The sequence below is a fragment of the Macaca nemestrina genome, chromosome 19 (assembly GCF_043159975.1).
Source record: "Macaca nemestrina isolate mMacNem1 chromosome 19, mMacNem.hap1, whole genome shotgun sequence".
NCBI classification, from domain to species: domain Eukaryota; kingdom Metazoa; phylum Chordata; class Mammalia; order Primates; family Cercopithecidae; genus Macaca; species Macaca nemestrina.
This window is the reverse complement of record NC_092143.1, coordinates 13742815-13886993: the sequence shown is the minus strand read 5'-3', so window position 1 is coordinate 13886993 and position 144179 is coordinate 13742815. Positions and strand designations below refer to the sequence as shown.

General features: G+C 33.3%; 1 protein-coding gene across 4 annotated transcripts; it reads right to left on the bottom strand.

Annotated features, from left to right (window-relative positions):
• Positions 1 to 38077: 38077 nt before the first annotated feature.
• LOC105476966 (cadherin 19) lies at positions 38078 to 142198 on the bottom strand. 4 transcript variants are annotated; one of them, XM_071085214.1, is made up of 13 exons: positions 141922 to 142197; positions 134681 to 134826; positions 104647 to 104951; positions 101072 to 101366; positions 85985 to 86104; positions 82641 to 82805; positions 76683 to 76867; positions 75931 to 76184; positions 66890 to 67011; positions 61708 to 61829; positions 49678 to 49795; positions 47110 to 47361; positions 39438 to 43429 (listed from the first exon to the last, which is right to left on the bottom strand). In XM_071085214.1, exons 3-13 carry the CDS (start codon positions 104839 to 104841, stop codon positions 42939 to 42941), a joined length of 2319 nt encoding a protein of 772 aa, XP_070941315.1. In that variant the 5' UTR covers positions 104842 to 104951; positions 134681 to 134826; positions 141922 to 142197; the 3' UTR covers positions 39438 to 42938. The 4 variants fall into 4 exon arrangements, 3 of the variants coding, with proteins under 3 accessions (XP_011731565.2, XP_070941316.1, XP_070941315.1); XR_003016913.2 differs by lacking the exon at positions 134681 to 134826 and having other exon boundaries at positions 38078 to 43429; positions 47110 to 47333; positions 141922 to 142198; XM_011733263.2 differs by lacking the exon at positions 134681 to 134826 and having other exon boundaries at positions 38079 to 43429.
• Between the last annotated feature and the right edge of the window lie 1981 nt (positions 142199 to 144179).

The following is a 144179-nucleotide window of genomic DNA, read 5'->3' as shown; positions in this document are numbered from 1 at the left end:
TTAGGATTTCAACATATCAATTTGGGGGAGATACAAACATTCAGATCCTAGCACTCTCCCACATCTAATTTTACACAAATGTTTTAAAATAATTTACATTTAGTGAGTTATTACTAAGCATGCAGATAGTTCTGCACAGGAAAAAAACTCTATTTCCATTGACCCAATTAATATTTAATTTAATTATGCAGTGATTAAAACTGCAGCTAGCATAAAGTTTTGGAGCAAAAATACAATGAATTACTGAATATATACACCGGAAGGCATAGTACTTGAGCACTGAGCCATGAATACCATCTATGAGTATCATTTTTATCGAGAAAACAGAGTCATTTATCTGTTAAGTCAGAGAAAGAGCTTCTATTTAACACAGGTTTTCTTCCTTTATTCTCTATACAAAATATGAAGTTCAGAAAAGACTTTGGGAATAAGACAGGACAAGATTTTAAACTCAATATATAAAGTAAACACAATTCAGGAAAAAGTAAGAAACATAAAATACATGAGAAATTTTCTTTGTCACTAGATATCTTTTCTCTCTCACATGTGTTAAGTAGTTTTCTTTAAATTTATTTCTAATTATCACACAATTGGTGGTTCTAATCATTAGTGAATAACAGCCTTCACCATGACTGGGTAATTTATTAATTACATTTGGGAAAATAAACAACTACACATAACCTCACACAATTTGAATTTTACTCATTCTTAATGAAATCGGTGTAAAATAAGGCAACATAATACAATTACACACATGCGCGCACGCGCGTGCACACACACAACACACACACAACGCACACACACACACACAATTTCCATAAGACTTTTCTCTTTGGTCTTTGGGCCACCAGGCAAGAATAACTCTTACAAGAGCAGGAAATTCTGCAAAGTACATGAAATGAAATTAATGCAGTACATAAACCAAGAGCTCTGGTGTTTTACTGATTGATGTTCATGAGAAGTGTGGGAATGAACAGTATCAATGTTGTGAGGTTGTGTCTAAATAATTGCTGATTACTCGTTTCTCTTTTTCCCTTAAATTATAGATGTATGCGTTTGTACAGAAACAATGCTTTTGTTAGTTTGCCTGGGGTTTTGTTGTAAAACTTTTTAATAAAAATTTTGCCTCCAAAAGAAACTTTCACTCTTCTTACTGGATTTATACACCTGGGTCTCAGTATTCATTTTGGTGGAAAGTGGATAATGAGAATATGAAATCCCAATATTTAGTATGTGGTTTTTGCAGCTATCACCTTATACTGCACAATGTTTGCATTAGAAACAGGACACCGTGTTTGTGCAAACATAGGCCTATGAGCAAAGCAATGTGGAATTCCCTGACTTCTGTAGTCCCTTTTTTGTTCTGCAGGTTACATTTTTGCAGGGCCCAGACTGCACACATGTACACTGTGTCCTAGTAGATCTCTACTTCATGCTTTGTGTGCAGTATGGTACCATTTCTCTCCTCCATCCCTGGCAGCCTTCAGACAGGGTGAAGAGAAGGGCCTCAGGGTGCAGAATGGGGCAAATGGTCTGAAGTTCTAGATTCTTCTTTCATAGATATTCATATTCACCTTATCTTCATTATTGCTGCCACACTTTGGCCTTTCAGGTAAATCTGAGGCCATTCATTCCTTAGCCTTTGCAAATTTTATTGTGCAAATCAGGGAGCACCTTGGCTTTCTCCACCATCAGTTTAAGATTCCACTTTCTTGTGCTTTCTAGATTAGATATGCTTTCTAGATTTTGACAATGTTTTACTGTTCTCATTGATAGTTTTGTTTTCTTTCTGTAGTCACCTCTTAAAAATTCTCACTATTATCATTCAATGGAGATTTTTCAGAAGCAAGGGAGTTAAATCAGTGATTCTATGTATCACAGGATTTTAAAAATAAATTTTATAGCAGTATCTATCTATCTATCATTTGTCTATATCTTTATGGTATAAAAGATTAAATGAGGAAGTTGTGAAAGAGTAATCATTAAAAGCAGAATATGGCCTGTAAGAATATGGTGACATTATAAATACAACCAAGACAGTATAACAATTTTTGAAGAGGATTTTCAAAACTATTTTTTCTGCCAGTCATATTTTATTAGTCATATGTATCAAGAAAATAATGTAACTTTTAGCTCATCCCAAACATGCTATCAAAGCAAAAAAGAGCAGAACAAACCAAAGCTCAAAATATTAATGCTATAGAAAAATCACCTGGAACTCTCAAAAATGTCAATTTTCTCTTGCTTTTATGTGAGCTGCAAAAATAAACATTGGCACAGCTGCTCTGGACTCATGCTCACTAAACAAACCAAACTGCAATTGCCTGAAAGTTTTCACATTCATTTAAGTTGACTTGCCTTGTTTTAAGCTTATATTAAAATGTGTTTTCTAGATAATCTTTGTTTTGGAGGAGGCATTGGAATTGGTCTTCAAGAAACAAAATGTACTCTTTCAGTAAGTAATTTTATCATTTGAGGGAATGTAAGTCAATGCAAATCTCATCATTTGGAAGTATTTACCCTAATGAATAAGATTAAAATTCACTTATAAATAATAAACTCCGTGACTAAAAATTTTAGAAAAGTATACTAATACGTGGATGTCTTCAGTTTTCTATTTGCTTATGTGTGGGATGCAATCAAGTAGGTGTATTGAGGAGCTAGTATTAATAATTGCCTAGTCATTTTCTTGCAATTAGCACAGGAATTTTGTTGCTCTGGATGACGGAAGTTAATATAGTAGAAAACAGAAGGATATGAACATTGAACTAAATGTCAGGGGAATCAGGATTAAAATTCTGAGTAAAAGGAATTAAGCAAGCGTACCAAAAAGCTCTCTTGTTTCACTTTCTTTTATCATGAGGTAATAAATTGAAATATCTGCTCTATGATCTGCAGAAATTGACCTTTAGTGTGATCCACATATACACAGTTTAATTTATTCTATTTAAAGAAGCAAAAGGGACTGACATATTGAACTAAAATACCAAACTATTTCACACAAAAAAATATTTTATTAATTTTGAATGGGATTTTTAAAATGTAATACTTTGCACCATGTCCTGGGAGAAAATCATCATGAATTCTGCATTATAGACCAGAGCATTGCTTAATGAAGAAATAAATATAACAGAAAAATGATATCATTAAGGATTATTTTTGTGTATCAATGATATATGTACTATCTTTCTATACTCAGGCTCAATTCCGAGCTTTAAAAAAATCATGGAGAAACTTGTCTGTCTTATCATTTCCCAATGATTTCTGGACTCTAAAAAACACATCAAACATTTTTAAACTACTATGATTTCTAACAGGTTGTATCTGAAGGAAATATTGTGTTAGCCTAAATCCTTAAGTTTAGTTGTCATTTTTTCATTCCTAAGCATAAATTTGAATATTTGTCTCTCCAAATGATATCTTCTGTAGACGGAAAATTCCAGTTTTTCACATAATCATTTACATTAGTAATATTTCACAGAAGTAAAAGTGTTCTAACTGGAAGATACAGCCTGTTGTCACTATTGGTATTCCTCAGTACTGGTTAAGAATTTTTTTTTTTTATAAAAAGGCTTAAACAGTAGGAATGAACCACACACACACACAAAATATGTTCATATTTTGGAGGGAATAAACGAGGTTCTTTTTTTTCACTTTTTTTCACTGAGAAGTTGTAGCATTTGATAAAGAAAGGATAGAGAAAGGAAGGAAAGAAGGAAGAAAGAGGAAATTGCATATATCATATCAACTTGAAAGTATATTCTTGGGGGGAGGGGGGAGGGATTGCATTGGGAGTTATACCTGATGTAAATGACAAGTTGATGGGTGCTGACGAGTTGATGGGTGCAGCACACCAACATGGCACAGGTATACATATGTAACAAACCTGCACGTTATCCACAGGTACCCTAGAACTTAAAGTATAAAAAAAAAAAAGAATACTCTTGTTATACAATTATATATTAAAAAAAAGAAAGTATATTCTCTTCTTAGATTATAAGATAAAACAAGATTAAACTTTTTTAAAAATCTGTGAAAACCTACAAATTCTTGATACTTCTGTAGAAAAATGAAACACCTGGAATAAAACAGTCAAGCATGAATGGATCATGAATTTCTGGAATAATGTTTGAAGAGATGAAAACGTTATCAAAGCCCAGAATTCCAAATTCTGCTCTTTAAAATTTTAATAGACATATACTTTTAACATGAATTACTTGTGTCAGAATTCACAATTTTCTTATTGATAAATAATGAGAAGGCAACTTGGTCCCTGAGTACAAATTAAGCAAATTATGTATTATGCCATCAAATATATAATATTAATGATTTCATATTTGACACATTGATGGTATTGCTCTGCAACCCAAGAAAAAGGTATGTCTCTCCAATTATTTATTTTATTTTTATTTTTTTCCAGCACTAGTTGTATTTTGCAGTCTACAGTTGTTTCACATCTTTTGTGAAAATTTTCCCTTAGTGTTTTATATTTTTGATACTAATGTAAATGTTGTTTTCTATTTCCATTTGTTCATTACTGTATATGAAATATAGTTGCTTTGCATATTAATCTCAAATTTTGTAGCTTTACCAAACTTGTTTATTATTTCCATTTTAAAAATACATTTCACAAGATTTTCTACATAAGCTATTATATCATTTGCAAGTAAAGATACTTATTATGACAGATACTCCATTTTATCTTTTTTATAATGTACTTGCAATGAGGAAACTTTGAAGATTTTCAGAGGAAAAGTAGTCTAGAGTAATTGAAATATAAAGCAAAATTATCAAATAAGATTTATGATAAAACAAAGTAAGCAAAGTCATATGAATGACTCTAACTTCCTCTAATCATGGCTCTAAAATGAATTGATGCATCTGCCTTAAGCTGATAACAATGCATAATGCTTTCACTGGCTTAATGCTCAAGGGAAATGACAGTAAGATCTTACCCTAAAAAAATACTTAAAATAATCTTTGTCTGTCTTCGTCTTTTTATTGGAATAAGGCTATTAGCATTTTTTGCCTTACACATGTGAGATTATAACTGTATTACATGTTTAATTTTGTGCAGCACATCTTGGAAAGATATAACAGCAATTCAATCATAGAGAGCCAGAGTGAGGATCTAACACAAGTATCTGAGGAATGACTGGAAAAAGAGAGCTACTTAATTTGCAAACGTAAAAATTAGCCATAGATGGGAGAGGAAGGTGGGGATATGATAGGAAATAAGGATTTCTAAGTGTGCAAGGAGTTTCACATGCAAAAGAATGTACCCTCATCCCACACGGCTGAATGTGTCTTTTTGAATATTATGTGACTATTTGCATTTTTATTCACTCACTTTCAAAGTTTTAAAATAATGGTATTCTGACAATTATTACTCTGCTACTAAAAATTCCTAAATCCAAATTTCACATGTTGGTCTTTGCGACAAGTATTTGACTCTATTATTCACAATTAAAAGAGAGAGAATCGTTAATAGTGTTGTCCCTTGCATTTATAAATATTTGGCACAGTTGAAACTTTGGAAGCCTTTCGGCATCTTGGCAAGTAAATTTGAGACAAAGAACAATAATTGCAAGTTGGCAGTGTTTATACCTTAGTAAACACATTTTTCTAAAAAGTTATTCTCTTTATTTAGCTGTTTTATATTAAAAACTTCTTTTTTTAACTTTTATTTTAAGTTCAGGAATACATGTGCAGATTTGTTGCATAGGTAAACTTGTGTCACGAGGGTTTGTTGTAAAGATTATTTCAGCACTCAGGTATTAAGCCTAGTGCCCATTGGTTATTTTTCCTGATCCTCTCCATCCTCCCACTCTCCGCCTTTCACTGGCCCCAGTGTGTGTTGCTTCCCTTTATGTATCCATGTGTTCTCATCATTTAGCCACCACTTATAAGTGAGAACATGAGGTATTTGGTTTTCTGTTCATGTTAAAATTGCCAAACTGCCCAGAGCAATTTCTTTTTCTTTTTCTTTTTCTTTCTGAGACAGTCTCGCTCTGATTCCCAGGCTGGAGTACAGTGGGCGGATCTCGGCTCACTGCAAGCTCCGCCTCCCGGGTTTACGCCATTCTCCTGCCTCAGCTTCCCGAGTAGCTGGGACTACAGGCACTTGCCACCTCGCCCGGCTAGTTTTTTGTATTTTTTAGTAGAGACGGGGTTTCACCGTGTTAGCCAGGATGGTCTCGATGTCCTGACCTCGTGATCCACCCGTCTTGGCCTCCCAAAGTGCTGGGATTACAGGCTTGAGCCACTGCGCCCAGCTAATGCTATTTCTAGTAAACTACCATTGACATTCTGCACAGAACCAGGAAAAAAAAAAAAAAAAAAAAAAACTATTTTAAAATTCAGAGGGAAACAAAAAGGAGCCAGAATAGCTAATGCAATTCTAAGCAAAAAGAACAAAGCTGGAGGCATTACGCTACCTGACTTCAAACTATACTACAAGGCTACAGTAAACAAAACAGCATAGTACTGGTACAAACAAGTTCTTAAGAAAGTTTTATATTAAATAACTTTGTAGCTAAAAGAAGTACTTTAAGGATGTGAAAATGAAATAGTATATATTTTATGCTTTCCTCGTGTGTTTCTAATTCCTCCTTCCCCTATTTATTTGCATGTCTCTCATTCTTTTTTTTTTTTTTTTTTTTTTTTTTTTTTTTTTTTTTTTTTGAGGCAGAGTCTTGCTCTATCGCCCATGCTGGAGTGCAGTGACACAATCTCAGCTCACTGCAACCTCCGCCTTCCAGGTTCACACGATTCTCCTGCCTCAGCCTCCTGAGTAGCTGGGACTACAGGCACACACTTCCACGCCCAGCTAATTTTTTGTATTTTCGGTAGAGACTGGGTTTCACCGTGTTGCCCAGGCTGGTCTTGAACTCCTGACCTTAGGTGATCCACCCGCCTTGGCCTCCCAAAATGCTGGGATTACAGGCATGAGCCACCACACCTGGCCAGTCTCCCATTCTTTATATTAATATTATTTTCACTAGAAACATGATGATTATTGGCTTAATGTGGGCTTACTAATTTTGGTGAGCATTGTAAGTGATTAAAACTGAATGCATCCCTTCAAGTTCTTGGACTCCATTAATTCTTAGTTTAAATCTACTAATGTTTATGGAACAAAATTTCTTGTTAAATAAATTTGAGATTTATAGTCCCTTAGATACAACAATCCTATGATGGACACAAATATACTAATGGTATAGGTGAATTTAAATATACTTTATTTTTAAAACTACATAAAATAACTAATACTCAGTAAGACACTACTATGTTCCAGGATCTATCTGAATGTCTTTATATACTTTAAGTCACTGAAAAATAATTTTATTATTAGCACCATTCAGCCTATGAGAAAACAAAGGCAGAGAGAAGCTCAGATTTACTCAAAATCACACAGATGGAAATCTTTGAGCTGTTTTCACACTCAGATTCTACTATGTGCTTTCAATTTCCATCATAAAAAAAAATCTTACTGAAGGTTGAGAAACATATTTGTTAATTTTGTTTATGGCTTACATTTTGTATAATCAAAGTTACTATTCTCAAGCATAAGGAATTTAAATTTCAGAAATTTGTAACAATTGATTTCATATTTTAACAGGGGCATTTTTACACATTACTGTGCATGTGCATAACTATTAATTAGAGTAAATCATTTCAATATCTATACTTTCTTAAGATATCAGGAATCCTCCAAGTTAGCTAAATCATTCATAAAATTCTTGTAGATTCTCATTACATATTTAAAATCCAATTTAAATGTGAATAGCTACCAGGTACTTACTGGGTACCTATTTGAGAGGGTTTCCAAAGTCAGGCCACTTTCAAATCCTTTCAGTCATTTGTACAATAATGATATTACTAAATTATAAAAGGAATATTAAAAAATCAAAGAGATAACTTAATACAATTAATAGATTAAAATGGATAAACTTGTGGCAGTATAAGTTTATTGATTTATTCATTTATCCAATATTTATTCAACATCGATTTCAAAATTCACCCATGTGATCCATAATGATGGCACATGGTATAGTGTATTTAAGTCATCCATAAAGAGTCTGCAGACGGTGTTTAACAACTGTCTCACATGAAAATCAGCTCTAGAATCAAGCTGTTGAGGAAGGCTTCTTTTTTCCTTACTGAATGTCATTGGAACCTAACTCGTGGGTAAGGATAGCACTTCTGTTTCTCTGGCAGTACCCTACTACATATGCTGCTTACTATCTTTCACATTGCTGTTATACTAGGTTCATTTGTGAATTTGGAATTTGATATATTTACATCTGACTCCTCCTATTACTGTTGCCTAACAATTTTCTGTTCATTGTCCTCATTTTTTGGTCACATCTTTCTCTGAAAAAAATCCAGTCTTCATTAGGGATATGTAAGTATTTCTACAGATAATTCATCTTTTCCTCTGTAACCGCTCACTATTTTGATCATACCTTAAAATGTGTCACTATAGACCCAGTGCGGTAGCTCGCACCTATAATCCCAGAAGTTTGGGAGGTCAAGGTGGGCTGATCGCCTGAGGTCAGGAGTTCGAGACCATCCTGACCAACATGGTGAAACCCCATCTCTACTAAAAAATACAAAAATTAGCTGGGTGTCGTGGTGCACGCCTGTAATCCCAACAACTCGAGAGGCTGAAGCAGGAGAATCGCTTGAACCTGGGAGGCAGAGGTTGCAGCGTGCTGAGATGGCACCACTGCATTCCAGTTTAGACAACAGAGTGAAACTGAATTTTAAAAAAAAAAAAGTCACTAGAAATAATTATTTTCATGTAAAAAAAGGAAAGTTATATATCTCATTTCTGAACACCCCATATGGTCTTCCTATAATGAACAACATCACTCTTCCTTTAACGTGTCAAACTAACTGATCTTTAGATCTCGCCCCATAAAATATAGCATGTTTTATTTATTACGGTTGAAATAATAGTTCTAAAACCTAAATATAATTATGAAAACTTTTTGTCATACCTTATGACAACTCTGGGTGAAACTATCCAAAATTCATGCCCCACCTCAAGAAACTAAGACATATATTTAAAATTATAGAGATAATAATGAATAGCAATATTAGTTGGGATTCCCCCCAAAAAAATTAAAAACAGAATCAACATTAAGAGTGTGTGTGTGTGTGTGTGTGTGTGTGTGTGTGTGTGTGTGTGTGTAGAGAGAGAGCAAGAGAGAGAAATGGAGAGAGTCTTTTTGAAAATTATTATTTTAAGGAACTGGCTCATAAGATTGGCCATTAGCAAGTTCAAAATATGTAGTACAAGCCAGCCAGCTGGAAATTCAGATAAGATCTAATGTAGTCTTGAAGCCAAATTCCTTCTTCTTTCGGGAAACTTCCATCTTTGCTCTTAAGGGCTTCAACTGATGGGATGAGTCTCATCCATATTATGATGAGTAATCTGCTTTATTAAAAGTCTACTGATTTAAATATTAATTACATGTAAAAAATACTTCCAGAAAAAGCATCATCTAAACAGGTCTTTGAACAAGTAACTGGATGCCATAGCTTAGCCAAGTTGGTGCATACTATTATCAAGAAACAATTGAAAATCTGAGATAAGAGTTGAATAAACAATTGTACATTTATACTGTGCAGATTTTAGTAAATGTGCATTGATTGTGATGGATATATGCAGCATTTTGATAAGTAAAAAAATAATGGAGTTACCCAGCAGTATGGTATCATCTCACGTAAATAGCATTGAGAATACTGCAATGTGTAACACTTTGAAATAATGTCAAAATACACCCGTTACGTATGTTCATATCTTTTCATACTGGTATGTCTATTTTTATTTCAGATAAAATTCCTGAAATATGCTGCTGGGGCGAAATAATAAATATGTTATTTGTACCTTATTTTTAAAAATGACTGTCTACAAAAATTACCAAATGTAGCAGGATAGTAATTGTAATACCTGGCTTAAAGCAAAGCAATACAAAACAAAATGCTGTGGGTAGAGGAATGACTATACAAAAACAAATTAAATATTTTATATCAAAACGACATACTGTTGAGATAAATCCATCAGGTTACTTTTCCATTTTCCAATTGAACATATTGTTATATCCTCCATAGGCGTAGAATGGATATGATACACGTCAACATCAAATGATTTCTGAACATGAGAACTCAGTTGATGGGAGGTAAAGAGTTAAACTTTTATGTGGAACAAAACATTTCCTAAGGAAATAAACAAAACAAAACCAAATGTGGCAAGGTTGTGGCATGCCTGAGGTAGCTCTTGAAGCCACATACAAATTCTTCAGTGTCATAGATTGTGTTGAGTTGTTATCTGCTGGGGGTCACTTGTTTAGGGTAATTAACTTCAGCAAATGTCTCAATTTAGGAAAAATAAATGCAGAGAAAGAACTTAATAGAACTGACAACCTTTGGAACAAGCTGTTCCAGAACTGGCTAACAGAATTATATGACAAGACACCGATTTCAGATATATAAGCTATGATTTTTAAAATAAGCAAGTAAAATTAGTGCAGTACTATATTTTACTTAACTCAGTATGTACCATATATTATCATTTCAACATGCATCAATATAAAATTATTGATATTATACTGTATATTGTTTTATTTTCACATAAGGTCTTGGAAATCCTGTGTTGTGTATATTACATTTATACAACTTTTCAATCCAGACTAGCCTTATTTCAAGTGTTCAATAGTCACATCAGTCACATCTTCCTAGCAGCTGTCATATAGGCCATTCCAGAGTTGGTCCTCCCCACCATGTTTGAACTATTAAATTCACCTGGTTGGGACGAGGAAGCGCTCCATAATCTACCATTCATGAATAGGTGAATAGAATGTTTTGTGGCTAAATTTGAATAACTGTCAGAAAATAGACAAACCTGTTTCATTTCTTGAGAAGAGCAGTTGTTGGAGAAATTGGAGCATTTGACGTAGAACATTAGTGTAACGCTAAGAATGACTTGATAGTTGCTTTTGTAAATTGTGTATAATTTTCAAACTTGAGCAGCTGAGATCTCCATTTGTTCATTCATATTTACTGAGTGACCACATTGAACAAAACGTTGGTCAAGATACAAAATTGCTGGTGTTTTAGAAACAGATTATGCAACTTAGAATTCATCCAGGGGAACAGAAAATGAGTTACCAATAGAATATATAATTAAATTTTTGACAAGTATAGAAATGTTTTTTAAAGATATACAGAAAATAATGGTTAAAACAATCTATAAATAGAATAGTCTTAAAAGTCTTATCTTGGGAGATATTTAAATCAGGACTTGAAGAGCAAGTTCTACAAATAATAGCAGGAAACTATTTCACAGATTAGATATAACACGTTCAAGGCAATATATCAAGATAGACACCAGTATGCTCAAAGAAATAAAAGTAATCAATTGGGTCTGGAACATTGTGAGTGAGAGAAGAGAATGAATTTGGATGAATGACCAGTAACTAGCTCAGGTCTGTGCTAGCTGCACAGACCATCACGAGTTTTCATATTAACTTACTGAGTGGCCATTCATTGTTTATCACTTTTTGTTTTAATTCATTATTGATAAAACGGACATAATAAATATATCCACCTCCCATGGTATTTCTAATACTTCAATGAGATACCAAATAGATAGTGCATGGTATATTTCTTGCACATAGTAACTACTTAATGAATGCTGTTTTCTTTATTGCTGGAACTATCCTGAAGAGTTTGATATTATTTGAATGCATAGTAAGACGTAAAGTAATTTACGTAGTGGCATGACATATTGCAATAAGCACTTCAGAACAATGACTTTGGCAGCTGAGCAACTGTGAGGGAGACAAATCTAGTATTAGAAGTATTTAGAGACCAGTTAACAGTCATTGCAATAGTCCCTGTAAGAAAGAATGTTGGCTTGTAATTGGATAATAAAGATAGACATGGAGACAATTTAATAAATTTGAGATCTGTTTAAGAAGTAGACTCAACAGAACTTGATAATGGATTGAATGTGTGTGACAACAAACAGAGAAAATGATATATTTCAACCAACAATCGTGCCCATCGTCTGTTAGCACTTCCTGATATCTTAGGGAGAGGAAGCATTGCCAGCAAGTTTCTGGTTAAGTTTTGCTGGTGAAAAGTTTGAAAGACAGAGAAATAAAGCCAATTTGGAAGGCAGAAGAGAAGAAAAACCCATCAGTTTTCCTCAATAGCCTCACGCATGTGCATGGTTTTTGGCAGATATTAATTTGTGCAGCTCTTTAGTATTTCCCTGAAAATTTCCCTGTTTGGTGACATAGGCAGTTGAGATTAGTGTCAGAAGTTTTCTTGTATTCTTGCAAATTAATGATTTTTTTAAAATCAAAGAATGAATTTGAGAGCTAGCAATATTTTTTTTTACCATGACCTCTCCAGCATTCTAAAGGATTTTTTTGGTGTATCATTTCCTATATTAAACACCTATCTTCAGGAAAGAGTAGTTTCTATTTTTCTTGCTGACTGTTTGATGGGAGAAATGGGCTGAACTTCCCCTCCAGTCTCATTATTTTAATTTTAACTCTACCAAACGAGGAAGTTCTGTGAGTTCTGGAAGGTGAAAGATTATAAAACAAAACTGATTATTCCAGTAATGGTAAGCAGACCATGGGCATCAAAGGAAGCAATATTCTGTACCTTTGAGGTTTTGTTATTTTTTTCTATAAATTTCCTGTCAAGTGCTATAGACATCTGTGATCACAGACATTTTCCTGCAAATCTGATAGCTTTCTAATCCCTGATAACCGAATGGAAACTATGTAGTAAACTTTCTCCTAGACTTTTTAAAATTGAATCTTCTAATAATTTTTATGCATTTAATTTTCTAAATTAAATTTTATCTCATTTGACTTACCCAAGAGTGATAAAAATCAAACTTCAATGTATACATTACTATACCCTGTAATTTATGTTTATCAAATATTAGATTAGGAAATAGAGTTAGGAAATAATGCATCTGGATTTTAAGAACAATAAAACCCTTCACGGTATTTCTTATATTTTTGTAGATACCTCTGAGAAATATGGGCTCTGTGATAGTGTTCTTACAAAGTGTATTACATGTTAATGGAAGTCCTTAAATGGAATTTCCAGTTGATAAGGTGTGATACTAATGATCTTTGATATAAGACTAATGTGAAATTTTATGTTTTCAAATTGTCCACGACTTCAATTAAATTGTAGAAGATATGTCATCATATTATCAAATGTAATAAATCTGAGAAATTGAAAGAATACATTGTATACTGTTAAAGATTCTCTTCATCTTGTAATTTTTTGGGGGCCAGTTTTTTTCTGGACACTTGTAAAATCCAAATCTTTAGTTAATTTGTAAGAAGTCATAGAGAAACTTTCACTTGCTTGGAACATTTTTCCCAAGTTTGACATAGGCTCTATAAAAATAATGTTGGTGTAAATTCATGCACCATAAATGCATGATAACATTCAGGCTGCTGCAGTTCATTTAATTCTTATTATCTTGAAATAGAAGGCATCTATGACCCAGAAAGAGCAATGGTCTCTCTTAGCACAGTTGTAGCCATTCCTCTTTTTGGATAAGTGAATTTAGCAAGGATAATTTATACCTATCCTAAGAGCCGAATTTATGATTTCATTGATCACTTATTAAGCACCCAGCTTTGTATTATGTTCTGTGATTATTAAAGAGATAACTTTTTGGCATGATCAATTAGGATCAATTCAGAAAGGAGTAACAGACATGAATAAAAAATCTAAGCCAACCAGTGATAAAAAAGACAAATAACCACTGTATCTTCATGTGTCCTGCAAAGTGTCACTATGGGACTCTGAAAATGAAGTGACTTACATTTAATCCTGTTTCTAAATGTACCTCTTGATGCATTTTCTAGTTTCAGAAAAAGGGCGTGCAGATAGAGACAGTGCTTTAAAATTATTTCAGAATATGCTTTCTTAGTTTAATTTTAAAGTCAAGTAGACTGATTTCACACTGGACTATGTTTCAAAATAAAATTGCCCATAAAGACACCATAGTCATATCCTGACAAATTCATGTTTTAGAAAAATTCTCATAATTCTTTAGTAAAGCATTAAACCCACTTCACTGTTAAATTATATAAGAAAAATGATCTACAGGCTTTTGCTTTAAAGAAATGACAGGGATGGCCACTACTTAAAGAAGATCTGTATCTTATGAGAAGTACTGTATATGATAATCACTCTACTGAAAGTGTCAATTCAAAGGAATGGTTGCACTGGGAGAAATTATGGGTGAAATGTGGAGTTATATGCTAAAAATCTAGGTTATTTCAAAGTCATGCAGTCTTCCTTTAACCAAGCCAAGTTAAAGCAAAGCAGACTGAAAAACCAGTAGTAATGAAGCATCTTCTTTAAGAAGTGAAAATACCAGAGAACCAAGGATAAAAATAGCATTGTTGATCAATTGATCTGTTGATTGATTGTCCATCGAGCTATGGGACTATACCTAATCAGAGGGTCAGATAGCACTTATCTAGATATAAGGAACATAATACACTTACTAGTTATAATAATAATAAAAATTTACATATTAAGTATCATCATTTATAATATACTTTATGGTACATTTTCTAATTTGATCTTCAAAAACATCCCAGGTTTATTAAGCAGATGTTTTTAATGAATTCATAGAAAGATATTAAAATATGAATAAGCAGGTTATGAAAACCTAATTGGTTTTTCTCCTTTCTAACCTCCTCTTTCAGATAGATCTTCCTGTAATTGATTTTGCACATGAAAAATCTGAAGTAGGGGGTTTAAATTACCTGCCTGTAACTGATAGTCAGCACCAGAACCCATCCTCCAGAGCATAATCAAGGCAAACTCTGTATCATACTGTTTAACTCTCAGGACGTTGAAAATAAATCATTATTTAAAAGACTAGAGCTCCAAACTATATACGTAGGTGTATTGTATTTCCAAATAATATCTCAGGGGTTAGAGAACTATGGCTGGTGGGCCAGCTATCTGATTTTATCAATAAGGATTTATTGGACCATAACCATGCCTATTAATTATGTATCATGTATGGTTCTGTTATACTACAAAGCAGGGTTTTATAATTTCCATAGAGACCACATACATAGCACGCCTTAAATATGTAATATCTGACTCTTTTTAAAAAAAGTTTTGCTGCCCTGGAATTCACAAGGGCCACAAACAATTTCAAATTACAACACAGCATTAATGGAAGCCTATAAAAGTCAGGCCAAAAGAGTGTACATTATCCTAAGAATTATGCATGTTTTGCGTTGTTGTCTCTTCTTTATTAATAGTGTAATTATTTTAAATAAATTTATATATAACCATACTTATAATGGTCATTTTTTGATCAGATTTAAATGTATTAGAGAAAACATATCACTTAGGAAGATGGCCATAGTGATTTAAATTTTAGAGTGTATATTATGATCAAAAAATTTGGGAGTCTTCGCTGAGCCACTCATTAATTCTAAGAAAATAAGAAAAGAAAAAACAAATTTTTAATGAAAAAATAATAAAAAGTTAAGAATTGTGTTGTTTTCTTAGTTAATTCAATAGAATCTAGGTTGTACTAGCACATGTATGTACATATATATGTGTGTATATGTTTTGTTTGGTTTTTGTTTTTGTTTGAGACAGCCTCGCTCTGTCACCCGGGCTGTGGAGCTCTGCCTCCCAGGTTCACTCCAGTCTCCTGCCTCAGTCTCCCAAGTAACTGGGACTACAGGCACCTGCCATGACATCCAGCTATTTTTTTTTTTTTTTTTGTATTTTTAGTGGAGACGGGGTTTCACTCTGTTAGCCAGGACGGTCTCGATCTTCTGACCTCGTGATCTACCTGCCTTGGCCTCCCAAAGTGCTGGGATTACAGGTGTGAGCCACTGCGCCTGGCCATATGTGTGTATACGTTAGTCCATTTCACACTATTGACAAAGACATACCCAAGTCTGAGCAATTTACAAAAGAAAGAGGTTTAATGGACTCACAATTCTACGTGGCTGGGGAGGCCTCACAATCATGGCAGAAGGTGAAAGACATGTCTCACATGGTGGCAGACAAGAGAATAGAGGTTGTGCAGGAAAACTCCCCTTATAAAACCATCAGATCTCATGTGAGTTATGCACTATCACAAGAACAGCACAGGAAAGACCCACCCCCATGAGTCAATTACCTCCCACTGGGTCCCTCCCACAACAATTGGGAGCTACAATTCAAGATGAGATTTGGGTGGGGACACAGCCAAACCATATCAATATAGCATTAAATGTTGTTTACACAAGTTAAAGCATATCACATAGTTTAACTTTTAAAAACTAATTGATTTTACAAGGTTCTTCATTGTCTTATTATGCTGTGATTTTACTCTCTTGCCAGCCAACAAATTAGTCTGTCACAATCTTACAAACACCAGCTGAGGACACAAGATTCCAAGGTCAGAAACAACAGCCTTCATTACTCATCATAAAAGTAGTAACAACAGTGTCAGAATTTGTGCCTATTCCCCACCATAATTTCTCAGGGACATAATGCTCTAAATGACACCTACACATTCATGGGATTGCATTTCAGAAAATGAAATCTGAATTTAAGAACTCAGTTTTAGTTTAGGAAATTTGAATCTTTTATATTAGACAGTAAGCATGACTATCTTTTCCGCCAATGGGAGATGCTATCTTACCTTGTAAGACTACAAACTCAATCTTTGCTCTTGACTGAAACACAATCTCTGTCTTCCAAGAATGTGCAATAACACATCTTTAAAAAGATAATTCAGAACAGAAAAGAATCAATGCTTCTGCTACAAAGTATGCAGAAACATAAATGAACCAAGGAGAATCATTTTCCTACATATGCCTTATTTAGCACATAAGGAGGTTTTAAGTTTTTTGTTTGTTTATATTCATATGTCTATGATTGATTTATCAAATTTTATAACCAAGTATTAACACTTTTAAAACTTCCCAGGGCTACTTATTGATGCTTATTCTCATCAATGAATTTCTAATTATTTGCAAATACTGCACCATTTTATAAAAGGAACTTATATATCCCTCATGGATACTGAAAGACAACTGTATTAGCAAAACAAGGTACAGTTGACACCCAAACAACACGAGGTTGAACTGTATGATTCCACTTACATGCACAGTTTTTGCAATAAATATAGTCTGCCTTTCATATCAGAGGATTCCAAATCTGCAACCAAATGCAAATCACAAATATAATATTCAATGGATGAGAAACCCACATATACAAAGAGCTGGATGTGGGACTTGAGTGGGCATGGATTTGGGTATGGGGCAGTCATGAAACCAATCCCCCACAGATGTCCAGGGATGACTGTATAATGGTATTATATTCCATTACTAGTCAGTTTTTCCAACTATAGTAGGCTAGTTCAACCTTAGAAAATCAATAAATGTCTTCTACCACATAAACAAGTTTAAAAAGGAAAACCACTATATCAATTGTTGCTGAAGAAGTGCTTTACAAAATCCAACCCCATTCATGATTTCAAAAAAAAAAAAAAAAACTCTTAGCAAAACATAGAGGAAAAAAATTTGTTAGCTTGTTGGAGTATATCATAAAAGCTTTATAGCTAACAACATATGTAATGCTGAGAAACTGGACTTTTTTACACTAATTGGGGAAAGGCAAAGGTATTTCCTCTCACCATTCCCATTCGACATAATACTGGAATTCATAGCTACTGTGATTACACAAGAAAATCAAATGAAAGGTGTACAGATTGGGAAAGAAGAAATAATGTATTTGTTTGTTTTTTGTTTGCTGATTACATGACTGCATATTTAGAAAATCATAGGCAGGTGAAAACAAACAAGGAAAAACCTGAAACAATTAAGAAAGTATAGCAAGGCTTCAGGATACAAGGTTAACATACCAAAGTCAATTGGTTTCTTATATATCAATAATAAACCATCAGAAATCAAAATTGAAATGCATTTGCATTTATACTAACAACCAAAAAATTGAAACCCATAATAAGAATCTTTAGAAAATAAAAAATCTATGGAAATCTACAAAATTCTGATAAAATAAATCCAAGGAGATCTAAATAAGTAAATAAGTAGACAGATATTTTTTGTTCATGGAATGGAAGACAACCTTGTTGTCAATTCTCTCCAACTTGATCTTTAGATTGAATACGATTTCAATACAAACCCAAGAAAACTACTCGGTAGATTTAGACAAACTACTCTAAATTTTCTACGGAAAGCAAAAGATCTACAATAGCCCACACATACTGAAGAAAATGAATCTATGAAGGATTCCCACTACTAAGTTTCAAGTCTTGTTTTAAAGCTACGGTTATCAAGAAATCATGGTACTGTCATGGAAAAATGGAACAGAATTGCCAGCCCAGATGCAAACCCAAACAAATACAGTCAACTAATACTTGATTAAGTATCAAAGTGAATTCAATAAAGAAATAGTATTCTTTTCAGCAAATGGTATTGAAACAATTTGGTGTATGCAAGCAAGAAAATAATAATACAAACCTAGACAGACATTACACCAGTCACAAAAATTACCACAAAATGGATGATACACCCAAATATAATACCTAAAACTATAACATTTTGAGGAAAAAATATTATATAAAAATCTATATGTTTTGGTTTTTTAATGATTTCTAGATGAGATGCCAAAAGCATGAGCTATGAAGTAAAAATAAATAAATAAATAAAGGTTATCTCTTATTAAAATAAAATATTCCACCCTGTAAAAGGCACTGCTAAGAGAATTAAAAGAAAACCACAAGCCAGGAAAAAATATTTGAGAATTATATCTGATAAAGTTTTTCTATCCAAAATATACAAATAACTCTTAAAACTCCATAATATGAAAAACAACCCAATTAAATTATGAGGAAACATTCTGAATAGATATCTCACCTAAGAAGCTATACAGATGGCAAATAAGCATATGACAAGAATGTCATAATTCATTATTGGGAAACACAAACTGAATTAGTAATGAGATATAACTACACACCTATTAGAATGGCGAAAATCCAAAAATTCTCAATACAAAGTGCTTATGAAGACATAGAGTAAGGGTAACTCTCATTCATTGTTGATATGAATTCAAAATGCTCCCTCCTTTTTGTTTCTTCTCCACCCCCACTGTTTTACTTTAAAAGAAAAATGTTAAAAAAGAAACAAAATGGTATATCCACTTTGGAAGACTATTTGGCATCTTCTTAGTAAGCTAAATACAGTTTTACTCTATGATCAATCAATTTTGTTCCTAGGTATTTATCTGACTGATTTAAAAATGTATGATCACACAAAAATTCACACAGAAATGTTTATATTGGCTTTATTTATAATTGCGAAAAAGGGAAGCAACCAAAATGTCCTTCAGTGGGTGAACAGATCCACAAAATGTGGCACATTCATGTAGTGAATTAATATTCGGCTATAAAAGAAATCAGCATTCAAGCCATGAAACGATGGAGGCAACTTAAGTGTACATTGCTAAGTTAAAGAAGCTAGACTACCGTTTTAGTCTGTTCTGAAGCTGCCCAAGACCAGGTAATGTATAAAGAAAAAGAGGTTTTGTGGGCTCACAGTTCCACATGGCTGGGGAGGCATCACAATCATGGCAGAAGGCAATGGATGAGCAAAGTCACGTCTTAACATGGCAGCAGGCAAGAGAACTTGTGCAGGAGGACTCCCATTTACAAAACTATCAGATCTCATGACACTTATTCACTATCATGAGAATGGTATGGGGAAAACCAACCCCACCATTCAATTAGCTCCACCTGGCCCTGCCCTTGACACATAATTTGGGTGAGGACACAGCCAAACCTTCTCAACTACAAAAGCTACATATTGTCTGATTCAAATTATATAACATTCTAGAAAAGACAAAAGTATAGACAAAGTAAAATGATCAATGACTTTCAAGTTTTTGGTGGAGGGGAAGGTAAGTTGAATAGGTAAAGCACAGGGAATGTTTCAGGAAAATAAAACTACTAAATATGATACTGTAGTTGAGTACACCTGACACTAGTCACTGCCCAATATCATTGAATTTTATACCACAATATGAAATTTAATGTAGGTAAATAAAAACATTTATTTTGATTGGAATCGTTTCAGAAAGAATGGTACCAACTCCTCCTTGTACCTCTGGTAGAATTCGGTTGTGAATCCGTCTGGTCCTGGATTGTTTTGCTTGGTAGGCTATTAATTATTGCCTCAATTTCAGAGCCTGCTATTGGTCTATTCAGGGATTCAACTTCTTCCTGGTTTAGTCTTGGGAGAGTGTAGGTGTCCAGGAAATTATCCATTTCTTCTAGGTTTTCTATTTTATTTGTGTAGAGGTGTTTATAGTATTCTCTGATGGTAGTTTGTATTTTTGTGGGGTCAGTGGTGATATCCCCCTTATCATTTTTTATTGTGTCTATTTGATTCTTCTCTCTTCTCTTCTTTATTAGTCTAGCTAGCGGTCTATCAATTTTGTTGATCTTTTCAAAAAACAACTCCTGGATTCATTGGTTTTTCGAAGGGTCTTTTGTGTCTCTATCTCCTTCAGTTCTGCTCTGATCTTAGTTATTGCTCCTTCTGCTAGCTTTTGAATGTGTTTGCTCTTGCTTCTCTAGTTCTTTTCATTGTGATGCCAAAATCTCCTTAAGTTGATAAGCAACTTCAGCAAAGTCTCAGGATACAAAATCAATGTGCAAAAATCACAAGCATTCTTATACACCAGTAACAGAGAAACAGAGAGGCAAATCATGAATGAACTCCCATTCACAATAGCTTCAAAGGGAATAAAATACCTAGGAATCCAACTTACAAGGGATGTAAAGGACCTCTTCAAGGAGAACTACAAACCACTGCTCAGTGAAATAAAAGAGGACACAAACAAATGGAAGAACATACCATGCTCATGGATAGGAAGAATCAATATCATGAAAATGGCCATACTGCCCAAGGTAATTTATAGATTCAGTGCCATCCCCATTAAGCTACCAATGACTTTCTTCACAGAATTGGAAAAAACTGCTTTAAAGTTCATATGGAACCAAAAAAGACCCTGCATCTCCAAGACAATCCTAAGCCAAAAGAACAAAGCTGGAGGCATCATGCTACCTGGCTTCAAACTATACTACAAGGCTACAGTAACCAAAACAGCATGGTACTGGTACCAAGACTGAGATATAGACCAATGGAACAGAACAGAGCCCTCAGAAATAATACCACCCATCTACAGCCATCTGATCTTTGACAAACCTGAGAGAAACAAGAAATGGGGAAAGGATTCCCTATTTAATAAATGGTGCTGGGAAAATTGGCTAGCCATAAGTAGAAAGCTGAAACTGGATCCTTTCCTTACTCCTTATATGAAAATTAACTCAAGATGGATTAGACACTTAAATGTTAGACCTAAAACCATAAAAACCCTAGAAGAAAATCTAGGTAATACCATTCAGGACATAGACATGGGCAAGGACTTCATGTCTAAAACACCAAAAGCAACGGCAACAAAAGCCAAAATTTACAAATGGGATCTATTTAAAATAAAGAGCTTCTGCACAGCAAAAGAAACTACCATCAGAGTGAACAGGCAACCTACAGAATGGGAGAAAAGTTTTGCAATCTACTCATCTGACAAAGGGCTAATATCCAGAACCTATAAAGAACTTAATCAAATTTAGAAGAAAAAACCAAACAACCCCATCAAAAAGTGGGCAAAGGATATGAACAGACACTTCTCAAAAGAAGACATTCATACAGCCAACAGACACATGAAAAAATGCCCATCATCACTGGTCATCAGAGAAATGCAAATTAAAACCACAATGAGATACCATCTCACACCAGTTAGAATGGCAATCATTAAAAAATCAGGAAACAACAGGTGCTGGAGAGGATGTGGAGAAATAGGAACACTTTTACACTGTTGGTGGGACTGTAAACTAGTTCAACAATTGTGGAAAACAGTATGGCGATTCCTCAAGGATCTAGAACTAGAAATACCATTCGACCCAGCCATCCCATTACTGGGGATATACCCAAAGGATTATAAGTCATGCTGCTATAAAGACACATGCACACGTATGTTTATTGCAGCACTATTCACAATAGCAAAGATTTGGAATCAACCCAAATGTCCATCAGTGACAGACTAGATTAAGAAAATGTGGCACATATACACCATGGAATACTATGCAGCCATAAAAAAGGATGAGTTCGTGTCCTTTGTAGGGACATGGATGCAGCTGGAAACCATCATTCTCAGCAAACTATCGCAAGAACAGAAAATCAAATACTGCATGTTCTCACTCATAGGTGGGAATTGAACAATGAGATCACTTGGACACAAGAAGGGGAACATTGCACACGGGGTCCTATTGTGGGGAGTGGGGAGGGGGGACAGTTAGCATTAGGAGATATACCTAATGTAAATGACGAGTTAATGGGTGCAGCATACCAACATGGCTCATGTATACGTATGTAACAAATCTGCACGTTGTGCACATGTACCCTAGAACTTAAAGTATAATTTTAAAAAAATATTTATTTTTATAAATAATGACAAAACAATGTAACTTGTTACAAATGAATGAAAAATATCACTGAGGGGGAAAGTTGCTGACCTAAGTAATTTTGGAAATGAGTGGATTCTGTAAAAATAAAGGTGAAAGGAAACCGTAAGCCCTGTTATCTAGGTGATAAAGTTTTGTCCAACAAGGGGACTGGCTAACAATCCTGATATGATAGATGGCAGATATTAGAAATCAGGTTTCTCACTGTTGGAGTAAAGCTTAAAGATAGCAAGTGTAGAAGGCTAGAATCATCCATGAGCTAGTGAACTGGAGTTAGAAATATCAATATTAATTCTGTACACTTAATGTTGACACACACACATCTTACACACAATCATGAGGGTATGACATTGAGATACAGGAGTTTCAGTGGCCAAAGCTGGAACAATTTGAGCAGCAGAATAAACAATTACTGGATTATAACCCCAAAATATCAAGTATATATTCATGAGTTCATACTGATATTAATAAATGATTGAATAACTAAAGAAATGAGGAAGACAAATAAATATCCCTTGCAAATGAAATCTAAAAAAAATATGTGGGTACTCTGCTCTCAATGAGAGGAAGCACAATTCCCCACATCTTAAGTGGGGGCTGCACATAGTTACTTACTTCCAAAGACTAATATATGAAAAAGGAGAAAAAAGACTAATTTGAGAGTGGAGAAATATAACAACCTCTATCTTAGCTAGGTAATCAAGGTCACATTGGCCGTGAGAAACCATGTTGATAGTATGTAGTTTTGAAGTGATATGACGAAAATGGCACTTTACTTCTGTGTTCTTCCTCTCAAACACCTATTAGCCTATCGTAATCTTTAGAAAATCATTAGTCAAATCCCAGTATTTCTACAAAATACCTTATCAGTACTATTCAAAACTGTCAAAGTCATAAAACAATAAAGCCCTGAGAAACTGTCACAGCCAAGTGGATCCCAATAAGACTTAAACACCGAAAGTAACAGGGTGTCCTGGAACAGGAATGACATTAGATACAGATAAATTGAACAACAACAACAACAACAACAAAAAGAATAAAAAAAAAACAGTTATGATCTAAGGAAGTCTGAATAAAGTATGGACTTTGATACTAAAGTATCAGTAGTGGTTCATTAATTGTAATAAATGTACTATACTATTGTAAAATATTAACGTTAGGGAAACTGAGTGTATTGTATGTGGGTTTGGGAATTATGTACTATTAACAACTTTTCTGTAAATCTAAAATTGTTTTTTAAAATTAAACATAGTAAAATTTTCTTGGGAGGTAAACATTTGTGGTTGGAGTTGTTTCATGTCAAATATTATACAACCTTCTCTGCAAAGTGAATGGCACCCGTAGGGTGGTGTAGCGCAGTGTCCTCTGTCCTTATCATGTAACCAAGCTTCCTGCCATTAGTTTTTGCATTTGCTTTGCCATCAACTTATAGCCCCGTAAATGAGATTCACTGCCTGTAGGTTTGGCCTACCTTTGAGGCAATCCTCATTTACCCGCAAGCTGAACAAGGTTCTAACATCCGCAGGAATTCCACCATGGAGTAGGTAAATATGCATGAGGCACAGTATCATGTCTGCAAAGATCATGTCAATGACCGACTCCTAAGCTCCTCATTAAGCTTTCTCCCACCACACAGCTCTGCTGGTTCCCCCACTGGGATTGAGTAGCCATTGAGAGGTTCGCTCCTTGATTTTCCTAACCCACTTTATATTTACCTCTAAAAACATTCCCACTGTGAACAATGTTTTGATGCACACCCATCTTTTGAATATAGTTTTTTGGTAATGAAAAGCTTTTGTGTTTTCTTGTTTGTTTTCTCAGCATCTACTGAAGTGCTTGGCATGTAAATGGTACTTAACAAATATGCACTAATTGGATGAATAAATGAAACTTGAATATGAGTACTGGCCTTATTTGAATTAGGAGGTTGGGATGAGAATCTGTCAGAGTGAAGTCTCCATCTTATGGTGTGATTTCTTCCCATTATGGTATACACATATGCACATACAGAAATTTAATTACCTCATAGAGTTGTGCTGAGAAAATGGAAAATACTGTTAAAATGTCTGTGTGTTTGTGCGATTATGTATTTGTGTGTTTATCTCACAACTTCCTGTATTAGAACCAAATCATCCTAAAATATGAAACCATATAGGAATCATCCTAAAATATGAAACTATACAGGAATCATCCTAAAATATGAAACTATACAGGGATCATCCTAAAATATGAAACCTTATAGGGATCATCCTAAAATATGAAACCATACAGGGATCATCCTAAAATATGAAACCATACAGGGATCATCCTAAAATATGAAACCATACAGGGATCATCCTAAAATATGAAACCATACAGGAATCTGTTAAAATGTCTGTGTGTTTGTGTATTCATGTATTTGTGTGTTTATCTCACAACTTCCTATGTTAGGACCAAATCATCCTAAAATATGAAACCATATAGGAATCAGGTCGATATCACATTTTATAGCAATTTCATGATATTAAAAAGGAATTTTGAAACTTGAGTAACAAAAAATTTTCTAAAGTTTGCATTTTCATCATATTACTTTCAGTAGTTGAGGGACACTTTGGAGACATATTGTTTTACAAAGTGGTTTAATAGTCACTTAACTATATGAGACTTAACTTTTGAAAATATTAAGAAAGCCAACTATACACCATCGTACTCCAGAGAATATCTACCTATTATTTGAGTATTCCAAGCCATTATCTCTTGATTCTTTTATTATTAATGCAAAACAGTATAGGTATGTTATCTAAAAATTCATTATTATTCTGATCTTCTCAAATCTGGGGCAATGTCTTAAGGCAAAGGCTAATTGTCAAAGCCACATATCGGAACATTTCTACTTGAATTAAGGAGCTGCCTGGAAGAAGAGAAGCATATGGAATTGCTTATAAAGGTGATGATGATGTTGAGATTCTTATGTCTCTCAGTGGGACTGCTGGCGTGTTTAACATATTTAATACATTTAAGCATTTCACCTTAAGGAAAAGCAATTAGAAGTCATAATGGAATACTCTGATTTACTTAATGCTATGTAGAGTATAAAAATAAGTAGAAATGATTAAGGAATGGAAATTTGGGACTGCAATCTGCCTCAGGGATGAGTGTACATACCATAGAAAGCAGCATTTGGCTTTTCGAATACTGCAGCATGTGGCCAAACAAGAGCCAGCATGGAATGGACAGCTCTGCCCCCACAATGCTCTTTGAGCTCAAACCCCAAGGTTCCACAGGCTTTGTGCAACCAGTTTTATCAGGAAAAGAGAGCACATAATAGGTAGTAGATGATTCACAATGGCAGACACTCTTCTGCAATCTGGAATACTCACTAAATAGGCTAACATGATTCACTCATAAAAGCCTAATTATGACTCTCAGTGCTAGTTATCACTACACGTTTTAATAAAACTGTCAATTGTTTTTGACCAATATTGCAAACAAATAACATAAAAAATGAAAGCCATAAGAAATTTAGCATTTAAATTAATGTGATATAAAATTCTGTGTGGAATGATGCTACTTCTCTATACCTATTAAATCACATTCTCTTCATCTGAGCTGGTAATAGTAATGCTTGTCTCAGCACAAACTACAGAAAGGCCCATGTGTGTCCACCTAAGCAAAAACAGGTAGAATGCCCCCCCGCTGGGGAAAATCATGCAGGTGCCTTGTCTACTCTGCCTTTGCCAGACCAGGGTCAAGCTGCATTTCAGCAGTAGGGAGAAGACATTTTAATTACTTAGTATCACAGTAATGATACAATGCTGATAACTGTCGCCATGCTGTGATGTTTTCTCCAAAAATATTCCCAAGAAAGGATTTTACATTACTTGCTTTCCACCATAGACTAGAAAGCAGACACTTAGCCATATTTGTCCTTTGAAGATGTATCTAGCTATGCAACTCCTGATGTGTTTTTTCTTGTTTTTGCTCTTTACATGTTTATTATTTCAGAGATTTGCATGGACCCTAAATTGAATCACAAGACATTTTAAAATATGGAATTTCAAGGGAAAAACACCAATTAAGTTGACTGGTATTGTCGTAAGTTAGCCACCTTAAAATCAATGCCATATTTGAAAATATATGCTTGAAGGTCCAAAATAAAATGGGTTATAATTTAGATGTGCAAAAATAAAGAATAGAGCTTCATTATTTCTTTTAGTTCAGCTATTTTTCTTAAATATCACCTCAGCAGTTTTCCAGTAACTCATTCCCTGTTGCAGCAATAGGAGGTCGCATTGTATTTATACTTCCCCTTTGCTGTACTGTCTCCTGACTTCCTGGTCACGGGGTATGTGCTGGCCAGTATCTGAAGGTGAATCAGCTTCACTTCAGTTCCCACTGACACTGAGAGTGTTCTAATGTTAGGGCATGAGTCCTGTTGAATATCTGACCTGGTCACCAGCCAGCACACTACATACTCACTGAGGCCATTTGTATTAGTGTTCTCCAGAGAAATAGCGTGTGTGTGTGCGTGTGCGTGTGTGTGTGTGTGAGATGGGAATTGGCTTATGTAATTATGGAAGTCAAGAAGTACCAAGATCTATCATCTACAAACTGAAAAACCAGGAAAGCCGGTGGAGTAATTCAGTTTGAGTTTGAAGGCCTGACTGATACTGGGGCCAGGGGAGTAAGCACTGGAATAAGTCCTGGTGTCTAAAGCCCTCAGAGCCAGAACCTCCAATGTCTGAGGGCAAGAGCAGACAGACAACATCCCAGCTCAAGGAGAGAGAAAATTCCCATTTTCTCTATGTCTTTGTTCTAATCAGGCCCTCACCAGACTGGATGATGCCCTCTTACCTTGGTGAAGGTGGAACTTCTTTACTCAGTCTACTGATTCAAATGCTAATCTCTTCCAGACACAGCCAAAATAGAAATAATGTTTTACCAGCTATCTGGGAATCCCTTAATCCAGACAAGGTTATAGAACATCAACCATCCCACCATTTATTCATGCAGCACTGCCATCTGCATTACGGGTTTCTTGTGGAACATGAGGGAATGCATGGAATACTTTCAAAGCATTTGGAAGCCAAAGAGAGAGTCAGGACCACCAGCTCAGGCCCTCTGTATGTTTGCCATGCAATATTGTCTTTCTTTGGATTTAGAAGCCCATTAAGGATTTGGTCATATGGGTGGCAGACCCCTCCCAGAGTTTCACATAGAAAGCAGAGGCATGGAACTCCTCTCCTTCATTTAGCATTTCCTAGAGTTTTATCTCAGAGGGAGTAAGGACAGTACGATATGATTCTTTATTCTTCTCCCTGTCTCTGTCCCTTGGGGTGCTAAACTTTCAATCTGTATGTTTGAAACACCTTTAAATATTAGTTCCTGAGTGTGCTTTAACTATGATATAGTAATAAATTAGACTTTACTCAGCCTGTATAGGTTACAGATTACATGGAAAATTTGAAATGCTTAACGATTCTTTTTAATTTTTTTATTACATTTTTATTTTATTTTTGTGGAGATGGGATTTCACCAAGTTGCCCAGGCTGGTCTCAAACTCCTGAGCTCAAGCAATGCTCCCATCTCCACCTCCCAAAGTGCTGGGATTACAAGCATGAGCCACCATATCTGGCTGCTTATCCGGTTTTACACAAGAATTTTAAGTCCATCATTTTCCAAAGGGCTCAAGAATTGTATTTTGGTAGGCCAATTCTTTATTTGCACTTTTATTACTATAGCTGAAATTTCCTTCAACTTTTCTTTTGTGTCAGTTGACTATTTCTCTGATCAACTAAGGTGATCATCACATACAGAGAATTATCCAAAAAATACATTTTTATACTCTGAAGAATAGAAATACACACACACACACACACATTCTTGTTTCATCCATTATTTTGAAAATGTTAGTGTCTATGTATGTGTACGTGTGTGTGCTGTGTGCTTCTATGTGTGTGTATACATATATATAAAAAACTTTTGTTTATACATGTATATATACATAAAAGCATTTGTGTATATATACATATATGTATATATATCTATATAGATTTTAACTGTGTATATATGTACACACATATATATACACACATAAAAACACGGAACATGAATATATGTTATGTGTGTATATATGTGTGTGTTTACATATATATACACACACACATACACATAAATGCACACAAAAGAGTTTTACAAAATTCATGGAAAATGTATATTATAGAAAAACTATGTATGAATTTAAAATTTGTACACCAAAATAAACCCACAGTAGCTTATTGTAACATGTCTAAACAGGATCTAGTTTGAGGCACTAGGAAGGATAGAAATCAGTTTGAAAGAGCACCTATCAGAACAACGTGAATGCTGCTTAAATTAAAGCAAGCACAAACATCAACATTATGGTGAAGCTTGGGTGGAAAAACAGTAAAATCACTGATGCTTTATGATATGGTTTGCCTATATCCCCACGCACATCTCATCTTGAATTCCCACGTTTTGTGGGAGGATCTAGGCGGGAGGTAATTGAATCGCAGGGGCAGGTCTTTTCTATGCAGTTATTGTGGTAGTGAGTGAGCCTCATGAGATCTGATTGTTATTTTAAGTGTTCATTTTCCTGCACAAACTCTCTTCTTTTGTCTGCTGTCGTGTGAGATGTGACTTTCACCTTTTGCCATGATTGGGAGGCCTCCCAAGCCACATGGAACTGTAAATTCAATAAACTTCTTTCTTTTGCCAATTGCCCAATCTTGGATATGTCTTTATCAGCAGCATGAAAATGGACTAGTGTACTTTATAAAAAGGTTACAAAGACAGTGCCCCAAAGAAATCAGCAGCTTGCAAATGGATACTTCATTTCAAGAAGGGATCAGGCATGTTGGAGATGAAGCCTGCAGTAGCAGACCATCCACATTGATTTGGGAGGAAATGATGAATTTTTGTCATGCTCTAGTTGAAGAGGACAGAAGACTAACAGTAGAAACAATTACTAACACCATAGGCATCTCAATTAGTTAAACTTACACAACTTACACGACTGAAAAATTAAAGGTGGACATACTTTAGACTCTGTGGATACCAAACGTTGCACCCAAATCAGTTGCAGAGAGGAGCAGAGTTTTCAAAGGAAATTTTAAACAAGAGGCATCCAGATTCAGAAGCATTTCTTCAAAGAGTTGTAACAAGAGATGAAACATGGCTCTACCAGTATGATCCCTACCACAAAGCACAATTAAGGCAGGGGCTTTGAAGTGGTCCAGTCAAAGCAAAAGTGGACTGTTCAAAAGCACAGGTCACGGCAACAGGCTTTTGGGGATGCTCAAGGCATTTTGTTGTTGACTTTCTGCAGGTCCAAACAACAATAACATCTCTTTGTTATGAGAGTGTTTTGAGAAATTTACCCACAGCTTTTGCATAAGAAATCTAAGGAAGCCTCACCTGAGATTCCTCCACCATGACAATGTTCTTGCCCATTCCTCTTATCAAACAAGATCAATTTTGCAAGTATTTTGATGGGAAATCGTGAAGCATCCACTGTACAGCCCCAATTTGGCTACTTCTAACTTCATTTCCTTTCTCTATTTTTAAAAAAGATCCTTAAAGGGCGCTGATTTTTCTCCAGTTAATAATATGAAAAATATTGCATTGACATAAATTACCAGGACTCTCACTTCTTTAGGAATGGACTAAATGGTATCATAGCTTACAATATGTCTTGAACTTGATGTAGATTACACTGAGAAATAAGGTTCATATTTTTATTCTTATACCTTAATTCCATTTTCCATAAACATTTTGAATTCTCTTTGTTTATGTGTGTATATGTTTATATATAAAATACATATATGTATTATATATAACTTGTATTATAAATAATATATATTATAGATATTAGACAGTGTATATATTATATACAATAACTACTATATATTTTATATATGATATACTCTAATATATATTAATTAATATATGTATTATACATACAAAATGCATATTACACAAACATATAAATATATGTATTTACATATACATAAATATTTATTTACATAAATAATATATTATCATTTATGCAATATATATATGCACACACATATATGAGACAGAGATAGTCTACTAGGTTACTGGTGTTTTAGCAGAAATTTAAGTAAAAAATGAATTTTAAAACGTCCATGTAGTAAAATCTCTCATAGTCTAATGATGAGAGATATAAGAAAACAGTACATTTAGAATAAGAATATATAATAAATCTGATAACTTGGATGCACACAAACCCTATTGAACATGGATGGAATTTCCATTCACTTCCAAGGTGCAAACTGTAAATAACTGCCCAAAGTATTTAATATTTGCTCCCATTATCAAGAACAAGTAAATGATGATCATGTTGATTAAGGAATGAATGCTGTTCCTTCAAAAGAGAGCATCTTGAAAATTATGTAATCATAGTCTATTTGTACAGTTGCAATATATTTGGTATTATCAGGATGTAAGGTGATTTGTGGAAAACTTGTTAGCAACAAGACCTAAGAGGCAGCCTAAGGCCATATCATGGAAGGCAAATGAGTACTACACAACACCATGAGCATGCCACATCTTTTTCACACAATATAATAACATTTAAAATTTTTACATTTGAGAAGACAAGAAAAGTTTTCAGAGACATCAAGATATTCTTAGCCTGTTATCCTGTAATTGGGACCATTAAGAGTGATAATAGTCCTGAAACTATGCATTACTTCTGCAATTTTCTTCGTAAAAATTAATTTATATACTTAAAATAACCAATAAACCATTACTAAATATATTCTCTTGGCCATCATTTGAATAGTACTGGACTGATGAATAATATTTTCACGTGGTCTTAACCAGACTATACTCTGGTTTGCATTTTACTTTATATTTACTTTTCCAGATATTTACTATTCAGACAAGTAATTGGGCAAATTGTTTCTTTGTAGTTTAGTTTTTAATAACATAAGCACCATTCTTATATTTTCCAAGCATTATCAGCATGGTTATGTCAACAAACAAAAGCCTATTATATGAGAGAATAAAGTTGACATATAAAAGAAATATAACTTTTAACACCACAATGTAGCTCGAAACAACAGCAAGAACAAATCTTGCTTCCTCTGCCCAAAAGAAACGCATACATTTTTTATTTACCTTCAAAAAGGGACACAAGTTCATTTATCATAGTGTGTAAATATTGAAACTACATTAAAAATTCAAGTGTTGGTATTATAATTATATTACTCATAATAAAATAATGTAAATCTTATCTTCATCCATCAAGTTTTTACAAACTGTTGGCTCTGTCTAGGTCTTTCAGCCAGTTCTCTTATAAATTCATAAATATTAGAAACAGAAATTTAATAGGTTTTAAATACTACATCAAAAAGATTCTTTGAAGAATTATGTGTTTCAATCGCTGGAAATGAAAATAACATGTATGATAGGCCTTTTAGGATGCTGACAAAACATCTTCATCTATTAGGACAAGAAAATTGTCCTAGTGTGCACTATATAGGGAGCATATTATATAAAATTGAAGACTGTATTAGGAATATTCTGTGATATGTATTTTCATCTTTGCTACTGATATATTTGCTTTCTCCTGTGGTCTGAATATTTGTGTCCTCACAAAATTCCTCTGTTGAACCCTAACTATCAATGTGATGGTATTAGGAGGTGGGGTTCTCTCAGAAGTGATTCGTTCACAAAGGTGAAGTTCTCATGAATGGGATTAGTTCCGTTAGAAAACAGGCCCAAGAGAGCTGCTTTCCTCCTTATACCATGTGAGAACACAGCTAGAAAGTACCATCCATGAGCCAGGAAGTGGGACCTCACCAGATATTGAATCTGCCAGTACCTTGATCTTGAATTTCCCAACCTCCAGGCTGTGAGAAATAAATGTCTGTTGTTTAAAAGCTACCCAGTTTATGGCATTTTGTTATAGCAGCCTAAACAGGCTAACACCTTCCCCTACCTAGTTTAGAAATCTGTACTGCTCATACTTACAGAAAAAAAAAAATGTGTGTGTATATATATATATACACATTACCACATGTGAATACTATCCATCGACTTCTCTCCCTTTTATAGGTAAATATATATATATAGACACACAATTTTTTTCTCTACTTTTGGATATTCTGAGTGTGTTAGTTCTGTGGTTGATTGGCACCAATAATGAATAACATAATAATAATAATAAATACAATATATGACATATAACCTAATAATAGAAACCCAGACTTAGTAGTGACATAAAAAATGGACAGATGGATTTATTTTTGTAAAAAGAATGCCATTCACCTCCTTAATTCATCTATGTGAATATATAATATTTATACAGTATTAACATCTAAAGTAATGGAAAAAAATCATCGGCAACCATATGTAATAAAAGCCCCTATGTTACTAACTGAATGAGGTGGTGCAAATGGATAGTCATTATGCTGTAATGGACAAAAACCTGGAATCTAGAACTTGTTTGCCTGGATTTAAGTTTTATAAATAAAAAAATATAATATAGTTTATTCATATATATACATATATTCCTTATATAATGACATACATAGTGTATTACAGTTTTTCTAAAGTAATAAGACCAGCTTACTTCTGGGAGAACTCTGTTTTATTTAGGCTTCAAAAGAACTGCTTTAGAAGACATACTAAATTCTGAGAACCAGTCATGATTTACTGCTTGTATATGTGCAAATCTTTTCTAAAAACTATGAATTTAAGAAAATCAACACCTAAGTCTGACAGGTTGTAACCATGCATACATATTCTTTTAAAAGTGAGTGATTGACATGCTTTTTGGCATGTTAATTTTGAGTCATGACAATTGTTATAGTTTCACTGTGTCCCCACCCAAAATCTCATCTTGAACTGTAATCCCCATAATCTCCACGTGTCAAGGGCAGGACAGCCAGTATGCTGTAAATGGACAGCCAGTATGCTGTAAATGGACAGACAGCCAGTATGCTGTAATGGACAAAAGCCTGGAATCTAGAACTTATTGGCCTGGATTTAAGCTTCAACTCTGCCACTGTTAGGTGTACGACCTCGGGCACAAAACAAAGACTCTTTGTGTGTTGGTTTCCTTATCAGTATCCTGGGAGTAATAACCATACCCACCTCATTAAATGAAATAGTACCTTAAAAACACTTAGAATAAGACCAGAGAGAGACAGAGAGACAGAGAGAGAGATTTATAATAGATTTGTTTGGTATATTAATTAAAAACTGAAAAAACAAAAGTCCTCATATTAAGAAAACTTCTTTTTGAGTTGCAGTGCAACTCCACGAGGACCAGTTAATAGCAGCTATACCTTTGCAACGTGTGAATGGGAGCTGAGCTCAGCACCCAGTCTCATCTGAGCACTGACCTCTCACCCTGGCACCATTTTCTGACTCCACCTCCAAGTGTTTCTCATTATTACTTTGTCAGCTGGGACACAGATTATTAATTTAAGATTTTATTTGGGGTTTATTACATAGTACTCATATTAGAGAGACTCAGTAGATGCTACTAGTATAGTAGATGCTGCTAGCAAATAAAGTCTGCGCCTTGTTACTTACTTAATATTTGGGTTGACAACACAAGCATGAGAAAAACTTAGAATTTTCTCAGTTCACACATTTTCCTAATATGTCCTTTTGTACAAATTTCCTTTTCTGGTCTTCGTGCAAAAAAGTAAATAAAGTAACAAGCATGGGTGTAGATAATATGTTATAAAAAAGAGAGAGATTTTTGCTGTTGAAAACTGTATTAATGGGACAAATTAATTTAATAATAAACATACTGTGAATAAATATATATATATACTGTATGATATATCAACCTTTAATTTTACTTTTACAATTAGTAAAACTTAAAATATTTTAAAATTATTGGTGAAATTCTCTCTATATCAATTGAGTATGTCAAGTGTTAATACATATGTTTTATATAGAGTTGAAAGTAGATAATCAGTTCTACCAAGGAAGCTTCCAGAATAACATAGAGGTCATCTGGGATAAGAAAAATGTTTCTGAAAACTGAGGTGTCAGTTTTAGCTGGACAATTGCCTACAACTTGCCTGAGACCTAAGACTGGCTCAAATATGCAAAGGGTAGATGATAAAAATGTACTCATCAGAGAACATATGGGAATGTAACCTTAATTTTTATTTTTAAAAAGCACGAGGACAGGGGAAAGCAGATAGGGATGTCAAGGGTGCAGCTTTTCATCTTGTATTTTCAGAGGTGACAATCTGCTTGTAATTTAATTTTTACTTCTTAGTATAAAATTACAACTATGGTCATCAGATCTTAGGTATTAACAGCATGTTTGAAAAGCTATCTGTTAGTGCTATCAGTATGTTCCTTTTTTTCTTCTATGTAGTTCTAAAATAATATGGGAATATATTTTTCTTCTCTATTACTTATAAATTGAGATAAATCAACCCCTCTTTTTCAACAGGATTTCTCCTGAAATACCTATACCTAGGGAACACTGCCACAAAAAAAAGTTGGTTACTACTTAACTTTCCAGCATTTTTTTCCCCAAAATAAATGCCGGAGAATGATTAATTTTCATCGGAGCGCCTCATACATAATGCATAAGTTAAGCAATTAATTTCTTCCTTTGGTATTAGAAAATTACCCTGGGAGGGTAAGGGTGAGGAGGCAGTAAGTAACAGGAAGATAACTATTGCCCTGATTTAATTCAGTTTCTTCTTTCTTCTTCTCCATATTAATTCTCATACTTAAGTAAAACAGATAGGTCTATAAACCTTCCTAAAGGTAAAATTAACAATATAATGATTCTTATTTTGATAATAATAACAACCGGTAAAAATGTCAAGTGTTTGCTATACATTTGGAAATATTCTTCATTCTTTAATATTATTTCAGTTAGTTCCCACAACAATCCTATGACTTATGTATTCTTAATACCTCCATTGTACAGATGAAGGTATCAAGAGAAAAGATTCTAAATAACTTACTCAAGGTTACACGGTAAAGAATGTTAGCAACAAAAAGTTAATTAAAATGAACTTCATAGACCACTTACTTTCACTAGCATACCAACTAGGTAATATTACGGAAATGTTTAACATTACCACGTGTGAATACTATCCATCGACTTCTCTCCCTTTTATAGGTAAAACAAGGTGTTGATGTCTACCTCTATATAATCATAAAAATATTGTAGTTTTCATGCCGAACCTTATTTGTAGCTGAGATAAATCACTTAGCACTGTGGAAGTCAATAGAATGTATATTTTAAATATTAAAATGAATAAATACAAAGGAACTGCTTGACATAAAGCTGTGTAAACTTTTTAAATATGCTCTCAGATGTTGTAAGGACACTACAAATTATATTTTCTTTGTATAGTTAGCTTATGGTTTATATTTAAAAGGGGAATTTCATATTATTATTTAAAGTACATGAAATGTCAAATTGATTTATTATCTTTCCAGCCTATTACTATGTAATTTGTTGGGAATTATCATGAAAATTAATTCAGTTTGAGACATTTTTTCCGATGCCCACTTTGGCCAAATATCAGACAGTTTCCACAGCTTCTTGTCACTTTCTTTTTTTTTTTTAATTATTATTATTATACTTTAAGTTCTAGGGTACATGTGCATAACGTGCAGGTTTGTTACATATGTATACTTGTGCCATGTTGCTGTGCTGCACTCATCAACTCGTCAGCACCCATCAACTCGTCATTTACATCAGGTATAACTCCCAATTCAATCCCTCCCCCCTCCCCCCTCCCCGTGATAGGCCCTGGTGTGTGATGTTCCCCTTCCTGAGTCCAAGTGATCTCATTGTTCAGTTCCCACCTATGAGTGAGAACATGCGGTGTTTGGTTTTCTGTTCTTGCGATAGTTTGCTGAGAATGATGGTTTCCAGCTGCATCCATGTCCCTACAAAGGACACAAACTCATTCTTTTTTATGGCTGCATAGTATTCCATGGTGTATATGTGCCACATTTTCTTAATCCAGTCTGTCACTGATGGACATCTGGGTTGATTCCAAGTCTTTGCTATTGTGAATAGTGCCGCAATAAACATACGTGTGCATGTGTCTTTATAGCAGCATGATTTATAATCCTTTGGGTATATACCCAGTAATGGGATGGCTGGGTCATATGGTACATCTAGTTCTAGATCCTTGAGGAATCGCCATACTGTTTTCCATAATGGTTGAACTAGTTTACAATCCCACCAACAATGTAAAAGTGTTCCTATTTCTCCACATCCTCTCCAGCACCTGTTGTTTCCTGACTTTTTAATGATTGCCATTCTAACTGGTGTGAGATGGTATCTCATTGTGGTTTTGATTTGCATTTCTCTGATGGCCAGTGATGATGAGCATTTTTTCATGTGTCTGTTGGCTGTATGAATGTCTTCTTTTGAGAAACGTCTGTTCATATCCTTTGCCCACTTTTTGATGGGGTTGTTTTTTTCTTGTAAATTTGTTTGAGTTCTTTGTAGGTTCTGGATATTAGCCCTTTGTCAGATGAGTAGATTGCAAAAGTTTTCTCCCATTCTGTAGGTTGCCTGTTCACTCTGATGGTAGTTTCTTTTGCTGTGCAGAAGCTCTTTAATTTAATGCAATCCCATTTGTAAATTTTGGCTTTTGTTGCCGTTGCTTTTGGTGTTTTACACATGAAGTCTTTGCCCATGCCTATGTCCTGAATGGTACTACCTAGGTTTTTCTCTAGGGTTTTTATGGTATTAGGTCTAACATTTAAGTCTCTAATCCACCTTGAATTAATTTTCGTATAAGGAGTAAGGAAAGGATCCAGTTTCAGCTTTCTACTTATGGCTAGCCAATTTTCCCAGCACCATTTATTAAATAGGGAATCCTTTCCCCATTTCTTGTTTCTCTCAGGTTTGTCAAAGATCAGATGGCTGTAGATGTGTGGTATTATTTCTGAGGACTCTGTTCTGTTCCATTGGTCTATATCTCTGTTTTGGTACTAGTCCCATGGTGTTTCGGTTACTGTAGCCTTGTAGTATAGTTTGAAGTCAGGTAGCGTGATGCCTCCAGCTTTGTTCTTTTGACTTAGGATTGTCTTGGAGATGCGGGCTCTTTTTTGGTTCCATCTGAACTTTAAAGCAGTTTTTTCCAATTCTGTGAAGAAACTCATTGGTAGCTTGATGGGGATGGCATTGAATCTATAAATAACCTTGGGCAGTATGGCCATTTTCACGATATTGATTCTTCCTATCCATGAGCATGGTATGTTCTTCCATTTGTTTGTGTCCTCTTTTATTTCACTGAGCAGTGGTTTGTAGTTCTCCTTGAAGAGGTCCTTTACATCCCTTGTAAGTTGGATTCCTAGGTATTTTATTCTCTTTGAAGCAATTGTGAATGGAAGTTCATTCATGATTTGGCTCTCTGTTTGTCTGTTACTGGTGTATAAGAATGCTTGTGATTTTTGCACGTTAATTTTGTATCCTGAGACTTTGCTGAAGTTGCTTATGAGCTTAAGGAGATTTTGGGCTGAGACAATGGGGTTTTCTAAATATACAATCATGTCATCTGCAAAGAGGGACTATTTGACTTTTAAATATCTTTTAAAATCTGTGCTATTTTCTAGAAGACCTTAACCTCACATCCAGTATAAGATCTATCTCCTATCCTCTCCCAGAGGAGAAGACCTCTGTTGCTTCTGATCCTCTGAGGTCTGGGTAGGAAGGAAGAGATGAGGAAAAGGGGGCACAGTAAACATGTTGGTGCCATCCTAACCTCACAGCCAGTGACCTCTGTGACCGCAGGCATCTGAAGGCTGGTCTTCTATCATGGGGCACATGCATGGACAATTCAGAGACATATCTCAAGGATGCGAGATCTCTATTGTTCCTTGACCCATGTAATGTATTTTTTGGATGACTATCTTAAGCTCCGTCTCACCTCCATCTGTGCAAAATTTCTACAACTGCAGTCCCTTAAGCTATGACTCATTCAGCTTCACCCTGTCAAAGGCTACGAATGGCACTTCCCAGTTACTACCCTCTCCCGTTCCTGCTATTTCAGATGGATCGGCCAGTCATCTACAGAGCTCTTTAGGAAAAAAGGACAGCAAAAATTTCTAATAGGTCTCAAGGAACTACTTGCGATTGAGATGCTGGTCTCTCTTCTTTCAGGAAATCACAATTTCCATATAGACAGACAGATATGAATATGTAAAAAGTCACATATTCCTTTCCTCCATTTATCTGTCTACTTAGTCTCCCTGTCTGTCTTTTGCTATCACATACCACAGACTATAAAAAATATTGAAGCCACCTTGTAGGTTATGAGTAGCCCTGAGCGCTCTGTTATGTATCTGTTACCAAGTTGTACTTTAAAATGTGAAGTAGGATTCTTATGCATAGCACATGATTTCATATTTCTTACACTTTGTGAAAATTTATTAATATGAGATTTTCTATGGCCATCATTAAATAACCTGTTTTGACTGAATAGTATAACTTCATCAACTATTTTTTCCTCCAGATATATCAATGAGTTCAAGCAAGATAAATGCCAAAGTTATGTAATTTTTAGAAAGATTTTGACAAATTTTACTGTATCTAATAACTACTCAGTACTAACCCATTTTAGAAAATAATACATTAATTCCATATTAATATTCTATAAAAATAGTCAATGGAAACCAAAAGAATTTCTACAAGTGACTAAGTAAAATAGATTGGATTCATTACTACATTCATTCTAGAAATATTCATTGTTCACTTTCTATGTGCTGGAAACATTCTTACACAATGATAAATGAACAAGCCTGACAATTTCTTGCCCATTAAGGGTTACATTCTAATAAGCAATAAAGACAACACTAATACCAGGTAGTTAAGTAATTTAATACAAAGCAAGACAAAGCCAGGGGCACCGGAAGTGGCAGTGGTCTTTCTCAGGAAGTTGCAGCTGATCACCGACCTGCATGAAGTGAGGTAATGGAAAATAGAAGTGTTTGAAGGAAGATTGCTTTAGTAACTGAGGTGGAGAGAGGAAAGAGGAGAAACTGCATAAGTAAGTAGGGGTGGGAAAGTCCATGGCCTATGGGGAAGGTGAGGAAGTCGATTTTTATTTTCAATGTGCCGTGAAGCTGTTGAGATCACTCAGAGTTGGAAAAGAAACAGACCATATGTTCCAACAGAATAACATCAGCTGTTATTATAGTAATTCACTGTTATTTATTGAGCAGTTATATTTTGTCAGGCACTATTGGTGCTGCTGGTTTTGCATATCTTATTATTAATTCTTCATAACACTCATGCAAAATAGGTTGATTGGACCTTATCTTACAGATTACAAAGTGAGGTCTGGAAAGATGAAGCAGTTTAACAAATATTATACATTCCTTTAACTGAAAGCAACTAAACAAAGGTCTGTCAGGCTCAAGTACATGCACTGAGTGAACAACTAGTAGTTCACTAGTCTTAATTTTCTTATTTTTACCATTAACAATTTAAAGCTTACATACAAAGCTGTGAGTCAATTGAGGGAGATATTTAAGTACTGTAGGTAGTAATGTGAAGCTGTGCTATTTTCATAAATATTTTGCATTAATTTAGACTTTATTAAAATTTACAAAAATAAATTCTTACTTAATATAATGCCTTTAGCTTACGAGCTGTGTTCTTGCAACACTCATGTGATGCAAAAACATAAAATAATTACTGAAAATAATACAAAGTATAATTTCTAGGAAGTTGCAACTTCCCTATTAGAATTAGATAATATCTTTTGATGTGGTTAAAAGGAACATATTTTAGACTACCAAACAGATGTGCAATCATGTTTGTGCTTTTCCTGTGTATCCTATGATTGATGATAATCTTATCATCAACTCAACCAGGATCTATTTTAATATATCTTTTTAGCGCCACTGGACACAAGTATTAAAACCATTTGTACAGGAAATCCATTAATGTGCATTTTAATGAGTTGTTTATCCAAATGTATTCATTGTTTATAAGGCTTTTATTCATACAAAATTTCTGTGATCCCCAGAAAACCTTATTTAATTTTTCTCATCTATTTTTCATGGATTCCTCCATCTGTTGTTTATCATACTTTTTAGTTTTCTACCAAGATTACCTAGCATTCTTTTTTAAATAAAGGAAACAATACTTCATGGAATAATTCATGAGAATTTCTCTGACTATACACTTTCAATTTTCATGTCAATATGATAGAAACGTAAATGTTCTCTTGATTTGTACTTTTCTATTTGACTTGCAAATTTTGGCTCCTTTAAATTTTCTCTTGTTTGGTATTTTCACTCTTTCCTAAGTAAATAATGGTATCATTGTGTAAGGATTGACTAAATCTTATGTCCTCTCATCTACTTGTAATATCTTCCTAAATTATTTTACTTCAAATCTGGTTTTCTCAAGCTTTTGTGAAATGATAATATTTTTCTCATCAACTTAATGGTGCCTATTTCAGATTTATGAAAAACTTTATTACGTGACATAGATGTTTAAATTTCAAAGTACCAAGAAAATATAACCATTTAACTACTCCACCAATAGTTCAAAATTACTCAAATTATTTGATTTAACACTTATGGCCAATTTGGTTCAGCTTAGTCTCACATGCTATTAACAAAAAATGATCATATGAACCAATTTTAAGAATTTTGTATTCACTACTTTCTTCCTGTTCAAGCTATAAATTTTGAAGTCTGCCTTGATTTGGATAGAATAATAAAGATAATTCTTAAAAGGAAGATTAAAATTAAAGTGTTTTATTATCTTGTTATCTAATGTTACCATAAAGCTTTATGCCCAACAGCTTAGCATTGATTTCCTTCTTAAGGCTACAATAAATGTAACTATTGCACCTAATTTTATATTCAGTAATAAAAAAATGACACTGAAGCATCAGTCATATTCCAAGGTCTTAACAGAAAAGGAAATATTGAGAATTGTATCATGCTTTATTCCATGAATGGTAATGGTCAGTTCAGTTGATCATAATATTTAGAGTGTATAGTAACTAAAGTTTGAATCCAGTATTTTTTTAAGTTGTCTACATAATTTTTAGTAGAGATAAAAATTTACTTAAAATTTTCCACACTTTCCACCAGTTTCATAAAGTTTTCATTTAATTATGAGTAAATATTGACTTATATTTTGCTATTGTATTTTGACATAAGAATGTGGTTTGGGTTGTGTATGAAAAAATATATGACAAACTCCTATATTTTCCTTTTTAATACAAAGTTGTAATATCAAAAATAATACAAATTTATACTATATAACTCTGATTAATATATACCAAGTATCTGTTCAAATTTGAAATCAGTTTTAAAGAGTGCTCTTGGCAAAGGTTTAAAAATATCAAACTAGAATGAATCATGGTATCTTAGTCAGAAATCTGCTTTCCATATAAGGTAAATGTTTTAAACATTTATGTAATCACCCACATTATCCTAGGTGTTAACATTTTAAAGTCTATCTCTATATAGTATCAGGAACTTAACCACATAAACATTTTATTCTTACTCTGTGAAAGATGAAAATTGGGTAAATAAAATAACACTAAAATATCTTAATTCAGTGCCTTTCTCACATTAACCAGCTAAAAAATTTGAGCATTTGCATTAGATGACATTGAAAAATAGTAGAGGAATATTTTAGTCATATGCTAGAGCTGGCTTTATAAGGCTTTTATTCATACAAAATTTCTGTGAACCCCAGAAAACCTTATTTACTTTTTCTCGTCTATTTTTCATGGATTCCTCCATCTGTTGTTTATCATACTTTCAAGTTTTCTACCAAGATTACCTAGCATTCTTTTTCAAATAAAGGAAACAATACTTCATGGAATAATTCATGAGAATTTCTCTGACTATACACTTTCAATTTTCATGTCAATATGATAGAAATGTAAATTTTATCTCGATTTGTACATTTCTATTTGACTTTCAAATTTTTGGCTCCTTTAAATTTTCTCGTTTGGTATTTTTACTCTTTCCTAAGTAAATAATGACATAATTGCACAAGGATTGACTACATCTTATGTCCTCTCACCTACTTGTAATATCTTCCTAAATTATTTTACTTCGTATCTGGTTGTATTGATGCCTGTGAGTTGATTGTTTACGTTTCTCCCCACGTCTGTTCAATGACAGCATGTAGGTAGCTTAAAATAACCATGGGGTATTTACTCCAGGGAAATCAGAAAACTCTATAGACTAGGGCTTTCCCTGCCATAGAGCCAGGGCACAAAACTCTTTAAGACTACCCTTTGGTTCAAATATACATTAGTACTTTCAAAAATGTTGATGGTAAGAAGCCCTAATTATTTGACTGCACTGCAGAACCAAACAAGCATGCTAATCTTTTAAAGCGAGGTCCCAACTCGTTAAGGTAATCATAGCTTTCATCCTGATCAGAGACAGCTGATTCTAAGGAGCTCAGGGATCCAGCTAATGACCCTGTTCCCTCAAAAGCGTAGGTCTGGAGGGAATCAAAAGGAGGGGCACACGGATCAGTATCAGCTTCTTCGAGCTTTTCCAGGATGAACTTCCTGAATATGGCACTGTCGGGGCCAACTTGCAAAGACTGCCTGTATAGGCTCCTGATCTCAGCGCTGGTGGTTTTCCGAGTCTTGCGTTCCCGCATTATGGTGCTACTCCTCAGCGCTGCTACATCAAAGGCCTCTGTATCTTCTTCTCCACCCCCTTCGTCATCATATCGGAATATATTCTCTCTGAAATCTTCACTTTTCTCAGGAAATAGAATCTGTTTTCTCCGTTGTTTTAAACCCAAAGTCAAAAAAATAAACCCTGATGAGGAAAGCATATCGGAATATCAATAAACAATAAAGAATATTATAAACATTACAGTCTTTGCTCTCATTTCAAGCTCAAGATGAGTGCTTAAACTTTATGATTATAAGAAAAGATACATTTGTTATTGAAAATTTGCCAAAGGGACTTGCAAATTACAAAAGAATGTATCACGATTTTTCTGGCTGATGACTTAGAGACAAAGAAAACCATAAAAATATAGTGAACTATTTTAGATGATGAACAATTTAACATTCAAAATCTATTTTTTCTCAAATATTAAAATAGAATAAAGTAGAATGATAAAAGTTTGCAACCTGAATGCATTTGTCAACTTTAGTAGCCAATGCTTCATATTAATAGTAGTTCAGAACAACAGAACAGTTTGATATTCCTTACTGAAGCAAAATTCTGTGGCATAATTATTTTCTAAATTAATATATATTGACTATGAAGCATACATCAGGCGTTCTTCTAAAAGCTTTATATTTATTGATTGATTTTATTCTTGTGAAAGCCATTATATTATTATATCCTATTATAGATGAGAAAAGTGAAGCACACAGATGTTAAATGACATCGCTAGAATGACACAGCTAGTTGAGAGACACAATGGGATACTGTTCAGCCACCAACAGTGAAGTCATTTACAGCAACATAGATGAACCTGCCAGACATCATGTTAAGTAAAATAAGCTAGGCACAGAAAGAAAAGCACTGCTTGATCTCACTTATACGTGAAATCTAAAAAAGTTGATTTCATAGAAGTAGAGAAATACAATGGTAGGTACCAAGACTTGTAGAGTAGTCAGGGGAGTGGGGATGAAGAGAGGTTACTCAATTGGTACAAAGTTACAGTGGGACAGGAGGAATAAGTTCTGGTGTTCTATTATACCGTAGGGTGACTGTAGCTAATAATTTATTTCAAAATAGGTAGAAGAGATAAATTTGGATGTTATCATCACAAAGAAAGGCTAAATGTTTCAAGTGACAAATATGCTAATTATGCTGACTTGAGCATTATGCAATATATACAAGTATTGAAACAACACACTGTACCCCATAGATATGGCCAATTTGTATCAATTATAAATACAATAAAATAAAGAAAGACAAAAGTAGAAAGTTGGGTCAGAGCCTGTGCTCTGTGATACCACATAAATTTCAGAAATTCTAAACTATCATGCATTTGAATCATAACACATTTGTCTATAATTATTATTTATTCCATAAGATAATTTTAATATCATGTAGAAACAGAAAAAATTCAGAACACTTTTGCTGTAATTTTAAATTAAAATGTGTGTGTGTGTCTTTGTGTGTGTGTGTGTCATGTGTGTGTGTGTCTTTGTGTGTGGGTATCAAGGATAACTAAGCCCCCACCTAGGATCTTATGCACCTGTTCAGAATTTTACATGTAGGATTTGAAACACACATGAAGTCATGTTATGAATAGTATCACAAAGAGAAATATGGTTGTTATATAGTATTTATATAAAACTTGCATTTAAAATATCTAAAATAAATAAGGTCACCACGTTTGCATTCAGGTATTGTACTTTAGAACTCACATGATATATATGGTTGAAATAGAAAGGAGTCTAATAAACACTTTTCTGATCTGAACTGGAGATAAACATTTATAAAACATTCAAAGGAAATCACTATGATAATAGTTGACCCATAGCTCCCACCTGCTAAATTTTACTCACATTTGTAACTATGAAGCTGCCCCTTGTTTGTTTCTAGGTTTTCGGGTCTTGGTTTAAGTCTCTATCTATAGGTAGCTCAGTATTTGCAGTCCCCTCAAACTATGCGTTTACTATTTATTTTTGCTTCTGGATCTAGCTGTGTAGCTATGAATTCAGCTTCATAATCAAAGATCATTAAAAACAATTTTAAAAACTGAAGCTAGGTCCTAAACAATGGTAATGGTAGGTGGTAAATGAGGAATGGATGGGTTTTGAAGCCTTGAGAAAGATAAGTTCAGTGAAGACAAGGGCAGGTCCTGAAACGTATCCCATTCCAGTTTGAGTGGTCAGTTTGGCATTTCAGAAAATGTCTGATATATTTGCTCTCACTATTCAGTGCAGTTTCATTGGCTTTTGGTCTGAAGTTTTGAGGGAGGTAAGAGCAGAGTTTAGATTATATATTTTGGCATTGAAAAAAGGAAAAGGTTATGCTAGATGAATATTTTATAGTCCTGAAAGCCTGATTAAGAACTTTTGGGGTTCAGCTGCCTCATCTGTGAAATAAATATAAATTATCTGCTTATAGAAACAGTGAAAGCAATGGAAAAAAACAAGCAAACAAAAACTAATAGAGCTCTTTTACTGGGATTTCTTTCTTTTCTGTACTTGGATTTAAAAAGACGCTCTCTTATACATTCCTCATTTCTAACATTTACTGTCCTTTTTATTCACAAAAAGACTTTTGGATTATTTTTAGTTTTAATTTACAAATAAAAACATACATTTATGGTACACAATGTGATGTCTGATATGTGTATACATTGTGGAATGATTAAATCAATTTAATATATTCATCACCTTAAATACTTACAAATAAAATTGGTATGTTGAAGAGATATCCACACTTCCGTGTTCATTACAGCATTATTCACGATAGTCAAGCTATGGAATTGATGGAAGCTAAGTGTCCATCAGTGAATTAATGGATAAGGAAAATGTGGTATATAAACATAGTGAATACTATTTAGCTTTAAACAAGAAAGAAGTTCTGTCATTTACAACAACTTAGATAAAACTAGATAACACTATACTAAGTGAAAGAAGCCAGGCACAGAAAGACAAATGCTGCATGATGTCACTTTGACAAATCTAAAAAATAAATAAATAAATAGCTTATATAAGTAGAGAGTAGAATGGTAGTAGCAGGAGAGCGGGTGAGAGAATGAAGAGACATTGGTCAAAAGACACAAAGTTTCAGTTAGATGTTAGGAATAAATTCGAGAGATCTATTTTACAGCATGGTAACCATAGTTAATAATAAGGTATTTTATACTCGAAAATTGCTAAGAGAGTAGATTCTACTGTCCTTTTTTTTTTTTTTTTTTTTTTTAATGCACCTTGGGCTCTAGTCAGCTGCAGTACAGCATTGCATAACAGTGTATTGTGGTCATGGAATCTTAGCACATCATTTTCTAGCTGCGTGACCCTTCATAAAGCACATAGCTTTTGGAATTTCTATTCCTTCATCTATAAAATGTAGGTGATATTAGTTACTGCTTAATAAGGTTATTGTGAGGTTCGAATTGCAACGTGCATATAAAACACTGAACACTGTCTCCTGGAGTACAATAAGCACTCAAGAGAAGCTCACTGTTGTTATCACTAACTTTTACATATTTTATATTGTTACATTGTATATGTGTCAAGACCATGCATAAACAGATGTGTACATACACACTCACATACTCATACAATTCAAAGATCACATATTTATCCACTTCTTTACTCCACTTGATTTAAGAATTATACTACATTCAGAGGAGCAACAAACATATACACAAACCCACATTATAATGCTATAATAGAATTAACTATTTTATGTATTTATCCTGTTATTTTAAATAAATGAGTATATGTTCAGTTCAGCAGTACCTACCAAATATTATCATAATGCAAATGAGAATAGGAATGATGACTTCTACCTACCAAATATTACCATAATGCAAATGAGGATAGCAATGATGACTTCTGTCTTGAATCCCATGGAAAGCATAAGCTCCTGGTACTGGCAGGTCTGTGTGCTCCCACTGTCATCACAGTCACAGACATGGATGGTAAGGGTGTTTGTACTTGTAAGTGACGGGATTCCATTGTCGGCAATTAAGATGGAGATGTAGAAGATGGGCTCTTCTTGAAGGTTAAAACCAGTTCTATTAGTCAAAATGACAGCTGTGTTATCTAAAACAAAAATCCATGTGCATAATTTTTTCAACTACATAAGAGAAATTGGTATGTAATAGTCACATGTACTGGGGACAATAGTATAGAGATACGATCAAGTAAGTTCAAATAAAAGGAAGAGGAAATTTCTGATGAGAAGACAATTAAAACATCCACACTAAATTATTAGTGTTTTGACATCACCTAAACCCTAATTATGTAATCAGATGAATTATTTAAATTATGTAGTAAAATTAATATTTAATATTATTAAATATTGAGTTGATACTACTTAATTATTTAGTTGATTATTTAAAGTATTTATGTTATTATTGAATTACTTAAACCAATTCCAAAATCTCTTTGACATGTATATAAAACATATGTGTAACACAGAAAATAGCTTTTTAATCAGATATCAATAATTTATAGGAACTACTAATATGAAATATATCCTGATAGAGCTGGCTTTATTTGTGATAATTACATATAACACAGTCTATTTTCTAATACTTGGGACCCATTTGTACAAATTCAGGGAATATACAAGACGTTCAAAGTTATCTGTCAAAGTAGATGATCTCAAATACTATATTTTCTAATTAGACAAAATAATTTCACTTGGTAGACAAGATCCTATTAGGATATTTCATATCACATTGATGTTATTAATCTATTTGTATTTAAAATTCTGAAAATCATTATACTTAGTCAGACTGATTCATGTACCTAGAAAGTCCATTCAAAAAATTCATGAAAACAAACAATAAGCGCTTCAAATATATACAATTACTCTTCTGTGAATCCCAAAATATTATAAATAACTTTTGTCATTATAATTTCTTGTACCTCCGAACTGTATTTTCCCTTTCCTTCTTTTTTACCATCCCTCAAAATGTTTTCTGTAGTCATCAGACAAATTTTAGAAGACAATAGCAGTAAAAGGAAAATACATAAAAGCCTTTTGAAATGCATGCTTAAGTAGGACATTTCCCAAATCACCTTTTTAAAGACAATTCACTATGAAACCCTTAAAGTCTATAAAGTCCATGTGATTTTATCTGCTAGGCAGATCTAAGGGTTAAGAGACAGTTGACACTTTTTAAATATGTATTTTATTAAATTACTTGTGACAACAAACGTTAAACCAAATCAATTTTGTATGCTTCAACATATTTATTTCACCTCAGTAATTTATTTTATATTAATATAAATGAATCTATATATACAAATATCTATGTATATAAATATATATATTTAAAAATTCCAGCTTAGACTCATTTATATTAATATATACGTATTTAAAAATACAATTTTTAACTTAAAAGTAAAATAATAAAAATATTTTTAAAAAAGGTTGAAGTTCGCAACATCAAAAAAATAATAATAATAATACATGTATCCCCTGAATCTAAGAGTTCGTCACAGGGCTAAACTTTGGGGAAAGCAGTCTGGAGATTTCTCAAAGAGCTTGAAAGAGATATTTGTGGTTTTTGGCTGAAATGTATTTGAGTTTCCTCCACGGGGGAATGGGACGAGGGCAAAACAGACAGAAATGTGTTGCATTTGCTCTCCTGTGACAGGTCTCTTCTGGAACAAAGCTTAACCTCAGCTGTAAGGAGAACTGCAGGTATTTGGTTACAGATACCTGAGTAATAAATCAACTGTGTTTCATAACTTTGAGGTATAAAAAAATTAAAATAGTAGTCCTTATAATGACAAAAATATCTCTCACTGAAGCTCATGAAAAAGCAGCAGCGCAGCTCTTTATACAGTTAATCCGCCTCTACCGAAAGGGAAAATAAATTCTACCCCTACATAAAATTCTTTGAACACTTAATCCTTAGATTGATAAAAGTTATTTAGTTTTGAAGGAATAAGAACTGTATTAACCCAATTTCATATATTCTGAGCTCCTAATTGATGACCATAAATATTTTGGAATCAATCAAGCAAACATGACTGTAACTCAAATAAATGTCGTTTTCTTCCTCAGTCATAGATTGAAGTCTGAGTTAGACGAGAACATGAAAGGAGCCGTGGTATCAGAACTGCAATTATATTTGCAGGGTTATTCAGACTTTACAAGAGCTTACAGCCATTGATAACTTTACAAAGTGTTTCTACTTTGAAGAAATGCGGTGAGAAATGGAGCTAATATTTTTAGAACTTAACACTGAGTTTTGTTTTCCATTTTCATTGTTACTCTCTTGCTTGAATTCCAAACATTATTATGTTGCAAGAACAGTATAAAAATCAATGCCATAAATTCCATTAAAGTCTAACATGAGTCACAAAAATGTATCAAAACTCATTATAAGTGAATGATGTTACCTTGATTGTCTATGATTGTAAAACTTGAAGAGTTAGTGTCTTCTACAGATAGATTAAAGTAAAAATGGTGCTCTTCTATGGATTCATCTCTATCCACTGCACTGATAGTCTGAATTACCTGAAAAAAAAGGGGGATAGATTTTTGTTGTTGTTTGGATTCAGGAAGAAGATCACTGCTGTTATTATTATTAGCTTTTATTCACATTGCTTTATTACAATCAATAGGGACATTGCAGAAAATAGCTGTCAAATCAGTGGAGAATAGTAAAGTATTTTTCTCAAGTTAAAAATATGTTCACTGCCTTTTTTCAAAGGGTGTTGTAATATTACATAATAAATTCTTGTTGATGGATCAGGTGGATTCCAAACTCTAAGTTCGTTAGAAGTCTCCAAAGCATTTCTTTTGTATTACTCACACCCTCCCAGCCTACATTTCACTCTTTCTTCCTTCTTAATTTTTCCTTTATCTGAATGTCAGACGTTATGATTTGCTAAAGTTGTCTATTTCCTGTTTTTACTGAGAGCAAAACTGTGGTAGAGTTACTGGCTTACTGAACTATTTGCTAAAGTAATGAGATTTTTAATTGATTGAGGAAATAAAGCATTTAAAATGTAGGGGCAATGTACATGATTTCCTTTGACCCATAATGATTATAGGAAAGTGTTTTACATCAAATAAGTTCATCTCTATATCTCAGATCATAAAACAGTGAAGTAATGCAGATATGAACAATTCCATTCTCAATTAATTTTCTTCTTTCAAGACATGAATGTGTCAGTCAAGTAGTTCATTATTGTCGAAAAAGATATGCTGTCAAGATCACATAGTGAGATTGTGATTAATTGTGGAAATTAAAGTAAATTCATTATAGAAGTTATTGTTTTGAATTTTCTAGAATTAAAGTGCTTTTAACAATATGTCAAACAAAAATAGCCTTAGATGCAAGATGGCAAATCCAGATTTATGTTATACTTCAAAAAAATAGATATGTCTTCACAGGCATAAAGAACATTAGGAAACCAATACGATCTGTATATTACTTCTCCACATTGATTTCTGTTTAACTCATAACACATTACTAATAAATAATAATCATTTGGTGTTAATTAAGTAACGTAGCAAAACACATTTTATTCAACCCATGCTTATAATTATACATGTGGATATTGATTTGTGTTAAGGTAAAGCCTTCATGTTAGAATATCATAGGATTTTGTACAGGCTGAGTAGAGGGCAGAGGCTTGGAAACCCAATATTCTGAATCCTGGCTTTGCCATTTACAAGTTTTTAACCTTGAAAAATAAAAATACTAATACTTAACCTTCAGGGTTCATTTTCAGGATTGTCAGTCTTGGCTTGTCAGAAAGTTTGTCACACAACAAACTATTATGTGTTCCTATGTCTATTATGTGTTACTCGTGAAAATAATCTCTTGTTGAGTTTTTGCATACCATGGTGTACTGGATATTGTTAATAATAGGCATATGAATATCTTTATATGCATATTAACTGAAGTCATATTGATAACAAAGTATATAATTCATGTTTATCTTGCTGGCATATGTGGTTATAGTGTTCAGTTAAGGAATATTGTATTTTACTACCTGATGTTCTGTATTAAACATCAGCATCTGACTAAATGTTGCAAATGTCTCCCTTTGGGGGATGAAGACTAAAGAAGACTGGAGATACACTGTATATATTTCAAAAGACTTTTAATAAATCAAAATATCTTATACATAGGTATAGGAAACTGAATGAGCAGGATTTCAACAGCCTCCCCCTTTCAAATGAACAAGTCTTCACTTATATTTGCTCTGTAAGTTGGGCTTCCTATAAGATATGTTTTACTGGCTTTCATAATTGTTTTATAAAAATAGGAAGACACTGACATAAAATCAGTCATATATCAAGTATTATGAATTTTACTGAATTTACCTTGAACAGGTACACGTAAAAATAAACACATATCTCTAACAAAGGGACCACATTAATGTGCTCATAAGTCTTGACGGAGGATATTTATTTTTCCTTTAAATATAACAATGAAAAGGTTTTCATTTTCATTTTAAAATAAAATTCTGAGAAAAACTTCTATCTGTTGCATTGGCTAAAATTATTATCTGGGACCTATCGCTGACCTTATACATTTATGAAAGGAGTAAACATAAATTAAAAGGTAAAAGTATATACCAAGAACAGCCATGGCTTGAGAGACTGGGAAAAGAGAAAAGGAAAATAACTCCAAATTACGGTTAATTCTGAAAGAAAGCTCAGATTTTTTTTTCTTTTTTTTTTTTTGAGACGGAGTCTCACTCTGTCACCCAGGCTGTAGTGCAGTGGCACGATCTTGGCTCACTGCAAGCTCCGCCTGCCGGGTTTATGCCATTCTCCTAACTCAGCCTCCCGAGTAGCTGGGACTACAGGTGCCTGCCACCACGCATGCCTAATTTTTTTTTTTTTTGTATTTTTAGTAAAGACAGTGTTTAACTATGTTAGTCTCGATCTCCTGACCTCGTGATCCACCTGACTCGGCCTCCCAAAGTGCTGGGATTACAGGAATGAGCCACTGTGCCTCGCCGAAAGTACAGATTTTTAATATTCTTTTTGCTCTCCAGGTAGAATTTTGGCCAATTTATTTCTGACGCAATACATTCAATCATCTATTTACAGTGCATCGAAAGCTACAATGGAAATATATTGTGTAAGCCCCAAGAATCCAAAAGTAACTAAAATTATAAGAAGTTACCTATGGGCCAGGATCTGTTCTATACATTATCTTAGATAATCTTCACAATGGTCCTTTGGAATAAATTGTATTATTGTTCCTATGGTATAAAGGTTTATATTAAGTTTCATATAAGCTAAATGTCTTAGGTAAGTAAATTGGCTGGGCCAAAATTAGAATGTAAGCTGATGTCATAGTCAAAATGAAATATGAGTAGTAAGTGTAGCACTCTAGGACATACTGTTTATACCCTAGACTTGTTCTTGTCCTACCAGATTTGCATACAAAATGATACCATAAAAAACATGGAATCCCAAAAGCAAGTAAAAATATGTCTCATAAAAGATAGTGACAGAGAAATAAGCAATATAATTTTATAGGATAAGGACCAAAAATAATGGTTAAAAATAGAAGAAAATGATGTGTTTTGATATGGGAGAAAGGGAAGATATTCTAGGGTAGAGTGCAGCCAATGAGCTAATACTTGAATAAAAATATGAATTGATGAAAAAAGTATGATCCTAAGCAAAGAATATCATGAAAAATTAGTGAAGGCAAAGATATCATAATTAGGTATAAATATATGAAATTAATATTTTGGAGGTTAAAGATGGCCAATTATTGGAAGTTTCATAAGTTCCAATTTAGTTATTTTATGAGACTATAATCACTATTTGACTTTGAAGATAATCAGGAGAATAAAGAGAATCATTTGCTATTAATCATTATGCACTATGTCTTCTTTTAAGAAAAAGTCACGCATGGGCCAGTTTACTAAAATAACATTCCAGATTAATTATCCCGAGTCAAAAATCAGCCCAGTACTCACGTTCCTCAAACCAAAGAGATGATTCTCATTAAACATGCAATTAATGGACAGCTAGTTTAAGATGCAACACTTGTACACAATGATTTGGAGCAAGCAATACATTTGTGTCTGTTTCCTTATCTTCATGGCAAGTCACAATGAAACCTACTTCCAGGATTAGTCAATCAATAAATTGTTGAACAAGATTATAAACTACAAATTGAATCATGAACTCTAAATCAATATACAGATACTGAATATTAATTTATATATGTCATCAATTCCTTGAAATGCACTTAATAAACTATAAAAAAATGCTTCTCAATAGAAAAATGTTAAACAAAAAGTTGAAGTTGTAATAAATGAATATCTGGAAAGATTTTCTTAAAATCTTATCTGAGTTGCTTATGTAGTTATTCTAGGTAGGCATACCTTATATTAGGCTAAAGATGCAAATTGTTTCCCATTGCCAAGAAATTATTACACAAACATAGGTATGAGACCATCATGTTTTATATTACTCTAATGAGTAAATGATTTTCAATTACACCTGTTTTGACAAAATAAATCTAGAAAACTCAAAAAAGTTGTTGAACATCTGTTCAAACAGGCAAAGTACAAAATAATACACTAATAGTGTTAGAACCAAAAGAAAGTCTAGATTGTAGTAAGTTTGTTGTCTTTTTCTGTTTAGCAAAACATGAGAAGAAAAATGTTGAAAAGGTCATTATAGTATAATATTTTAGACCTGGATAGAACTGGGGATACTCTAAGTTTTCTAAAAGGACTTTTCACAAAATTACATCATATATATTTAAATGTCATATATATCGTAATTGTTTTGCCATTAACTTGTAGAAATCTATATTCAGTTGAAAAATACGCATTCCTAGATTTTTATCTCAGTATGTATTTTCTAATTTTCCTTTTAAAGTTAATATTCCAAATATATTTTTAAAATTCACATAAAATCAGCATGTATACACAAAATATTAAATTGTAAAATATCTCATTAGTATCTTAGATGTATCCATTTAAGATGTATTTCATTAGTACTTACAGTATGCCAAGCAATCCTATGCCCTGGTGGTACAATTATGAATAAAGTTAGTCTCTGTCACCACTGTTCACATTCCAGTGGTGTAGAAGATCAAGCAGAATTGCAAACTTAAAAAGTATTGAGGAAGTACAGATTACATAAATTACATAATAAAAGTTATAACCACCTAAAATACTTAATACTTAAACATTGCGGGGGGGAGGGTCAGAGAACCTTGTATCTATGCGGAAATTTGAAGATCATACTGTGGAAGTGAGCGGGGATACATCATGGACATATTAAAGAGTTTCGACATTCTACTGAGGGACACTCCCAGGCTCTAATTTGGAAATGACATGATTATTACTTTTATTTGGGATCACATGGTTCCAGGCAAAGGATTGCATTTTAGAATGCTCCTGCTGAGGACATCCTTAATGTAAGTCTGGAAATGGAGAATCTAGCCCACAAGCTATTGTCATTATCCTAATGAACAACTGCTTGGTAATCAAAATTTCTTTATGTGATATACAAAAAAAAAACAAAAAAAAAACACTAACAGTCACAATTATGGATTGTGTTATTTTTAATGAGAAACAATACAGAAATTACTGAGCAGTGTTCATAAATTGAGGATGGTACAGTATGTTTCAAATAAAGATACAGCTCCTGGGTCCCAAAATTTGCCTAAATTTGCCACAATGATTTGGAGCAAGGGTATGCTGAACTCCAGAAGATGTCACCAAAGTAATGTTTTCTCACCATTTTCAAAAGGGCTATATATTCTCCTCACTATTTTCCGTCCAGTAAAATCTGGTTATCCTGAAACTGCATGACTACAGACTTACCTAATAAATATAATTGATATATAAAACTGATACATTGCTGCATATGTGCTGTGAGATTGGATGAAGCAAAGTTTGATTTTACAGGAACATCCCTCTGCAGACCTGCTTAGGTCAGGTTCACTCCAGAAGAGAAGATAGGTCCCTATTAGGGTAGAAAGAATGATGATAGAGAGAAATTGATACATTAAAGACATATGTAGGAGATGGGATCAACAGAACCAAATGATTGATTGGATACGGAGAGTAAAGACTATAATTAATTAAAAATGATGTCCATGTTTTTTTTTTTTCTTGCAAAACTTGATATTATAATAATTTTCCTGGGGATACTGAAAAAAGGGAAGGCTTGGGAGCAAATTTGGTGTTAACCATGGGACATCTGAGTTGTTTTCTCAGGTTAGTCGGACACATAGCTTAAAATAGAAAAAGCAGGCAGAGATCCAGTTATTTGGATATGAACTGTAGTCGAGAGGAAGAAGTGGGTAAAAGACGAAATAATGAGTTGAGGAAAACTTTTGGACACAAAAGTGAAAGGAAGAGAATCAAAGATCACAAAATGCAACCACTGAAATTTAGGAAAAAGAAAATTTTTACATGGAGACAAGGTAAATGTCTTTAGACAAAATATTGATATGAGTGAATCTGAAAATTATCGATGTTATACTTTACCTCCAAAAAAGACATTTAATATCCGTCAAGATAATGGCACTCATTGATTTGAAAAATGGTAACTATTTGCACCACCTAGCCAAGGCAAATTACCCTGATGTCAGCTCATTTATTATATTAATATTTTGCAAATTGCTGAAAATTCTCTCCTTCTCTTCCCCACCCCAGCCACTTACACATTAAGAACAAAACCAAACATTTTGTTTACCCACATAGGTATTTGAGTAAATGTTTGGATTCCTCCAGAGTAGAGTGTGACTACCATCGCATTTTTATTTTATATGATTAATTTATTATCTATCCAAAGAAGACAGATATAAGACATCTTTTTACCTGTCATTTTCTCTAGCTGTTTGAGCATGTGGGAAATTAGACAAGAATCATCTTCATAAATTAAAAATACATATAAAATATTAAATATTCTGTTAATGATTTTAATTAAAAATATGTGAAGATGATATATTGGATGTATTATACCAAATAAATATTATTAAAATGAACATAATCTGGGTGTTTTTTATATTTTTAAATGTGGCTACAGGAAAATTTACAATTCTACCATTTATTTGGAAGAAATTTACAATTCTACCATTTACTGCATTACATAACCTTATATTTTCAAATAATTTTTCTTCTTTTCAGTGACTTTTTTTTACATGTACTTTATATATTGTACGAAATTCAGCTTTAGAACTCCAATAAATAATAGTGTAAGAGAAGGCATTGATTTCTCATTACTGTTTTAAATTATATTACCCTATCAGTTTCAATATTACATAAAGTTTTGATTATCTATCTAGGACTATAATATTTTATCATTATTATACGTATTATGTGTGCCTTTTGAAGTCATATTTATTACCTGGAATTTAGGTTTATTATTCTTATTATTTATTTATTTATTTTTGAGACGGAGTTTCACTCTTGTCACTCAGGCTTGAGTGCAATGGTGTAATCTCGGCTCACTACAACCTCTTCCTCCCAGGTTCAGGAGATTCTCCTGCCTCAGCCTCCTGAGTAGCTGGGATTACAGGTGCCCACCACTACGCCCAACTAATTTTTGTATTTTCAGTAGAGATGGTGTTTCACCATGTTGGCCAGGCTGGTCTCGAACTTCTGAACTCGGGTGATCCTCCTGCCTAGGCCTCCCAAAGTGCTGGGATTACAGGCGTGAGCCACTGTGTCCCACCTACGTTTAATTTTATCTAAGGGTTTCTTAGTATCAAATGAAAAGTTTGTGTATATAATTTTTATGTGTATCATTTAGTTCCTTTGACTTGATACGTAAAATATTTATAGATTTCAAAGCATTATTAACTTTCTATATTTTTAGGAAAGTTTAAATAACATGAAAATTAATTGAAACTCAATTATACAAATATCTTGACCAAAAATATTCCTTAGAAGCTTCTCTGTGACATATTCTCAGTAATATTAAGAATCATTGTTTTAATCCTCTTTTCTTTTTTCCTTACATTATTTCATTTTCTTTAATTCCAGTCTAATGACTTTTTAAAAAAAAAACCCTGCATTTTGAAATGATTATAGATTCACAAGAAAATGTAAAACTTGTGCATGGAGTCTCTCAAACCCTTCATTCAGCGAAACCAATGTTTACATCTTATGTACCTGTAGTACATTATTAATATCACACGCATATGATGACAAAACAAAAAAATCAACCTCTATACTACGTTTATATTGGAGTTCTTAACTTTTGTGTTTTACTCTGTTAATTTGACTTCCTTAAACATCTGATGAACAACATTATTAACCTGCTCCACCCTCATCTCCAACAGACATTGACAATGTTGTTTCTGTACAATATCAAGTGTACACAGACACCGTATAGCTCATTCAAATCTCTTTAGAAGAGAATGAACCCCATGTTAAGAACTTGTAATGTATGACATGACCCTTAACTGTCACTGTTAATATTGACAAAACTACTTTAACATAGTCCTCTTTTACTTACTTTCTTATTTGTTTTTTATCTTTACAAAATCCTTAGAAGATAGAGATTACAGAGCAGAAGTTGTATTATTATTTTTGAAATGAGGAGATTAGTATTCAGCATGGTTAGGATATTATCATCTAATCGGGGAAGTGTGGATCAGTGATAGAGATCTTCAGCTATTGCGCTGTGTAATCTTTTCGTTATTTTAGCTTGTTGTTTTTGATGTTTCATTCTCACATAAGGGGAAACATATTTGAATTAAACCTCATGGCTTCCTATACATGTGATTTTTAGACAATAATCAAGAATACCAATCAGCCCATACGATGCCAGGAACTTAACACTAGAAAACAAACGTTTATTCAATCCTCTCTAAAGAATCACTTTGCTGGCCGGGCGCGGTGACTCACGCCTGTAATCCCAGCACTTTAGGAGGCCGAGGCGGGCGGATCACGAGGTCAGGAGATCGAGACCATCCTGGCTAACACGGTGAAACCCCATCTCTACTAAAAATACAAAAAACTAGCCGGGCGAGGCGGCGGTGCCTGTAGTCCCAGCTACTCGGGAGGCTGAGGCAGGAGAATGGCGTGAACCCGGGAGGCGGAGCTTGCAGTGAGCCGAGATCACGCTACTGCACTCCAGCCTGGGCGACAGCGAAACTCCGTCTCAAAAACTAAAAAGACCACTTTCCCTTTCAAAAACATGGGAACAAAACCTAACAAAGAAACAAAAACCAAAAATTTAAAGAATACATAAAAAGAAAAACACTTATTTTGCTATCTTGCTCATTTTTCTCAAAGGGTAAAAGAGGCAAATCCATCAAATTCAAAAAGATGCACTCAGCTATCATTGGAAAGCTGTGTACTGTGTATTGCTTAAGAGTAAATGAGGGCCAGGTGCAGTGACTCACTCCCAGCACTTTGGGAGGCCGAGGCAGGAGGATCACAAGGTCAGGAGATCGAGACCATCCTGGCTAACATGGTGAAAACCCATCTCTACTAAAACTATGAAAAATTAGCTGGGTGTGGTGGGCGCCTGTAATCCCAGCTTGTAATCCCAGTGTGTGTATATATATATATAGGGGTGTGTTTGTGTGTGTGTGTGTATATATATGTATGTATGTATATGTGTATGGCAACTGAAAAATTGAATGAATTACAAATAAAAATTTTAAAATATCTATTATATATTGGTGCACTCACATATACATATATATATGAGTTTTTTAGTATAACTAACAAATACTACTTACTAATTCTTTTTTGAACTATATCCATATGGTTAGTATTGTCATTTTTGCTTATTTTATCATATTTATAAAACATGTAAAATTGTTTTTCCAGGTTGCATGTAAAATATATTTTTCTGAAAGCATAGAATTGAATACTTTTCATATTATAATCACTGTATGTGCATACATATATAACTATGGATAAAATCACCAAGAGTCTCTGCTGTCATAAATCTAGTTATATATTGAGGAAAATACAAAAATGTTAAACAGAAACGGCCAGGAGTGGTGGTGCACGCCTGTAATCCTATCACTTTGGGAGGCCGAGGCAGGCGGATCACGAGATCAGGAGTTTGAGACCAGCCTGCCCAACATGGCAAAAACCCATCTCTACTAAAAATACGAAAAAAATTAGCCAGGTATGGTGGTGTTTGCCTGTAAACTCAGCTACTCGGGAGGCTGAGACAGGAGAATCGCTTGAACCTGGGACAGGGAGGTTGCAGTAAGCCAAGATCATGCCACGGCACTGGAACCTGGGTAACAAGAGTGAAGCTCCAGCTCAAAAAAAAAAAAAAAAAAAAAAAAAAAAAAAAAAATATATATATATATATATATATATATATATATATATATATATATAAAACAAAACTTTGTTCAGTTAACATACTTACCACATGGGACATTTACAGAAATAGGTGTATAGAAGATACAGTAAATTAAGCCTATTTTTTTTAAAGTTTAAAAACAGGCTATCTAATCAATGGATAATCTAAATACATTCATATGTACACTTCACATGTACATGAAATGAATGAAATAATTTACTATACTAGTACTTGAAATATGAAATATAATCATAAATATAAACCATAATTTTATTTATAATAATTCTAGAAATATGTTACATCTAATATGTAAATTTAATATACATTTATTAGAAAATTATAAAATTCATCATGTCAAAAATTATTTGTATTTTAAGAAAACTGGCATGCCACATTGAAAGTATCATTTATTAGATTTACATGTTATTATTTTAAAGTTGCTTGTTATATTGGTCAATGTGTCTAAGTAACCAGATGTGTTTGAAATTCTTGAGAATATTAGATACATCCAATTTCTAAATATATAATCTACTTATAGCACCAGGTTTGAAGAAAAATGTCTAAGCCAAATTTCTGGAGGAGCCATGGGTCCAAGTTCACGTTCATTCTGTTTTTGTGATCTCTTCTACCCTATACTGTATGTCCATACATTTCTAAAACAGTTCAATTTTAGTTCTAGGGAAAGTGCAACACAATAGAGAGCCTCTGAAGTTTTTATATCCACCTTTTACTGTCCCCAAATCCTTGGGTTCTAACCCATTAGAAATGAGTGCTTTAAATTTTTAAAGTTATTTGTATATTTTTAACAATTTTATTACTGCTTTTAAAAACATTTTGGAAAATATTTATAGGCAAGATTTGGTCATTATTTCCAGTGAAATCATATTCAAAAACACACATAGCTTAATGAAATTCACAATCATTTCAAGAAATACTTACAATTTTCACTATGTTGCAGTTTAATAATCAGTAAAAGTTAAGATGTACCTATCTCTTAAGATATGCCTATTCCTCAGCATAGTAGGAAACTGAAGATCAAATATAACTTTGGTTACTAACATTTATTGAAAGAGAAATATAATTTCTGCTTTTGTAAACTCCAAATGGTCCCTGACTAGCTTTGTTGATAAATTCAAAGCTACTTAGAATAACTGAGTTGATAGTGTCTGTATACCTATTTAGTATCATGAACACTAGACTGTAAAATTTTTGAACATTATTGGACATTTTTTAAAGAAAAACAGCCTGTGGTATTTAATAGTCTTCTATGTGCTCTAAGAAACCTCATAATTATGTTAGTTTATTATGTACTGGAGCTTAGAAGTACACAAATAACATTCTAATTTAAGTTTCACATTTTACAAATAAAACAGTGAGCAGCAGATAAGAAAGTGTGTGAAAGAAATAAATTGTGAAGTAATGATAATGTATTTCAAAATGAGTATGTTCTCATAAATGTTTACATATCTAGTAATTTATATAAGACTCAGTTTTATTTGTATTGCTATACCTGGTATAGTGATTAAATCCTATGAAAAAACATTTTGGCATATTTTCCCTCCATATGTTTATGCTTATATTTCATTTTACCTGTACCTGCATGAAGAATAAAAAAATAAAAAGAAACTTAAATGTGACTATGTAACCTATAGAATTTTTTTCTTAATTGTTTGACAAAGTATAAATGAACTACTGAATAATAAATATACTATAAAAGTAAACTACTGAATCACTATCGTTAGCAGATTTTCAAAAACAGTTGAGGAATTTGAAAGTAGAAAACTTGAAATTTGCATGTTTTTAAAAATTAAAATAAAAAAATTAAAAATAAAATAAAATAAAATAAAATAAAAAGCTCACAACATAAAAGCATGTAATTAATATAAATAGGATAAAATTAATTTTTTGATGTTTTAAAATAAGATGAATGCATAACAAAAATTATATATTATAAAAATTAATTTATATACAATTTGTATATGTAATATTATAGAATTACAATAATTATATAAATTATAATATATGAATATTAAAGATGTTAATGATATGTATTATATAACAATATTGTATAATATATGAAATAATTACATATTATGAAACAATGATATATAGTTTAGACTTTGTAATTTATAATGAGTCCTTACCTGACCAGAGCCTGCATTTTCACAAACATAACTCTCATAGTATTGAGAGAACTCAGGAGCATGATCATTGATATTAAGAACTTGCACATACACTGGGATCGAAGAGATCTGCTCTATATTGTCTGCAATTTGAATATATATAATAAAAATCTAACATTTTAATATGTCTTTAGAAGATACATCATTAAAATTACATTAGAGGCTATACGGTACATTTTTATTTTACTTGAAAAAAGCAATCTGAGGACAGGATATCTATATGATTCACCTATTTATCAGCAATAGATCCTAGAAAAAAATTCTGTGCTAATATATTCAAACCAAGCAATATTTATTGGGTGCATTGTGCTTGCCATGGGCTGTAATAAGTGATGAGAAAAAGTAGTAAAAAGATAAAGTAAAATAAGGGTATATGGAGAGCTTGCAAGAGTCCAGGAATCATTTAAAGTTTTGTATTAACTCATTTAATCTTGATCAATAAATGGATTATTATCCTCCCTAATTTTACTGATAAAAAAGTTGATAAACCATTTAGTTTCAAAAATTACAGTTAAATTACTTGTGTAAGATTATAGCTGCAGTGCTATAACAAAAATAACAATCAATTCTGTGAACCACTGAAATTTAGAGTGTAGCTTTTAAAAACAAATAATTAGAATCTAAATATATTTTAAAGTAAAATCGTTATAAAAAAACTAAATAAAGTTTTTATATAAACATTGAATTGAGAAGATTTTCTAAGTGAGCCAAAAAATCCAAAAAACATAATGAGAAAAAATTGTGGTTAAAACATTTAAATCCTTCAATTTGATATTAAAAAAAGACATTTCAGAAAAAAGTATGAACTAGGAATTTACAGGAGAGAAAATTCAATTTATCTGATAGCAGACTTTCTCACTGCCATCACTATTAATATTTTAGACTGGATAATTCCTAGTTTTGGGGGATTCTCCTGTGCATTGTAGGATGCTTAGCGGCATCCATGACTTCTATTCCCCAAATGTCTGCAGTATCCCTTCTACCCCAGTGTGTCAATCCAGACTGTTCAGACATTGTCAATGTGCCCTGGTTGAAGCTGGCGGCAGAAGTGTTGAGCCAAATGGCCTGCAGTTGGGACACGTTGCAGTACCATAATCTTCATACAGCCTCTCACCACAGGTAAGAAGAATGATGGTTTAGCCCATGCCATTTGTGTCATATGTGATAAAACAGCACCCAGTGATGACGAGGGCTGAAAAATAACAATGTAAACTGACTCTAGCAATCGATAATGAAATTTAAACTACACATATCTGTGACCCAATCTGTTAAACTTAAGCTACAGTCTAAGGTATCAGTATTTGAGTAAATGATCCACTTAAATACATTCCAGAGTTATTTGCATCACATCCAAATTATATAAATGACTCAAATGTACAACAAAAAAGAATCGGGGAGAATAAATTACAGCTGAACTATGACATTATGTGGATTTATTAAAAATGTGTGAGTCTGACCAGGCATGGTGACTCACACCTCTAAATCCCAGCACTTTGGAAGGCCAAGGCAGGAGGATAACTTGAACTCAGGAGTTCTAGAGCAGCCTGAGCAATATAATGAGACCTCGTCTCTAATAAAAATTCAAAATATTAGCTGAGTGTGGTAGTGTACATTGTAGTCTCAGCTACTTGGGAGGCTGAGGTGGGAGAATAGCGTGAGCAGGGGATTGTGGCAGCAGTGAACTGTGATCGGGCTACTGCACTCCAGCCTGGGCTACAGAGTGAAACCCTGTGCCAGATAAAAGAGTGAGTCAATGTAACACATTTTTATTGTGAGCTTAAAACTGGATGACTTGAGTTTGAATCTTGGTTCCCAATTTGAGAAAAATACTTAACCAGAATGCCTCAGTTGGCATTCTGAAAAATGGGCGTGATAGTAGTAACTGCCTTATAGGCTGTTAAGATTAAACATATACATAAAGCAACTACATAAATTACATGAAGCAATTACATAAATTGGTTAATATACATAAAGCAATTAAGACTACTTAGCACATAACTGAACAATGAATATTAAATAGGATTGTTTTGTTGTATCTACTAACCAGACATGTATTTTGTGTACTGAAAAAAGTAAGTTGCAGCTATTATATTGTGTAGTTTTATTGTTGTTAATCTTTCTCTCTCTCAGGCTGTTGTGCAGTGGCAGGATCTCAGCTCACTGCAACCTCTGCCTCCTAGGCTTAAGCGATTCTCCTGCCTCAGACTCCCTAGTAGCTGAAACTACAGGCACATGCCACCAGGACTGGCTAATTTTTGTATTTTTAGTAGAGACAGGGTTTTGCCATGTTGGCCACGGTGGTTGTGAACTCCTGACTTCAGGTTATCCACCCACCTTGGCCTCCTAAAGTGGTGGAATTATAGGCGTAAGTCATCACACAGGGCTTCTCTTTTTCTTAAAAAAAAAAAAAAAAAAAGAAAGCTATGGGAAAGGTGGATATAATTAAAGGGTATAGGGGTGGGATTCTTTAGTTTGTCTTAGTGTTTTTATTGAAAATACAGGTACTATTTGTAATGATAATTTGAAAGAACAATACAAATTAAAAATTAGAGGCCTGGTTCTTGTTGAAAGCAAGAGAAAATCTTTTTTCTTTCCTTCCTTTTCTCAGAGCATTCATACACACACACACACACACAGAGAGCGAGAGAGAGAAAGAGAAAGAGAGGGGGGAAAAAGCTTTGTATGTAAGTTTTTTCTTTGTCTTTTTGAAGTGTATGGAAATCTTTCAAAAGTTCAGTAAGTTTCCTGGAAGCTTTAGGATCCAGGATTGTATTTCTCAAGTAATGGTGACCATCTCTTTGAAATGTAATCTTCAAGGAATATGGCATCCCTATATCCTAGTTTTTGTGGAAGGATAGGAGACCCATTTTAGCAACGATCTTGTTCTAAGTTGCAGAACTACCTCTTGTCATAAAGACATGAAAAGTTAAGTTGTCCTTTGGATAAAACCACTTAGCAAACACGGGCGGTCACTCCAACTACTCAGTGAAGATAGAATGAATTCTATGTGACAAATAGTGCTAAGTCCTCATACTTGAATGTCTGGATAACGTTTAACTTGAGAACATGTATATAATGGATTGTATCTGCTCGACTACTTAAAAAGGTGAGATTTCTTTCCATTTTGGCAATCTCTTAGATTTCCTATGATGCACATCACATTGCGTTTTAATGTTTTCCAGTAATAAAATGTTTATCTCTGTTCTACCTTTGAGGAGAGGTTTTCTGGCCTGAGATGAGATTTTGCTTGTATTTGTATTTTCCCAACAATAACAGTTACAATTAAGATAGAAATTGTAATTTTCAATTAATTAAAAATTAAAATTTCTAGGATTTATTACACACATACACATACACACATGGACTTTAAGAAATACAGCAACCATTAGTATTTATCCTTTTGAGACTTTTCTCTACTGTGTGACATTTAGGATGAAAATAGATTAATGGAACATTTAAAAATGAAAAGATATTTCTAAATATTTCAAGAAGAAATTAATCAGAAAATTAAGGTTCATATTTGTTATGGTTTTAGCACATACATCATCACAGAATATCTTTTTGCTTCAGTAATTAAATTGTATAGCATAATTCAGTTGTGAATAAACTGACAGAAAATTAATAAGAAATTCATTTAATGTTTTTATCTTTGTGTTCCTAAACTTTGCTTGAAATTAAGTTCAAATTAAATCTTTGGTATTACTGTACAAAATGAATATAAAACTTTACAGCTTCACTTTAAAATAGTTAGTAGTTTTATTCACTTAGCTGGCATACTGATAAATAGCATTGTGCTTAATTGGGGAAGCTTTCCAGAAAAGAGACTAAGCACAACAAACTTCATTTGCTGGGAAAAAAAATGTTCAAACGGAACATCTCTTTTCTATAATCAGTATAATTGTTATGGTGAACGCTTTTCAAGGGAGTTAGCAGATGCAGCCAGGTGATTTGTAAAACAGTTGTATGTAATGCCCTGTTTTCCACTGGTTAGGTGGTTTGTTTATATTGCTATTGAAGCTTAAATGGTCAAGCCTAATTATTTTTGGTTCAGTATTGATTTCATGGTAGTAAAAAAATGGCAGTTACGCATATTTTCCCCAAATAGATCTAAAATGGGCTTAATGATGTAGAACTTTTAAAAATATTAGAGAAAGAAAAAAAATGAAAATTTGTTATCCAGTGTTATAAACTCTCGTTCCAACAAGTTTTTCCTTAAAATGAAAAAAAAAAAATTGTTCTCAGAAATAAGCGATGAATAAAAGCTGCATTTAAAATAAACATCTTTGCGTTTTCTGACATGAGAAGCCTTGACATTTCCTCTAGTGCAGCGGGCATTTATTCCATTGTAACATTTGCTTCCTTTTATGGTTTAGTTAAATGGAACCTTGAAAACCCAGATTCCAGCTCTCCTACAGTGTTTCCATAGAACTGTTCATTGTATCGCAAAAAACACGCAGAGATGCCTTCCACTCCACCATATCACCTGCCATCTGCCTAACAAAGTAAGGAAAACAAAAATATATGCTTCCCGCCTCAACACAGAGTGAAGAAAGGAACCACGATCATTAAAATTCTATGTAAAATCAGCTATAAGAAAAGATGCATCTGAGAATATTTTCTGTTCACCATTTTAATACTTTACAATTTTAAATCTATTGATTAAGTAATGGAAATGACTTTGATATTTTATATTGTGTTATATTTATTTAAGCTTTAAACAATATAATTGCATGAATCACTGATTCATAATTTTAAGGACAATATCTAAGTGGTAAATCAGAATAATTTACAAACCGAAAACGAAACCATCTGCCTAAATAAACAAGCAGAATTTCAGGTGAATTTCACTTATATTTTGTGGTTTCCTCAATTTATGCTTGTATGAAAAACTATTTACTGTTATAATTAGAAAATAACAGTTTAGAAGGTATTTAGTGATAAGCATATAAATAAGCTGGAATAGTAGTAAAGGAAAGCAGATGTTAATAAAACTAATAAAATACACAAGTACACACATTTACATTGAATGTCATTTAAATAATTCCAACAGCATTTTAAGGCAGCCTTGTCTCCATGTATAGAAATTGTGTAATTATTTATGAAATATGCAAACAGCTGTATTGGATTTCAAATGAGTACTTACATTTTTCTGTGGCTGTAATACTTAGGTTGTACCAAGCACTGATTTCCCGATCCAGTGAATTAGTTGTAGTGATTGTACCATTATCATCGATATTGAACACTTTGCTCCTAGTAATAGAATACCTGAACCAAAAAGAAAGTATACTTTAATGTTTTTATTCTGTCTACATAACAATGTTACATAATAGTCTTTAAGCAATAAGATGTCTTATTCAATGCATGCCCTACATAGCCAATATATAATACTGAACAACTTTTAAAATAGTTTATTCCTGTATTTAAGATCAACTCAGTGGAGATAGAAAAAAAAAAAAATGTAACCTGACTTTAGATTTCAATTGATGGATGCTAACTGTAAACACATGTCACTCATTCTCATGTCAAAAAAGAATGTTAATAGATTAATGACTTTAAAATAATGTCAAAAGCCATTTGGGAAATGAAGAGAAATGCAAATGAGTGGGGTAAAAATTAATGATTGTGAATTTTTTTTTCTATGAAATAAATTAAAATACATCTTCAGCCTACACTAGTATTGATCTCTTTCCTACGTCACAGGTGTTGCTTGCGAATCTGTTCATTTTACTACAATTACTTGACTTGATATTTAACAAATGTTTTTGTTTGTTTAAAAAGTAAATTTGATAAAGGGTAAAGTCTATATAGTAGATAGACTTTTAATTCTTTTGAGAAATCTGAAAGACTTCTGAAATCTGGAATCTGGAATCAGGAATCCAAAACATTTTATATATATATATATATATATAATGTAAAACATATATACAATACATTATATATGACATATATTTTACATTTTATAACACATTACATATTTTATAACATATGTAACATGTATGTAATATACAATACACATGTTTTATTATATATGATATTATATATCTATGTATGTATGTATATGTGATATATTACATCATATGTATTTATTATATATTATATATTTTTCATATAATATGTATGTTTTATATATATACACATGTAAAACAAAAGTAAAAAAAAAGTAGTTCTAATGTGCTTTTAGATTGATTGTGCATCGAAGAAAGCCAAGTTACAAAGTTCTTCCATTAAAAAAAAAAAAAACTGAAAAATGACCTCCACCTCCACAATGAAAGAAGACTTTGAAATACTCAGCGTATCTCATCTACATGGAAATAATTAATAATAAAAATTAAAGAGTAATAATAACTAGGGTTCAATAATGGTTTATCATTGCATGTATATTCCTGAAGACTTTGATGAGATATCAATGAAGTTTGCCATAATTATACGGCAAAGATGAGAATATTTTAATTTTGAGTTCAAAAGTTTCCAAAAACATTATACTACTTTGTAGATTGGTATTCAGATAAGGATTCAATAGAAATTACAAATAATTAAGGTTTAGAGGAGTTCAGTTTTAATTGTACCCCCATTTAAAATATTTATAAGTATTTTCCCTAAATATCCTGAAGTGGTTGCATTTCACACATAATAGATTTGTTGACAAAATTATACAGTGTTTTAACAGTTGTTATTTTGAATTAAACATCTAATCCTATTTCTGTAAAATGTCATTGCACATAAAGCCCATTTAAAGTTTGATAGGATGTTATAGTCTTTAATAGTTTAATGCGCAACTGTTAGAATTTAGGAAGAAGAGCCACATAAACAATAATTGGTTCAGGTCTCATTAATTAATTAAAACAGAAATAAAAATATATGTAGCCTTCTAGGATGTGATATAAGCAATGATGTGTAATATGTATCATTTTTCTTAACCATTTTTAGAAACACAAATTCTCGTTATGTAAATTTTTCTCCCCCACTCCACCTTCACTGGACAAAATTTGTTTGGCTTTGAGGTAAGTTTTAGTTAAATTTTACATATATGTAAAATACATACATATTTTTCCCATTTTTAAAACTAGGGAGACAAACATCAGAAAATTCATAAATATGTAAACAGCTGCCTTACTTAGATATGTTCCATCATCACCTCAGCAAAATTAAAAATTTGGAATTTTCCCACTAATCCAATTAAAAAAATTTTAAAATAATTTTGGACTTACAGAAATATTGCAAAAATAGCACACAGGATTTCTATATGCTCTTCACTCAGCTTTTTCTAATGTTAAAATCTTATATAAAACTTTAATCGTATTAATAAATTAATCGCTATAATGTAATTAATCAAACTACAAACTACAGTTGGATTTCACAGTTTTTTCCACTCTTATTCTTTTTCTTTCACAATCTAATCTAGGATCCAATATTGTCTTTCATTTTCCTGTGTCCTTAGTCTCCTCCACAATTCCTCAATGTTCTTGTCTCTCAAGACCTTGATGCTATTGAAGAGTATTGGTCAATTATTTGATAGAGTGTCTCTCGGTTTGTCTGATGCTTTCTCATGATTAGACTAAGGTTACATATTTTTGGCAGGAATAACACAGACATGATATACTTTCTCAGGCTATCATATCAGGGGAACATGACGTTCATCATATCTCATGAATGGCGATATTAACATTGAGCACTCGATTAGGTGATGATGACCCCATTTCTCTGGGGTAAGTTGCTATTTTTTTCTTTTGTAATTCATAAAGATCTCAGGAAACTATTTTAAAATGTTCTGGTTTCTCCTCAAACATTCATCCACTAATTTTCAGTATCCATAGATGAGTAGTGTTAACATTTTTGAATACTTTCTTTCTGGAACCACAAGATGCTCCAGGATAATCTTGTCTTTTCCTTACAACAACTCTGGATTCTAGTTATCAGATGAGTTGCAGTATCTTTGATTGGAGAGCAGCATTAGAAAGCAAGATCTAGGTATTAAGAGTTTCCATTGCTTCTTGAGTTTCATTTTATGTAGGTGCTTTGAGCAGACATCAACAGGAAATATATGTATGTATACTCATGCATACAAACACATCTATATTTATTTCCATATAATTCCTTCTGTCTGTATATATACTAAGAAGGCATTAGTGTATCATACCTCAGATTTTAATCCAGTGCCACACCTTCATGTAACTTTTCTCATTTTTTTATTTGTAACCATTTCCTTTGACAATAATGAATCTTACTCTTCTTATCTATAATATATTTACTTATGTGTTCAATCCCAATATACACGCAGAGTAACACTGCAATCCCTAAATAGTAACCATGTAAAAAAATATACTCAGTATGTAGAGTACATTTCTTCTGAACAGCAACTTTTTTGGTCTCTATATTTTGAGTTGAAATACCCTCTTCCAAAATTACTTAGGTTGTATTTTCCTAATTCCTCTCTGTTTGATGTTATTTGTCTATAATATAATAAAGTACACTTGCAGTACTTTGCCTTCATTTTAGGAATATCTCCAAAGTTCTGTTTGATTTTTTGCCAGAGTTTACACTAATTAGTATTTTACTCTATATCATGAAGAATTCTGTGAACTTGGACAAATGAATAGTCATGTGTCTGCCATCACGTAATGACGCAGAACAATTTTATCACCCTCCTTTCCTTTGTCGTATCTTTTTAGTTTAGGTACCACAGGCTTTGTTTATTTTTGTTTGTTTATTTTTTTAAAATCCATTCACCTCTTGAAGGACATTTGAGTCAATTCCAGTTTTTGGAGGTCATGTATAAAGCTGCCATAAATGCCTGCATATAGGTTTTCATGTCAAAATAAGTGAGTATGTTTTCTAGGCCTGCTGCAACAAAACACCACAAGCTGGGTGGCTGAAAACAATAAATTAACTCTATGAGAGTTATCAAAATCAAAGCATCAACAGGGTCATGCTTCCTTTGAAGCCTGTAGGGGTAAATCCTTCCATCTCGTTTCTAGCTTCCAGTGATTTCTGGCAGTCCTTGCTATTCTTCTGCTTGTAGATGCATTGCTCTGATCTCTGCTTCAGTTGTCACATGGCAGTCCTCTCCCAGTGTCTACCTTCTTATAGCGACACCAGTCATTTTGGATTAAAAACATACCTGCTCAGGTATGACCTTATCTTAACTATTTACCTCCAAAATCACTCTATTTCTTAACAAGGCCACATTCGAGTGTACTGGATGTTAGGACTCAACTTGTATCTTTAGGACACAACTCAACCCAAAACACAAAGTTTCCTTTTTTCCTGGGTAAATGACTGGGAGTAGGATTGCTGGGTGTTATTCAGTATATGTTTAATTTATAATAATCTTGTATCTTTCTACCTTGATAAACTCACTTATTACTGGGCATTTTTGTGAATTTTATGGAATTATCTAGACAATAATCAAGCCATCTGCAAATAAAGAAAACGACATTATTTCTCTCCAGCTTGTATGTTTTTATTTCTTTTTCTCACTTATTGCATGGCCAGGACTTCCAATATTATAGATTTGGACTGGTGAAAAAATACATTGCTACCTTGTTTCCAATCTTAAGGAAAAAGCGCATAATATTCCATAATTGAGTATAATATTAGCAGCATTCTTTTGTAGATACTCTGTATCTGTTTAAGAATCTTCCCTTCTATTCATATTGTGCTGATAGTTTTTACAATAAATTAATTTTGAATATTGTCAAATGTTTTTTTCTTTGTCTATTGAGATGATATATGACTTTTCTTTTTTAATCTGTCAATATGGTAATTTACATGAAAATATTTTAAAATATGGACGCATCCTTGTATTCCTGGGTGCACTCCAGTTGATAGGGATATACTTTCCTTTTCACAAATAGCTGGAGTTACAATTATTTGTAAATAATTTTTATATTTGTTTATGAGGGATCTTGATCTGTAGTTTTCTTTGCTTGTAACATATGGTAGAATTTATCAGTGGCATCAATTTTTACTAGAACTGTTCTTTGTTTTTGTGAAGGTTTTTAACTGACTTTTTGGTGATATATATATATGCTTGTGTGTACGCATGTGTATGTGTACATATTTATGTGGTTGTATATATATGGTTGTTTGTAAATATATATGTGTGTGTGTATGCTAAGGTTATTTATCTTTTAATATAAATTTAGTGGATTCTCTCAAGAACTTCATCTAAATGTATGGGCATAGAATTGTTCAAAGTAGCCCTATAATCTTTTTAATGTCTGTGGGATCAGTATGTGTGCTCCATTTTTCACTTCTGATAATAGTAATTTTTGTCTTCTCTTTCTCTGTTTGTCCCTTGGTCTTTCTCGATAGAGATTAATAAACTTTAGCAATATTTTGAAAGAATCTGCTATTGGTTTCATTATATTACTCCAATGCTTTCAATTTCACTGCTTGTGATCTAATCTTTTTATTTCCTTTTTTTTCTGTTTGCTTTGGGTTTTATTTGCTCTTTTTTTTTTTTTAACAGGAAAGAATACGCTATCTTTCTCATACTTACAAAATATTTCAAAATTTGACTTTAGGCTTAATTTAAAAGGAAACTTCAATAATGTCCAAAAAGTGAATCATACCCATTGATAGGAAAAGAGTAATCCCTGTATCTGAAGTCCAAATGAGTTAGGCAATTTTTAGTCATCACAGACAGCTATTAAAAATTACCATAGACTGGGCAGCTTATAAACAACTGATATTTATTTGTCACGTTTCTAGAGGCTGGAAGTATGAGATTATGATGCCAGCATGATTGGCTTCTGACAAGAGCCCTCTTTCCATTGCAGACTGCTGACTTCTGTGTCCTTACAGGCAGAGAGAGGCTGAGAGAGCTATCTGGGTTCCCCTTTGTAAGGGCACTAATCCCATTCATTAGGGCTCTACTTGTATGACTTGATGCCTATAGGACCCACCTTCTTGTACCCACCTAATACAATTTCATTGAGATTTAGGATTTCAAATATGGGACCCACATTCTAATACCATTTCATTGGTGTTTCAGATTTCAAATATGAATTTTGAGGGACATAAACATTTAGTCCTCTGAAATAATACATAGTCTTAGTGATAAAATAAAAAAAATTAAGAATAATTTCTTATGAAGTTCTTAATAATTTTATGGTAGACATTTTATTATAGATTGTTTGGGCTCCTCTAATTTTTACCACACTAGGCTCCTTAAAACAATTCTATCATCTCACTTTCAAATCTAAATATCACATTTTCCATCATTTCTGTGCCCCATTTTTTTTTAATTGACATATGGTTAGTTACTATAATTCATATAAAGGTAGATCTTGCTTCTCAAGCTTTTACGACCTCAACTGCAGCACTAATATTTTGTTAAACCAGTTTATTTTTCCCACCCAAGACTTGATGAAACTGAGTTTGGGAATTTCCATCCTTTACAGAAACAGCAGGTGATTCTTACTCAGTAGGAAAAACTAATATGAGTTTAATGAATTGGGGCTAATTTACTATGTTTAATATGTGTTAGTGTTTCTCCCAAAACAAAGAAACATCCCTAAGGCTAAAATACAGTGTCCTAATATTTCTTCTGGTTTTCATAGCTCTTACCATGCAGTGAGTATTAAAGAAGAGATATTATCAAATTAAAACTCAAATTGAAATCATTTTGCATTTTATGTTCAAACATTTTGGGGATCTTTTGCTTACAAAGAAAAAAGGAAATAAACAAAGAAACCCAAAAAGAAGGCCTCCTGAAATGTGCTGAAGTGGATATTTTCATATGCATCTGATTTTGTTTTTATGATGTATTTTCAATGTTTGTTAAATCAAGCTATATCATATGGAAAAAATATCAACAATATCAACAACAAAAACTGCTGTATCCTCAGTGATCCTAACATATGTACAAAAAGCAATATTATTTAAAGCCACTTTTAAATGAAAAAACATCTGTGAAATCATTAAAATGTATTTTTTAATGGATACAAGTTATTTTAAAAAGTAATAATTGCCAGTATAAAAGTGAAAATCATTAGCTAAAATATTTTCATACTGAAGTAAGTAGACACCAATGGTGATACTATAAAATACAAAACCTCTTAAGATTTGGTTGCACCTTATGTTTTTCTTCATATATATGTAGCATTTTCACATGTAGTAAGCATGCAGTTCTTCACTGTGTATTATTGTGCTTTAAAATATATGCAATGTTATTATCTATGCATCTCAAGCATGATAAATTATAGTTTATTCACTTGTATTCCTAAAATTGTTTTCAATACTTTATTATTATAAATGATAACATATTGAATATATTAATCATCAAAGCATTTTTTAACATTCCATATTATTTAGTGTTCCCTGAAGAAAAATGAATAGGTATATAGATATATTTTTTAAATAATTGATATGCACTTATACAATTACTAAAATCTCTATGACTAATTAAGAACTATATATGCATATCAGAAGGCAACATTTTATGAAATGAACTATAATAGAAAAGTGGGAACATTTCTTGGTATCAAAAATTAAATTGAGCCATTTCATTGAGCTACTGCAAGACCTTCACAGAGCCAAGCAGTAGCCGGCATCTTAATTAATACATGAAGGTTTATGGAAAATAGATGAATAAGGAAAGGTGTTGGAAAAATAATTATATAACAAGTTTTGGTTTTTTATGCCCAACCAGACTATACCTCAAATACTAAAACAAACAAACACACAAAAAATAAAACAAAGGAAAATAAATTATAACATAGTAACTGAAAATAACAGACTATTTTAATAGGTGGCAAATATTCGTTTAATTGTAATACAAGAATAGATTTCTAACCCTTTGAACTCCTTTGAGTGGTATCCTGTAAAACACAGGTTCCCAGCTCCCAGGCCATGAACTGCTACCTGTCCTTGGCCTGTCGGGAATCTGGCTGCACAGCCCGAGGTGAGGGCAGGCGAGCCAGCCTTACTGTCTGAGCTCCCCCTCCTCTCATATCAGGGGCAGCATTAGATTGTCATGGGAGCAGGAACCCTGCTGTGAACTGTGTATGTGATGGATCTAGGTACAGAGCTCCTTATGAGAATCTAAGGCCAGATAATCTGAGGCAGAACAGTTTTATTCTGAAATCATTCCCCTTCACCCCACCAACCATGGAAAAATTGTCTTCCACCGAACTGGTTCCTGGCGGCAGAAAGCTTGAGGACCACTGCTATAAAAGTTTTCCCAATTTCTGAATATCATTTGAAGTAAATAATATTTAAATAAGCCACTTGTTGTTGTTGTTGAGACGGAGTCTCGCTCTGTCTCCCAGTCTAGAGTGCAGTGGCCAGATCTCAGCTCAATGCAAGCTCCGCCTCCCGGGTTCCCGCCATTCTCCTGCCTCAGCCTCCCGAGTAGCTGGGACTACAGGCGCCGCCACCTCGCCCGGCTAGTTTTTTTGTATTTTTAGTAGAGACGGGGTTTCACCATGTTAGCCAGGATGGTCTTGATCTCCCGGCCTTGTGATCCGCCCGCCTTGGCCTTCTAAAGTGCTGGGAATACAGGTGTGAACCACCGCCCCCAGCCTTAAATAGGCCACATTTTGATCAGCTTTGTTTCAGCTCTAATTGGGGATTTAAAAAAATAATTTTTTTTTCTCTTATCTCCTTTCCCCAATTAAGAGGGAATTATAATGCACTGAATTTTAATTGGTAATTGCCTCTTTCTTGTACGTGTTTGAAATCACCAATTTTACTGCATCTTAACTGACATTGCGGTTCCCTATTTTATTTAAATTGTTACAAATTAAGTATGACATACAGAAATGTAGATACAGATATAACCTTGTTTAAATTTGCATGCAGGCTAGGCGCGGTGGCTCACACCTGTAATGCCACCATTTTGGGGGGCAAAGGCGGGTGGATCACGAGGTCAGGAGTTGGAGACCAGCCTGGACAATATGATGAAACCCCGTCTCTACTAAAAACACAAAAATTAGCCGGGCGTGGTGGTGCATGCCTGTAGTCCCAGCCACTAGGAAGGATGAGGCAGAAGAATCGCTTGAATCTGGGAAGCAGAGGTGGCAGTAAGCCGAGATTGCACCACTGCACTCCAGCCTAGACAACAGAGTGAGACTCCCTCTTAATAAAAATAAAAATAAAAATAAAAAAGAAAGCAATTTTATTTTTAATCTAATTTATATTTACTTATTTATTAATGCAAAACTGACCTTACAGACATACCTGATAGGAGATTTCCTATTATCTGGGTCTGTGGCAGACACCACGCCTACAAATGATCCTTGTGGGGTTTCTTCAAAAATTTCAAATATGTAATACGGAAGCAGGAAAAGAGGAGGCTCATCAACATCTTCCACCTGGATCTTAATGAAAGTGGTGGAAGCTTCAGTGTGGTATTTCATGAGCTGCTCATCAACATGATGGTTTTTAACTTTTGCTCTAATACCATAGTGGTTCTGGTGCTCAAAATTCACTTTCTGCAAAGAAATACAGTGTACACAGAAGAAATGGCTTTAATAACCCAAGATACTACTTAGAAAAAAAGTTTTACCTGTTAAAGTAAGTCTCAGTGGCCTTTCAGTTAGATTTTTCTTTTTATGTACATGGATCTCTCTGATATAATTGTTAATCAGGCATAACACATCTGTGTGTGTATTGTCAGTTACCTATTTTAGTTTGGAGATAACATTATACTTTTGAGGGCATAAACATCTACTGAAACTGAGAATTAATTTCCTAGTATTTAAGATATTTTCCAAAAAGTTTTCTTTTAATAGAATTAAAACAGTGTTCTGCATATAATTCAAAAAGCTCTGTAATAACTATATCATCCCTAAAATCCTTTTCTCCATAAAATAGAAATTACAGGTTCTCATTTCAATTATTTAATGAGTTAAAAATTAACCAGTTACACAAAATAGGATATGTTTTAATTTTGCATTATTCTGCAAGGCAAATAATTTTAACATGTCTACCTTTTTTAATATAACTATTCCTTCTTGAGTTTCATGATTAGTAATAATGTCAAATGTCTGTGAATCATCCTCTTCAATGCTGTAATCCATTTCTGCATTCTCTCCTATGTCATTATCATATGCCATGATTGTTCCTATAGAAGTCCCAGTGGGTGCAGATTCAGAGACCGTCAGGCGGTATAAACCTTTAAAAACAAAATTTGAGATATTTTGGATAAATACTTAACATGGAAAACTTGCAATTATAGCATTCTTTATTTATGATCTCTAGGGAATGCCATACCTACCTTTCCCAGTTACTTGTTCTTAATCTTTTTTTCTTTCTCTTTTTTCTTTTTATTCCTTCCTTCCTTCCTTCCTTCCTTCCTTCCTTCCTTCCTTCCTTCCTTCCTTCCTTCCTTCCGTCCTTCCTTCCTTCCTTCCTTCCTTCCTTCCTTCCTTCCTTCCTTCCTTCCTTCCTTCCTTCCCTCCCTCTTTCCTTCCTTCCTTCCTTCCCTCCTTCCTTCTACCTTCCTCTCTCTCTGCCCCCATATATAGTCTCTTTCCCTTTTTTTTGAAATATAAATACTTTCTAATATCTCATTTGAGCATCTATCATCATCTCTCAAATATATCTTAGGAAAGTCTATCACCAATATTACTTCTATTTACATGCGTGTCACCTCAGTGTTCATGTTTTATTTTTTATTGTAACCTTCAATCATACTAAATTAAATTCGACAGAAATAACTTTCAATTTTACTCTAACATTCCTGATACCTGAAGTTACTGAATGAATATACATGTGGAATAAAGGTGGGAGAGTCTGCATGCAAATAGCTGAGTTCCAAGAAAAACAGTTTGATTCTGAGAGCTTCTGAGGGTCTGAGCCTGCATTACATTAGCTATAGAGGAAATGCAAGGAAATACAGATTGAAAAGAGTTGGTAAATGAATGTAATAGAAAAAATATTTTGTAGTCAAAGATGACCTAGTTGATTTGGTTCTGAGAAAATAATTGCAGATGTATTTTAAAAACATAAATATAACTATAAATTGCTGGGATTTTTTTTTTATTTTTCAGGGGTAACTTGAATAAAACTGATATAGAACTACACTATTTTTAAATTATTATTTGCAATTGCATTTTCATCCATGTCAATATATGACATTATTCGTGTCAAGCGGCATCAGCAAACATGCAATATTTTAAAAAATGAAACTCCTTAGAATTCTAAAAAAGATGCACATATAATAAAATTCTTCTTTAAAGGGATTCCTATTTCGTTTAGAAGCATGGAGGAGGCAGTCACTTCAAAGACTGCATTTGAGACTTTAATTTTTAAGTGGGATAAATGTTATTTTTAAAGTGCTAATATTTTACTACTTTTTTAGAGCAGATGTTGAAGATTGACTATGTAGTAGTGCTTTTTACATTATAGAAAAATTAAAAGAATTGTCTATGCTATTGGAAAATTAAAAATCACTAAGACATTAATCTGCAGAAAACAATGACATTGCCATGAACGTGAAAGCGAATGTTTAAAACTTAAATGTTATTGAGCTGATATTAAACTATTGGCCTTCAAAATGAAAAAGAACTGAAGTATTTTCCTCAGTCAATATTTTGTCTATACAATTTTCCATACTTTCAAAAATTATTTTTTTGAACACAAATTTTACAAGGCCCTGTCCTAGAGGCTGGGGCTAGAACAGGTGACTATATATATATATATAAAATATATATATATATATATAAAAATATATATATATATAAAAACTGCCACCATCAGCTCATATTTTTGATGATAAAACAGACAATAAATAAGAGCTACTGGTATATATGAAGGTAGTATTCTGGTGGAATAGTTTAAAATTAATGATAAGGTGTAAAGTATTCACTGTAGATTTGACTTTTGGATAAGAATTGAAGAAAGGAAATGAATATCTGGGGAAAAATAATTTCAAGAAGAGGAAAAGCCAGCAAGTCTGGAGTGTTCTGGGAAAAGAGAGGAGGACAGTTGCCTGGTGTTGGCTTCTTAGTAAGCAAAGGGGCAGATAGAAACACTAAGGTTTCAAGAGGTAATGAGACAAGACTGGACAATGGCAGATTACTTCAGACCATTAGGACTATTTAGGTGATATTCAACCTAAGGACTTTTACATCTGTGAGGGAGATGGGAAGACCTTCAAGTGATATGATCAGATGTGCATTTTAACAAGATTATAAAGCTGTGATGAAAATAAACTAAAGGAGAACAATGGTGTAAGCAGAGAGACTAGATGAGAGCCTATTGTACTAACAGAGACAAAATAAGATGGTGGCATGAGCCAAGGTGCTAGAGATGTAGTTGGTGAGAAGTGTTCATGTTTTGGATATTTTCTAAGGCAGAGAAAACAGCATCTGCAGATAATTAAATTTTCACTCTGAGAAAAAGAAACGTAGAAAAAGTAGCTTCAATTCTTTATGCAGGGAAGGAAGAGGGTATGTGTGTGGGTGTGTATGTGTATGTGTGCGTTGTGTGTATGTGCATTTGCTCACAGAATGTTGAAAGCCAGGAGCTATCAGAATTGTGGAGGTCATCAATTCAGGCTGAGTGAAAAATTATAGTTGACTTGAATATGCCCACCATAATCTGAGTGGGATCACTAATTCTTCACAACAGTCGTGTTTATATTGAATAAGCAAGATTTTGGCTTGAAAAATATGAAACCTGGATGTTTGAGTACCTGTGATGGGAAAATCTGTAGGAAGAGGGGGTTCAGAGGAGGGGGCTGCTGGAATCAGCAGCTGGGTTAAGTGTATGTCAGGTTTTAAATGTGTAATATATATGTGTGTGTGTGTGTGTGTGTGTGTGTGTGTATCAGGAGCTCAGTTAAGAGTATGTTAGGTTTTAAATGTGTATTATACATGTATAGTATATTTGCATATATTACATATGTATATGTTATATCCATGATATATAGTGAATGTATCTTATATATAAATCTATTATATATTGTTATGTTATATAGAAATATTTATACATTATATAATATATGATATACATTTATATGTAATACACATATATATTATATATAATACACATTTAAAAACTAACACACACTTAACTGAGCTCCTGATTCCAGCTGCCCCCTCTTCTGAAACCCTTCATATATATATATATAATATAAAATATATATATATAATATAAAATATATATTTTATATTTATAAATATAAAATATATGAAGATGAGTAGACAGATGTACTCTTGTGAAGCTCATGGGAGAAGTTCAGTCTGGAGATGTATATTTAATACGAGCTTGTCAGTACAGAGGTGGTATGTAAAGCCATGTGTCTGGTTAAGATCATAAAGGAATGAGTATTTGACTCACAGATATTCTGAAGTTTAAAGTATATATAGAAGAAGAAAAGGCAAAGAATGAAAAAACAGGGACTAGTAAGATAGAAGAAAAAGCTAATGAGAATGGAACATTAAGGTTTTCAAGAAGAGGTTGATCAATTATGTCAAATTCTTCCAATAAATCAAGTGTTATAACTGAGAATTGACATTACATTTACTTCCATTTAGGTTATTGATAGAAATGATCAGATCAGTTTGGTCAAGTAGTGTGGATGTAGCTCAAATGGAGTAAGTTCTGAGATTTTGAGGTCATTAATCGAAAACAATAAGTATTCACAACATTTTTAAGAAATATTATCTAATGAGAAAGGAGAAATACAAAGCATCTTTAGCTGAGTATGGAAGTGAAGGCACGAAAGTGTTTTTGTTTTGTTTTGTTTTAGGATGTGAGAAACAAGAATAAGAAGTATGTTTGGATATGACAGATATGAACCAGCAGAGGACGCTATTAACACAAGGGAGAGGGATGTTTGAGAGATGCCTTTAACTGGGAGAGTAGAGAGTGTTGCCCACAACACTGGGTATAGGTATTGAGTATTTAAATTGAGAGGAAGGTAATGGGATTCCCACAGGGGAAAATCGTGTGGACAAGAGTAAGGAGGCCAGTATCAGATTCACCCACACTCGTATTTGAGTGAAAGTACTAAGAGTAATACCATCATCTCATATTCAGATTCGAGTAACGAAGACAATTTTAAAACATATTTTAAAATTCTAATTTATTTAAAATATTTTAATATCAAAGTTGAGAAAAATCAGAGGGAAACTGAGAAAGGGAGTAGAAGCTTCAGGATATTTTATCGCAACAAGTTCTTTGGGAATCTTCTATTTAATCATCATCTGCATAAAATTTAGACCAAATTTATTGAATAAATCCAGTCACTATTTCCTACATATTATACACCAATTATTTTATAAAGTTCTGGATATTTCATATTTAACTTGACATTCTCCTCTTGCCTTCAGAGGCCACATTAATGTTGTGGACAGTCACACACATCATACATTACATAGAGAGAGATGAAGGTGTAAACTCTGACCCCTTTGCCTATAGTCCATCCACAGAGGAACTGTTTTCTCAACCCATATAACAGTGGTAATTTTTTAATATGACCAAATTTAAAATGGTGAGATAGGGCAGAAATAAAAAATTGAGATTTGTGATATTTATTGAAAAATCAAAAGATCTGATAACCTTGCATGTGTTGGCTATACTCAGTAGTGTCTGTATTATTTAGGTGTGGGCATTTGTGTGTGCACACACACATTAACAGTATTCTCAAGTCTGTACACTTAATGAATGGAAAATTAAAGGTTTAAAAGCAAATTTGTATGATGCCAGCGTCCTGTGCTTATTCATGGACTCAACTACCAGAAGGAAGTCAGTGAAAGTAATACTTCACTTGGGCCATTAAAAATGACATGATTTCACTTGACTCTGAGGAATGGGGGCAAGGTACAGAAAAGGATAAGAAAAAAAGTAATCAAAAGATAGTTTTGTTTCTGTCTATAAACAACAACTAAGAAATCATGCTATGGTATAATTTTTTATTGGTTCCTTTCTTTGTTCCATGATAATTAAATTTTCTTCCTAGCATGATAATTACTTCTGCTTTCTGGAAGTGCTTATAAATGTATTTCTGTAGCTAAAACTGTATAACCTAAAAAATAAATTTCCTAGAAAAGAAATTCCTCCAACAATTGCATAAGAAAATTTTATGAAGCATACTATGTGCTTATATTTAGCTTGTAGTAATTGCTTAAATTATTAGAGCAGGTGTGGCCTATTCTGGCTATAAAGTAAAAAGAAATACAAAAAGTCATTTTTAAATGATTATCTATGGTTTGCAGAAGAAGGACCCCACAAAGATATCTGTGTCCGAATTCCCCTGAACCCGTAAATATGTTACCGAAAGTGGCAAAAGGGAATTAAGGTTGCAGATGGAATTCAGGTTGCTAATTAGCTGACCCTGAGATGGGAATAGTATCCTGCTTTATCCATTCAGTCTAATTACATGAGTGCTTAAAAGTAGAAGAGGCAAATGTGTGGGTTAGAGAGTTGTCAGTGTGTGAAGTATGTGGCACTCCTTGCTGCTTCCGGGATGTGTGGGCTAAATCAAGAACCATAAAGAGGCCTTCAGGAATTAAGGATGTCTCCCAACTTACAGCCATGAAGAAAACAGAGACCTTAACTCTACAAATATTGTAAACTGAATTCTGCTAACCCTTAATTAGAGTATTCACTAGGAAGTGAATACTCCCCTAGATCCTACAGCGAGAAATGCCTCCCGGAATCCTTTGATCATAACCCAGTGAAACCCATAATACATTTGTTTTAAGCCACGAAGTTTGTGGCAATTTATTACAGCAGGAATAGAAACTAACACATTATTCTTTCATTTATATTTAACTTTCAACATGAATTAGAATAATCATACCAGAACAATTGGCAAATTTATTTTATATAATTTCAGTGTTAATGTAGTATTTTTAGAATGAAAACAATAAAATCTACTTCTATTTAACACACTTATATTTATATTATAATGAAGATTTAGAATGCTTTTTACTTACTTTCTTTAAATATAGGCTTATTGTCATTAACATCTGAAAGTTTAATTAATACACTCGTTGTTCCAGACAACGCTCCTGGCTGACCAATCATGTCCTTGGCTTGAATGATTACCCAATACTCATCTTGCAGTTCTCTATCCATTTTAGAAGATATTCTTATGACTCCTTTAAAAATGTAATAAAATTCCAATTATTTCATTATTAATCATGACGAAGTTCTAGTTAATTTCTTAACCACTGCACTATACATTATTTTGCTGTATGTTGAACCACTACAATGTCACAAAGACTTCCCTGGAGAAAAATAATAATAATAAATTAAACATCAACACTGCCTGGAGTCTAGAGTGATCATCACAATACTAGGAACAATACTAGGAACACTGGTAGGCCCTTAATAAAATACTATGTTAAGATAATCCACAGGTAGAAAAAAAAAAGAATGTCTTGTTTTTTACTTTAAACTATTTTCTGCTATCTTCTCTAACATAATATCGGCTTGCTACAATTAACTTTGTCCCCGAAACTCTGAAGTTAGTATATTATTGATAAATTTGTAAATTATAATACCAAATGTATGAAATAAATATCATGCCCTTATTATTTTGAAGCCTGCTTAGAATTATGAGATCTGAAGAAAACCTGGTTGTTGACCCACAGTTATTTTATATGCGTGTGTGTGTCTGTGTGTGTGTATATACATGTATATGATATATTCAAACTCAAGATAATTAATGATATATATTGCAATAAATGCTTAACTTCTATAAGATTATTTAGTATAAATTAATTATCACTGAGAAGAACCTAAGAAAGTCTTAAGACAGGTTCACAGGAGAGGACTCAACATTTCTAAAGATTTGGGAAACACATAGACATTCACAAAAAATAGATAATAGCCAATACCCAAATATATCACGGACAAAATATTCAATAAAAATTGTGATATTTATGGACATAGAGATGGAAACCATAGACACTCAGGTCTACTAGAGAGGGGAAGGAAGGAGGGAGGGAGATAGTTGAAAAACTTCTGATCAGGTAGTATGTTCACTACCTGTCTGTGATGGGATCATTACTACCCCAACCCTCAGCATCACAGAATTTACCCACATAACAAACTTGCACATTTACTCCCTGACCCTAAAATAAAAGTAAATTTTAAAAAAATACAATGAATTTGTGAAAAAAAATTGACATATGAGTATAAAAGGCACACCTGATTTCAAAGACTGAGAAGAAAAAATGTGAACTATCTCCATAGTTCTGTATTGATTATTTGTTGCAATGGCAGTATTTTTGATATATTGGATTAAATTTAATGTAATATAATTTTTTAAAAAAATGGTTGTATGTATTTTTAAAAGATAAATGAGACCATAACACGAGGGGATTTTAGTTGGGGACTAAGTGTTTCACACATGTAACCAATTATCTGAATCCCAGTGGAAAGCATTGAATATGTTGCGCAAGTGCTGCTAGCATCTCCCTGTATGTGACTCAAGGGAGAAGGACGTAGGAGTCTTTGTTCCCCATTAACTGCGCCTACTTAGCTTTCAACTTTTCCTCTCAGCCTTTAGACTGAATAAAGAATATGTATTTCTGGATCTTATGCACTTCAGAACTTATGCTTTCAGTAATTTGATCCATGTTTGTTGCTGTCCATACCAACTCTTCTCCAGCAATGCAAGTTATAGTTTAGCTACCCTACTCAGTATATTTAAAAAGTCAGTGTGCAAAGTGGAAAGAAAAAATGGTCACGAAGGCCCGGTATGCCCCAGCATGTGTTTGTACTCTAGACACCTCCCTTTCTTCTCTCTGCTGTGTTTCTCCACACTGGTGTCCTGTTATTCTAAGAGTTGCAACTCTTTCCCACCTCAGGAATTTCCCTAATTTTTCCCATGCCTTGGAATCATCTTCCGCTTTCCCTTCCTTGTCTACAGGCTCAGCCAAAATTCTGATTTCAGTGCATTCTGCCTTGACCACAAAATATAAAGTAAGCCTCACTTATTTTCTCCCACTGGAACTTTTTGGTTTTACTTCATAATTACCCACAGTGGAATGTATATGTGCATCACTATTCATGTTTCATGTCTATCTGCAAGTTCCAAGAAAGAAGAGTCCATGAGTGTATTTTGTTTTTGTTACTATTATATTTCATTTTAATTTTGCAACTTTGTACCTTTATAAATCTAGCAAGTTGTATAACACTTGGTACATATTCAGCCTTTTGAGACCTGAATGTGGGAAGGAATTAAAGTCTAATGTTTTGAGGCATTCGTTGCATATAATACAATAATTTTCCTTCCATGCATCTGAAAAAATAAAGGCCATGTACATTCTTGAGAGAATTAAGAACACAGTCACTCAAATAATATTTTTTAGGATCAGATTCTCTAAAGAAACCTTAACTGAAAAGGGCTGAGACATTCAGTATTTACTGAGTGAATAAATAAGAAATGTTTAAAGATCGAACACAATACTTTAATTCTTTAAAGGTTTTGATATAAGCTGGAAATAATATTTTCCTTGTATCAAAAACCATAGAATTTTACTTCTTTGGCACTTCTCACGTTCTTGGATGATTAGTTATATACTTTTTTTTAAATCAGAGGAGACTATAAACGCCTAAAGGAAAAAAAATTATACGGGCCTAATATTTGTTTTGAACACAACAATTAAGATTTGTTTAATGAATTAGGGTCATATGATTATTTAAAGAAAAAATAAAAGCGTGTGTTCTACTTATTTTATATTTAATTGATTAATGCAAATTGGTAAAGCAATGCAGAAAAAGAATCACATATTGTATTCATGTAAATCAGAAATATGTAAAATACAGAATTATTTTTAGGTGAATGTCTCATAACAATTTGTACACTTAGCTTCATACTCAGACTTAATCTCAGTCATTCTGTAGGGGTATGCAGCTGTATTTCATTGTGGTTTTAGTTTGTATTCCCTGATGACTAATGAGGCTGAGCATTTTTAATATGCTTACTGGCTTTTGTATATTGTTCTTTGTCACTTGCTTATAAAAGCCTTTTCCCTCTATTTCTAAATTGGGTTGCTTGTCTCTTTTTCTAATTCACTTAAAGGAATCCTTACATATGATTTATACCACATATGCAAGTAATTTGTGCTACGGACATGGAAAATCCAATTTCCTAACCTTAGAAATACCAGCTAAAAGACTAAAAGTAATTAAATGCTTAGGAATTGCAATCTTTTTATGTATTGGCATATCAGGTCTACTGTGAAACATGTTTCTAAGCAGATAATTTTTGCTGACAATTGCCTTCTTTAGAATCATGTTAAACTTTGCTTGTTTCATTCATAAATACCTGTTGTTGGTTCAACAGAAAAATATGGCTGGCCTTGTAATAAGCTGTAGAGGAGACGAGCATTATTACCACTTGAAGGGTCATCAGCATCACTTGCTGTCACCTGGATGACTAATGTTCCTAAAGAGAACATAATACAGTAAATTAAGACTGTTGTCTTATTCAGGATGAATTCAGTTCTATGAAGCGGTCTTTCTTTACCAAGCAAGACGTTGTTACAAAATGAAAGCTCAATTCACCTCCTTGTTCTTAACTGTAAAAGTAATGCATTTTTTTGTTGTTTTTTATTTTTTTTTCAGGCAAAAGAATATAACTTTTAATATAAAATATTCCTAATCCCCATATGCAATATGGAATTTTCAACATATAGATTGGTGGCCTAATAAAATGTAGCTATTAAACAATTCACTGTAATGTGTAATTTGTAAATCATAAACTTTTCCAAGGTGTATTATTAGTGGAGAAATTAAAAGGAACTTGGAAATGCTTTTCACCAAAAACTAGAGTGTAGTATGTACCTTAAACAAATTGGAGAAGGTTGATAAATATTTACAACGATTATTGAATTAAGCTTGAAAGAGGATGCAGTTGAGGATGAGGATGGGCATGATTATTTAGCTCCTTTAATTCTCTTCTCTAATATACCTACTTGCTTTGATGAATTTTTTAAAAAGCAAGTAAAACCTTGCAGATATTGATAACATAAGCATTCTCATTAAAATTCAGTAACAAGAAATGAAATCATATGGAATAATTATTTATACATTTAAAATTATTGCTCAGATTTTTTTTTTTTTTTTTTTGAGACAGAGTCTCACTCTGTCGCCCAGGCTTGAGTGCAGTGACCAGATCTCAGCTCACTGCAAGCTCCGCCTCCCAGGTTTATGCCATTCTCCTTCCTCAGCCTCCCAAGTAGCGGGGACTACAGGTGCCCACCACCTCGCCCAGCTAGTTTTTCATATATATGTATATTTTTAGTAGAGACGGGGTTTCACCATGTTAGCCAAGATGGTCTCGATCTCCTGACCTCGTGATCCTCCCGTCTCGGCCTCCCAAAGTGCTGGGATTACAGGTTTGAGCCACTGCACCCAGTCTAGTGCTCAAATTTAAAAAATATATATTTATTTAAAAATATTGAGCTTTCAAAGTATCTTTCTGTAAACATGGAATTGAATGTCATGGATCTTGTTGGAGATATGTATTTGTTGAAACACTATGTACTGTGTCAATAAGAATGGCAACACGAATGACACAAAATTAAATAGCTTCTGTGGTTTTGTTTACAGCTGGCATCATGAATTTTCTCATCACAGCCCAATTTTATAAACTGATACAGTCTAATAGGAATCCATTCTATACTTCACCAACATGAAGCTTTCCCTGTGGTCCTAAGTAGTATATATGCTTTGCCATTTTGTCTTAACATTTTATAATGCTGTTTAATATTTGTTTTAATATCATACAGCATATTTTATTGAAGTAGAACTTCTTCTTATTCATCTAATTTTAATGGGTAATACTTTTATTTGATTCAAAATCAAGAACAATAAAATGCATGAGAAGAAAACTCTTTGCCTCTCTTTTCCAAAACTTATTCAATTCCTTCAACCACTCAACTTGTATACACTTAGTAGTTTCAGATATTTTAAAGTGAATTTATTTAGTAATTTTGAAAAGTTGTTCCAACAAAATAGTTCATAGGGACCATCACTTTCATTGATCTATATTTGGCAAGACTTGTTCCTTTAACTATCCTTCTATGCACCGATCCACTTACTTCTACCACATTTCCTCATTATAATCCTTTATCATTTCTTTCCATAAGGGGTTCCCATGCCTGGTTTCTAGAACTATATTTCCTATCTTTGGTTTCAGACACCATCATCAAAATCATAACATTTGTAGAGTTGACTAACATACATTTTAGAAATATAAGTCTTTAGAGCCCTTAAGCTAGTACTATACAAATGAGAACAAAGAAGTCCAGAAAATGCAATGACTTACAAAAGATGACCTCACACTTTGGTGACAGAAATATGTCATACAGTGAGGTTCTTTTTTCCAGTCCAGTTTTTTTAGCACACTTTTTCTATAAAATAAATTTTATTATATATATTCAAGGTATGTAATATGTTATGCATATAGATATTAATGTGGTTACTATAGTGAAGCAAATTATATCCATCATCTCACAAAGTTACTCATTTTTGTGTGTGCACGGAAAGAGCAAGTATAATCTACTCACCCATCGCAAATCTCAAATATAATACATTATTAACTATAGTCCTCATGTTGTACATTAGATTTCTAGATTTGTTTATCTTACATATCTGTTACTTTGTATTGACTTACATCTCTCCATTTCCTCCCTCCTCATACCCCCGACGTGTTATTTTATTCTCTATCTTTGTACATTGAACTTTTTTAAAGATTCCACATATAAGTAAGATCATGCAATATTTTTATTCTACGTCTGGCTTATTTCACGTAGCATAATGTCCACCAGACTCATCCATGTTGTGGCAAATGGCAAGATTTTCTTCCTTGACAATACTTAATAATATTCCTTTATAAATATATAACACAGTTTCTTTATTTATTCCTCTATCTGATAAGGGATTTATTTAAAAGAACTCATACAACTCAACAGCAAAAAGTCAAATAACCAGATTAAATAATTGGCAAAGAACCAGAATAGCCATATCTCCAATGAAGACACATACAAATAAATGGCCAATGGTTATATGAATGGGTTCTCAACATCACTAATCATCATGAAAATGCAAATAAAAACCACTATGAAATATCACTTCACACTTCTTAGGATGTTTATTATTAAAAAGACAAGAGATAGCAAGTGTTCGTGAGAGTATAGAGAAAAGGGAACACTTGTGCACTGTACGTGAGAATGTAGATTCATGTAGCTATAATGGAAAACAATATGGTGGTTCCTAAAGAAATTAACAATAGAACTATTATATCACCCAGCAATCCCACTACTGGGTATTTATTTAAAGAAAATGAAATACACCACTAGCAAATATATCTGCACTCCCATGTTCACTGCAGACTTATTCACAATAGCAAAGACATGGAAAAACCTCTCATTTCTCTTGATTTCCCTTTGTATCTGATGGCAATGTGTACTCCTTACACACACCTGGATTATTGTGCCTACTCAGTAACCTACTGTACACCTGTTCTCTCAGGTCTTCTCTTGATCTGACCCATAGAGAGTAAAGAGGCAGTGACATGCCAGAGCAAGTGAACATTTTTTACTGATGCTTCATTTACTTGTAACCAAAAGATACTTCTTCAACATTTTTCTCTTGTTCTCTGCTAAGTGGGAAATCTAATGTAGCCTGTTAATAGATTACACAAAATAATTTATCTGAGTGTGTAGAAAATCTAAAACGTCAAAGTCTTAGAAATTTTAGTGGATAAAAACTGTGATATTATAAATATTCAGAATACCACTCATATATGAATTTGATGGGAATTTTAATTTCTGGGGAAATATTTACTATTCTTTCTTATGAACCTTGTGGCATTTTAAAAGAACCAAGGCTATGGAATTGGATTAACTCAACAATGTTTTAGAAATGTTTACTTTTTGGTAAGGACTATCAGTGAGTATTAAGTGATTCATTCCTTACATTTGTGTGTGTGAGAAGATGCTTATGTGTATATAGAGGCATATATATATACACACACACGTAGATCTAAGTAATTGTGTGTGTGTGTATATATATACACACACATATGTGTATATACACAAATGTGCATATATATATACACACACACACATGTGTATATACACACACATATGTGTGTGTGTGTGTGTATAGATGCACATGTACTGAAAAGGTTCCCTGATGTTTAGCTCTGCCACCTTCTCATGAAAGGGTTCCCTATATTTGTATAATCTTATCTCTGATTCTCTAGTTGGCTCCACTAGCTATTCATTACTGCAGGGCAAATATTATTCTCTGAACTATTGTAGTTTTGTCCTAGGCCTTTGCTCCTTATTAGAGCAACTCCTGTAAGTATTCTTCTTCAATAAAACTGCCTTGCAGAGATTGCAGCATTCAGAGATCGCACCATTGCACTCCAGTCTGGCCGACAGACATAAATCTGTAACTAATTATATATCTGTATCTAATATATATATGGGTGTGTGTATATATGTATTTGCCCTCTTAATTTATATATAATATATAATTTGTAAATTATATATTACATATAATTGTTTTTTGCTTTATATATTATATATAATTGATAATCCTTACCAAAGGACTTTGCTATATATATTAGATATAAATTAGATATACTTTGCTACATATTAGATATAATATAATATGTTATATATAACATATATATCTAAATTAAGAGGACAAATATATGCAGCAGTATTTCCAAATATTTAGTGCTTGTAGTTTTTCTCTTAATTTTTACTCATGCCTTGGAAATGTTGGCTGTAAAATTTAGATGAATCTTAGCAATGTTTGATTTTTACAGGACCTAATTATCTTTGTTTTATTTTATTTAGCTATTTCCTACTTTCTTTTTCCTCTTTCAGTTATTATTGACACCACGATTTATAAAATACAGTTTAAGCAATTTTAAATCCTCTTAGATAGTTTCTATTTTTTTAAAAGAGAATTAAGCCTGTATGTTTTCCTAATCAGTAAGTTATATTCTGCAGAAATCCTCAAGAAATAGTCAAGTAACATAAATAGATCATAATAATAATTAAATATAAAAGCAGAAAGCAATATAAAAATATTTAACACAATAGTAAATATTTATATTTTTATGAAGACTTGTTATTTGTAAGCAAATCAATTTGTACATTCACCTGTAGTTAGGAATTAGATTATAGTCCACATAAAATTGAAAACATTACTATGAAACCAATAAAGCGTCTTTCAGTGGAAATGATCAATTGTCTTATAGTGCTCCTTTCCTAGTTAAATATAGGTTAACCAATACTTGTTGGTTTAGACAATGAATGTTTAATTCCTACATAATTTTTATAAGAACATATGTAAGTATTTCAGCATTTGTCTGTAATATCAGCACTGTGTCATGTTTAAGTCATAATGAATACCACCACAATGCTCTTTTCAGGTACTGGAGGATTTCTAGGCTTACGTAATTACTTCCGTCATGTCCTGATTACTGTTTACTGTCAGAATCACTCTGCCTCTGGTTGATGAGAAATGTGGCTCCCATTCCCGGTCATCCCATTTCCTAAAATCAACCCACTATGAATTGCTGTTGTGCTCTGAAATATTATGACTACTATTCTACATAAGAACCACTGTTTATAAAGGCCATATCTGTATCCTCTCGAAACTTTTAAAATTGTATTTCCATGGAAAATATATTTCAATTTTTTATATATAAGGAGAAAAATTTACAAAAACATAATAAAGTACATCTAAAAATCCACTTTCATTTGCAATAAAAACTTTTTAAAAATTAAGAATGAAAGGAAACGTTCTGAATCTGATAATGAATGCTTTTAAGACTTGACAGTAATTATATTTAATTGTGAAGTGTTAAAACTTTTCCTCTGCAATAATTAAAGGAAAAAAATGTTTTTCTGTCACCATTTTTTTTTTCAGCATTGTATTGAACTTCCTAGACAATGCAATGAGGCAATACCATGCAGTTCTAACACATTTATAGACAGGTAGATAAATAAATATTGGAAAAGAATAAATAAAATTAAATAATTAAAATCAATAATATTTTTGGTAGAAAATCAAATAAAATATGCATATAATTACAGAAAAATATTAAATTCATAAATTTAACAAGTCAACAGGAACACAAAGGATATATAAGAGTGAATTTTTAAAATATATGTATATATATATACACACTCTGATATATATATTCATGAAACTTATTTTAGTTAAATATATAATATATATGAAAAGGAAATAAAATATTCAGGAATATTAAAACAAAAATCCTAACCTCTGTAAAACAACTAAAGATAAATTAATGGCACAAGTAAACAGATGAAAATACTGGATTTAGGAATTAGATGACTACTTAAAAATAAAAAAGATACACAGCTTAAAAGCTGTCTCAATCAAAATCCTAGTAGATTGTATAAATGGTTAACTTGGAAAGACAATTAAAAAATAAATAAAATTTGTATGGAAAAACAAGGACCAAGCATGGCCAAGGCATTTTATGTTTGTTTGTTTGCTTTGTTTTGTTTTTGTCTTTTTTTTTTGAGATGAAGTCTCACTCTGTTGCCCTGGCTGGAGTGCAATGGCGTGGTCTGAACACTGCAACTTCTGCAATGCAGTTTTATTGAAGAAGAATACCTATAGGAGTTGCATTAATAAGGAGCAAACGCCTAGGACAAAACTACAGTAGTTCAGACAATAATATTTGCCCTGGAGCAATGAATAGCTAGTAGAGTCAACTAGAGAATCAAATATAAGATTATACAAATATAGGGAACCCTTTCATGAGAAGGTGGCAGAGATGGACACCAGGGAAACTTTTCAGTAAATTCTGTAGGGTCAGTTTGATATCTCCATTTATCTGTCCATCTAACACCAATTTTGGGATATAAAATTTGGCACCTGCTTTAAACCATTCACAAATATCAGTTTAAAACAGATGGTAGATCCAAATGTGAAAGGCAAATAATAAGAAACATAAGAATATAAATATTAGATTAATAAAACTTTCAGAAAAAAAGAAAAATAGAGGGGGAAAAGCAAAAATTTCAGAATCAGGGCAAATATATGTATATAATATTTATGGAAAACATATATTTAGGCCTGGCGAATTTTATATTTTTCTCAATGCCCAAATCTCTTTTTCAATTTGTTAAACATATTTTTTGTTCCTCTACCCAGGATGGATTGATTGTTCTTACTCTACTGAAGTAGGGTAGCATATTTAGGGTGCATTATCTGATAAGAACGTGAAGCATGGTACAGGTCATTTATTCCTAACCTCTTTGCCTCTCTTCATTCATTTGATGAACATTTTATTCTGAGAGCATTAATACCTGCAGAGTGGATCTCACTACATTAGTGAATCAAAAATTAAATTCTTTCTTTTTAGAAAAGATTTTAACATTAAATATAGAACCAGAAGAATATTCTTCATCAGTATTTACATCATTTAATGAGTTTCTTAGTTTAACTATTTTATCATACAGTGCCTTATGTTATCCCTGTTCTCCTTTCAGATTTAACTAAGTCTTAAGAGTTTATTTTTTGCTCATTTGTTGGATACATTGTTTCTCACACTCCATGGAAGAAGCTACAAGTACAAAGCAAATGTTTGCAAAATTCACTCTAGCTTATTTTAATGACTTAGTAATAGTCATTTTGAAAAACAGGAAATCTGGGACAAATGATTCTAGGACATGATGACAGAAAAATAGGAGTAAAGCAGAACTGTCTTGGGTAAAACTGGAGATCTGATCCCTCACTCTACCTTAAAACAACAGTGACAATATAAAATGACCACTAAGATAGCACACAAAATGGAAATAATGTAGCACGAATTGTGTACATTGAATTGCCACAGCCTTAAGTCCTATTATTTCCCCCTAATACACCATCTGGTAAGCAGAATTGGATAACTACCAAATGATGGGAACTCTGAAAAGTTTAAATTAATGAGATCCTTGTAATCAAATTAGCAACAAATGCAAACAGAGAGTGAGAAAATGCTTTTTTGGGGGACTGAAGGGTCCAAAGTTCAGCATGCAACCCTGAGTGTGGTCACTGTGGCTGGATCAGAGGTGGCGGTGGTATTTGGAAATGCAAATAATCAAAACGACTTGTAGTTTGTATCCATTCTAAGTGAACAAAAGTGTACTTAGAAAAAAAAATTCTCTTAGAATCGTATTTTAATTAGAGTAGCGTATCAGTTCACTTATTCTGATAATAAACATACAAATATAATTATTACTGTAATCATCTTGGGTTCCATTGTTGTGTGGATAGTTGACATTGTTTGTATTACTGTGGAGAGACTTTTCACGATTGCAAATTTAAAACATTAATTATGTATTTCTAGCTAGTTTCCGAATCTTGGCAACTTTTCATTGCAAAAGGTCTTTATAAAAATAAGTTCAGCATAATATTTGGCTTTGCTTATTTTATCAGTCACAGTATTTGCAGAAACTTATTGTAATATAGGTCAGTGGTCATTCACGTTTTTGGCACCAGCGACCAGTATCGTGGAAGACAATTTTTCCATGGTCAGAGTGGGGAGTGAGCATGGGGATGGTCTGGAGATGGTTGAAGTGCATTACAGTTATTGTGCACTTTATTTCTACTATTACTACATTGTAATACATAATAAAATAACTACACAACTCACCGTAATGAGGAATTAGTGGGGGTCCCTGAGCTTGGTTTCCTGCAGCTAGATAGTCCCATCTGGCAGCGATGGGAGACAGTGACAGATCATTAAGCATTAGATTTTCATAAGGAACATACAACCTAGCTTCCTCACCTGTGCAGTTCACAATAGGATTTGCACTCCTATAAGAATCTAATCCTGCCACTGATCTGACAGGAGGAGGAGCTCGGGTGGTAATGCAAGCCACGGGGAGCGGCTGTAAATACAAATAGGGCTTAGCTCTTTTCCTTGCTGCTCACCTCCTGCTGTGCAGCCTGGCTCCTAAGAGGCCACGGACAAGTACCAGTCTGTGGCCTGGTTGTTGGGGACCACTGACGTAGGTGACACAGGATGTAAACTTGTACCACATGCTTGAAAGGAAAGTGTTAGTTTGGTTGTCTCTAGAAATTGCATTTACTGGTATATTTTTCATTTTTATGACAGAAAATTTTAGTGTGATAATAGCATCTTAACAGAAGATAATATTTGTGTGTGTGTGTGAAATGAAGCATTCTGGTAATGTTTTAAGGTGCTAACCTGTATAAAACTACATAGAAAATTTAAAGATTGAGAGCATTAATGGAAGCATCAATAATAATTTATCCAAACAGCAGATGTATTCTGCCATCAGTGAGTAAAACCTGAGGTAAAGGCAGTGTGACTCCGTCTCTGCTGAGTTATGTAAGTTTTATTATTAACCAGGAGTTATCCTGAGGAATTAACTATTCTCATGCAGATGTTTAACATGGCTTACAAATCTTTATTGAATGATGTCCTCCCCTGTATCACATAGAATGTTTTATCCACTGGGGATTACGGGAGGCATACAAACAAAAACTCATAAAAAGTGAAAAATTTTCACATGCAGACTAATTTAGATATTATGTAGGCAATAGAGAAATTAGCAACCTGTGGCAAGGGCATTTTATAATTAAAGCTTACATTTATTATGGAATGCTAAAGTACAGTTGCCACAGTACAGTATAGTGTTTGAATGCTAAGATTTCAGCTGTAGATTTCAAAATGACATTTACTTTAGTATGTTATATTTTATTGGCTTTGAATTCAATAGTAAGAAGACTCACCATTCTTTTCTTACAATGTAGATAAAAATGTAATGGAAAAGCTATTTTTACATCCAGTTTTAGTACAAGTATACTTTGATTAATCTGAAACAAATTTATTGAGATATTGGGTTGTAAAATTGTCAACTGTAAAGCAATGCAAATCAAATAATATTATAGTGATCCACACTCTGCATCAGTAATTTCTGCAACAATAAAACAGGTACAAGATGAATAGGTGATCAAATGATCAAATACATGACGTAATAATTTTATAGGTGTATCTGCTCACTGCTTCATATTGGGAACTAATTTTATTAGTACAAGGATAATTATTTTTCTACCAGTACTGATTGACCCATTCTTGCTGCATTTATACTTGAGTTGCAATTACTCTACAACCTAAAGTCTCGAGATGAAACTCAAGAAACAGATAATATTTTCCCACTTGTCATCTTAACTGGGCAAAGCATTCTTCAAATTTTTTATTTTTCTGTTCATAGCCACCTAAAAACTAGGTCATTTTTATTATTTTCGTGCTGTATTTTTGACACCTCTACTTTTTATAATCTGAGTTCATGGAATTTAAGTAAAACAAATTAGACTGTGTTTAAGAAATCAAACAATAATATATTCAGAAGAATAAGAAGAGAAATTCATCCCAGCCTCAATCATGTTCAACACATGTGCCCAAAGGCAAGAGATTTATGGAATCTAATTTTCAAATGTGATAAATTTTTAAAATTAGTGATTTTTATTTTCCTGAGAATTAACTGAAATTAAATTTGTATAGATTTTAAATACAAAGATTAAGGTGAATTTAATATTTCTATAAAACTTCTCCTTTATGACATATTGTGTCATATTGATGATGAAGAATATTAAATTTTCTGTATGCTCTTCCAAAAAATGCAACTTAAAATAATAATTTTAAGTATAATAATTACAGAGATCATTATAACCTACTATATTTGAATTTAAAATCTGAAATGCCATAATAAGCTTCCTTAAATAGTAAGGTAAACAGACTCTTACTCATTAGTTATCCTCATTCATTTTCAAAAGCATCTGGTTTTGAAAATAAAAGTAAATGGTCATTGCAAGTGTGAAGAATGTTGGACACTTGCTAATATTAAAATGATACCCTAAGTGACCACAGCTATGAAAAATTTGGTGGAGGATATTTATTTGGAAAAGCTCCAAAGAGAGTGGATAGAGAATATTTTTACTAGACAATATATCTTCCTTGCTTTTTTAGGCAGAAATATGTGAAACTAAATTTTAAAGAAGTGAGGTTTTAAATATTCCTTTTACATTTGCACATACACAAACATATAAACAAATAAAGTGTATTAACACTAATAATCATTCATAATGTATACAATATCAATATTTATTTATTATGGCTATTTTCCACGTAATGTAACTGACTAAAGCATGTTTCACTTTTAGCAGGATTTTGTACAGGACTTGCAGAAGGTAAGTTACCCGACTGTGCTTTGTCTTAACTGTTTATTAAGTAGAATATTACATGTATTTTAAATGCCCCTTCTTTTCTTTGACATTATAAGGTTTTAGGTAAAACTAGCAACAATTGTTGAAATGAAGATTGTATACATGATAGACTGGCTATTCAGATACAATTTCAGAATGCTTTCCCTGAATTACACATCTCCTGATATCTTCTATTTACAGCCTAAACTATTCTAATCTCTTATTTAGCATTTTTGTCCACCCAGGTACCCATTCATTTATTTATTCAATCCTTCCAAACCTCAGTCATTCTATTACATGTGGTCTAATAAATCTTATATTTTTGTATGGCAGAAAAATAATAACTTTGCAAATCCAAAATGACAAGTGGGAAAACATAATGTCTTATCTCAATTCTACTTGAAAGTTCTAGTTTGAAAGTAATTGCATTTCAAATATAAATGCCGTCAGTAGAAGTCCATCATTATTTGTAAATAAATGTATGTTTAATAAGCAACAAGTTGTTAATAATTTTCTTGATTTTATCTCATGACATAATGAAATATGGATTCCTTTCAGTAATTCAAACCAAATTCTGAGTTCAAGTGCAGATTCAGATATAGTAATAGGCAGTTCACTTGAATACCACAGAAATATATGTAAGAAAAAGAAATAGTAAAATGTTTGCAATAGTTGTTTTGAAGAATAAAGTAGCTGGCTAGGAAATTTGGAATTAAGGTCAATATTAAAAACTTAAGCTGTGGATATAGGAAGATAACGAAGAATTAAAGTTATATTTAGGTAATATAATCCACAGTATACATTAATTTAATATTGAGATTGAGAAAAAAGATAAATCACATATAATTTTATTAATTGATTTATTTACTTCACAGTCAACAAAAATGCATGAATGCTTCAGAAGGAAACCATTGCTAGAAGGTTGGCAAAGCAATAGAAATATTCCCCTATTTCCATATTATATAACATTTCTAATAGCAGCTGACCATCACTCAGTTGGCCTCTCCCTCTCATGCAAAGGTATACAAAGTGCTTTTAGTTCTTGCATGATTTCATACACAGCCTGGACCCTAACTGGCATTCACACAGTATGTACTGATTACACAAACTGAAAATAAAATTTGTACGTATATCTCAAATTGCAATGCACAAAGAGATTTGTAGTTGCCAGATATTGCATAGACCAAACCATCTTTTGCAATCCCTCTGAACACCTACAGTGGGGCTGCACTGATACCATGATACCAATAATTCTCTTGCGGGCTCACTACCCAACTCTGTAAAAGGGCTGTTTTGTAGCTCCTCTTATCTAACTAAAATTTTACCCATGCGCTCTCAATTACTGCCTTCGTGTTATGCTTCACTGATAAAATAGAAATGTTTATTAACTGATTTGTTATGAACAAATACGTTAATCTATAATCTGTCCCTTCTATAAGTACAATGGATTCCATGACCCTTTCTTTTTTTTTTTTTTTCAAGAACAATTTTATAGAGGTTATATCCCTTTTATTTTGCTTCAAAAAATATTATTCTCTGGGATCATTCCCCATAGTATATAACTGTGCTGTTCATTTTCCTTTCTTAAAAAAACAATTGAATAGTTGTAAACAAGCAAAAAATCCTCTTGACCTTCATCTTTTTCTACCTAGCGTCTCACATTTCATTTTCTCCCTGTGGCATAACACCTTTTAGACTTGGCTTAAATCATTACTTCCTCTTATTCTTCCTTTTATGCCATACAACAGTCTTCAGCATACTGTAATGGCACAAATTAAACCACCGTACTTATCAAAAAACCAGGAGTCTTCAACTCACCAAATCAAAAGTCAACACTGCCTTAATCTTAGCCTCACAGCAGCATTCCACATGGTTAAGGGATCTCTTCTTTTGTAACATTTTTTTCTCATATCTTTCCCTTCTTCCTACAAAACTCGCCAATCCCACTCATCTAATTTGCTTGCCAACTGCTTTTTGCTTAACAGTCAAGTCAGCCTGGATGCTTTTCTCTTCTCCAGCTACACTCTCTGCCAAAGGGATCTCATTCATTGTCATGCCTGACATGCGTGCTGTATGTCGATGATTCCCATGTTGATATATGCAGTCCTGAGCACTCTGCTATGGATTCTCTTTTCCTAGAATGTGGCATGGATGGCCTCTTTGTATAATTCACCTCAAATATCACCTCCTAAAATGTCCCATTTCCTCCAGACAATTAATAATCATCATACCTCACCCATACATAACACTTTTATACTATACATGATCATATATTACCTCCTTTAATTAAAATAACTATTTCTTATTTGTATATAACTGAAATATGTTTCATATTAGCAGGTAACTCCTTTATCTCCTTTACAATTTTATCTATAGTTTCAAAGGAAGATTCCTAGCATGTTAGGTCCGTAATAAATGCTAGGAGAAGAGGAGGAGGAGGAGGAGGAGGAGGAGGAGGAGGAGGAGGAGGAGGAGGAGGAGGAGGAGGAGGAGGAAGAAGAAGAAGAAGAAGAAGAAGAAGAAGAAGAAGAAGAAGAAGAAGAAGAAGAAGACGACGAAGAAGACGACGACGACAACAACGACGAAGGGGGAGAGGGAGGGGGAGGGGGAGGGGAAGGGGAAGAGGAAGAGGAAGAAGCAGAAGCAGCAGCAGCAGCAGCAGCTGTGGAGGAAGAAAAGGAAGAAGCAGAGGGAGGAAGGAGGAAGAGCGGGAATAAGGAGACAGAGGGGAGGGCAGTAAGGGAAAGGAGTAGAAGGGGGAGAAGGAGAAGGAGGAGCGGGAGGAGGAATATGAACTGATTCTTTGCCTTGCTACCAAAACAGAGGAATTTAAACTGCTATTTACATCCAATAATAATTTGTCTTGATATATATATTACACAGGCAAATTTGTTTCTGCTGTATTTAAAGACCTATGTTCCAAACAATGTAGAAATACATCTTTAAATTCCTACCTGGAATGTTAAAAATGAAGAATCAGGAAATTTTATGATGAAATACATATATATTTTTTTTTTTTTTTTTTTTTTTGAGACGGAGTCTCGCTCTGTCGCCCAGGCTGGAGTGCAGTGCCCGGATCTCAGCTCACTGCAAGCTCCGCCTCCTGGGTTCCCGCCATTCTCCTGCCTCAGCCTCCCGAGTAGCTGGGACTACAGGCGCCGCCACCTCGCCCGGCTAATTTTTTGTATTTTTTTAGTAGAGACGGGGTTTCACCGGGTTAGCCAGGATGGTCTCGATCTCTTGACCTCGTGATCCGCCCATCTCGGCCTCCCAAAGTGCTGAGATTACAGGCTTGAGCCACCGCGCCCGGCCGAAATACGTATTTTTGAAATCATTGACTAATGAATCAAGTAATGAGGTAAAGTAGTTACAAACATGTTACCACAATTTAAAATGGCCATTATCAAATCACATTTATTTGTCACTGTTAAGTACATTTTTAAATTAAACATGCCATTATATTGTGCTACAAAAATTTTTTGAGTGAATGACTGAGAGAAGTTTTGCATAATCACAATTTCCCCTTTACTGGAAAGACAGTTCTAATTTCCAAGACAGTCAACTCTCATATCTTATGGAAACCATTTCTCCTAAATGCATTATATTTAAAATATTAACAGCAACAACACTGGGTTTTGAAAAGTATCTTCAAATAAATGCAGCCATGCACAGGGGTTCAACCACTTGCTTTTGTCTTAGTGGTTTTTTTTCATGGTTTTGATATACACAGTAGAGTCTAATAAATTCACTTCTCCTATTTTTATATGCATATCTTGCAGGATTAGCTTATTTGCTTTTATGAAATACAAAAATATATTTTGTTTTGAAAAAGAAATTCTTGTACTTAAGAACCTAGTAAATGAACAAGCTAAAAAATTTATGAATTGCTCAAATAAACATGTCTAAACTTCTTTTACTCCTGTGAAGATTGAGGTATTTTAATAACATTAATGTGTAGTATCATTTTTTCAAAATTTTGATGCACAGTCTAATTTTTCAAATATTTTACTTAAACATATTTGTAGAAGGAAGTTCTAGTATAGAACCTTAAATCATCTACTTCAAAACATATCCTTGAAATTTTAAACCTGCTTTCATTGTTAACATATCTTTGATGTAAATTAATATGCAATACCTTCTGGAGACATCTCTGGTACAATGGCCTCATAAGGTTCATCTAGGAATTTTGGTTCATTGTCATTGATATCCGAAACTTTGATGACAAACTCAGACTCAGGTTCCACAGCCCTTCCAGTAGTGATGTCTATTACCTGGGCTCTTAAGATGTAGAGGGATCGCTCCTCTCTATCAAGCTTCTCTATGGCATATATGTCACCTGTTCTTTCATCAATGATAAAAGTACTTCCAGCTCCAGCTCCCAAAAGCTTGTACTGGAAAGAATTGTTTCCATTGTCTAAATCAGATCTTAGCTGCAAATGGAAAGAGGGATCATTTAGTTTCCAAACATCTGAAATGGGTAAATCAAAATATTTTCTTTTTATGTACGTTAATTATTCTCCAAGTTAATGATTTTATATTGTTTCCATATTACATTAAATGGGGTAAAATATTAAATGTCAAGATTAAAATCTATCACCAGGGAGAGGGGAGAGTGAATATTTAGTATAAAGAACTATACAAATTTCATTATTCTTAACAGAAACAATACTAATTGGACAGTAAAGCTTCTTTTGTAAGTTATGCACAACATAGTTGGTCCAATTTTGATTTATAATTAAATAATCAGTCACTAAAACCATACTCTCAAATATTTATACTAGACTGGGTCCTAGAGACAGATAGAAAGATAATTTGGTGACATCTAAACACTGATGTTCTGTCTCTTGGCTGGAAATGCATGGAAACAAGAAAATATTAGGATGAAAATTAGGGTTCATAAAGATAAAAATAATCTTGACTGTTCTTTAGTTACTTATTATTTGTCATAAAATCTATAAATTGCTTTTTATTAGTGTTCTCAATTAATTCTCATATCAATATTATGAAATACATATTATTGATATGATCAATTTTTCTATAGAGAAGAAAAGTGAGATTTTGTTTTACAAACTTTTTTCAGAGTCACATGATCATAGTGTAGATTTAGGATTTACACCATGAGGCTATCAAATCTTCTATGAGGCTGTCACATTTCAGATTCTCCACTGACAACAACTCAGTTACATGTTCTTTAGCCCTTGGGTTTTAGCCAGAAAGTATAAAACTTTCTTCTCAATCTATTCTACCTAATTATCAAATACACACTTTCAGCCTGTGCACTCATTTCCGTATTTTCAAAAGCAAAGTAAATTTGTTCATCATTCATATTGTTGAGGTATTATTTAGAATTTTTAATTTATCTGTAACAAAAAAACAGTCTAATTCTGATATAGTTAAAATGATGGTATAGCTTTTCATATCTAAATTATTTGTACCTAGGAAAAGTATGTCATGGTTCCCTGATTGTGAATCCACATTTTCTTGATTCACCATTTATGAAAATGCTCTTATTCAAAGTAAGAGTTCCTCTGCAAATTTACAAAGATAACCATGAAATCAGTTGCAAACAAATTCATGGTTTTTCTGATGGCTCAAGTTATAATTTCTCCTTCTGAATAAATTAATACACTTTCTATGTGGTTGTGGAGAAAAGCTAAAGGTATTAGTAACTAATTTTGAATTTCAACAATGTGCCGAATATCAATGCCATGTAACAAAACAAATTGAAAAAAATAACATCCAGATTGTCTTTCTGCTAATACCTCTTTTAATTTGGTAGTTCTTAATTATTCATAAAAGAAATTCTTTATTCAATGATGTAATAAATTGAGGAAAATAATTATGCAATCAAATCAATATATCAAGTGAGCAATGTATGGCTCATATTTTTTAAATGATATCATTTCAATATGGTTTGATAATTTATTTGATATTATAATGAAGATAAATTAAGTTTAGTAATAAATAAATATATTGCAAGTATATGTGCCATGTAATTTTCAAAGACAAGTGAGATTGACATTTTTAAGACCCAGATTTAAGGGAAAACGAAAAAGCTTACTTGAACACTTGCCTTTTAGTGTCACAAAATGCATATGTTAAACACATTTCAATCAAATGGCTTCTAGTATTATACAATTTTCTATACTTCTATTCAAAAAGTATTTTCCTAATTAGGCTGCTACTATCGATTGCTAAACACACATCACTTCAAATTTTCACTTAATTGTACTTCCCAATCTTAATCGTTTTTCAAACAAATGGATCAAAGAGAGTTATCTTGAACACATCAGCTAAATTGTATATTTACTAACTCTTTTGACAAGCACCTAAACATTCATTGTTCTTTTTGGAATCAGTGATCTGCTTGTTTTAATGTTTGATGAATTCGTGTAGCAGAAAACCATTTTTCAGAGTAGTTTCATAAATATTTGTATAGAGTGGAAAAATAAGCAAAACCAATCACTGTGAGAAAGGAGGTAACCAGAGATTCATGTGGGGCGTAGAAACAAACAAACTAGAAAATGAGACAGCCCCAGAGGTAGCCTATGTTCCAATTACACTGATGCACTGCCCTACAATACCTTATTTACTAAAAGTCAACAGCTGATTTTAGCCTGTCACCCCATTCAGTGATGGGACAGCTTTTGGTGCTCTGTGCAGTCTACTGTAAAGGTATCCAGAGACTCAGTTACCGAGTCAGCACCTAACTGTGCACCTTGTTAGTGCCAAATGTGCATACTATTTACCTACAGTTCGAGTCAAAAATAAAAGGGGGTGAGAAATATTACTTATAACGTGTGTGTGTGTGTGTGTGTGTGTTCACAATACACCCTCCTCCCTACACGTTTGGAAATACTTGCCTAAAATCCTAATCTAAGGTTTTGGTTGAATGTACTCATATACATTTGGCTGATAACATAGGTGAAGTTCTGTGGAATCCAGATACCATGCTAACACTGCAGCTCTCCTGAAAGGGCTAGAAAAAGAGAGTTAATAAATTTTGAGTGCTTCACCCTTTGGGCCCAATTAAATTTTAGTGCCAGTTAATTAGCAGTTAAACTTATTTCAGTTCATTTATCTAGAGAAAAAGCCTTGTGGAAAAGGACATGATACTGTAATCACCTTTGTTTAAAGGAAATCAAATAATAAAATACAAACCAAAAACATAAATAGAATTTGCTTTGTCTCATTAAGGAATTGTTCTTAAAATATATTCTTTTAAGAAAGTGAACATAATATTCCTTTTACTTTACTAATCAATTGAAGTGTGTAGGCTCCTGAAGCTACTTAATTGTAAAAGAATATGGTGTTAACCTGCTTCATTAAAAATGAATGAGGGGTAAATCAACAGCTACTTAGCGTAATAGAAAATCAGGCTAAATACTGTTGGTAAATGATATTTGTCTCACTGTGACTGCTTAGATCCATTACCAAAAATAACACCATCAAGTTTCCAGATGTTGAAAGTGAGGGCTGCATTTTCCTAAGGGATACTAACGTGAAATTTAAAAACCAGAGCTATCCCTCTTCAAGATTTTAGTGGATGTTTTAGGTGCTTGCAAATCTGAAACAATTATTGATGTGATGTTTGAAGCTTTTCAGTGGTTTCACTGTCAAAATGTGGAACTCATCAAATCTCCAAACTTCTCCAACATATTTATTTACATTGTTGTGCTATTTACTGTAACATTTTAAATAAATAAGTACCCGGCCAACGTGATGACTAGTCGTATTCATTTCCTCTGGTACAAAAAATTGGTTCCACACCCAGCCACGCTTCACTCTCAGATGAGATCCTACTGGCTGCTGGACTTTCTTTGTTTGAGAGTTTTCTGTTGCTCCAAGACAAGGCCATAGGAGAGGAATTCCCAACATAAAAGGCAGCAGTAAATAACAATTCATTGTGTTGACTCTTGATTCCAACTGTTACTCTTCAGAGAAACAGGATGTCACAAACAAAAATCTTGCTTTCTTTTATAATCTTTTTTTGCTCCTGTGTATCTTCTATATACCTAAAGCGTCAGAAACAAAACAACATTTGACATTTTAAAATAACATTTTCTCACATAATTACTAAAGACAGGTTACAACTTCTGCATATGACAAAAACGGAATAAAAATATACATTTAATTTATCTTCCAATTAAGCTGGCTAATTATATTTTATAGCTCAGTAATAATTTGATTAGAATAATTATAAATTTCCACTCAGGCACTGCTAGTTTTAAACTGCAGTCATAAATCTGCCTGAAGGTTGAAAGATTGCTCTGGGAGTCTCCTTGATTGACAGCTGACATTGAGATAGACTTCCTTTTAATTTGACTTGCTTACTTTCTCCATTCTTTCTCAGTAAAACTCAAACTATCTTATTAAAGCAACAGTCAATCCAGGAGGAAAAAAAGTCGTATTTTTCCTCTTTATATTTGATAGACATAAGCTTCCTCAACCAATTTCCCAAATTATGATGTTTTATGTAGTAATTAAATAGACAAAATGGCAATTCAGCTTAAAACTGGTGAATTCAATAATCAGTTATACTGATGCTATAAAACACTAAGTAGAAAGCTTGTGCAAGATATTTACTCTTTTTAAATTTCAAAGATATGGGGAAGAAGTGTTTATCAGCTTAACAAAAAAATCATCTTAAGACAATAAATATAAAATTATAGTGCCTGGGTAAGAATGGGTGAATGTTTATAATATTTAAGAATGATATGAGATGTATCTTCTATTATTTAAATACTAAAACAAAAGACTCTGCCTACTGAGTTTTACATTTAAACTTTCCATTGACCAAGGCTGTCTCTTTATGATGGGTAATTCTAATCCTTACATGTAATTTAATAGTTTTGCATTTCCAACATCTACATCCAGCCAAATTTGATGTATTTCCTTGGCTTCCATGAAGAAAAAATAATTTTGTAAGCTTCACAATGGAGTTTAATATAATATAATCAACAGAAAAGCCAGAGTTCATGTTAGGACTTTTTCTGCATGATTATGTTTTGAATCTTCTGCATGTATTTTTGAATGACTCCTTAGAGATTTTTTAGGTCTTTGGCTCGTGTTAAGAAGAGTTGTTAAAAAACACCTAATTAAGAAAGTACACAGGGATTCTGTGGTCCCGGTGTACTCCCTTTAAGCAGATGTACTCCTTGTTAAAAGTTTACTTAATGAAGGTCATAGAGAAATTCAGCTGAGGTGAAAAAGGTGAAATTTATCTTTATGTTACGTATTTGAAATTCAGATAAATCTGCGCTTTAGAAATTGCTAAAATATGTATTTGCAGTAGCTGATGAATAACAATATTTGGAACTGGTACAATATTATTCATGAGAAAGATACTTTTTATAAGTTTGGCAAATTATCACCAACACTGATATGAAGTTAGCTGGCTGTGTTTCAGTGAGTATAATTTTTGTGAACTTTATATTATGGTATTTTGATACATATAAAGATATATAAAATAGTGTAATGAATACCTAGGTATCATTACCCTGCTTCAGTAATTACCAACATATGGTCAATATTGTGTCATCTCTATTCATGCTCACTTTTTAATATTAAAACCAATTTCAAATTCATATCATTTTAACCATTGAAGACACACACACACACATACACATACACAAGTATAAATGCTACATAAGTGTGTGTACACACCCTTAAAAATCAAAGTCAAAGTTTAAAATTAAGAAAAAGTTTTTAATATAACAAAATATTCATAGTGTTCAAATTAAAAATCTTTGTCTTTGAATTAAGACTTAAATATGTTCACACAATACAGTTTTTTGATACATTTCTCAAGTCTCATTTGGTCTACAGATTTCCTCTCTCTGTTTCTAGTTTTTCTTTTCATTTATATGCTGAAGAGTCAAGGTTATTTGTCCTATAGAGTTTCACATAGTCTGAATTTTGATAATTGTATCACTGTTGTGTGATTCAGCATGTTTCTTTATCCTCCATGTTTTAAATAAATGTTTAGGGGCTTGATTAGATGTAATATAAAATATTCATCAAACATATTCATAGCCAATTCCCATTGCATGACATCTTTAGTAGACTAGGATACAAAATATATGTTCAAGAAACCAGAAGAAAGTTTGAACGTGTTAAGTAGAAAAACTGAAAATAAAATAAAGATTAAACTTTTAGAGAATAATGCTACAACGTTTGTGATGAAATACACTGCATATGATTAATGGCATATTATTCACGCTGAGAAAAAAGACAGATTGAAGACAGAAGTATAAATCATCTGAAAAAACATAATGAGAAAAAGTTAAAAAATTAAAAATGAACAAACTATCATTGAGTTGTGAGACAATTTCAAATATTCTTATTTATGTACAATTGCAGTTTCTAGAACCAATGAAATTTAGAAACTCATACATGCAAAATGCTTAACAAAACTTAAGTGCAGATATTAAAAAATATTATACCAAGGCACATCATGATTAAATTACTCAAAACCATTAATAATGAGAAAATCTGAAAGGTAGTCAACGACATGTTATATACAGAATAACAAAGATGAAGTTGATAGCAGATGCCTCATCTCAAACAATACATGCCAAATGACAGTGCAGAAACATTTTTAAAGTATTGAAAATGAAATCAATTTAAGTGAGATTTTCTCAAACAACTACAGTGATTTTTATAAAGAGATCAGCTGAATTGAAAGAGAAGAAACTGAGCTGTCAGGTATTGGAGAAGCTAATTCAAAGAACAAGTAAAAAGTTAAAGAGGTAAGCCTTTAGACACTTACTGCAATGGTATAAGCAAGAAGTTAAAACCAAAGAAATTGTTGCATCTCCTTTTTTCATTTCCTCCATGGAACAACACTCTAATTGAATCAGAGGATAAGCACAGACGTGTGGATCACTCCATTATAATGGTAGTGCTACAAGCAACTAAGTCAATTTTATGGACTCTGGGGTCAGGGGAGTGCAAGGGGAGTGTTGAGAGTGAAAAAGTACTAAGTACATTGTCAGAGTAGGAAACGGTCTTCAAGGTTTCACCCACTTTAGTCAATAAGGAGATGCTTGAGAAATGCATCAGATGAGAAATCTCATCAGAAATGCTTGAGAAAGAGCTCTGTCCAAGGCCACAGATAAAGCCCTCTTACACTTTAACCCTGGGGCTAGGAATGTAAACACAGAAGAGCGTGACCTAACAGAAGGGGCAGTCTCCTTGACTGCAACTCCCTCCAGCCAGTGCAGTGCACTGGTTGTGCATCAAATCTGGTGTGACAAGGGAATGTTTTCGCAGTGAGTACTGTACTGCCAGGTCAAGTCTTTATAGCTGCCTATAGCCAGGCCTGAACAAATCACATTTGTTACCCCAAAGCCATATTCCTAATCTTCGGTAAAGGAAAGTGGGATGAAGACTCTTTTTGGTGTACAGCATCAGCACACAAGGGGAACTACAATACAATAAATGATTAAAGAAGTCCTTCAAGAATAAATAAAATAATACTAGAAAGAAATCTGGATCTATGCAAAAATAGAATCACCAGAAATGGAAGGTCTATCAGTAAATAGAAAGACCTTTTTAAATTTTATTATCATTAAAGGAAAATTGGCTGTTAAAGCAAACATAATAACAAGGATTGTGGGGCATACATCATTTGCAGAAGTAAAATGTATGAAATTAATAGCATAAAGGTTAGGAATATGCTATTTTAAACTCTATAAACCATATATAAAGTGGTATGATATAACTTAAAATAGATTACAATAAGGGTACATATGCATACAATAAACCTAAAGCAACTACTAAAATAAAGTAACAGAATTTACTGCAGGCTACAAAATAGATAAAACTGAAGCCTAAAGAATACTCAATCCAAAGAAGAAATAAAAGAAAAAAGCGAGCAAAAGACAGGTGAAAAAAACATACAAGTAACAAAGTGGTATGTTTAATATTAATCATCATAATAATCACACTAAATATGAATGGGATAAAAAACAAAGTATGACATAAAGATTATTAGATTTTTAAAAAGACTCAACAATATGTCTTTAGAAATGATTTAAAATATAAAGGTTCAGTAGGTAAGAATTTAAAGAATGAAAAACACATATCTTGCTAACTCTAGTCAAAAGAAAGCTACAATGGCCATAATATTAGATAATGTAGATTTTGGGGCAAAGAATATTAGCACTGATAAACAATATCATTTCATAATAATAAATTTCATAATTATAAGTGATAAACAATGTCATTTCATAATTATAAAAGATAATGGCATTTTATAATCTAAAACAGTATCATTTTATAAGAATTATGTCAATTCATTAACAGGGCACAACTATTCTAAATGTTTATACACTTAATAACAATGCCTCAAAATAGATGAAATAAAAGATGAAATAAAACCTTATTGTATTACAAGAAGAAACAGACAAATCTATAATGCAAATTGATTCATTTCTATTCAACATTATACTGAAAATTCTATCCAATGAAATAAGAAATTAGAAGCATCTAGATTAAAAAGATAAAATAAAAATATGTTTATTTATACAGGGCATAATTACACATATAGAAAATCTTATGAAATCTATAAAAATATTGGTAAAATGTACAGGTAATTTTAGCAGGGTTGGATGATACAAGGTCAATATTAAAATCAATTATATTTCTATTTACTAGCAATGCATAATCAAAATTTAAAATTTATACAACAGTACATTTTATGATAATGTAAAGAATTCAAAGATTGTGACATAACTCTACCAAAAAATATGCAATACCTCTCTATTGAACACTATAAAATACTGCTAAGAGGGATCAAGAAAAATCAATATAATTGGAGATATTTATTATGATACTGGACCAGAAAACTCAAAATGGTTCAAAACGTCAATTCTCTCCAAAGTGTTGTATAAACACAATTTTAAAAATACAGCTAAATTAAAATTAAAACATAAAATAAAATTTCAAACAGGTATTTTTATAAAACTTGCATGCTTATTCTATAATTATATATGCAAAAGCATTGGGCTTAGAATAACTTAAGGAACATTTTAAAAGAAGAGGAAATTTGGAAGACTATGCCATCTGACTTTAAGACATAATGCTACAGTAATCATTATGGTAAAGTATTGGATCAACAAATAATTTAGTAGAATACACCACAAAGTGCACAAATACACCTACATTTATGTAATCAACTGATTTTTGAAAAAGTTCAAAAAGCAAATCAATAGAGAAATAACAGTCTTTGTGCTAAAACACCTGAGTATTCACTTGAGAAAAAGATACTTTGATCCATACTTTACCGTGCACAAGGTCACAAAAAGTGAATACAAATTTAGATGAAATACTTGTAATTTCTTTGGCAAAGATTTCTTACAACAATATCAAGAGCGCACGTGTTAAAAACTGATAAACTGGACCGTATCAAAATTGAGATAATCTCTGTATCCGATCCCATGGCTACTGTAAAGAATTCCCACAACTCAGTGCTTAAAATGATACACATTTATTGTCTTACAGTTCTACAGGGGAGATGTTTAAAATGAATTTCACTGGACTGGAACCACCGTGCCAGAAAGGTCGTTCTTCCATCGAGTCTCTAGAGGAGCATCTATTTCCTTACATTTTCCAGCTTCTCAAAGTGTATTCTATTCCTTGCGTACCTTGGTTCATGTCCCTCCTCTAGGCCAGCAGCAAAGCATCTTCAAATTTCTCTCTACTCTATCTTCACATTGGCTTCTCTTTGTCTGTTGTGTCAAATTTACCTCTTCTCCCTTTTATAATGACACTTATAATTGCCTTCAAAGTCATCTTGGAGAATCCAGGATAATTTTCCTATCTAAAGACCATTAACTGAATCTCATATTTATCTACAGAGGTCACAGTCTTGGTTTTAGGAGTGAAGACCTTGATCTCTCTGAGAGCCATTATGTGGTCTACCTCAGATGATAATTAAATGAGAAGACAAGTCACAGACGGGGCGAGTATTCGTTAATTATATATCTTGCATCCAGAATGTACAAGGACTTTCAAAACTTGGAAACAAAAAGTCATCACAATTTTTTAAATAAGCAAAATATTTAAAGAGACATATCACAAAGAGTTGACATGTAAAATAAGTTTAAAAAAAGATAATCAACATCTTCAGTTTCAACAGGTAAATGCAGATTAAAACTACAATTAGATACCAGTAAATTCTTACTAGAATGAATATAATTAAAAGATTGACCATATCAAGTATTGAAGAGAATATAGAGCAACTGTACCTCTCAAAAACTGCTAGTGTGAATGTAAAATCGCATGAGTATTTAGAAAACAATTTGGCAATTGGTTACAAAGTTAAACATATGCCTACCATAAGATCCAGCCATTCTAGATATTAGGTACATATCTAGGATATCTATCTAGATATCTACCTAAGACAAATAAAATTAATATTTCCATATGAAGATGCTTACCTGAATATCAGAGCAGGTTTATTTGTAACAGACAAAAACTGGAAAAAGTAAAATGTCTTTCAGCAAGTCAATGTGCTAAGAAAGTGTAATATGTCTATGCAATGTAATGATACTCAGCAGTGAAAAGAAATGAACTACCGATACAGTAATATCTCAAAAGAATAATGAATAAAACAAGCCTGCCAACAAATTCAGATTGTATGTTTCCTTTTGCATCTGATTTTAGAAAATTTAAAACAATCACAGTGACTGAAATCAGACTAAGAACTGCGGGAAAATGAGGATGGGAGGGAAGGATGATGAAGGGACACGAGGAGACTTCTGAAGGTAATGATGAGTGTGCTTATTATCTGCATTGTGATGACAGTCTCAGAAGCAGATATATGTCAAACATTCAATTCAACTTGAGTATATGCAGATTATTGTGCCAATTATACTTCATTAATGTTGTTAAAAATCTTGACTTGTCAAAACCTTTAGAAACAAATTAGACAACTAACTGCGGAACAACAGATACTAGATGCTTCTGATGTGTTATGATATGACCTTTATAAAGAACATTGCCTATAAATTATTTTACAAAAAAAAGTTGAAAGCTAATTTTCAACTTACAGGAAATTAACCTGTAATAAAAGAACAAACTAAATGGGAAACAAAGTAAACAAAGTAAAAAGAACCAATCATTTAAACCCAAATTGTGTCTTTCTACAGATTTGCTACCCACAGTGTAATCTATGGAATAGGAACATCTCACTACAAATGCCAAATCTTGAGCTTCTTCACAGGTACCAACTTTGAGTCTGCATTTTATCACACTTACCACAAGGTCTGAATATACAATAAATTTTAAAAAGCATTGATCTACCACAAAATTGATCTAGTTTATTTGATACATCAAAAAAAGGAGTATAGGAAAGATATTGTTCTAGATTGAGAAAGATTTAAGATATTGTAGAACTAGTGTAAAATGTGGGCATTGTTCGGGTCATGACTTTACAAAACTGTTTTTATATTTGCATTTTTATGGATTTATAAAAAATTAGTCTGTATAAGGTATAATACTTACTGCAGGCGGAGCAAGATGGCCGAATAGGAACAGCTCCAGTCTCCAACTCCCAGCGCCAGCGACACAGAAGACCGGTGATTTCTGCATTTTCAACTGAGGTACTGGGTTCATCTCACTGGGGAGTGCCGGACGATCGGTGCTGGTCAGCTGCTGCAGCCCGACCAGCGAGAGCTGAAGCAGGGCGAGGCATTGCCTCACCTGGGAAGCGCAAGGGGGAAGGGAATCCCTTTTCCTAGCCAGGGGAACTGAGACACACAACACCTGGAAAATCGGGTAACTCCCACCCCAATACTGCGCTTTAAGCAAACAGGCACACCAGGAGATCATATCCCACGCCTGGCCGGGAGGGTCCCACACCCACGGAGCCTCCCTCATTGCTAGCACAGCAGTCTGTGATCTACCGGCAAGGCAGCAGCGAGGCTGGGGGAGGGGCGCCCGCCATTGCCGAGGCTTAAGTAGGTAAACATAGCCGCTGGGAAGCTCAAACTGGGTGGAGCTCACAGCAGCTCAAGGAAACCTGCCTGTCTCTGTAGACTCCACCTCTGGGGACAGGGCACAACTATACAACAACAAAAGCAGCAGAAAACTCTGCAGACGCAAATGACTCTGTCTGACAGCTTTGAAGAGAGCAGTGGATCTCCCAACACGGAGGTTGAGATCTGAGAAGGGACAGACTCCCTGCTCAAGTGGGTCCCTGACCCCTGAGCAGCCTAACTGGGAGACATCCCCCACTAGGGGCAGTCTGATACCCAACACCTCACAGGGTGGAGTACACCCCTGAGAGGAAGCTTCCAAAGCAAGAATCAGACAGGTACACTCGCTGTTCAGAAATATTCTATCTTCTGCAGCCTCTGCTGCTGATACCCAGGCAAACAGGGTCTGGAGTGGACCTCAAGCAATCTCCAACAGACCTACAGCTGAGGGTCCTGACTGTTAGAAGGAAAACTATCAAACAGGAAGGACACCTACACCAAAACCCCATCAGTACATCACCATCATCAAAGACCAGAGGCAGATAAAACCACAAAGATGGGGAAAAAGCAGGGCAGAAAAGCTGGAAATTCCAAAAATAAGAGCGCATCTCCCCCGGCAAAGGAGCGCAGCTCATCGCCAGCAACGGATCAAAGCTGGACGGAGAATGACTTTGACGAGATGAGAGAAGAAGGCTTCAGTCCATCAAATTTCTCAGAGCTAAAGGAGGAATTACGTACCCAGTGCAAAGAAACTAAAAATCTTGAAAAAAAAGTGGAAGAATTGATGGCTAGAGTAATTAATGCAGAGAAGATCCTAAACGAAATGAAAGAGATGAAAACCATGACACGAGAAATACGTGACAAATGCACAAGCTTCAGTAACCGACTCGATCAACTGGAAGAAAGAGTATCTGCGATTGAGGATCAAATGAATGAAATGAAGCGAGAAGAGAAACCAAAAGAAAAAAGAAGAAAAAGAAATGAACAAAGCCTGCAAGAAGTATGGGATTATGTAAAAAGACCAAATCTACGTCTGATTGGGGTGCCTGAAAGTGAGGGGGAAAATGGAACCAAGTTGGAAAACACTCTTCAGGATATCATCCAGGAAAACTTCCCCAACCTAGTAGGGCAGGCCAACATTCAAATCCAGGAAATACAGAGAATGCCACAAAGATACTCCTCGAGAAGAGCAACTCCAAGACACATAATTGCCAGATTCACCAAAGTTGAAATGAAGGAAAAAATCTTAAGGGCAGCCAGAGAGAAAGGTCGGGTTACCCACAAAGGGAAGCCCATCAGACTAACAGCAGATCTCTCGGCAGAAACTCTCCAAGCCAGAAGAGAGTGGGGGCCAATATTCAACATTCTTAAAGAAAAGAATTTTAAACCCAGAATTTCATATCCAGCCAAACTAAGTTTCATGAGTGAAGGAGAAATAAAATCCTTTACAGATAAGCAAATGCTTAGAGATTTTGTCACCACTAGGCCTGCCTTACAAGAGACCCTGAAGGAAGCACTCAACATGGAAAGGAACAACCGGTACCAGCCATTGCAAAAACATGCCAAAATGTAAAGACCATCGAGGCTAGGAAGAAACTGCATCAACTAACGAGCAAAATAACCAGTTAATATCATAATGGCAGGATCAAGTTCACACATAACAATCTTAACCTTAAATGTAAATGGACTAAATGCTCCAATTAAAAGACACAGACTGGCAAACTGGATAAAGAGTCAAGACCCATCAGTCTGCTGTATTCAGGAGACCCATCTCACACGCAGAGACATACATAGGCTCAAAATAAAGGGATGGAGGAAGATTTACCAAGCAAATGGAGAACAAAAAAAAGGGGGGTTGCAATCCTAGTCTCTGATAAAACAGACTTTAAACCATCAAAGATCAAAAGAGACAAAGAAGGCCATTACATAATGGTAAAGGGATCAATTCAACAGGAAGAGCTAACTATCCTAAATATATATGCACCCAATACAGGAGCACCCAGATTCATCAAGCAAGTCCTTAGAGACTTACAAAGAGACTTAGACTCCCATACAATAATAATGGGAGACTTCAACACTCCACTGTCAACATTAGACAGATCAACGAGACAGAAAGTTAACAAGGATATCCAGGAATTGAACTCATCTCTGCAGCAAGCAGACCTAATAGACATCTACAGAACTCTCCACCCCAAATCAACAGAATATACATTCTTCTCAGCACCACATCGTACTTACTCCAAAATTGACCACGTAATTGGAAGTAAAGCACTCCTCAGCAAATGTACAAGAACAGAAATTATAACAAACTGTCTCTCAGACCACAGTGCAATCAAACTAGAACTCAGGACTAAGAAACTCAATCAAAACCGCTCAACTACATGGAAACTGAACAACCTGCTCCTGAATGACTACTGGGTACATAACGAAATGAAGGCAGAAATAAAGATGTTCTTTGAAACCAATGAGAACAAAGATACAACATACCAGAATCTCTGGGACACATTTAAAGCAGTGTGTAGAGGGAAATTTATAGCACTAAATGCCCACAAGAGAAAGCAGGAAAGATCTAAAATTGACACTCTAACATCGCAATTAAAAGAGCTAGAGAAGCAAGAGCAAACACATTCGAAAGCTAGCAGAAGGCAAGAAATAACTAAGATCAGAGCAGAACTGAAGGAGATAGAGACACAAAAAACACTCCAAAAAATCAATGAATCTAGGAGTTGGTTTTTTGAAAAGATCAACAAAATTGACAGACCACTAGCCAGACTAATAAAGAAGAAAAGAGAGAAGAATCAAATCTACGCAATTAAAAATGATAAAGGGGATATCACCACCGACCCCACAGAAATACAAACTACCATCAGAGAATACTATAAACACCTCTACGCAAATAAACTGGAAAATCTAGAAGAAATGGATAATTTCCTGGACACTTACACTCTTCCAAGACTAAACCAGGAAGAAGTTGAATCCCTGAATAGACCAATAGTAGGCTCTGAAATTGAGGCAATAATTAATAGCCTACCAACCAAAAAAAGTCCAGGACCAGATGGATTCACAGCTGAATTCTACCAGAGGTACAAGGAGGAGTTGGTACCATTCCTTCTGAAACTATTCCAATCAATAGAAAAAGAGGGAATCCTCCCTAACTCATTTTATGAGGCCAACATCATTCTGATACCAAAGCCTGGCAGAGACACAACAAAAAAAGAGAATTTTAGACCAATATCCCTGATGAACATCGATGCAAAAATCCTCAATAAAATACTGGCAAACCGGGTTCAGCAACACATCAAAAAGCTTATCCACCATGATCAAGTGGGCTTCATCCCTGGGATGCAAGGCTGGTTCAACATTCGCAAATCAATAAACATAATCCAGCATATAAACAGAACCAAAGACAAGAACCACATGATTATCTCAATAAATGCAGAAAAGGCTTTTGACAAAATTCAACAGCCCTTCATTTAAAAACGCTCAATAAATTCGGTATTGATGGAATGTACCTCAAAATAATAAGAGCTATCTATGACAAACCCAACAGCCAATATCATACTGAATGGGCAAAAACTGGAAAAATTCCCTTTGAAAACTGGCACAAGACAGGGATGCCCTCTCTCACCACTCCTATTCAACATAGTGTTGGAAGTTCTGGCTAGGGCAATTAGGCAAGAGAAAGAAATCAAGGGTATTCAGTTAGGAAAAGAAGAAGTCAAATTGTCCCTGTTTGCAGATGACATGATTGTATATTTAGAAAACCCCATTGTCTCAGCCCAAAATCTCCTTAAGCTGACAAGCAACTTCAGCAAAGTCTCAGGATACAAAATTAATGTGCAAAAATCACAAGCATTCTTATACACCAGTAACAGACAAACAGAGAGCCAAATCAGGAATGAACTTCCATTCACAATTGCTTCAAAGAGAATAAAATACCTAGGAATCCAACTTACAAGGGATGTAAAGGACCTCTTCAAGGAGAACTACAAACCACTGCTCAGTGAAATCAAAGAGGACACAAACAAATGGAAGAACATACCATGCTCATGGATAGGAAGAATCAATATCGTGAAAATGGCCATACTGCCCAAGGTAATTTATAGATTCAATGCCATCCCCATCAAGCTACCAACGAGTTTCTTCACAGAATTGGAAAAAACTGCTTTAAAGTTCATATGGAACCAAAAAAGAGCCCGCATCTCCAAGACAATCCTAAGTCAAAAGAACAAAGCTGGAGGCATCACGCTACCTGACTTCAAACTATACTACAAAGCTACAGTAACCAAAACAGCATGGTACTGGTACCAAAACAGACATATAGACCAATGGAACAGAACAGAGTCCTCAGAAATAATACCACACATCTACAGCCATCTGATCTTTGACAAACCTGAGAGAAACAAGAAATGGGGAAAGGATTCCCTATTTAATAAATGGTGCTGGGAAAATTGGCTAGCCGTAAGTAGAAAGCTGAAACTGGATCCTTTCCTTACTCCTTATACGAAAATTAATTCAAGATGGATTAGAGACTTAAATGTTAGACCTAATACCATAAAAATCCTAGAGGAAAACCTAGGTAGTACCATTCAGGACCTAGGCATGGGCAAAGACTTCATGTCTAAAACACCAAAAGCAACGGCAGCAAAAGCCAAAATTGACAAATGGGATCTCATTAAACTAAAGAGCTTCTGCACAGCAAAAGAAACTACCATCAGAGTGAACAGGCAACCTACAGAATGGGAGAAAATTTTTGCAATCTACTCATCTGACAAAGGGCTAATATCCAGAACCTTCAAAGAACTCAAACAAATTTACAAGAAAAAACCAAACAACCCCATCAAAAAGTGGGCAAAGGATATGAACAGACATTTCTCAAAAGAAGACATTCATACAGCCAACAGACACATGAAAAAATGCTCATCATCACTGGCCATCAGAGAAATGCAAATCAAAACCACAATGAGATACCATCTCACACCAGTTAGAATGGCGATCATTAAAAAGTCAGGAAACAACAGGTGCTGGAGAGGATGTGGAGAAATAGGAACACTTTTACACTGTTGGTGGGATTGTAAACTAGTTCAACCATTATGGAAAACAGTATGGCGGTTCCTCAAGGATCTAGAACTAGATGTACCATATGACCCAGCCATCCCATTACTGGGTATATACCCAAAGATTATAAATTATGCTGCTATAAAGACACATGCACACGTATGTTTATTGCGGCACTATTCACAATAGCAAAGACTTGGAATCAACCCAAATGTCCATCAGTGACAGATTGGATTAAGAAAATGTGGCACATATACACCACGGAATACTATGCAGCCATCAAAAAGGATGAGTTTGTGTCCTTTGTAGGGACATGGATGCAGCTGGAAACCATCATTCTTAGCAAACTATCACAAGAACAGAAAACCAAACACCGCATGTTCTCACTCATAGGTGGGAACTGAACAATGAGATCACTTGGACTCAGGAAGGGGAACATCACACACCGGGGCCTATCATGGGGAGGGGGGAGGGGGGAGGGGGGAAGGATTGCATTGGGAGTTATACCTGATGTAAATGACGAGTTGATGGGTGCAGCACACCAACAAGGCACAAGTATACATATGTAACAAACCTGCACGTTATGCACATGTACCCTACAACTTAAAGTATAATAATAATAAATAAATTAAAAAAAAATACTTACTGCATAAGGTATAATAATACTAATGTAGAGATAAGCAACAGATGATAATGAGAAAGTATTGCCAATTTTGTTGGTCATTGAACGTTTCCTTCTTGTTATATAAAAACATGTCCTATTTTTAGTCATGTATACTTGAAGCATATTGGTATTAGAAATGACAGGATGTGTCGAGAAAAAGTATATTTTCTTTAAAATATTTCAAAAAAATGGGAGGATAGGCAAAATCATTGTGGTAAAATGATGATAATTGTTGAATTTGGGTCATGAGTATTTGGATAGTTGTACTTTTATTATCCACTTATGCTTAAAATATATGTAATAAAACAACAACAAAAATATACAGCAATATTGTACTTTTAAATCAATATGTAATTATGTAATCAATAAGTAATTATTTTAATACCAGCTATTGATGACAATGTATAGAAAGCAGATCTATAGAACACTCATAAAATTGAAAATTTGGACACTATTTTGGAGAACAATTTGGCCAAAAGCAATAAATTTTACAATGTGTATATAAAGTAGCAGTTATATTTTACTATTTTATACCTAGAGAAATATTCACATTTGTCCACTGGGAAGCAAGTATAAATTGGATTCATTGAAAAAAGAATGTTTAAATTAGGATACTGTATGATACTAATTATATAAGTGTTTCACAATTACAAGGCAATGTCCCCTAATACTCTTAGCATAAAGCAATTAGATAACTTTGTAAGTCTAGGCAGAGAAAACTGACAAAATTTGTCACGGTAATTACCATGATTGAAATAAGTGAAATTTGTCTAAAAGGTGAAGCTTAGAAATTTCTGCAACATTCTCCTCCCTCGAAAACAGTTTAAAGTAAATATGACAAAAAATAACACTCATGACATCTGGGTGACTTTTCTACCAAGTGCTATTTTTTCTCCATTAAATATATGATTAAAATATTTCTCAATTAAATTTAAAGTTAAAAATCATCATTTATAATTCGAAGGAAAAAGCCCTTTAATTTGAACCCCTTTATATAAAACACACAAGAAAAATGAAGGGTAGTCGTAATTATATCTCAATAATGAAATATTGTGGCTTTGTTTATACTCTTCTATATTCCAAACTTTCTATAATGGTCATACATTTCGGCGGAAGTGAAAAGCATTTCAAATAATGTTCCACTTCTGACTGAAGACTGGTGGCAGCTGTCAGCATTGCTAGACTGAGAAACACTCTGGGCTGAAACCAAGCAAATAAGAAAAAATGCTCTCGCCTGAAATGGGCCCTGGATAAACCAGCAGTGACATTTTGCCCTGCATTTGCAATCTTGTTTATATTTTCCAATCAGAGGAATATACTAAAAAACCTACATAACATTTCCATATAAAGAAATGCTAATACTATGTCTTATGTTAGTGTGTTTATATTTTTTCTCTTATTGCTAATACTTGGAAATATTAATCCATATTTATTTTCAAAGTTGTAAAATATATTTAAAAATAAAATTTCATTTATATTAGCACAATATTAGATACCAATTACAATAATATTTAAATAACATTATTATAATATATTATGTCCAAGTAAAATTGAAAGTATATTTGTGATGATTAATATCAGGTGTCAACTTGATTGGGTTGAAGGATCCCTAGATAGCTGGTAAAGTATTGTTTCTGGGTGTGTCTGTGAGGGCGTTGCCAGAGGAGATTAACATTTGAGTCAGTGGACTGGGAGAAGAGTCACCTTGGTTGTGGTTGGGCACCATCCAATCAGCTGCCAGCATGGCTAGAACAGAGCAGGTGGAAGAAGGTGGGAGAAGCTGGCTTGCTGACTGGCTTTTATCTTCCACCTGTGCTGGATGCGTCCTACTCTTGGATATCAGACTTTAAATTCTTCGGCCTTTGGACTCAAAGTGGTTTGCCAGGGGGCTCTCAGGTTTTTGGCCGCTGAAGGCTGTGCTGCTGGCCCCCCTGCTTTTGAGACTTTGGGACTCGGATTGAGCTACTACTGGCTTCCTACGTCCTCAGCTTGCAGAGGGCCTATCATGGGACTTCACCTTGTATCCATGTGAGTTAATTCTCCTAATAAACTCCCTTTCACATGTGCATATATAATATCAGTATTGCACCTCTAAAGAACCCTAATACAATATTTTATGTAATGTGTTAACTACATCACACATGCTGGGACTTACATTCAGTAATTTTAAGTGACCTATCCTGTAAACAAATGTATTCATAACTAGTGCTACAACTGATCTTAAATACATTAAGTGTATAACATACACTGTGCTTTATTGAATGGAAGAAAAAAATGCATACATGTCTAACACTGTGACATCTATAGCTGATGGTTCACTTTGTTTACATGGAATAAAGATCTATAAATTACATTTTAACATTTGGACCATTCTTCAAATGACAAAATAAAATGTTTTCTATTATCTCCTCTTAGTATACATTTTTCCCCTTGTTCTAAAGATTCTTGAGGTCAAGTAAAAAAAAATAAGTCAGAATGATGGATTTGGTGGCTGTGTGAGGGAGGATATAAGTTGAAGCTGGGAAATGTGGATGGGATAAATATAGAAACTTAATCCTGTTTGTGATCTCTTAAAAAATCAGGGGAAACTTGGCAGCTTCACAGAATGACACTATACATAAAAAGACTTTGAAATGGCTTTCTCAGAACCACTAGTACGAAATATAAAGAAATGTGAGTGGATATAGTTTGCATACATATGTGAAAAGGAAGCAATATTTTGGGGCCAAAAATTGTAATAACCCAGGTGCCAATTCTTTCTCTGAACATTCATTCCATAGTACTAAAATGTGAAAGATCATCCTCTGTTTTATTTATGAACTCTCATTAAGCATATAATTTGCATATTTACTGTCATGAAAAAAAGCTCTCAGGGACAGCTACAGCAATGTAGAGTTAGAATACCTATATTGGAGCCTCTGATGCCCTCTGTGACATTGTGCACAGCCTTCCACATTCACTATTGCTGTGAAGTCCTAAGATATACAGCAACAAGTGCCATTTCATTTCTGGGCTGAACGTCATGAACTTTATTCAGGAGCAGTGGTAGAGGACTATGGATTAATGGGCAGTATATGTGAAGTGCTAAGCACTGACAATATTAAGCCTGAGTGTGCAAAAGTTCTAAAATGAAAAGAGATAGATTCCAATTGGTTAAATAAATGCTGGTGAAATTTCATGTTTTTAGATACAGTATTTCACTTTTTCTTCCCCTCCACAAACTATCAAAACATGATTTGCCCTTATTTGTCAAGGGTAAATATTTGTATGTTCCTGTATTAAAGATTTGCCTAAAACACCTTTATCAGTATAGATCTTAATTATGTCTTTACCATCTTTGCAGGCTGATTTTTAAAAATTTATTGTACTTTTGTATGGGTCTTTGGTGCTCTCAGTGTTACACAAATATAAACATCAGACATATAAGTATTGATAAATATATTCTTTGTTTAAAACAACATAGTGACAGGAACAGAATGAAATGAAGGGAATCTGAAATTTATAGGGCTCACGTGAGAAAAATAGGAATAAAAACACGATTTTCTTTTTTTAACTTTTGTGTTTGGAGGTACATTTGCACGTTTGTTATATAGGAAAACTCATGTTACAGGATTTTGTTGTACAGATTATTTTATTACTCAGGTACTAAGCCTAGTACCCAATAGTTGTTTTGTTCTGCTCTTATCCCTCCTTACACCCTCCTCCTTCAGGTAGGGCCCAGTGTTTGTAGTTCCCTTATTTATGTTAATGAGTTTTCACCATTTAGCTCCCACTTATAAGTGAGGACGTGTGATATTTGGTTGCCTGCTCCTGAGTGAGTTTGCTAAGGATAATGGTCTCCAGCTACATCTATGTTTTCACAAATCATGTAGACCAATGAAACAGAATACAGAGCTCAGAAGTAAGACTGCACACCTACAACCATCTAATCTTTTACAAAGTTGACAAAAACAAGCAATGGGGAGAAGACTCTATTCAATAAATGGTGTTGGGTAACTGACTAGCCATATACAAAGGATTGAAACTGGACCCTTTCTTTACACCACATACAAAAATCAATTCAAAGTGGATTAAAGATTTAAACATAAAACCCCAAACTATAAAAACCCTGGAAGACAACCTAGGCAATACCATTCTGGACATAGCAACAGGCAAAGATTTTATAACAAAGACACCAAAAGCAATCACAACAAAAGGAAAAAATGACAAGTGGAATCTAATTGTGCTTAAGAATCCCTGCACAGCAAAATAAACTATTAACGGACTAAACAGGAAAACTACAGAATGAGAGACAATATTTGCTATCTATGCATCTGACAAAGGTCTGATATCCCACATCTACCAGGAACTTACAAAAATTTACAAGACAAAACAACCTCATTAAAAAGTGGGCAAAGTACTTGAACAGACACTTTTCTAAAGAAGACATACACATGGGCAACAAGCACATGACAAAAAGCTCAATCTCCCTGATCATTAGAGAAATACAAATCAAAAGCACAATGAGATACTATCTTACACCACTCAGAATGGCTATTACTAAAAACTCAAAAACAACAGATGCTGGCGAGGTTGAAGAGAAAAGGGTACACTTACACTGTCGGTGGGAGTATAAATTAGTATTTACATTATTTCATTTACGTTATCATGTGGAAAGCAGTATGGCAATTTCTCAAAGAGCTGAAGACAGGACTATCAGTCAGCCCAGCAATCCCATGACTGGGTATATACACAAATCAATACAAATAATTCTATCATAATGACACATGAATTTTCACTCATGCACACATGAATATACATACCATAAAGGTACACAAATACTCATTACAGCACTATTCACAATAGCAAAGACATGGGATCAACCTCACTGCTCATCAGTGACAGACTGGATAAGAAATGTGGTACAAATATATCATGAAACATTATGCAGTCTGATTGTAACCTAACCATCACATGAACACAGGCTATTTCTTATTACTTTCCTGTGTGTTTGCAGTCAAACCTGTACAATATTTTCAGGTTTTTCTAAAATCTGTTTTTCTCTTAATGTTCTTATGACAAGATATAATACAGAAAAATAAAACGTTGTTTTACTTCTAACATCTAAACAGGTATTCTATTATCCCTTTATTTCAGAAGATAACCTCTCATATGCCTGTCTTTATTTTCAGTTTTCATGTACAGTTAAAAAGCACTGTGAACACTCTCAGTAGCCTAAATCCATTCATTGGGAGGAGGTACATAAAATTGGTCTCACAGTTGAACAAAGAACCAACTGTTGAATACAAACATTAAAAAATTTATATCAACACATTGTTACTCAGCAGCCATTAAATTTGGTGCCATAAAACCATTTTGTCAAGTGAAATAAAGAGACGGAATACACACAATATAATTTATTTAACTGAAGGAAAAAAGTTGTAGACAAATGCAGGAAAGAAGTCCTGGAAGACTATGCCCCAAAATTCAGATGGAAATCATCTTTGAATCAGGGAATTGTAAACAAATTAAAATTTTCCCCATGTGTATTTGCATGCTTTATTTTCAAAATTAGTATATATACATAATTATATAATACAATATAAGTTGATTTTGTATAAACACAAATTATTTCGCACCATAGTAAAGATCAAGAAAGCCATTCTCTACTAATTTTTGGGCTATTTTCCCAAATTGTTTGATGGAATGTTCTAAAGGCAGTTCGCTGGAGTTAAGAGCAGCACACGTGGAGCAAGGATGGCTGAATAACTAACTCAACACCAACACCTGCTAGTTCCATCACCTTGGATGAATAGCTCAACCTCTGGTTGTCTCAGTTGTCTCATGTGAAAATTGAGAGTAATTATTATGTCTCTCAAGGTTTGTGTTATTGATGAAACGAGTTGCGGCATCCAAAATACTGTCTGGCACGTATTAAGAGTTAAATGTTTTTAGTGAGCTACACAAAAATAGCTATTGACAGGTGAATAATAAGCATCTAGTGATTTCTGTATTTCTCAAGGTTGAAATATTCAGCTATTTTCATTTCAGCTAAAAATATACACACATAAAACAGCTTTGTAAATGACTATTGCAAAAATACTTTAGTATATGTTTTCCCTGATGTATATGTTCCACTTGCATTTTCAAATTATTTGAATGTCATTATTTTTTTTCTAAGCATGGTTAAGTGACTATGACAGATACATATTATCATGCTTGAAGCAATACATGATATTGCATGGGCATATATGAGCTGAAAATGATCCCAGTGTGACTTAGAACAGTTATGTTTTCAAAGAAGACTAATTACGGCTTAAGGGATGAAAAAATATTATAATCTATGCACTTATGCAGTTTGAAACTGAATCTAATTAGAAATTGTCTTTTCTATGACCTCTTCTTGGTTACATAAAGCTAATTATTCCATCTGTGAAAACTTGTAAAAATATAATGTATTCTGGAAAGCTCATGGAAAGCTGAAATATTGAGCTCAACTAAGCCCAGCTTCTCATAGAGAAAAACAGATGGCAATTAATATAATGTCTCCATTTTTAGAAAGCTATTGAGTAGGCTTGGCCAAAATGATATATCATAGACTTAGAATTTGTGGTGATCAGAGAGTTCCAAAGCTTTCCCAAAACAAACAAAAACAGAAGACTTAAAGGTTTTGAAAATGTTACTGAAAAATAAGACTAAGAGTTTCTCTTCATCAATTTAAAACACACATCTAACCTCTCCTCTTGGGAAGTGAACACATGAAGCGAGTGAATACTATAAAGCCTTTATGTGAAACAAATAGGAACACATGGCTCTTGGGGCCTGGAGTGGCAATATTAAAACAAGGGAAGTAGTTAGAGAATATTCACCTATCTTTCTTCTAATTCGAGATATTCTTTATAAAAAGGAAAAAAAAAAAAAAGAAGCCACGAAGTGTCTATAAACAGTCCCCCTTCCTTCCAAAAGCACCTCTGTAATACCACATGGAGCAGTAACACGGAGAATTAGTGGCAGATTTTAAACTATGCCGTGAAGTCTCTTAAAAAATGATACCAACATTGTCTCAATGCTCATTTCAAAAAGGTACTCTGTATTTTTGTGAATTTATTTAAATCTTGTCTGTGTAGTTAAACACAGAAGCAAGAAAAATAATATTAGAACAATGTTAAGAAAAAATAAATCCCCTCCTTGAACTGTTCTGGCTGGAATATCTTTTGGAACCCGTATTACCTATTGTCTTTATTCCCACTTCCATGTCTACCCTTTTATTTAATCTATTTTTATCTTATATTAACATATTAATTGTATTAGTTAGTTACAATATGATTTTAGTCTTTAAAGAAATTATTTGGATCTTCTAGTCAGTGCCTTAGAAGCACCTGCATTACCAGGACATTGAAATTATTGTTCTGTTTCTCCATCAAACACCCTGGATCCATGACCTTCTATTGCCCTCTTGAAGGTGATATTTCATCCCAGTGCTCTGACTAATCCTGCTCCTCAGCAAAGGACAATATAAGTAAGAAAATCAATAATAACATGGAGACAGAATTGACAAAACTTAATGACCATTTGGATGTCAAAATAAATTGCCTGCGTTAGGAGTGTCAAATGAGAGTTGGGAAATGCAGAGGTTAAGATACCTTCAAAATTACAAATGACAATGCTAACTGGAGCTGGTTACTCCAGACTCAGAAGGAACTGCGATTGCTATCATGATATTCTTCCTTTTATTCCATCACTCTAAGAAAAGTTTAGGTTCAGTTTTTTAAGATTTCATAAACTGTCCCTAACTTCTGAATGACTAATCTGATGAAATGGCTATGACTGGTATATAAAATAAATTTTAAAAAAGAACTAAAATGTAAAATGTTTTGGTCACTGTGGTAGGCATATCAACATTTACCAACATCTCTCTTGCAATTGCACAAAGTTACATGAACGGTTTTTCTAACAAGATATGAGTAAAAGTGATGTACACCGTTTTCGAACTGACACACTCAAAGGCCTACGAATAATTGTCTCACCTTTATTGCTTACTAATTTGGCAATCAGTAGTTGAAGGATGGTGGAGCCTCTAGCAAGCCTGGGTCACTGAGTGACTGTGAAACTTTGATATACTCCCCCCACTAACTCCCACCCAATGTTTGTGGTAGGAGGTTGCTGAGAAATGGAAAGTTAATTGATTACTATAATAGTCTAGCTCCCAGACTAACAAAATCAACTATGTCTCTAATGCCATAATGGTACTCATTCATTCTCTTAGTAATTTGTCTCATAATTCAATGATATAGTAAAATTATATTCATTTCAAAAGAGAAGAAAGATCAAGGTGAGCTTGTACAACAGCTCCTCAAAAAATGACATTTTGTTCAATGTCATTTTGTTGTAATTTTGATGAGAAAAAAGTTGATTCCCTGCCAGAGCCACTATCTGTGTTGAGTCTGCACATTCCCCCCATGTCTGCATGGGATTACTCTGGGTACTCCAGTCACTTCCCACTTTCCAAAGCTACACACATTGGGTTGCTTGTTCATCTACAAGGTACCAGTCTGAGTGACTGTGACTATGTGAGGGTGAGCCTGCAATGAGATGACACCCTGTCCAGGGCTGGTTCCCACCAATCTAACTGAGTTGCTGGGATAGGCTCCTGCCACCCACAGCCCTGAACTGGAATAACCGGGTTGGAAAATGCACGAATACAAATTATCATAAAATGAAGACTTGCAAAGTACACGATCATCATACAAATGCAAGACAATAAACTACGCTGAGTAGGAAAGAGCTCATCGAGCCAGCTGTATATTTGCAAATTCTTGTGTTTGAACTTCATGGTGGCTGGAGGTGATGGGGACAATCTTTGTTTTGCAAATGTTTGTTTCTTGATTTAACCCATCACCACTACAACTGCTAGTCACTCACTGATTCACCCAAAATTGGGTAAACAATGATGTTATTTGTTTTTACTAATCATATATATATACAGCTCACATTTATTTCAGTGTTTAATATTAGAAATGTTTTGGTCCTTATTTGTAAGTTTAGTGAAGTTTTTGTTACCAGAAATATGTAATAGAGACTAAACTCTCGTTTATCTCAATTAGCCTCTGATAAAATTGGTTTTATTACACAGTGTTTCACTTAAAGTTGCAGTTTGAAGACTAAAGTGGAATATATGCAGATACACCACTAACTACTGATTAGGAAATCATACGTCCCAGGCTTCTTTTGATGATTAATGAATTAACAGCTTTTCAGAAAGCAGAGAGTAAACAAATAATGCTTCCCACTTCCGACAATAATAACAACACAAGAAAAAATTTAAAAAGTAAAAATAAAAATCTTTAAAGGTTGATGAGTAAGGTAGGTTGAAAATTTCATGAACCTTCAAATAAATCTTTATGGTTTAACAAAACCATCAGTTACCATATATGTAGAGTGGGAAATTCCAAAGTCATAAAATTATGCAAAGACTATTTTTTCCTAAAACATTGTTCAGAATAATGATCAAATATTATATTAGTTAACCATATTCATCACATAAATAATATTTGACAAATTGAATGAATATATATATGTAAAGACAACACAAAGGATTACATATTTTTCTTCGAACCAACAATGTATTTCATTTTTCCAAGAATTTCTAACAGTATTTATTTCTTTTTTCTTTTGCTTTCATTATGAAGATATAGTTTCACTTTGCACTTGTTGAAAATCTTTTTAGCCACTGCTTACTATAGTAAATAAACCGTTGTACTCAATTTGACAGTTTTTGCGGATGTTGTGATAGTAGCTACATAATACCTAGACAAACATATCATCCAAATGTTCCTTTCTCCAATTATCAATTGTGCTTTCAGCACATCTTTCTATAATATCTACAAATTTACTCTACTATCAAAAATAATACTTAGTAAGCACCACTGCCAAATGGTATGGAAAGTATTATTTTGTTATGAAAAGGCATAATATAAACATGATTTTATAAAACATGCAATCCTTAGTGAATGGAAAAAGAAAACTAAAGTCAAGCACTTCATTAATTTGCCTTTTTTATGTGTATATACGTGTTTGTGTTGTGTAGAATCAGTACAAAAATCTAAAAATTAATATATCACAGAACCACACATATCTGATTCACATGAACTGAGTGAAATATAAAAATCATTTGATCCAACCCTGCAAAAGCACTTTATTTGACAATAGCAGTAATTATTATTTTAACAAATGAACAAATGTGACAAAATTATTATTATTTTATTTGTTAGATTTCATTATATTTAGTTTAAATTTTTACTGTGAATGTGGAGAATACCTCAATATTTAAATAAATATATAGACAAATAAGGGTTAGTTTGATCCCTCAATTTCAGGGAAATTGTTTCCATATATTATTGTACACAGAATCATTTCAAAAGCTTGACAAAACAGATAATCCCACTCCACAGCTACTGATTCATGAGCTGGGTATTTTTTTAACAAGCCTCAAAGATGACTTGAAGGCAAATATTTTCATGAAATATCATCACCATCATCATCTTGTCAACCATATTGAGTGTTTACTCTGTGATGATTACTAAGCAAAGATAACGGCATTCCTTAATTGAGTTCTCTTATAGTAATTCTATAGTATATGTTCTATTATTGTTGCTATTTTATAAATGCAGATACTGGGCATATTAAAGTTAAGTAACTTGTCTTAGCTATAAAGTAATTGGCGGGATTGGAATTAAGACAAAGGATTTTGCTTTCTTTAGAGTTGTTACCTTTAACCAATGTCTTTGCAGAAGCTATTTTCTGGAATATCTATATCTTCTTTTTTTTGAAAAGAAAATGCATGTAGAAGTTGGCTGACACTTATTTATAGAACAGTATTTTCAAACTTTTCATAATTTACTCTCCTATCAGAAAAAAATACTGCAGGTGAGCCCCAATATTTGTATATGCATTTATGTACTAATGATTCACAAACACAACTGTTACCACTATGTAAAGTATTTGCTAAAATGTACTCAAAATTTAAATGCAAAAGAATGAAGTAAAGCATACATATAAATGAAATTTCTCATATTTTCCCATAGTTCAGTTAAAAGCATGGTGAGCCTGCTGTGTTATATAAACACTTCCTTGCAGACTTCCCTGTAAGATGAAGGAGCATGGCATAACTATGTTGGATTTTGTGGGTCTGCATCTTCCACCTAATCCTGTTTGGGGTCTATCATTTTCCCTTTCTTCTTCAAGAGGATAATCAGCAGTGATTTTTTTTTGTGTGTTACTTTTTAAGTTCTCATTTTACAACATTAAGTCAATGTTGACCGGTAAGTAGAATCTGTATAAAATGTAATGATTTGTACCTCGATGATATGATAGTTTCATGAGACTAGTCAAGATACTTAAACACTTTCAGATTGAGTATCTTCAACTGCAAGATGATTTAATAAATGTAATCTCTAGATCTTCTGGATAAATCACATTAAAATAACTGAAACTGTAGTTAGAATATATCAAATGTTTAATAAAGGTCCTTATGTCACACAAACATGTGATTTAAATACTTATAATGTCTGACTTCTTTAAGTAAATGCTTATTAATCAGTTCCTGGAGTGCATAAGATAATCACTGGTAATCACCCATTGCTACAAGAATCATCGGAGCAGCTCTCAGTATAACTGCTATTGAAGCCATGCAGGAAAGGGCTCCTTCCTAGTTAGAATGACTGAAAACAGGAAATATTTGCTACAGTCATTTACAAACGATTTTATCTGTATACAGCCAAGGTTAGTGTGCACAATTTTTATTTTGTAAAATTTTCAGATTTGGCAGTAGACAAGAGTACAAATCTATCATAAATACTTATAAAAACTAAGAGAGTTTAGATAGAATTTTAATTATCAGAAGGTTAAAATTCTTACCATATATTGTCACTGTCACGTCTGAATACAGATTTTGGAAAACATTGATAATCTAGCAACTTACAAGTTGAAATCTGTTTACCTACTTTCCTATTTATTTTAATGGAAAAAACATTCTTGGAAAGTCATATTGACATTTGAGGAAAATTAAATCTTGGGGTTCTATTTTGAAGACACATTTTGCACAGTCTGGACATAGTATCTTCAGATTACGTGGCTTCATTGAATACCTGCCTACTGAAGCATCATAAAGCAGTCTAAACAACCTATATTTATCTCTTTTCTAATCTCCAGACCTACAGAATTACTTTCCACAAGGTATTTCAAAGTGCATACTGAAATTCTTACTTTCTATTCACTCTTGCACCTAATCATTATGTTCCTTCTTTCCCTTAATGAAATCAGCATCCTCTCGAAAGCTCACACTTGAATAAAATGTTATTCTCTGACGTTTCCTTCAGCTAACCTCCCATATACATACATTTGAGCATGAAGCCTGACTAGAGATGAACTATGATCAATTCTATGTCTTAAATCTTTCAAGTAAATTCATTTACCTTCTATTACCTCCAAGTTCTTAATTCATGATAATTTTAAAATCTTTATTTTGTACATATTCAAATATGAACAAATAATTGTACATATTGCTGGGATACAGAGTGATATTTTAATACATGTATTCAATGTGTAATGAAAAAATCAGGATAATTAGTACAACAATCACAAACATTTATCTTTGTGTGTGTGTGTTGTGAACATTCTGATCCTCTCTTAGCTTTTTAAAAAGTATGCATTAAATTATTGTTAACTATATTCACTGTGCAGTGCTATAGAAAACCAGAATTTGTTCCTTTTCTTTAGCCATAATTTTATATCTATTAAACAGTCTTTCCCCACCTCCTCTTCTTCCATTATTTCCTTTCTCTAATAATTATAATTCTACACTCTACTTCTGTTAGCTCAATTTTATTTTAGCTTTCGCATAAGAGTTAGAACTTGTAGTATTTATCTTTCTGTGCCTGACCTATTTCACTTAAAGTAATGCACTCTAGGTTCATCCATGTTGCTGTGACTGATAGAATTTCATTATTTTCTATAGCTGAATAGTATTTCATTGTGTATATACACCACGTTTTAGTTATTCTTTTATTTCTTGAAGGACACTTAGTTTTCTTCCATATATTGGCTATTGTAAATGGTGTTGCAATACACATTGGAGTGCAGATATATTTTCGATATACTGATGTTCTTTCGTTTCAATAAATACCCAGTAATGAGATTGCTGAATCATATACTAGTTCTATCTAGTTCTATTTTTAGTTTTTGGAGAAACCTTCATGCTGTTTTTCATAATGGCTGCACTAATGTACCTTCTCACCAACAATGAAGGAGTTCCATTTTCTCCACATAGACAACAGTATTTTTTTTTAACTTTTTGATAATGGACATTCTAACTGGGGTGAAAAATATCTCATTGTGATTTTGATTTACATTTCCCTGATGATTAGTGATGTTGAACATTTTTTTCCATACACTTATTGGCCTTAGTTCATAAATTCTTGTTATAAATTTTTTATAATACCAAAAAATAAATAGGAATTGTATTTTTGAAAGTAACCAATAATGTTTCTGGAGTGTTAAATACTGAAAGCCATTTCATTTTCAATCTCACATCTGTGACTCTATCTTAAAGAAATAAATTGGTATATAAAATGTTCTTATACAAAAAAATTATCGATGTATTATTTATTATGTCTAAACTTAAAACCTAATTGCTGAGGTGAGCTGAGTACTTTTTGACATATAAGTTCTCTTAAGTGTTTAAAGATGTTGGACAGGATTATGGCAAAGATATTTGGAGACGTGCATAGTAGAAGAACTTAGTAGTCGAAAAACCTCAGGATGTCAAGACAGTAGAGTTCTATATCATGTTGTATTAAAAAATAAACTAGTGTTAACAGACGAACACAAACATATATATATTTTCTAGTTTGTCACTGAAAGAGAGCACAACTTAAGGAATAATTCTGCTTATTTCTACCACTAATGTATACCATAAGTTTCCAAATTTGGTCTTTTATATCAGCCTTCAATTAAGAAAAATATACAATTTGTTGAATAGCTAAGAGAAGTTTTAAGAGTGAATCTCAGGAAACAGAAATAACGAATTGAAGGGTAACTGGAGGTTGAGAATGAAGTTCCACAATTCAAAGTAGTTTTTCAAATAAGTTGCTGAGAGAGGGAAAAGAGATTTGGGATGATAGCAATGAGGGTTTGGAGTTAATGAGGTTCTTTTTTTTTTTTAAAAAAAATATAGATACTGTATTGAATGAAAATGGGCTAAATGTCCCACTTTTTAAAGACCCAACTGTATGTTGAATTAAAAATATCTATTTTACACACAATGACACCCATAGGCTCAAAGTAGAGGAATGGAGAAAGATCTATCAAGCAAATAGAAAACAAGAAAGAGCAGGAGCTACTATTCTTCTTTCAGACAAAACAGACAATTGTCAAAAAGGACAAAGAATGGCATTACATAATGATAAAGAGTTCAATTCAACCAGAAGACTTAATTATACTAAATATATATGCACCCAACATTGGAGCACCAAGATTTATAAAGCAAGGTATTGAAGACTTACGAAAAAACTTAGATAACCACACAATCATAACTGGGAGACTTTATCACCCCAATGACAGTATCAGACACAGTAATGAGTTAGAAAACTAATAAAGATATTCAGAACCTAAACTTGACACTTTACCAAATGAAACTAACAGATATCTACAGAGAACTCCATTAAACAACAGTAGAATATACATTCTTCTTATGCACACATGGCACATGCTCTAAAATCAACCACACACTTGGCCATAAAGCAGTTCTCACATATTCAAAAAGCCCAAAGTCATATGAATCACAATCTTGGAACACAGTACAATAACAATAAAATAAATACTAAGAAAATCACTCAAAACTATACAGTTACATGAAAATTAAACAAACTGCTCCTGAATGACCTTCAGGTAAACAATGAAATTAAGGCAGAAAGGAAGAAGTTCTTTGAAAGTAATGAAAATGTAGACACAACATACCAGAATATCTGGAACACTGATAAAGCAGTGTTAAGAGGAAAGTTTATTAGTCTTAAATGCCCACATCAAAAAGTTAGAAAGATCTTTACTTAATAACCGAACATCACACCTAGAGGAAATACAAAAACAAGAGCAAACAAACCCCAGAGCTAGCATTAAAAAAAAAGCTAGCCGAACTGAAAGAAAAGGAGACATGAAAAACACACATAACATCAACAAAACCAAAGTTGCTCTTTGAGTGAATAAATAAGATTAGTAGACTACTAGAAGACTAACAGAGGGAAAAAAAAGAAAGACAACTGGAAATGTCCAAGGGGACATTACCACTGGCCCCACAGAAATATAAACAACATAGAGGACATTACCACTGGCCCCACAGAAATACAAACAACATAGAGGCTGCATATCCACAACACCCTCAGAGACTCCGTGCACACATAGTGAAAATCTAGAATAAACTGATAAATTCCTGGAAACTTACAACCACCCAAGATTGAATCAGGAAGAAATTGAAACACTGAACAGATCAATAGTGAGTTCCAAAATTGAATCAGTAATAAAAAAACCTACCCAACAGAAAAAGCCCTGAATGTGACGAATTCACAGCCAAATTATACCAGCTATTATAAAGAAGAGGGAGTACTAATTTTACTGAAACGATTTCAAAGATTTGAGGAGGATGGACTCCTTTCTAACTCGTTCTATAAGACGAGCCTCATTCTAATACCAAAATCTGTCAGAGACTCAACAGCAGAAGAAAACTTCAGGCCAATATCCTGTTGAACATAGATTCAAAAGTCTTCAACAAAATAGTAACAAACCAAATACAGCAACATATCAAATTTAATCCACCATGATGAAATTAACTTTTTTCCTGGGATGCAAGATTGGTTTAACATATGTAAATAAATGTGATTCATAACATAAGCAGAACCAGAAACAAATATCACATGATCATGTCTATACACACAGAAAAGCTTTTGATAAAATTCAATATTTCTTCATCTTAAAAACCCTGAAAAAGCAAGGCATATAATGGACATACCTGAAAAAATAATAAGAGCCATCTATGACGAATTCACAGCAAGCATCATACAGAATGGGCAAGAACTGGAAACATTCCCCTTGAGAACTGGAACAAGACAAGGATGCCGATTCTCACCACTCCTATTTAACATAGTTTGGGAAGTCCTAATCAGAGGAATAAGGCAAGATAAAGAATTAAAAGGCAAACCATAGGAAGAGATAATGTCAAAATATCTCTCTTCACAGATAATATGGTTCTATACCTAGAAAAGTCTGCCCAGAGGTTCCTAGATCTCATTAAAATTTCAGCAAAGTTTTGGGATACAATATAAAGGTACAAAAATCAGTAACATTTCTATATACTGATAACATCCATACTGAGAGCCAAATCGAGACCACAATCCCACTCAAATAGCAACAAGTAGAATAAAATACCTAGGAATACAGCTAGTCAGGGAGGTGAAAGATCTCTATAATGAGAACTACAAAACTTACTGAAAATCAGAGGACACAGACAAATGAAAAAACATTCCATGCTCATGGATAGGATTAATCAATATTGTTAAAATGACCATAATCCTCAAGAAATTTACAGTTTCAATGCTATTTCTATCAAACTACCACTGACATTCTTCACAAAATTAAAAAAAAATCATACTAATATTCACATAGAACCACAAAAGATCAAAAATAGCCAAAGCAATCCTAAGGAAAAAAAAAAAAAAAAGCTGCAGGAATCACACTACCTGACTTAAAAGTGTACTACAAGGCTACAGTAACTAAAACAGTATGGTACTGGTACAAAAATATACTCATAAACCTATCGAACCAGTTAGAGAACATAGAGGCCACATATCCACAACCATCTGATCTTCAACAAAGCCATCCATAATAAGCAATGGGGGAAAGGACTCCTTTTAAATAATGGTGGTGGGATAACTGGCTAGGCATGTGCAGATGATTTAAACTGGACCCCTTCCTTCCACCATATAAAAAAATCAGTACAGATTAAATATTTAAATGTAAATCCTACAACCATAAACACCCTAGGAGAAAACCTAGGAAATACTATTCTGGACATAGGCCCTGGCAAAGATTTCATAACAGACTCCAAAAGTGATAGGAACAAAAATTAAAATTGACATGTGGGACCTAATCAAACTAAAGAGCTTCTGCACAGCAGAAGAAACTATCAACAAAGCAAACAGACAACACACAGAATCGGAGAAAATATTTGCAAACTATGCATCTGACAAATCCAGAATCTATAAGGTACTTAAACAAATCAGCAAGCAAAAAACAACCTCATTTAAAAATGGGCAAAGGATATGAACAGAGGTTTCTCAAAAGAAGACATGCACACAGCCAACAAGCCTATTAAAAAATTCTGAATACCACTAATCATTAGAGAAATGCAAATCAAGGCCACAATGAGATACCATCTCACACCAGTCAGAATGGCTATTATTATGTCAGAATATAACAGACACTGGCAAATTTGCATAGAAAAGAGAATTCTAATACATTGCAGATGTGAATGTAAATTAGTTCAGCCACTGTGAAAAGCAGTTTGGAGTTATCTCAAAGATCTTAGAACTACCATTCAATTCTGCAACCCTAGTAGTGGTTTATATTACTACCATTCAACTTGGCAATCCTAGTAGTGGATTATTAACTATATATTCGAAGGAATATATAGTTCTACCATAAAGACATATGCACAAATATGTTCATCACAGCACTTTTCACAATAGGAAAGACATGGAATCAACCTAGATGCTCATGAACAATGGACAGAATAAAGAAATTTGACACATTTACACAATGGAATACTATATAGCCATAAAAAATGGAATCATGTCCTTTGCCCCAATAGGATGGAACTAGAGGCCATTATCCTAAGCAAACTAATGCAAGAACACAAAACCAAATACTGCATGTTCTCACTTATAAGTGGGAAACTAAACATTGAGTACACATGGATACCAGAGTAATAGACACTGGGGCTTACTTCAGGGTGGGGTGAGAAGAGGGTGAGAATCAAAAAACTGTCTGTCAGGTAGTCTTATCACTACCTGGGTGATGATATAATTTGTACACCAAACCACAGCAACATGCAATTTACACATGTAACAAGCCAGCATATGTACCCCCTGAAACTCAGAGTCAGAAAAAAAAATTTAATCAAAGTTATAATAAAATATCAGATACTAAAATGGAAAATGCCCTTCAAAGACATGTTATAAAAGGTAAATAAGAATATATTATTACTTTGATACAAAACATTTCGGAATTCAACCTCTTGAGATAAGAATTATTTTAGTTTCAAATTGTATAATATAAAATTGAATGTTTTAGTCTCTCTTTCATAAAGTCTATAATGTAAAAACTGGTATCACTTGTTTTATGTTTATTATTTTGTGTTTTCTGTATATTAACTTAAAATAAATTCATATTTTTTAAACTTAATTTTGTTGAGTTTATTCAGAATATTTAATCATGGAAAGGTATTGTGAACATATTGTGATGCCAGATGGACTAGGTTAGCACAATGTTTAATGCTATTATTGTATATATTTTGCAGACACTGTTTTTTATTGTCTGCTCTTAGCTGTATATTAAGAATGACTACGTAATATTTAGCCAAGCACAGAAAGAGAAATACTACATTTTGTCACCTTTATGTAGAATCTAAAACAATGGAACTCATAGAGGCATAAAGTAGACTGGTATTTACAGAGGCTGGGGGGTGGGGCAGATGAGGAAATGAAGATCAAATCTCAGACAGGAGGAGTATGTTTCATGTTTCGGAAGGGGTTCTATTAGACAGTGTGGTGAATACAGCTAATAGTAGAGAATTGTACATTTCAAAATTTCTACGAAACCAAAGTTCAACTGTTCTTACCACAAAAAAAGTGTTAAATATTTGAGGTGATGGATATATTAACTAGCCTGATTTAATCATTCCACATTGTTTTTATGAATTCTAACATCAGTTTATGTCTCATAAATTTATTCTATTATAAATTGTTCATTTTCAATAAAAAATAAATATTGAAAATATCCTTTAAAGAGATTAATAAATTGTTTTAACATGAATGGCATGAATATAGGATAAATTCCTACTGTTTAATCCCCAAAATGAGAAATTTGAGTATATCACCTTAATTATAAATAAAAATGTGTATGGCATAAAACAAATCAGAAGTGTTTTGAGTTTTTTAAACACAGAAGACAGTAAAGTATACCTCCGCGGGTTGTATGTAATGGGTTAAAAACATGTATCAACTTAAGGAAGGAAAACAGTCATGAATGTTTAAGAAACAGTCGTGAATATACTTAATTCATATTACAAGCTGGATTTAAAAACAAAGATAGGATATCTTACATTTGTAAATCCTTTGAAATTGTTTCCAGATAGAATAAACATACTTTCTTTTAGTACTTAAATGTAACAGCATTTAGTATAATCTAAATGCATGACTGGGATTATTGAATAAATAAATGTGTCTTTATTCCTTAAATTTTAAATTATGTGGACTCTGAAGCTGCTCCAAATTGTCAATAAGTATACAGACAGCTAGTATATGCTGCTGAAAGAGATGAAGTTTATATAAAAAAATTCCTTACTTTATTTTTTAAAAATCTGGCAACCCTAATGTTCTAATATTTTGTTTCATAATGTTTAAGAGTCAGTTAAGTAGTGTCTTGCTGAGATTTTTAATATTTAACTCATCCTTGTAAAAGTCTATTGTTTTTCCTTTTTTATACACAAAAAAATTCCCAATGACATAATTATAATCTCATAAAAATCGTATTTATGAGTTAAGAATTGTGTGTTTTAAACACTGGTTTAAAAACACACACACACACATACAAAATGACAATGCTCTATATCTTTAAAAATACTTTAGATTTCATATAAGTGGTTTTATTAAATCCACCTTGTATAAAATGACATTAAAGTTTTATAAATAATTCATGTGGTCTTGAAATATCAAAGAAGTAGACACATACATTCAAAATTATCTGTTAATAGAGAAATGTGTAGCCAGGTACACATATGTGTATGAAAACATAAATATGCTTATTTATTATTAACCAATAAATTTGAAGTCAAATCCTCATATGCCTACAGAGTTGGGTTAGTCTATAAGTATTTGATAAAAGAGAGAAAATAATCAAAAAGCAACCAATGTCTTACATAATCCCCCAAAGAAAAGTCTTATTTAGAAGAAGGGGATTTATATCCACCTGACGAGTGATATTGTAGCCCATTTATTTCTCATCCAATACTATGGGGAAAGAGTTATATTTTGCTTTACCAGTTCAAGAGCAATTTCAAGCACTGTCAAGAAGTATTTGCTTAGTGACAAATGACACTACTCTCTTGAAAATTCAGAGATGTATCTATACCTTTTCTCTTTGCCTTTATTATTATTATAGTTACATTTTATGTTTATCTTTATGTTTAGTAGTATTATCTCTTCATCAAAGAAAGTCATATATTCTCCATTAGACCTTTTTAGGAATAAAATAGATGGCAATTTCTCTGACACAATTTAACTATAAAGCAACTTAAAGGCAGAAAAACAGTGACTTTTCTGTGATATATTTATGGTTTGCTCATTTCCACAGGAATGACATTTCTAAATTTTGCACACAGATAAAATGCCTAGGTTACTTTAAGAAATGACTGATGTGCCAAAATTATCCCCACTTTAATACAATATCTTGCAAATTTGCAAATTTCATTTATTATTGAAACTTCTTACAATTAAAAAACAGCTAAACTGTGGATCTACTGCTCTGGTATGTTGAAAAGCCATGGTCCTAAAACAACATTTCAAATTTCACTTGTGCCAAAGCAGGATTTCTAAAAACGATGTTTTGCTTTAATCTTAAGACATACTTTGATGATTCTGAATATAATTATTGAATAATTAATGTGACAAATTTTGACAAAAGTATGTATTCTAGAACATGTTTTAAAGTCAGACAAGCATTCTCTTAATGAATCGTATCAGAATATTCAAGAGGGTAGGCATCACTTGAAAAGGAAATTGATTTGTTACACATTTTGACAGGTTTTAGAACATTTAGCTGTATTCTCTCAATTGAAAGGTGGTGAGAGTAGGTAAAAAAAGAAAAAAAAAACTCTTTAAGGGTACAGTTTATCTTGTTTTGTTTTGATTTGATTTTAAAGTGGCAAACATCTTTTGCAAAGACACCCATTTTGTAAATCAGGGGCTGTCTTCACCATTGACAGAAAGGATTCCTGAGGGATTATTGTTAGGTTCCATACTTAGTTATGTTTCAACCTCAATCTGTTTCACCAAAGCAAAGATACAGGTGATAGAAGATCATGGATGTTAAAGGAAATCATCGTGACAACAAATTCTTATTCACCAGCATGGTTCTCAAACTCTTGGTTAGGAGCAATACATTCTCATGTAAAAGAAGGTATATAGAAAGATCAATATCTCCTTGTAAACAGTGTAACATATTTGTTCCTATCGCATGACTACTCACTACCATGCTGAATACTGCTATATAATGTTTTAAACATATATTTAAGAGTACATGCTAAGATCATGCATGGCAAAAATGGTCAGTTTATATTAAGTTATAGATGATCATGTATCAGATTATATGTAGCTCTGTTACGAGAAATTCCTGAAAGATGGATCTGGTTTCTTAAGAATGCATAGGAGGCATCTCTGCACATCATTTTAAAGCATCTTCAATTTATTATAATGTCATCAAAATGTGTTTTTATGTTTCTTGATGAAATGTACCTTACAAACATTCCAAAGTGAAAAACACACCCAAAAAAAAATATAAGTAGAAGACATATGCTTTTAGATATATGCAGATGTGTGTGCCTAAAATTTTAAATATTTCACTGGAGCATGAATAATTTACTAATGTGTGAGACCGTAAAAATCGGATATTTATATAATGATACAAGCATTTCATTCACTTCTAGAAAGACTTGGTGAAGTGGAAAACATATGTAAAGAAAAGGAGAGCTGGTGGTTTCTAAATGACATAAATTGATTGCTTAAAAATTTTGGATAACTATAGACAATAATGAAATGCTTATTCCTTTTAAAAATAAATTTGTTAGTTACTTTATTTGGTCAATATAAATGTTCACATTACATTGAAATTTAAATTCTTTCAAATTAAAAATTATAGTAAGTATGCATGCTGCTGATAATTACAATATTAAGAATTTGAAAAAAAGAATATATTAATGCATGTAATGTTACTTAATATTGTAACTACATCTAAAACATAAATATATATTACTAAATTTTCAAATATTTTATCTAAATAATGTCTTTCTTACAGATGTATTAATTCAACAAATGAATTAATAGAGCTAAAATATAAATTGACATAATCTGAAGAAAGCCTTTGCCACTTTATTTAGGTATTTTTTGTTGCTAAATATTTCATGTGTTTTTATATTTAATAGATTTATTAAATCCCTTTGGTAAACTTATTCTGAAATATTTTATCATAAATATTAATTCAATTAAAATTACATGTACCAAATTAGATTTGAGACATATGTCTTTTACAGTATCCATTTTCTTAATTTACACTTTTCTTAATTTATACTATCTTTCATATTTGAGAAATTACCCTTTGTGTTATGTATAAATGTTATAATACATATAGGCAAATTAATATGTGTGTACAAATTTAGACGTATATGTGTTTTTATTCATATTAATGCTAATATTTTAATTTTATTGGAATTATTATAATATACTTAAACTTTTTCATATTTATTCTGTATATAAATATTTTTTTCTTCATATACTTAAGGATGACAACTCTAGTGTTCATATTACCTGATATACATGGTAAATACACGATAGATAATAAATAAAACCCTGAACAAAGAAAAATGTGCAAAGAAAGAAAGACATGCAAAGAAAGATTGATTCATTTCTTCTAAGAAACTGGAGAAGTTTTAAATATCCTAACATAAGTGTAACTTCCCCCCCACCTCAACAATCTATATTACAGAGACAGAGAATTGTTCTCACAAATATTTGTTTTGAGAAAGTTCACTACACATCATGCTTTTAAAATTTTTAGAATATTTTCCCTATTTCCTATATAAATATTTTCCATAATATTTTTAGAATATTTTCCTAGCAACTACTTAAGTATTTTTTGACCTATTGACTCATTAAAGATGATGCATGTAGTTTATAATATGCCTGATTATCACAGTCTTACCTTTGTAACTTCAACTTCTAGGAGTTCTGTGAAAACTGAACAGCAGACTTCGTGTTGGACACATGAGGAAGCGTAGGAAAAACTTTCTTCTTTTTGCTTCACAGTCTTCTCAGCAAACTCTCGATGTGCCCCATTGCCTGGAATTACAGACGCTTGTGCTTTTAGTACCACAACACTGTCATTATGTCACTGCTTACTGAATGCTATTTTGGGTTCTCTGAGTAGAGTCATAAACACTGAGGCTTTTGTGCAAAATATCATAAGGGCACTCTGATGCTCGTTCATAGTCTGGAATTAAAATGCAGACAGCTAAGCAAGTAGTATGAGCTGATTATCTTTTTTTTTTTTTTTTCCCTAACAACAAGCAAAAACAAAATAAAGTACTTATTGGCCTGAGTTGATAAAGACAGAATTCAACTTATGTACAAGAATTTTGTAAGTAGAGAGGACATGCCCTCTGTTTGGGGATTAGCTGATGAAACAAATTATCAATTTAAAGCAGACACAAAACTTACTAAAAAGAGAAATGATTGTCCACTGTGTGTCTATGCCTTCTGGCTATTTCTTAATTCGATCAGTTCTCCTCAGAAATCAAGTAAAATACATAATGAGAGAGCAATGTCTAAATTTGAATAAGTCCTTTTCTTTTCCTTGGTTTATTATTACCTAAAATGTTTTGTTTTGTTTTATTCATGTTTATAATTAGATTTTGATATAAGCTATTGTTATTTAATATAAAATACATATGTATTCCCTATGCTGTTTACTCAAGCTGTTATTTAGTTAAAAATCATTTTTGCAACAAACTAGAGAAACATTAAAATATTAAAAATTTCTTAAATTATACCTATTAAAAAAAAATTCTATGTGGATCAGGATTATTCAAACATCCTATTAATTCTGATAGATATTTTGGTCACTATCCTCTTAGTTTTTTCACTTTCTCTTATTTTTTGAGGAAAGAAATGGCAAAAGCTATATGGGCAGTAAAGTACTTAGGATACACAAGTACACACATATACACACATGCACATGTGCACACACATACACATACATATTCATGCACACACATGCACAAATGCACCTCCTATGAGGTTGTGAATGTTAGGAGGAATCAATAATTTATGAATAAATATTGAAGAGATGAACCTGGGAGAACAGATCTGTGGATAGCAGGAACAGGGTAATGTGGAAAGTTTTTTTTCAGGTTGAAAAAAAACATTTCTAGGTGTTTCAAGATGTTAGTAAATAGGGAAAAAAATAAATTTTACAAAGAACCTCTGAAGTATTCTTATATATTTTCCCCTTCATATTTTTTACAGTATCAAAAAAGGTGGAGATACCTGTTTAAAATATTTATTTACATAATTCACTATTTTATCTATGACCTAATCTAGGATTTCTGTAAGAATCTAACATTTTATGAGATGCCAATTTATACCTTGATGTTTATAAAATATCTAGCTGCACTTAGGATTGCAACCACAGTGTATAGCCTCAGTGCACCTGTAAACATGACGTCCCAAGGGCTTATTTTAGAGCCTAAGGGAGCAAAGGTGGGTCAGCATTTGCTGTCCTGATTATGACAGTACCAACAAAGAGCAATGAGAAGTATAGAAACCACACTGAGACAGGATTCAATTGTCTAAAGAAGGTGCAGTGTGAAGCTACATGTTTTATGTAGAATATCATTAACAGCAAACTGATTTTATTAAACAGATCATCTATTATCAAACACGTACAGGCACCAGTTACTGTGAATTACTTAAGAAATGCATGCCCTTCCTGGAAGAGGCTATAAGGTGAACAGCCGATAGCCTAGGATCCAGCAAGTTTCATCCGCTATGCCACAACCAAGAATGCAGACTTGGCAGTACTTATGGGACTGGTCATCAGATAAGCTTAGAGATTACTTCTACATCATTTTCTTTATAACATTTTATATATATATGACTTTTTTCATGTATGGGGGTAATGCATAGTAAGTGAAACATGACTGTATAAGAACAGAGGCTCAAAATTAAATACACTACTATCCATGTGTGAGCCAGGGTTATCATACTCAGAGTTATCTGAGGTCCCCACAGCAGTAAACATGTGGCAGGATGGAGAATTCCTGAAACACAAGTGGTGTTTTATAGCTGTACAGTGACATTCTGGTCTATTTTCACATGCAGTCTGGGGGAATTCCACAGTTATCACCTGCCAGCAGGCTAAGGAGCAGAGCTTGAAGTTGCAGAAGTCAGGATTTTATTGAG

Coding starts and splice junctions, on each gene's coding strand:
- LOC105476966 (XM_011733263.2), bottom strand. CDS start 104,841: ATGAATTGTTATTTACTGCTGCCTTTTATGTTGGGAATTCCTCTCCTA. Junction 61,830..66,889: donor TATTACAGCCACAGAAAAAT/GTAAGTACTCAT, acceptor TTCAAATTGCAG/ACAATATAGAGCAGATCTCT. Junction 47,362..49,677: donor TACAATCATAGACAATCAAG/GTAACATCATTC, acceptor TTTTTGTTTTAG/ATAACACAGCTGTCATTTTG.